This window comes from Excalfactoria chinensis, chromosome 3 (assembly GCF_039878825.1).
Source record: "Excalfactoria chinensis isolate bCotChi1 chromosome 3, bCotChi1.hap2, whole genome shotgun sequence".
Taxonomy (NCBI): domain Eukaryota; kingdom Metazoa; phylum Chordata; class Aves; order Galliformes; family Phasianidae; genus Excalfactoria; species Excalfactoria chinensis.
The window spans coordinates 33,971,463-34,115,641 of record NC_092827.1 but is presented as its reverse complement, the minus strand read 5'-3'; the positions used below and the strand labels follow the sequence as shown (position 1 = coordinate 34,115,641).

General features: G+C 38.3%; 1 protein-coding gene across 4 annotated transcripts; it reads left to right on the top strand.

The window, feature by feature from the left end:
• The first annotated feature begins 69,109 nt into the window (after window positions 1-69,109).
• Window positions 69,110-121,351, top strand: MAP3K7 (mitogen-activated protein kinase kinase kinase 7). Of its 4 annotated transcripts, XM_072331587.1 has the most exons (18): window positions 69,214-69,425; window positions 80,806-80,916; window positions 82,396-82,461; window positions 83,383-83,428; window positions 83,931-84,069; window positions 85,158-85,282; window positions 90,330-90,458; window positions 93,311-93,441; window positions 93,850-93,931; window positions 94,884-95,035; window positions 95,700-95,859; window positions 98,424-98,504; window positions 105,783-105,847; window positions 112,126-112,234; window positions 114,077-114,163; window positions 115,013-115,074; window positions 115,617-115,732; window positions 118,160-121,351. In XM_072331587.1, exons 1-18 carry the CDS (start codon window positions 69,336-69,338, stop codon window positions 118,338-118,340), a joined length of 1,932 nt encoding a protein of 643 aa, XP_072187688.1. In that variant the 5' UTR covers window positions 69,214-69,335; the 3' UTR covers window positions 118,341-121,351. The 4 variants fall into 4 exon arrangements, with proteins under 4 accessions (XP_072187686.1, XP_072187688.1, XP_072187685.1 ...); XM_072331585.1 differs by lacking the exon at window positions 114,077-114,163 and having other exon boundaries at window positions 69,110-69,425; XM_072331584.1 differs by lacking the exons at window positions 98,424-98,504; window positions 114,077-114,163.
• The last annotated feature ends 22,828 nt before the right edge of the window (window positions 121,352-144,179 follow it).

Here is a 144,179-nt window from a genome sequence, read left to right as displayed (position 1 = left end):
CATGAAGCAAAGATTGTGCTGCCTTGCCAAATTTTCTCCTACCAAATTATTGGATTACAAAAGGCAGTCCCTATTTCAGTAGACCTTGGTTGTTTTGTTTGACCTCCAGCAGGTGTCCAATTAAGTTGGAACAATTTATGTGATATTCCTTTTCCACTGATAGTTCTAGAATTAAACTGATGAGATCTCTCGAGAAGAATCATCAGTGTTGCACCTTTCGTCTTTAATTACACTGGTTGAAGATGAATGAACATACCAGGAGGATCCCAGCTGGGAAGAAGCACACTTATTAGATAGCTGATAATTTAATATACACTCTGAATTCTGATTATCTCCTTTAAATACCTTAAGAGCTCTCAACATATCTTATGACAAAAAAAATCTTAGTAATTATTCAGCTGGACACTGACTGTATTATTTTCCTTAAACAAAACATTGCACAGATGCAACCAAAGAGCTTTGACAGGCATTAGAGAACAAAAACTTTTCTACAAGGTGAGTGAAGAGGTTCTGGTTAATGTATTCGATCTGTGCTTTCCAACAAATGCATATAGATAATATAAAAGAACATGTACAGGAAAAGATCTATAGAGGAAACTCACTGAGTCCCACCAGAAAGACCCTAACCACCACCACCACCACTACCACCACCCCCAGCCCCCCACCTCCTGTTACAGCACTATAGCTCTATTTTCTATCTATCTGTTTTACTTCTAAGAATGTTTTGTTGGAAATTGTAAAGGAATTCACATTCAGGGGAGTCACAAAAAATGGTCTTTCTAGATATAGCCTGTAAGGTAGACACTTAATGTTATGTCTCAATAACTAGAGGTCTACATGTGAGTTTCTTGTCTGGATTTTTTACAGACTGAGATTATAGTCGAGATAAATAGTAATGGATATAATTTCTTGCATCTTCAGAAAGAGATCTGAAAGAAGATAGATAATACTTCAGAAGTACAATCTTCAGGAATCAACACAGATACTATTGTATTATTTCAGCATCACACTCAAAATGTGTAAACCTTGTCTAAAACCAGTGGATGTTAAGTAATAGTAGTAGATATTCTTCAGATGTCTTAAGCAAGATAGGATTATGTTGACCTGTTTTATGTAAGTAAACTCACCAATCTATGAAGGGTATTTTTTTTCATTTCTCTAAGGCTTCCTCTGGAAGGGAGAAGCTAAATATCACAGCCTGGGGCCTGTGCTCCTTCCTCTTAGACTGCAGTGCAGCCAAACTGAACTACTGAAGAAATCATGTCCTCTGCATCAGGAACTAAAATTCAGCTTTTCTGTTCATATACTTATTTCATAGGTAGATGCCACTCAGAACAGAGATTCTTTGATACACTTGTAAGGGAAGCCTGACTAATCCTTCAGCTGGCCATGCTTTTGTCCTCTAATTTCATGTTCCTATTGATTTACTTTTTCTCCGTTGTCCAGAAATGAACTTGAGTGACTCACAAAAACAGGGACACTGCTTGATGACTACATACATTGAATTGCCATGTCACAAGTGAAAGACTCAAGTTCAGCCCTTGAAAACTGAAAAGAAGGTTGTAGGTGACAGCACTAAGGTCTCACATGTTTTTTAATTGGTTGCATAATCCTATAAGCACTGAATTCACCCATAATGTTATTTTACTTCTGTTGTACACAGATTATCAACCTTCATACAAACTGAGAACATCAGTGTATTAGTAAAGAAAACAGACCAGTATTTCAGAAAGCAAGAACTTTCTACCTCTGTAAATCAGAGAGTATCATAAAATTTCAGAAAAATTTTGTGTTGCTTGCTTTGGTTAAGTTGTAAAGAACTTACAGACCCTCTGCTTCAAACTTTATATTGTTTATAGTTCAATGTAATTAGTGATAATAATCATTATTACTTTGAGAAGCATAAAATTAAACCCTGTACAAAAGCACAGCAAGTTTTACAGAAGCAGGCACACAAAGCCACACGTACCTTTCTTCCTTTTTTGATTCTTCAATACAAAAATAATCCATCCTGCTATTTTATCTTCACCGTGTTATCAATTAGAAATGTTTTACAGCTCAAGTACAAGATCAGTCAACCGAGGGAGTTGGTAAATATGTTATTTATGCAGTTATTTGTTAAAATGAGCTTCATTGCATTACAGAATGTTAAGACAAATTGTTGTGCCCTTTAGATTCATTATAGATGACAAAATACTAAATAAATCTTAAATAGGTATTCACCTTTCATCACGCAGGAACATAAATGGTTAGATCTTATCAACAGGAGAGTCTTTTTAATCTTCTTTCTTTATTAAGTACAAGAAAAAAAAAAAAAAAAAAAAAAAGATTGTTTATTTTTTATTCCTTTTTCTTTAAAAAGCCTTGTAGTCATGGGGGAGAGTGGGGTTGCTAAAGCAGATCCCATTTCATATAAGGCACAAATCAATCTCTACTGAAGGAAAGCCTAACTAGCTTTACCAACTCTGGCCTGCCAGGTACTATCTCACAGAGAGACATTAGTAAAGTGTCAAAGGCAAACCAGTTTTTTACAACAGTACTTTATTGTTCATGAGCAAGGAGTACATTAGCTTATCATCTGGTCTTGTAACTTCTTGCTTCATTGTGTAGCTACAGACAAAAAAAAAAAAAAAAAAAAAAAAAGATAGGACATAAATGTCATCTTCTGTGTCATTAACACAAAATCTATTAGAATTTTATTAGAAAATAACTACTAAGACAGTACAGCTACATTTCCTCCCTTACACTGTGCTAAATTGCTTGTGAAAATGATATATTATGATTCTTACACAGCAGCCATTTCGAAACATGGAAGACAAGCCCACATACTGTGTACATTAAAATGATAACGTTAAATAGGAAATGAAGCAATGAACATCTCCCTAAATCTCCAAGCAGGTTGTACAGATACCAATAAATAAATTGTTTCCACCTAGAACTAAGAAAATTATTCTAATATGTTCCTTATAGATATAACCACATTGGTTCTTCACTTCACTTTTTTTTTTTTTTTTTTTTTTTTTTTTTTTTTTTTTGACATGTTTTTAGTGAATAATCACCAAAAAAGAATGTGCTGCTGTATTTCTCTGCTTGGGGCAATCAGGTCTTTCATTATTAAAAGTCAGAAAAGCCTTCAGAGATAAAATACATTTCTGAGTCAAGAATTTAGAGGCTATGAAATGTTATTAAGGTTTCTGAAAAAGAGGAAAGGTCTCAGTTCACTTGGGTTTTCAGAATGTTCTTACTGGAAAGGAAAATTCAGGAGGGATTCAATTTATCCCTGTATAACTGGCCAAAGCAAGGTTAAATAAAGAGGTAAGTTATGCATGGACTTCGGGCTATCTCCTTAGGGTCAGCTGTACCCTGAATGTAGCACACACAATCTGCAGAGGAAGGAGCCAAAAAGCCAAAAGATGTGCATTGGCCAGTAGCAGGCTGAAGCCCTTCTAGGGAGCTCTTTGCCCACATGTAAACTTGGTAACACTAAATTTTCTGAATGAAAGAACACCTCTAATCCTTGTAAGATGAAAACAAAAATAAGTTTTGCCTTTCAGGATGATTGTCACAAGCCTGAAGCTTCAACTCTGCAGATATCCACAGAGGACAACATGCAAGAGGACAGGAGCAGTTCCAGGCATGGCTTCTCTCCTGTACCTTGAAATTCCTACATTTTCCCAACAGGACCCAGTTATCTTCCATAAAGAGCCCATTTCTAATTCTCCTGCTCCCATGGCTGCTGATGGTGATGATAGTCCATGAAGCTTTTCAATCTGCGTGAAGGAGTACAGGGAGAAATTAAAGCTCTTCAGGCTGGAACTGCTACTGCAGACTATAATCAAACCATCCAACTCTGGCAGCTTCTTTCCAGCCTTCAGAGACTCAAGCATGTGCATCAGGATGCAGATTTCAGAAATGAAAATGTCTGCAGGTGGGAGCTGAGCCGGCACATTTTCAACCAGACTTGGTTGTGACTGAATTTCTTCTAGTTTCAGTCCCAGTTTGGGCCAGTTTGGGATTAGGTTCAGCACTCCTTTAAGCACTGAATATTGTAAGATACTGCATTTAAAAACAGGAACCGAACACGACAAAGGCAAAAATTCAGAGTCCTTGTCCAGACAGAGGGACAATTTCTGCTCCTCCAGCAGCGCAGATGCCCTTCCCATTGAAGCACAGCACCACAAGAACAGTCCTTGTACTCCTTATATCTGGCCTGAGAGGATGGAAAGAAACTTCAGTAATGTGCAGGTGCTGCTATGCTGCAGAAGCTGAGCAGAAGAGAAAGGAAAAAAAGTAAACCCACTGTATACTCGCATCCTTGATCCAAAGAAGCTCATACACACACAGTGATTCACCTCACAATGGCTAAGGCTGCAAAACATGAAGGAAGAGCTCTGCTTTAAAAACAGTGCATTAATCTCTGTGACAGGAAAAACAAGACTGAAAAAAGTATCACCAAGAGAGCAAAAAAAGCACCAGAATTTACAAGGACACACTTGCATATGATAATTAGCAAAGCCTGGTGTCATGGTGCAGATGAGGTCTTCTCCTGTGTGCACTGAGGAAAGGCCAGGGTTAGAGAGTGTTAAAGCGTTAGGGGCAGAAAAGGCTCTATATTATGTGAATCATAGAATCTTGTGTTCTTATATATATGAGAAAAACCCAACCTAAGAAACAGACAGCCCCCATGCTGAATAGCTCCTCAGTGAAGAAGGCAGTTTACCATCAGCTTAGTATTCTGAAGTGATAAATTTTTGCTGGTTGAATACAAAACTAGGTATACTAGTTATTTCAAAGTGATAGTTCTGCATCAGTCCACATCCCATGAAAAAATAAATAAATAAATAAATAAACAAAAGCTCTGAACCAGTTATTTGCTCAGAATTGGTGCTGGGTCAAGCTATCTGATTTTGAAGACATGAAAGGGCAGAACATGCGACAAATTATTCATACTTATAAATCATACCTGATTTTCTTTGTCCAGAGCCAAATATAAATAAATAAATACATGGAGCTTTAAAAAGTTCTTGTATTCCTGTCACTGTCAGAAATACTGTTTGTGAGCACCCTTCATCAGAGAGTAACTCTTCAAAGGACATTTCATCTCTGCATACACACACTTCATATTCCGCTGCCAAAGCAATGTCAGGTTGGGTCATATGCCTTCAAGGCAACTTTAACTTGGGCACCTTTCTTCAAAAGACGTTAAAAATGATTTACATTTTTCCTCCCTAAATCAGCATTTTTGGTACCATTTGTGTAAGTGCCAAGTTCCCCTCATTTTTCACCTCTATCCTGGCCTGTCTCTCTCTTCCCTTGTGTGCTCCTGAATACTGTATGTGTGCCAAGAATCCTGTATTGATGAATGGAAAGATTGTTCTGTTCAGGAAAGGAAACTACTGTAAAGCCTTCTATGTAACCTACACTAAAATTCTATCTAGAAGTGGATTAAATCTTTCATGCATAGGAGTCATGTTTTCTGTATGAGATACTTTCTTTACCAACAGCACATACCCCAGATATGGACTTCAGCCATCTTTTTCTCATTATATTTCTTAAATCCTCTTATGCAGTTTATGACAGGATGACACAAAATGGCACACTGTGACCTCTATGCTGTCAACAGACAGACAGAACTTCACACTTTTTCAATTTTCTAAGTTTGAACAAACACTCAGGTACTATGGTGATTATTTCACAACTTCTACTTTAATTCTGATGCTGTTTTCCCTGATGGATTAAATTTTCCCACCCTTGTGCATCTTCCATCAAGGTAAATTATTAAACAATTTAGTTAGCTTGATTGAGGGCTCTTGGTTTGTTTTTGAGTTGTTTATCTTTTTTCCCAAAAAATATATTTAATTTACCATGCATTAAAGTGTGCAGTAGAAATATCAGTACAATTTCAGAAGAAATTAGGCAGAGAACAGGCAAGAGCTGCACATTATTCATATCTCATAGAACTTGATAATAAGTTATTTTTCTGTACTCTCAGAGGGACCAACTGGGCCATGAGAAGTGACTTCTGAGATATTCCAATGTTTCTGTGGGTACAATGATGTGAGTGTTTCAAATATGGCTCAGTAAACCATCTTTGCTTATGTCAGTGTCAAGCACACAACATGAGGGCACTGAAGTCCTTTCATATATTAATGACTCACACTCTTTAAATATGTCACATGCCCGGACAAATCTGCCTTTCCATAGAAGGCACCAAATACCATTAGATGAGGCAGATGTTCCTAGCCAGTCCAAGAATGACTGCAAAATGACCCTCATCTATTTTGGAGTTATCAAATCATCTAAGGCCAATGAGAGCTGAGGCAAGAGATTCAAAGAAGTCATTATATAATGATCAGCTTTCTGATCTAAACAAGGCAGAAAATGCAGCAGGATCTAGGCTGACCCAGTGGAAAGATGAACTCCTGAGAGCTGAGGGAATCATGGCAGTTTACTGTCCCATCACCTATGAACAGCGGGGCAAGGTGATCATGATAGCCATTAACCACATATAGACCAGCAGACAAGGTAGACGAATCAGGTCCACCCAGTAAAACCCTTTACAAATAGTAGGAGACAGGAGTGAGGACCAAACTGTGGGGCATGGCTTTGAGGTCTATCCAGAAAGTCAGGAAGCCACGACAGATGGAAACAAAGCTATCACATCATGTCTCAGGCAGAACTGAGGACCTGTGCTGAGATGTGCTCCTCATGCACAGATGCAGGAACAGTGGCAGAAGTCTTTGGGTGCCTTCAGTGCCCTTCCCCTTTCAAAGGACAATCAGCGCCAAGTTTAGTCATTCTGCTTCTAGGATGATGCTTTCTCAGTGTACATAGATCAAAACACAGGTAGTCACAGACACCTAGAGTGACTTCAGTCAAACACATATCAGCTATCACATCAAATCACATATCAAATATCAACCAAAATTTTGAGAATAAAAGTGATTAACATGAAGAATTAATTCACTCAGTGTTTGCAGTTTTGTTGCAACAAAATCCTAGAACCACAAAGCTCAGCAATACAGTATTTTACTAAAGATAGTTCATAGTTCACTAAGAAAAGATGCCAGTGCCTCAATCCCCTAAACACTACTAATGTCACAATGACAGTGTGGAATATAGAGGCTGTTTTATTGTCAGGTATTTTTTCAGTAACATCAGGAGCTTTACAAGCAAATTATGCTTTGAAACAAGATTAGTAATGAGTAAAGCTATCTGGAAAAAAAATATATATATATTTATTTATTAGAAATGTGGACTCTGTCAATCCCCTTACTGTAATTATGGATGAAATAACTTCTATAGCTAGGAGAGCAATTGTATCAGATCACTGCACAGAAAATACTCTCCTTACGGAGTGTTCAAGTGCTAAGAACCACTCAAAGTACAGCCCCTTTTCTGCTTGGGTGACATCTCTGAGTGCTTTATATTGTGCTGTCAGGACTTCCACATTCAAAGCCTAAAAATAAGATGATAGTGGAAGAGAAGTGCCTAAATGTAGCTTTCAATCCCTATGTTTAGGCATATTGATTTTCAGAATGTTTAATTCTATCTTACCAAATACTAAACACAAATAGCTCTATGCCGTCAGTAGAGAGCAATATGTTTTGATACATCATATATCCTGCAGTCTATTAAAGTTTTATTTTGCCATAAAACTCACTAGTTGTGGTGTAAATGATAGCAGCTTCAGACAAAGGCAAATTGAGCAATTGTCTTGTGCAACAGATCTCTGAAGAGTGCAGATTTCCTATGAATTCACAGCCAAGGGCTGATACTGTCACCAGGACAGTGCTGCTCAGGGTAGGCAATCCCACTGCAGTAATCGCTACCTCAGGCCTGAGTCTCCACCTGGTTCCTCATCTTGTGGTCTCCATGCCTTCTGCAGAAGCAGCTATTCCTCTCAGGGTGGGGGACAAATCCTATTTTTGACAGCTCTGCAGTGGGTTCTTGGAGGAACAGACAAGAACCACTTCACTGAACTTGGTGGAAATTTAGTGATACAAAAAAAGGCTTCAGTGAAACCTTGTTGCGTGAAGCTGTAGCCTCAGCAATATCTGACTTAGCAAATATCAGTTCAAGACAAGTTAGCTCAAAAATGGCAAAACTGCTCTTTCTGCACTGTTTACCTGCAAGAGACTGGGGAATAAATGAAGCATACACATGCATGTGCACAACTTTTGTATATTGGGAAAGTTACCTGTCTTTCACTTTCTCATTTATTAAGCTCTTATTTTGACAGGTTCTTGCACACATGCTTGGACAATTTTTAGAAGTATCATCAATCTAAGTGCAGTTGAGCTGCTCTCTCACTCTCCTGTTCAGACTGTGACTGAACCATTCTTTTAATAAATGTGTGATACGGCTGTGTGTTATCAACCTACTGTAACATTTAATAGATATTTATACCTTATATTAATCATGAGCAAGTTTACAGAGGATTTAATCCAGCAAGATGTGGAGAAGACTCAGCTCTTCTCGAAGTCACAGAGTACAGAAAGGTTGAGACTTTTGTCCTCCTGGGTACGGTGTTATGAATCCAGATCTTCCTTTTGGACATTAAAAAATAGAGCAATTTTCTGAAGAAATACTTGTGCTGTTGGTTCATTTTACCAGCTCCCTCTTCCTAGTGGTCAGCAAAATTTGCTTTTCTTTTAAAAGCCAAATTTATCTCAATAACAAAATCTGCCTTTAAACAGAACTTTCTGCATTTTCTCATGCTGCTTTGAATAAAAGCAACACTGCTTGGCATTTAAACACACATATAGAAAATAAAAATGTTAGTATTCCTTCCCAGATGCAAAGTCAGAAGAACTCTGAGCTCAAAATTAACCAAGTACATAAGAACAATAGCACAGCTTCCTAAAATTTACTGGCCTATTAAACTGAAATATGGAGTTACAATTAAGATTAATGGGAGTAAACTAGAATGAATTTCAATCAGTTTTATTTTGAAAGTATGTGGGCTCCTTTTCATCATTTACGTGAAATAATCAAATCTAATCTCATTATTGTTGTTTCTTCCCTATCACATCAAATATAAAGCATGCACGAAGAAAAGAACAATGTGTTCACAAGCACAGTGTACTCTTTTTGACTTCTCACAAAAGTACATGCTAAAGAATACTCCATTCTGCAAATATTTGAATACAAAGTGTCATAGAACATAAAACATAAATTAGTCTCTATTATGTTATTAAGAAATATTAGGCCACTTATTTAATATGGCCTTTTAAGAATAATGCTTAAATTCACAACACATAAGGAAGAAAGGGGGGAAAGGGAAAACAAAAAGGACTGTGAGAAAATATTAGTTTAATTTCTGTTTACAGAATAGGAGGGTGACATAGCTGAAAACACAAATAATTTGTTCATTAAATATAACCAAATATGTAAAGTCTGCTTACACATATGCACCTGAGCTGAAGCAATCCCAAACATGAATAGAGTCTGGGCAAAGAATGGACAGAGAGCAGCCCTGTGGAAAAGAATTTAGGGGTACTGGTGCTGAAAATTTCAACACAAGCTATGCTGCATCAAAAGAGGAGTGGCCAGTTGGACAGGGGAGGTGACTGTCCCGTTCTGCTCTCGTGAGGTCTTACCTGGATATCTGCACAGTGCTCGGCTCCTTGTCCCCCAGCATGTAGACCTGTTGGAGCAGGACAGGGTATGGCTGATAATCAGAGGGCTGAAACATTTCTCCAATTATAAAAAAAAAGATTGAGAATTCAAACCATAGAAGACTTCAAGGAGACCTTAGTATAACAGTACTTAAAGGTGACCTACAGGAAAGATGAAAAAAAAAAAAAAAAAAAAAAAAAAAAAAACACTTTATTATGAAGTGTAAAGATGGAAGTTTTAAAATAAAAGAGTAGATTTACATCAGATATAAGAAAGTATTCACTGTGAGGGTGGTGAGGCACTGGAGAAGGTTATCCAGAAAAGTTGTGGATGTCTCATCTTTGGGAATATTCAAGGCCAGGCTGAATGGGGCCCTGGGCAACCTGAAATAGTGGAATGCATCCCTGTTCACAGTAGGGGTTTGGAACCAAATGATCCAACCCAAAATTTCAATGATTCTACACTTATGCTCTACCTTATGTTCAGTTACTTCTTGACATCGAATAATGCTGTTAGATAATTCATGAAAGATTATAAAAGATGTTACCAAAATTCTATACAAGAAATTAAGTTCTTTTTTCCAGATGTCAGTTTTATAAACAATAATAAAAGTTTCTAAACAATTCAATTGGCTTCTTGATGTTTCCTTCAACAAGAGGCATCCTTCATGTGTCAGGTTTATGGGAGAAGAGATGACAAAGTCCTTACATGGAGAGATAATGTTTGTAATATGATACATCTTCCTAAAAACAACCCTTCCCTAAACCCTGCAGTGGGGGTCCAGCAGCAAGTGGAAGTTCCCCAGTGCTGAGTGAGATGACAAGAAACACGGGCAGTATAGCTGTAGCGAGCAGGAAAAAAACAAAACCAAAAACAGATGGAGCCAGTAGGCTCTAGGTTGTTGATATTAGTTTATAATTACAACTGGCAATCATTTTGAACCTCTGCCACCTTTTGTAATTATTCAGTTTTGATTGTAACTACAAGCCAAAATCAACAGTCCTAATAATGGAGCTCAGAGTCTTCTGATGAAACAGAAAAATTCCCAAGTATTTGGAACCTGACCTTACAACCTGTAACAGGAAAGCTTATTAATAAAAAACCTTTGGGGTCACAGATTGGGTGCTAATGTATTCATAATTTCCAACCATAAGAATAATAAGGTTGCAGTGAGGACAGTTGAGGTTTTGCCAAATACAGTGAGCAAAAGGCAGCAATTACCAAAGTGACAACCAGTTCCAAAAACCATCCTACTATGCAGCCCAGCTTATAGCAACTCTGTGTCACAAAATGAAACAAAGCCGGAGTCTTTCTAGAAGGGTGAACATCTTTCAAAAATGGAAGGCTGAATTCTAGCTCACTGAGAACTTCTCTCACATAAAATATAACTTGATAGTTTTTGTTATGCATTTATATGTAGGATACGTAGGATCAATTTGATATCTACCTCCTATGTTTGTGCACAAATGAGCATAGGGTGTAAGAAAGTATATTTTGAACTTGCAAAATAGAACTGGAAGTGACCTCTATAGTACCTTTAATTTTTCTCCCCATTGAGTTGTTCCCAAGTCACACCTGACTCAGTTCTTGCTCATGTGGAGATCCCACAACATTCCACAGCTTGTGCTATGATTTTCCTGTTTTTGCTCTCATAATATTATTCCTGTCTTTCAATAGTGAGTCTTCTTTGTTCCAATCAAATCCTATTATCTCTTGATCTACCAATAGAACATGAAGAGAACAGTTTCCTCCGACCTCTAAGTTGTACAAGTCTGTTATATTTCAAGCCTGTTGTATTACAAGTCGGTTATATTTCTCTCCAGTATTCTCCTTTCTCTGTTTAACAGTCCCCATTCTTTCAAGTCTTTCTTCTTCAGACATGTTTTCTGTTCCTCTTTGCTCTGTTTTCAGTAATGTCTACAGCTGAGCCACATCTTTCTCAGAAGTTGGTTCCCAAAATTGGATGTAATACTCCTACTGAGCCTTTAACTCATAACTTAAGAAAGAGAAAATAATTTCATACTCTCTACAAGCAATACATTTATTTAACTATCCTATTAACTCATAACAAAATCCCATTTTTTAATCTAGTTTAATTTGTGATTCACTTTGACCCAAAATTCCTGTATAAGCTTCATATCATAAATATCATCTTACTGAACAGCATTGTAAGCACTGATGCCTTACAGTGAATCTTTAACTGTTCAAACTCATTCTAAAGTTTAATTCTGCCTTACAGTGTGCTCTTGAAGTGCTGGCATCATTCAAAAATCCATGAAAATACTGAAAAGTGTAACACCTGGCCAACCAGTAGTGAGGTTTTGGTTATCTATTTGCTAAATACATTCTTCCAAAGAGCTTCACTCTAGTCTTATGCTAGTTAAATCCATAGAATGTGACTTCAGCTAATTTGTAAAATGCAATGAGAGGTAATATCAACAATTATCAAGAGAAAACATTATGTCATTTCCTGTTTCTTTAATGCCCATGAGGGCAGGTATTATTTAGTTACAGAAAGAAACTAGATGATTGACTAAATTTGTCCTTGGCAAATCTATGATTGTTGCTAACTTCTTCCCTTGTTGTATTCCATGTGTTTATCAATGTTTTGGATATTTGTTCCAACTTTAGTTCAGAAATCAAAAGTAAATGAACCACTCTAGGACTTTTAGTTCCTCCTGTCATCCCTTTTCAAAAGCAGACATACATTTTCTCCTTTCCACTCTTCTGGAAGCCTGCCCATGCTACAAGAATTATCACTAATACAGATAAGACTTCTTCTTCCAGGCTCCACATTACAGTGAATTTCCTAAGTCATTAAACCTGTTGTCTCCCTGAAAACATCCTATGTCTAAATACTCTCTAGCTGGCATACGTCTATCCTTATTACTGCTTCTAAGGTTCACTTTGTTAAATTTAAGAGCACAGATGACCACTCTAGTGGAGACTGATACATACCAAAATCAATCAAACAAACAAACAAACAAAATATGCCAAGCTTCTCAACCTCATCTTTTGGTAGCTTATTAATTATTCATTTAATAGTGAATCCAGTTTTATCCTTGGTCTTTCTCTTGCTTCTGGCACAGTTACAAAATGCTTTCTTGCTAGTCTTTATGTCTCCTGTGCTTTAGCATGGTGATTATTGAGAATGTGGTTACTAACAGCATTAGTTCTAATAGCTGGTATAAAACATACAGTGCATGCTTTGGCACTGTCAAGTACAGCTGTGGTCAGCTGGAGCAATTAGATGCACAGCAGTGGCCTTGCAACAACCACCAACATTTATTGGGGCACAATGGATGGCAGTAAGCTGGTTGATGCAAATGTTCACAAGATGAATGAGAACTGGCATCATGTTATATGCCAAGAAGCATTGTCAGACAGATCAGAAGAGCAGTCAACGCTCTGATGTGTGCTGCAACATAGTGTCTCTCTTTCTCCTCCAGCCAGACATTCAGGAGGTCAAATTTAAGGCTGAAAAGCATAAGATTCTGCATTCAGTGGGATTACTGCACCTTGTGAGACATGCCACCCTGTTGTACCTGCCTGCTGCTGCCCTTGTTGTGCCTGGAGCTGAATGAAAGCACTGTTAGCCCACTTCTTCCCTAAGCTCCAGGCAGACAGAGAGATGGACGGACTGGCTCCATTCTCTAAGTTCTCTCGTCAGTTCCTCTGTCTGTAAGTCTGCTTCATGCTTCACCCTTTCTCCAAGCAATGCAATTGGAGCTGACTCAGAGCAACTAACTCTTTGCTCTGATTGCATAATAATGAAAGGATGGGAAACAAAGAATAGAAACTTTTGAGATTAATCCCCCTTCTGTTCTCAGCTGTCAGACTTAGTTATTCGTTCCTTTTTCTCTGCTAAATCAGGTCATTATACTACAAATCTTTACTCTGAATGAAAGATTAAACTCAGGTATTTTATTTTCATCAGGGCATAATATTCAGCACAGAATAATTGGCTATAGTTTCATCTGGATATTTGTATGGGGCCTCCTATCAAATTCCACTAAACCCTTACTGACCCCATCCTTTTTGTTGAATTCCTTAGGTTCTTACTGTAGTAGAGTCCTGGCAAACAGACTTTTGCACTCAATTATGCCTATCTCCACATCTGAGATGTCATGTTTTCACGAAGCCTCTTTAAACAATCAAGAGAATTAAAAGGTCTTCAGGGCTGCTTTGTAATAAAAATAGTAATAGCAAAGAAAAAATCCATAACCCAAGTGTTTGTCCTTGACATAGCCATTACTTTTTTCACAATGAGAAAAGAAAGGGGAAGAAAAAGGGGGAAAAAAAGAAAAAGGAAAAAAAAAAAAAAAAAAAGTAAAAACCAAGAAGCAGGAAATAAGAAAAGGCTTTCAGACTATGTTTAACTGCTTGAAAGCCACCAATAAAAGTTACAGTTAAACCAGAAGACTAAAAAGGCATAAGGTCATCAAAACCTAGGTTCATTGAGCCAGTGTATTTGGATAAATGTCATTTCCACTTTATCAGTACAAAGACTGCTGTATTGTGTATAGAGAGCAGAGCTCACATTGCTATAAAATTAAAAACAAAAAATATTCACAGACTTTTGTGGTTTTGTTATAAGAACCAGACTAATTCCTTAAACATGAGTAGGCTCTCCTGTGTGACCATTGGATCTACCTTGATATTTTGTGCTTTATTTTTGTAGATTGCAACTTAATATTAAAAATAAATAAATAAATAAATTGCACATGGTACATTTTCTCTCAATGAAAAAATAAAAAATATAAATAAATTAATTAATTAAAAAAAAAAAAAAAAATGACTCTATGTTACTCTTGCTTTACCAGAAGTCGACTTGACAGTAGTTCAGGGCTTTAATTTAAAAAGAGGGAAAAAAGCATGACAAAAGGACAGATCTACACAGCCTGATACAAGCCTTTGTTAAAGCACATAAGGTCTTTGCTGTTGCAAAAATTCAGAACATTTCCAGACTTACTGTTGCTGATTTTCCCATGTTTTGTTGTTTTTTTTTTCTCTTCAAATATATTATGAATTTACATTTAAAAGCCTTCTCTAAAAATCTTTTTTTGGAGGTACTGGTAGTCAATGAAACTGGCTGATATTTAGAACCATTGAAAATTTATGCCTAAAAACATTTAGGAAAGTTTGGATTGTTGTTCCCACAAGAACCAGATTTTCGTGACAGAAGGTTCGTGGAAGGAGTTCATATTGGACAACATCCTTTAGAGTCCGTTTTGTTGATCAAGTTATTTATTGCTTACTACTAAGAGTTTACACTGCAGGCTTTTTCTCTTTCCTCCTTTTCAGAGCAGGCAGGAATCTGTTGTAGTATCTAGTCAAAATTCTGCTTCCTAAAGGGAATATTTAGAACATCTTAGGAAACTAGGCATCACAAAAGACTGCCATACACCTCCCTATTTTCCAGAAGGGGTTTCTAAAGGAATGAGAAACTGGACAGAACAGCAATATGAATGAGCCCAAAGAAGTAAGATCAGCTACCATTGATTTCCCTGTCAGAAACTATCTAGATTTCCTTCATGCTATTTGTGAATAAAACAATATTCTCTTCTTATGGATATTTTCCACATGGCTCCTTTAAGGACTTCATAACTTGTATCTTCCATTCTCCTATTTTTCAGCTTTCTTGTAGTCCACTTAAAACTACACTCTATGAATATTTATAATGTCCTGACACCTAGGTTAGTTTTTTTCTCTCTTTCTCTCTTCAGTTCCTCTTTTCACTCTTTTTCTCCTTAGATTAAACCTGGGAATGTTGTAAGATTAAGATCTGAGCTGAATCTTGCTCATCAAGGTGTATGTGATTCCAGCCCTTAGACTTCAAAAAGCTCCTTTTCCTCCCTGCTCCCCCTGAGGGTTTCAGCACCTCTTTCTGGTGCAGGGAATTCAGCAGCTCTGAGTCATCAGCAGCTTGACCCAGTGATTAGACACAACATCTGGATATGCAGTGGTAGCTGACAGTTCTCCCATCACTGTAATGAGGAATGAAAATACAAGTAAAACTGTGGGTGAAATTATACACGATCCTCAATATTTATTCAATAACATATTTCCAAAGAAATGTAAATGAAAATAGAGGTGATTTACAGGGACATGTCAATCTGGTTCGAAAATTGAGATTTTTTCCATTATGTTACAACAAAAGGGGAAAATAATTTCAGAAAGATAGAGTGAAAATAAATGACTTTTTTTTTTTTTTTTTTTTTTTTGCTTATCTGCTCAGGTGTAATGTGCAAATGCATTCACCTGTGAATGTATCATGGAACCAGCATCAAATTTTCCACAGTGCAGGATTTCAGATTGTGATGTGCACCCCAGATCATAGTGTTTAATACTATATAGGAAAATAGCAGTGCAAACATTAATGAAATTAATAGCAAAAATAGCAAGTGTATAAATGTATCCTCTATTCTATCAAAACCATGACCAAATAGATGTAAAGGGTTGGGCAGTGTGGATTGCTGCATGATAAAGGCAGGCCACTGACTTTGGGCAGGACAGCCCTGATGAGAATTGTCAGAAATACTGCTTGGATCAGCAGTTGTACTGACGAGTTTGAAAGCTACAAGGCAAGCAATGTCCTCTGAAAGTGGAAATCTACAAGTTTTTTTTCTTCAGGCATTTTATGCTTTCTCTGATTGATATCACTGAGTGCTTTTCCAGTTTTCTCCTTTGGCTGAGAACTGAGTATCTCTTGCTTGTGCCACAGATGAGAAACAAAATAATACATCATGAGTAACATGAAAAGGAAACAGAAAAGTACCATGCCCAAGTGATAGGAATAGCTGAGCACTACTCAGTGTTCTGTTGGGGAGGGGCTAGAGATACAACCATAGCACCTCAAAGTCACTGTACAGGTAGCACCAAGGGATGCTTTTTGTGTAGACCACCAGTGGGATGATCCTAAGAAGTCAAATCACAGTTTAATTCCAATGTAATAATTGGCTTCATCAGCAGTCCCTGTGTATGCAGTGGGAATCATCTCAGCAATCTGGAGCCAGTACTTTGAGAAATTTCTCAACACATTTTTCTAGAGAAATTACCATTTTCATTACTTTCAAAGCTAGACTGTGTTTACTTGGAAATCTGACAGAAAAAAAAAAAAAAATCATTTCGTGAGGAAATCAAGGCAAGTTAAAAATAACGGAAAATATGACTCAGTAATTACTTGGTTGTCTAGAAACTTTGAATTTCATTCCTTTGCATTCACTCACTAAGAGGGCATAAAAGGAGGAACTCTTAACACCAACCTCTTAACATCTATCTCTACAGACAAAGAATGCTCTTTTTTTTTTTTTTTTTTTTTTTTTCTGGGTGAGGAGTAAATGAAAGAGTGGAGAGTTTTTGCTGACTTGCTGCAGCTCTGCTAGAATACAGAGAGGATTAAGAGAAGGTGGTCACCTGGAAACATCCTCACAGCACTGTGGGTTACACAATACTCCATCCCAACACATAACTTACATATGACCTGACTTCCATTGAAGGAAATGGAAAAGTGTTCAAGAAGCGTCTGGATAGGGAGCTAGGAGATATGGTTTAGGGGTTTTCTGTAGGTATGGTAGAGGGAGAACGGTTGGACTAGATGATCTTATATGTCCTTTCCAACCTTATGATTCTGTGATTCTAAATGTCAAATTTCAATACTTTCAAAAATCCACAAGTCTCAAGCTTTTTTATAAGTACCAATCACCAAAATAACTGGAAGCCAGTTTAGAGTCAGTGATGCTGTTTGTAGAGGTGGATTATAACCCTTCTAGACATGGCTGTTACAGTCATTGCCAGGATTGCTGCTGAAAATGTCCTGTGGCCTGTCAAAACAAATAACCACTTTTAACTAATGTAGATATACAGGTCTGGAAGCTAAGGTAGTTCTGAGTTTCTTAAAATGCAAGTAATATATTGCCTTCACAAGAAAACATGAACTTCCTGAGTGTCTTGAGGTAGCAGCACATTACCCACTGCAGTTGACTCCCACATCACAAGCCTCTTTTCCAAAGTGAAGCAGGCAACTAGAAGGTTCATTAGATGCAAGACAGTAATTCCTTATTCATTCCTGAGAACTGCTTTACCTCCTGTACCATCCTCCCCCTGAAGTCCAAAGGTGCTCACAAAAGGCAATCAGTACTCAGCTCTTTCACCGTGTCAGTGGTTTGCGGACTGGTCCTGCCCAGTTCCATGATGAGTGGGGCGGAGGGATTTCACAAAATCTGTGCCTCCAGAAAAGGGAAATGGGGGACCTCAAAATAATTAAAAACAGTGGCAATGATTTGAGGAGAAACAGACTAATTTTACTAAATATGGTATCAGAATGCAAGATAACACACTATAATACAGTATAATAAAATTTGAAGCTATTAAATCAAATATAATGAGAATGATATTATAATATAATCTGAAAGTTGTAGGCCTTCCAGTAATACTAAAGTGATGCGATCAGTTGGGACAGGAGCAGAGAAAAGAGGCGAAGAAGAAGGGCGAAGAGAACAAAGAGAGTGAAGAAGAGAGCTACCAGGTGACCTTACCAGGGGTTATATATCCACTCTAACCTCAAATACCCTGGGGAATGTAGTTCTCCTTCTCTTCCAGACAGGTACCCAGAACTGGAGCATTAGCACTTTAACTCCCAGTCTACTACATGATGTTATGATGTGGAATACCAGTAACCAAAAGTCATAAAACCACAACACACCGACAAGTGCAAGAACTAATCTGCAATAAATAAATAAATAAATAAATACTCCTTAAATTGAAAGAAATTGTAAATGATATATTTGTTTGTTTGCTTGTTCGTTTATTTTTACTAAATAAGTTTCCCTTCTTTCCACTTGATTTAATCTGAAGTCAAAAAAGGGATAATAAATTTGACATTACAAATCTACTAAGGAGGAAACATTCCTTGATATTTCTCAAAAAAAAAAAAAACCCTTCAAACAAATTTAAGCCCAACTTTCAGCATAAGAGTTTCACTAGTTCTTAGATCCCTGTTCCATGGAAATAAAAATACTAAGAAAATATCTTTAACAAACTTGCTGCTGACCCTCAGTATATCACCCTTAAAATTAGGATAACAACATTTTCTTACTTCATGAGAACCTTGTAATGAATAAAAGCTTAAAATTTGGAGTCATACTTATTATGTGTTGATAAATGCTTACATATTTATCTAGAGACAATAAGTGCCTAAAAAGGTGCAAATTTATTCTGCCTAATAGCCTGAACTGTCTATAAGCCATAAAACCCGAATAGTAACCTTGGACTGACGTGAGAGCAGATTAGCCTGTTCTCATCCTATAGACCTACAGATAGTCTTGACACAAGTTTTAACACAAGTGAAGTTTCAAATGTACCCTGGAGAGCAGTGGATCGAAGCGTGACTTCCAAATAGCCCAGCAAGATCCTGAAGTCCTTCAGGGAGTTGTGAGATTTGTGAACCTAATGGACTTGCTTGCCTTTGAAGATCTTAAGCAAGTAAACACTGACTTGCTATCAAAAATGCTGAATCAAATCAAAACACTACTGAAAACTTCATGAATGTCAGTGGGGAAAACATTCTTCATCTGTTTGTTGTTGATGATTACAAGATAACCTTTATTTATAGTGCCCCAGGGACATATACAATAGGATATAGTGACACTGATGAGGAGGATTATTTATTGTTTATACAGTTGCTTAAAAATGTAAGACACTGCATAATTGCTCTGAAAAACTTCATCCCACAAAAAACAAACAAACAAAAAAAACCTCTCAATTTTGCATCAAAATACTTCATGCATCAAAGTTCTTCTGGGTTTATTCCTCTTGTTATTGTCTTTGCAATGCCTGCATCCTTTATTTCAGAGTAGCAGTGAATGTAAGAACATCACAGCTTCTACATTGTGCTCATATAAGTAACAATAATGCACAATGCATATTGATAATAATCTTCACAGTATCTCAGTATCACAGTATCATGCGAGTTGGAAGGGACCTTAGATAATCTTCGCACTTCTAGAAGATAAAAATACCAAGGAGCATAGGTTTATTTAGTGTAATTTCAAACAAAAAGCATGCTAAAGTGACAAAATTGAGTAGTATATATTGTGTAAGTAACAATAATTTGATGAATAATTTTAAGCACATTAAAGCATATCATACAATTAAAAGATTGTTAATGAGCTCAGGAATTTCTTAAGTATTAAAAAATATATCTGCGTCTATAAATTTCAAGAACATATGTGAAAAAACACTTTTTTGTCAGAGAGCAAAAAACAGTGCAACTTCCAATGATTCTGTTCAGCTCCTTTGCCTCTCCATTATCTTCACTGGCACACCAATATATCAATTAAAAGGCAGTTTCTGCCACTTCCAGCTCTTGTAAAGTAGTCCTTCATTCTACATTAAGATCAGCAACAAAACTGATTTAGTAATGAGATAAAGATAAAAATTAGTCATGTGGTCTATATCGGAGCAATTCACACCAGTAACTCTTCACACCAGAAGGACCTGCGGTCTGCCCAACTTGTCCTTTTTTCTTAGTACTCTGTACATTATGCTTCTAGGAAAATGTTTTTTTGATAATTTATTTCTAATGAATATTAATTTTTATATATTTGAAGCCTGTTGTGTCAAATACAACTGCAGTCATGCTCTGTCATGCTGATTTGTTCTCTACGCATAATTACCACCTCCATATTCTAGGGTGTAACTTTCCCCGGAGGAAATGTGTAGTCTAAGCTGAACCACAATGATTCAATAACCTCTGATCAATAAAGCAGAAGTAACATCTCTAGAGGTTGATTTAAAATGCCAGAGTGAAATAAATCTTTCTCAGGAGGCCTCCGTCCCTCTGTGACAACTGCAGAACTGGCTGCTCAGAGCAGGCACATTACTTCTGGCAACTAACAAAAGGGAAACTGACGACCAGCACCACTGGGCTTGAACTAAGGTACAACAGACCTGTATTATTTTACTATTTCAGAAACAAAGTTTGGGAAGCTGAAATACCATCTTTCTGAATCCAGTTGTTTCAGTTCTTTTAAAAAGAGGAGAGGAGAAGAAGAGAAATAATGTCTCCATTTTGAGGGACACACAGAACCAGGGAAAAAGAAGGCAGCCTTTTGGTTTTTACTGCAGTTGGCAAAAACAATCCTTCATGATTTATCTCCACAAAAATATTTTCTATGCCCAAGAAAAATTTCCATGAAACTCCTCCGGGCAATTTCATCTTTGGTGTATTAGGACAAATCCAGTTACGCTGATCTATTACTTCTGTCTGAGTGCTTAGTATTCTTCTATTTAATAACATAAGGGAGTAGGAAAGTGTTTAAGCAATGAGACATGACATTCTATACCACAGTGTAGTGTTGATTAATGTGTATCCAGGGTGGATGGGGAGTAAGACAAAAGCTTACACCATATGGGGTGAGTGCATTAATCAATATTAACGTGTATTAACAGGTACAGAGAGAAAGTACCGAAATCTTTTCTGATGTCAGTCCTGCTGTGATGGCAATGGGGGCCAGAATCTGGTTGATGTGGGGAGTCAGCCTGACCTCTGAGTCTCTGACTTAGTAAAAACACATGCATCTGACTAACTCTGTGCCATAGGATGCTGCAGAATCTAAAAGACTACATGGACTCAGGGAGGGGATGGGCAACTTCACAAAGCAGAAACACATTCAGAGCATACAAGAAAACATCTCCAGGTAAAGAAGTCTCTGAGCTGCAAATGGTTGGACGCAGGGCCAGTATCCAAGGAAGTGTCACGTATCTTGCACTCTCCTGTATTCTTGACTAGACATCTCCTTTTGACCACCATCAGAGACAGGACAGAGAGCCAGTTCTCCATGTGATATGACTCCTTTCAGACAATTACAGAACTGTAGGGTTTGGAAGGAACCTCCAGAGATCACCAAGTCCAATCTCCCTGCCAAAGCAGGTTCCCTACAACAGGCTGCACAGGTAAGTGTCCAGATGGGTGGTGAATATCTCCAGAGAGGAAGACTCCACAACCTTTCTTGGCAGACTGTTCTATTGCTCTTAGATCCCATTAAACCCAGGTAAGATGTTCATCATTGATTCTACTCTCAGAGTGGAATAGTGTGTGCCAACATATACATACTTCTTTTGATTAGGTGAACAGTATCAAGACTTAATTTTAGGTAATGGTTTCACTGTGAGTGCCAGAGAGAACCCAGCAGCACCATCGCTCCAAATGCAGGAGAGGAGCAGGTTCTTTCCTGGGTATGAGGCAACAGTCAGCTCTCTCTGCTGAGCTCAGAAACACTCTACTCTGCATGTCAGAGACTTCGTGAAGCAACTGCCATGTTAGGGAAAGCAAATAAACAACAATAACATATTGCCTATTGGAGCAAACTAGCGTTCCCCCCAGCAGTCTCATTATGACTGATAAACATTTACTCAGGATACTGAAATAAATGCCTTTTTTGTTCATGGCCTCCAGTCCAGCCTCTCTGCTACTTTCAGTCCTAGCACAGGAGATGAAGTGGTTCAAGAGCCCCACATCCAAACAGTGTTTTCAGCTGCCTACTTTCAAATTAAGTCAAGCTTCTCTAATGCTTCTAATTCAGTGTATTAATACAAACAAAAACAAGGTTTTTGCTTTGGCTTTTCTAATTCATATAGTCTTGTGCTTCAAAATAGTTTTGAAAAATTGAAGTGGCTTTTAAATTATTATTTCAACTGACAGGTAAATATATGGATTTGAATACTGATCATTTCTCAGTATTTTTTTTTCTTTCAAATTTAAAGAAAGGACTATTTTAAAGGTGACTGCCTACAGGGAAGAACTCCAAAAATTGGACATATCAGTAAAGTATCTCAGGTATGCCTAATCTTCATTTTAGGCAATGAGTGAGCATCTGCAACTTACATACACTATTAGGATCCACCCCTGTGAGAATCAATAAAGACCACACGACTTTACTCCACACTCCAGTCCAAAGCCTTAACTACTGACAAGACAGCCTGTAATTTGAGCAAGGAATGAGAGCGCCTGAAGGTGCTGAATTAATGCACCATGAAAGCATAACTCTGCTGTGTTGTGATGGAGCTAAAATCAGGTTTCTTTAGTACTGTTGACAGTGTTCAGCTCCTAGTGTATTTCTGACTTTGGGTACGTAGGCTACCTAGCAATTTTGTCACATCTTGAAAACAGAGCAGCGGAAAAATCCACTTAGATTCTTACAGCCACAGGTCATATTTGCTATTCTCTAACAGACTGTCATGTCATGAGTGCAGCCTGCTTCTTCAGTTCCACAACACTGAACTTTCCACTTGCATCGCTAAAACTCTCAGAAAGGAACTGAAAAACAGAACAAACTCAATGATTTCTAAGAGAAAAAAATCTTAATTTTGTTGTTAATTTAAAACATCAATTAAGTCAAATTGGAAAGAAAATATGTAATTTGAAAGAAAAAGTAATTTTAAAATTAGAGCTAAAACAATGTACTCAGTAAATTCAATACCACAGATCCCATTGACTTTGGTTGAGAAAACTGACATAGACCATGGATAAAAGCCATCACACAGTCAGCTGCTATTCAAGCAGACACCTGCTTAGATATACCTTTGTGAGCAACATCTAGTTGTCATTCCATATGTGTGACATTTCCAAGGCCAGCTTGTGGCTTTATCTCCTCTCATCTCTGTGAAGCTATGAAAATTATGATTTCTGACTAAGGCCATGCTGACACCTGGCTCTACTCCTAACCTGCTCCACTGAGCCTCTCCACTGGGGAGCAAGAGACAAGTGTTCAGTACTGAGGTGGGGGTTTAGAGATCTGCTCTATATTTTGAGTACAGGTGCTCTGTTCCCTAGAGCAAGCTTGTAAGACCTGATCAGAGCTAGTCATCAAGGCAAGGTAATGTAGGCAGCTGCCTTGTGCAGCTGACTGCAGGGGTTGAAATCAGCCATTGCTCCCACTGCAGCTGGAAACGTGGAGGGCAGCAGCTGCTTCCAGTGGGAGAATGAGGGCCTTGTACAAGAAACAACTACTGTTCTTCCTCTTGAAAATGGTAAGTCAAGCTCTCCAACACTCTCCAAAGTTTTTCCTCTAATTTCTCTGTCTTGCTTTTTCTCCTTGCTAAGAAATCTTAGACAAAAATAGGCAGACTATCCCTAGGTAACTGCTAAAGATTGTTTTTTTCCCAGTGAGTGATATAGTTTAAGCCAGCTATAATCACCTGCAAAGCTAGACAAGGCCAATTACTCTAATGAACAAAACTATTCATCATGTCACTTCCCTATTATTCAGACAAGTTTGAATCCTGGTCTTGTACAAACATGAGTGTTGTTGAAAGGGACTTTGAAGGGTTATCTTGTCTAAAACCCTACTTAAAGCAGGGTTATCACTAGAAGTAGATCAGTTTTGCCCAGTCGTGTTTTTTAAATATCCAGTATTAGAGGTTACAAAATAACTCGCTCCAGTTTCACTGCACTTAAAGCAATAACTGCTTCCTAATGGACAGCCTGAACAGCTTGCGGTTGTTGCCCATTTCTATATCAACTGCCATTACTGCAAAAAGCCACAGTTCTGTCATTCCTGTGACTACTCCTGAAGCTGTTCTAGGTGCAGACTCATCCAAACAGACTAGAGAGGAGTAAATTCCCTCAGTTCACAGGCCATGCTCCTCCTTATGTACCCAGCTGGAAAGGGAACTTAAGAGATCATCTAGTCCAAGTGCTTGACCATATCCAGACTAACCAAAAGTTGATGTTACTAAGGGCCTTGAATTCTGACAGGCATGTGGAATCAAAGACCTCTCTAGGAAGCTTATTCCAGTGTTTGATCACCCTCACAGTAAAGGAAATTTTCGTAATGTTCATTCTGAAATTTCAGTGTCACAGCTTTGGGACATTACCACATCTTCAGTCATCAGATATCAGACAGAAGAGACTGCAACCTCAGACATCTCAGATATTCAATATCATTTTTCTTCACCTCCTACCTTCTGTTCAAGAATCATTATTGTTTCCTTCTGCTCCTCATGTCCTTCATTTTGTCCTTTTTATGGCATGTACCAGTGCAAGCCTACATCCTTCCTAAAGTGTTTGAAGGTTGATCAGCTTATTTACATCCAGTAGCACATTAATACTTTCCACTGTGGTGCATTAATACTTTCCACTGTGCAAAATGAGCTCTTAGCTATTCCTTGGACATTAATTTAGTTGATTTTGATAGCCAGAACTCTCTGACACTGTTAAAGTTAATGACCTGATACTTTACAAGACAAGAGACATTTCAAATCAAACTGATTGTATTAATAGTTTTATTGAGCAACGTTAACAGAAGTGTGTTGTTCAAAAATGTCCTCAAGCAAAGCCTTTATTAGCACATTAATTGTGACAGAATGTCCAACTCCATTAAGTGACATTTTTTATTTCTACAATTTACAATTACAGATAGCCTAAAATTCTAGAATAGAAGCTGATAACCATATGGTTCTGCTTGAAAGCTCTATCTCCTGTTGAAATGAATGGATAACCACTGCACACAGATCACCCCACTTTATTGACTGATTCTCTGTGCTTCCAGATGCCTAAGCAAGGGAGAAGGAATACCTGGTGGAAAGTAGATGGATGAATTTACTCCTGAAGTATGGAAATACCTGGAAGTTCATTTGATGTTAAGAAGGTGGGATGGAAATCCATCTTGAAAAAATGAGATTTTTCTAAGCAATAATAACTCAAACATCTTTCAGTCTATGCAATGGACGCTAAAGAGGATTTGGTGATGAAAGTAATGGGTGAGCTGATTAGTGGAACAGCACTCTCTCAGATATACTGTTTATTAAGTTATTTTCATATATCAAGTGTATTTCCAGGGCTGCACTGAAATCAATGTGCCCTGTTTCGTTATGTTGATGTACAACAGAAGTGAATGCTGGTGGCATGGCAGTAGGGCAGAACCTTCCCACAAATATTCCATTACATTTTGTTGCCATGTGGCAGATGGCAGCAGAGGGGCAGTCTGACACAGTGGCATCTGACATGGGAATGCATATGAAGCAAAGGTGTGTCATGAATTTATCCATGCAGAAGAAATGGCATCTATCAGCATTCATTGACACTTACTGAGTGCTTCTGGAAACCAAGCAGTTGATGTGAGCACAGTGAGGCAGTGAGTGGTAAGTTTCAGCAGTAGTGAAAGCCACAGTGGCTCATCACTGCTAGTAAAGATTTTGATGAGTGTGGCATGCGGGTTCTTGTTCATTGCTGGTGAAATTGCATGGTGGGGTGCATAGGGGATGAAATGTTGAAAAATAGTGCTCTATCAAACAGTGCTATTGTGCTCTTTGTATCTGTTGTCATTTCCATGGAAATAAACAGGAGGCATTACTTTGAGAGACTTACATAGACGTGAAGAATAATGTAGCTCAAAAGAGATACACTATACTTCATGAGTCAAAATAGACTAGGCTGAGTTAAAGCTGCTGATAAACACTTTAATTACTTTACTTTATGTCTACTGGATGTAAAGACTTACTGAAATCAATTTTTATTCTGCCAGAGGAATGCCACACTGACCCTCACCTATGCTCTCAGAGGAGTAGCTTCCTAAAGAGATCACAGGCCCAATTCAACAATGCATTCTTAAATGAATGGCCATGACCCTCAGGTCAAACTAAAGCCAAGTATAATTATATTGTTGCAGAACTTTCATGTTTTAGTATTTTCTCCAGGTCAGACTGACAAAGGATCTTTCTATCGAAGACATACATTTGGTCTCTTTAAGACAGCATATCTATATGCATATATACACACATCTATACAAGAAAATATGATTGATGTGACATATCTTGGGGTGATAAGATTGTCTGACACTGTTTAAGGTGCTTTTATGAAGAGAGGGGGAAAAAAAAAAAAAAAAAAAAAAAAAAAAAAAAGTTTCTTCTGCTCCATTACTTTGAGCAGCCTGAGAACTGAAACTAGGAAAAACAACAGTTCAATTAAATCTTCCATCTCCATACTTCCTCACCATCAAATGTATCTACCTAACATCTCACATCCAAAGAAAATTGTTACCTTAAATAACAGGTGTCATATATGACATGATGTTATACTAGCTTGGGCCTGCAAAGCACTGTGTTCAGACCACCATTGAGAGAAATCTGCCTTGACTGCTCTGGCTGCTTCTCTCTATAGGTGGCTCTATGCAGTAGGCAACTTAATTGCACATCACTCCCTCAGCATTAGACACCAGAGTAACTATGAGGCTAACACTAGGAAAATATACTAAGCAGTCAGAGCTGGATTCCAAAGGGATATTTTGGATAAGCTTTGAACCTTGTATCAGTGGTCAAAACTGGCTGGCAATGGTTTGAGGTTGCAGCCTGCCTTCCTTCATAGTGTTTTCAACTAAAAGTGCAAGGTGGCCTGTGAGAGATGATGAATTGTGACCATAATCCACCAAAGCAATAGGCCTGGGAGCAATAGGCCATTGCCTTAGAAGATTAAGATCCTATCATATTGTCTAAGCAGCCCTTAGTCACATGAAATTTTGGCACCCCGCTAGATCAACAAATAGAAAAGGCAATAAATTGCCATCCCAACAGACGTCTATATGGTAAACTCTTCTGCCATTTCTTCTATCCTCTGCTCCTTCTCCCCAGGTACAAATGACTTTCTGTACCTACAATTTTCCAGAGATAGACTTCGAAACTTTATATGAGGCAACAAAGTTTGACAACAATACAACAAGGTCTGCAGCTGAAAAGGAAGCAGTGCAATCAGGGGAGAACTGCAGACAATTGTTCCAAAGCCTCACTTGCTGAATTGTAAGCCTGTGCTTGTGAACTAAAAATCTATCTCAGATAATTGACATTTATTTGATTGAAACAGCAGGGTGCCCTCCATCAGAATGGGAGGAGACCATATGGAATAACAGTATGAGTGGAGATAATGTTTGTCTGCTGAGTGTGTCAATGTGTTTAGAGATTATTCATAGGACTCTAGGGATTCCAGTATGGTAATGTTTCAGCTAAATTAGAATCAGATTAATTGCTCTAATCTAATGGAAAGACAATGTTTATCAAATTATTGCTCCTTCACCACATGATATTGCAGTGTCATTAGTCTTTGAGTTTAAAAAAATCAAAAGACTCTCTTGTATCACATCTGCTCAAGAGCTCTGTAACAGTGCTGATTTCTGCACAGGAGAGTTAATGCAGTTTATAATTCTATGAAATAACTAATGAATTGGAGTGAAGGCTTTGCAGAAGATAAACCCTCCATATTGTGGGTAGTCCTTAAACTGTATTAATTATAATGATTTTACCTTGGTTTAGATTTGCAGGTTTTTGGAAGAAGATCTTTATTTTTTTCTTTAGATTTTGATACTTGGTTTAGATCGTACTGCAATGGAATGACTTATGGCTTTTTTTTTTTTTTTTTTTTTTTTTTTTTTTTTTTTTTCATAGTACTAAACTGCACTAAAACTGAATAATATAGTAACTAATATTTATCTCATTTACTTTCATCTTCTTTAATTTTCTTTCCATCAAAAATTTGAAATGAAATTACCAGAAGTTAAATGCACTGGAAAAATTCCTGAGACCTTTCAGATATGCTTTGTGTTATTTAACTGTTAGAACTATAGACCATTTGTTAAATGCCAGTGCTGAGAAGAAACTGAGCTCTTTGGCTCCTTCAAAAAACAGTGGAAATTGCGGATCCTTTAGCACTCCGCTACAAGCGTTGAGCAACTCAGAGAGTTAGACACTCCTTGAATGCTTCTGTGGCTTAAGCACTACAAAAATGGGTTCCAAGCATCTCTTTTAAAAGCTGACCTATGTTTTTCCCCTTAGTAATATTTTAGAATATTATCATTCCATGTTCTGCATACTAAAGCATAATGTTAAAATATTAGCTCTTTTAAAACAGTACATAGAAAGCAGAGTCCACAGAAGAAGCAGCATGATCTTTTTTTCCAATGTGCTAATAAGGCAACCAGGAATACTCCTCCAAACTGATTTGCCACCATATTCCACTAACATGATGTTACTGAAAAGCCCTGGACTTCACAGGACTTTGTGTATCAAACTCTAACAAGAGAAGACTGTCAGGCTCCTTGTCTCTGTTTAATTTGTAATGGTGACACTGTCTTTGTGAGGCATTCCGGCTGCATGCTTAAGAGAGCACTGCACAAATATTTTCTGGGCTTCTATAGTAACTAATAGTTGCTCCTGCCTTAAAAGGGTCATATATCCTCCCAAGACATATTTCACTGAAATTCTATTTAAGAAAAGTAAATACCTTCATTAGTGGAATGGCCATAATGCATATTAAAACATGTAGTTTACAAAAGTGGGCCAAACATAACCATGAGAGGGATTCAGTGCTATGTAGAAAGTAGTGATTACACTTTTCTGATCCCAGCTAGCTCTCTTTCCCATAAAAGCCAGACACAGAGATGTCATGTTTTTAAGGCAGCAGCATGGAATTTGTTGTTCAAGTATTTTAAGAGTGACTGTTTCTGTGATCCATTCCCCATCCATTTTCCTCAGACAGTTGAGTTTTATGGCACTTACAGAGAGACCCTCACCTAAAGCAATTCTACTTGTGAGGCAATAAAAGTTCATGGTGATGCTTCTACCTAAGGCTTTGAGTTATAAGCTTTATTTTATAAAACATAAGTCGAAGTTAAAATGCCATAAGCAATTCAAATTAGGCTCCATGTTTATGTGGTATGAAGCCATGATGTCAAAGCTATAGCCACTTGATCTTTTCTGAGTTTCATTACAAAGTTGCTGTTTTGGCTATCCAGCTTTTTATTTGTCTGACTGAAACTAACAGGAATATCTGACCTCTTCCCTGGAGTTTTCCCACTGCTTTTGAAGTGAGTAAGATTCTAGCAACGGCCCTGGTAGATAGTGGAGAGACTCTTACTCTGTCAGTCAGTGCTTGGATATAACTTTGTATCTTTTGTTCTGAGAGCTTCAGCAACAGCTTCTCCATTGTTTCCTGTGCTACAGGAGCTGTGAACTGCCAGCCCAGCCACTCCCTGCTAGGCTCCTGAGGTCTGTTTGGCACAAAGATCCACATCCATCATGGTGGGTGTGGGAAGAGACTTCTCACAGGTATATAAATGAAAAATTATGTAACTTTCTGAGACTTGCTGAACAACCCACATCAAGAAAACACCGCTCTGGAAAAGCGTACTGGTTTAGTGCTGATCCATAAGCTCTGAAATAAAGACAGCTTATCTAAATGCTTCATTTAAATAACTAACTCATGGTCTTTAAACTACCCACTGCCATTATTTGGAAACAATTTAAAGTAGCTGTAGTACCATGCAGGAGAGATGGTAACATGCTGTTGGAGAACCTTTGTTGATAAAATTTACAGTTTTATCTGTTTTGAAGTAAAAAAATGTTGCTCACATAGGACACTCCATGTGGCAGTGAATTAGAAGATTTGCAAACTAGCAGCAGGGGACAGCGCTTCTGAAGGCACGTCCTTTACTGGAATCTGCAGGGTACTTCAAAATTGCTATTATTACTATCTATTAAAAATCACTGTGTTAAAAATGCATAGAATGTTCTGCAAAAAGATTAATGTTATGGTTTATTCCTTACTCCAAAGAATTTAAAATACAGTTCTGCCTCAAGAGACCTTGTTGCCATGCTCATGTAAGCCTGAAGGACCCAACAAAGTCTACAAAAGTTGCACAATGTGATTAAGAGCACAACTGGGCACTGATTAGGCAGAGTAAGCAAAGAAAAACAAGAAAAACAAGATATCCCGGTCTGAGAACATTGACCTGATTCCTCGTACAGTCTGGTTTAATTTCACTGCATGAAAGCCTGTTCTCATTCAGAGTTGGTGGAAGTTTTACCATCTGTTTAAATCCAACTTGAACTGACTTCAAGGAAGTGTCTCCAGTCCAGCTGTACATAGAACTAGAACACGGCTGTGCTTCAAGTCATCGTAATCTGGGCTTCTACATAGACAGCACAGCAAAATATATCTCAGCTTTTCTTCAGATCTTTATCAAGGCAGTATAACTCCAAATGCAGTTTACTTTTGTAAATGTGTGCATACAAGTGTAGACATGGATGCACGTGTTTATGTGTGTATTTGAGAGAAAGTACATGAGTAAATTTTGGAGAGTAAAATTGTTTGCTTTTTTAATTCTGGCAGAACAGTTGTCAGGTACCCCAGCACTGTTCAAACTGATATGCTGTAAGAAAGGAAACAAAAACCCTTCTAACCCTTTGGTTTATATACTCAAGTAATGGGATAAGAGGAAAATTCCCAGATAATTAATTTTCATACATATATTAAAAAAATCATAAAGATATGTTGTCTTGTCTATGAGAAGAGCTTATTTTACCTTAAAAAATAAGTACCGTTACTTCAGGCTGTTCAGTGTCTCTGTGTTTTTTTCTGCACTAGTAAAAATATAGTGCCAGGACCATTCTTGGTCAATTGAGTCAGTTGTTTAAAAGCACCATGGAGCAGGAACATACCTCTTAAACTCATGTCATTTGTTTTAAATACTGTGAAAGATGAACAAAAACAAAATAATGATAATTGCCGGTGGCACCCATGGGACTTTACATCCCATGCCATGAATTTGAATTTTGTCCAGCATGAGTCTCCATTATATATTTTTGGGTACTAAGGACACACCACACCAAGGTCCTTTTCTCTAATCACAGTAGACACACCACAATTTGAAGGACCATTCCATATAAGAAAAGAAGTGCCAGCAGCATCTTTAGACCCAGGAGCAGCTAAAGAGGAATAACTAGTGGAATAATGATGAATGGAAGTCACAGCACTCCTCAGCATCCCTCTGCCTTATCTCTTCAGTGCCTTTTTACATAGTTCTACCTTCTGGAATGGAAAAAAGACAAGAAGTGGCTGATAAGTGGCCTTGATGAATAGTGGTAACTCCTCAGAGAAAGTTCTGCAAGGAAAAAGCCCACTCCTAGCACCCTGCCAGAGCTACAGCTGGACCAGAGGATGGTTACATTTCTTATTGATGGTCCTGGATCTTATGTCACATGTCACTCAGTGGGTTTTACTGTAGTATTGTTTTGCATTATTCTTTTATTATGAATTTTTCAAAGCTGCATCAGCAGAGCAGAAGTTTGCATTGGAGTGACTTGGTAAATATGTTACAGATTCAGTACTCAGTAACAACATCTGCAGGGCCAGACCAGACTGTTGCATAAACAGGTACCTATGTATGTATGTGTAGGTATGTATTTTAAATATATTTTCAACTACATAGAACCTTTCTGGTCTCTATTATAAATGCAGAGTATACTGAGGGCACAGGTTATAAATGTGATGTAGTAGGTAGCAGAGTAATGTTGCAACACCATGTCGACTTTGCACTGGCCAATAATTCAATTTTTATCTAATTATTGCAAATTACAACATAATTTCTGAGCCAACAAAATTGTTGTAACTGATTTTCTTCTTGAGCTGTACAAACACGAAAATCCACCTGAAACTGACAAGCCTCCATGAGTAATTGAAAAAAGAAAAAAAGAAAAAAAAAAAAAAGAAGAAAAAAAAAAAAAACAGTTTGTGGTAAAAAAAAAGCTCCCAGATTCTTCACCTGGGGTAAATTATTACAGCTGCTAATATAACCTATTTAAACAGATTTCATAACATGAGAAAAAGCCCAAATAAGCTGAGGTTCTTTGGCTTCATCTCATGGGAGTAGTCCAGTGATTGCAGTAGAAGTAAACTGACTGATGGAGTTATGTATTGTAGGACTGGTACTTGAAATGGTATGAACATACAACTGTTTTTCACAACTGCAGGCTATGAAAGGCATCTGTGTACTTTGCATCTGAATCTCAAAAAAGAAGGGGAGGGGGGAAGGGAAAAAGAGTCCACTTCTTCAATTGATTTGCTCTTTGTCACTGTCATAGATATATTTTACCTATTTTGACAGCTAGTTGTAATTCTATTAGCAGCCCATCGACTATCTTGTGAGATCAATCTGTGTCGGGCTAGCCAGGTCTTCTTAAACTAGCTGATTTAAAGCTTCATTCTGCTAAAAATAAAAATAAAATAAAATAAAATAAAATAAAATAAAATAAAATAAAATAAAATAAAATAAAAAAGAAAAGAAAGAGAAAAAAAAAAGAAAAAAGAAAAGAAAAAGAAGGAAAGGATCTTATTCCTCTACTGTGAAAAAACTACCTAAGAAGTGTCTGAAAATGAATAATTTTTAACCTCTTTCTTGGTCTTCTCAGTGGCAGATGAGACGTAACCTCTCACCAGCAGTTTTGCGGAGGCTCTTGCTGATGCTGACATGTATAAATGATTGTCAGTTTCCCATATTAATCTACCTGGCTGTCTCATGTATAAACCAGAAGATCTCATTCACCCTAAATGTCCTCAGCATCAACCTATCATGTTTACCTAATGTTATTTTGCACTGAGCTGCACAACCGCTTGAAACTGGAGAAAAGTTTGAAGCAGATTCAGCTCCTATTTACTCATGCAGACAGAAAATGGGGGCACACAGGTGAATGTGCAGTTATTGCCTTCCAAGTTTGTGTCAGAGGAACAGGTTATCATCATGCTCTTCTTACTCAATGACATCCAAAGTAGTCTAGTGACTTAGCCAGTTTTAAAATGAGGTCCTGGAATTTTAACTGGTATCTGCCTTGGTCACCTTAATTCTTCCTTCTTTACTTCAGGTCAGAAAAATAAATTACTTTGCTACTGGCCAAAAAGCAGGTTTATGTTGCTGCAGGTGGCTATATGAAGCTTTCTTATTATCTATAAATATGTATTTGTGACTGTGGGTACAAAGAGATAAGGATTATTTTCGTATACTCAGTTATCTTGTTCAAAAGTCACTTCCCACTTGCCTTTTCTAATAGCCTGTAGAGTCAACATAGGCTTTTAAAAAGGAAAAACTGTACTTTAAAAAGTGTAGTATCTATCCTTTTTATATAATTGTGGGGGTCATTTATTTCTTTCTAAGTATATGCAGTTGGTTAGCCAAATTCACTATTCCAGAAAGGCTTGCAAGAGTAAGCACAGAGGGACTGTATTGTAGGTGGTCTTCAAGAAGTAAACTGACCTACCCAAAACTGTTGCAGCACTGAGATATTGTCCTTCCAGTCTCTTTTTCTTCTTACTTAATTCAAACTTCGATCTTAAAGGACACCTTAATGCTAAGTCAAAAGGGAGAAAAGAAAAATAACCCTATAGTTCTGCAACTGTCAAAAAGGACGAATATGCTAGAAGAAAGAATGCAAGCATGTACACAAGTAGAAAAGATGAAAAAAAGTCAATAATAACAGCTTAAAAATTGAGGCTGAAGGTAAATATTAAGATTGATACAGTCTGTTCAGTGGAGGCAAATAATATCAATTCAAAATGAAACTGAGACTAGTATATAAGGAATGAGTTGTCTCCAGAAGAAAACATATCCACAAGATCAAGGCTCTAATTGGTCCTTTCAAACACAAAAAACTAAAGAAAAAAACAGTAGGCCATAGCTGAAGTCAACACCTATTGGGAAGAGATTGGTAGCAATAATTAGAATAAAACTGGAAAAAAAATTCTCAGGTTAAACTGCTGAACAACAGCTTAGAAAATGCTGCTAGAGATGCACGTTCATTAAAGAAGGCAGGACCAACTCCTTACATTTTCAGTGAAAAGGCAGTTTAGAAAATGGCAGTGAGCAAAAATATGGGGTGTTTTTTCAGTGATGTTTTCTGACAGGACCAAACCACCTGCTTCAGCTCTACAAATGGGCTGCCTTTCTTGTTCCCCCCAAGACTTTGAACCTGCCAGTGGAAAAGAAACCATGCACAGAGGAAATGAGATATAGACCAAATAATCTTCACTTTCCTGGTCTATTTCCATCACAAGTTTTTCTCTGTAGGTGTGAAGCAGGCTAAAATTTTATCAAAATACAGACATTTATAGAGTAGAGGCAGCATATGTTCCTGCAAACAAACAAACAAAGAAAAAAACCTCAATTTTCAGCAGAAAATAAGTACTGTTTTCAGGCTCGCTATGCTGAAACAGATGAAGATCCTGGATAATTCAGGATCACAGAACATGAATAACTTCTAGCCCCAGTAAAAAATCTAAATCATGGTACTCAAGGTCTGCAAAATTATTACCATGGGCATCTCCAAACTGAGGCAGAGCTTTAGAAAAAGATCAATGTTTTCCAGAGGGGAAAAAAAAAAAAAGTCTTCAAACCCCTACTATTTTAAAACAAATTGTTCATCTTCTCCCTCCAATTTTTGCTGTTTTTTTTAGATTTTTTAAATTAGTTTTTTGTTGCTGTTGTTGTTGGATGTGAGAGCAGTTTTGCTATGCCACAAAATGGCTGTCAGAGAACAGTCAGTTGAGTGTTCTGGATAAAACCACATTGGGTTATTCATTATTATAGGAGATGTCATTTTGAGAATTTAAGAAATCCAACACTACTTGTGGAAGAAGTCTTTTGTCATTCTGATAAATGACAATCATACACGAGACTCCACAGAAAAGAAAGACTTGCCAACCCTGGCATTTGCCCAGACTTAGCATTTGACACTGACTTCAGCTGAGTATAAATATAGAATAGTGCCTAATGGACGTTGGCTTCTAACAACGCAGGGACCTTGAGTTGAATTCAATTTTAGAAAAAACAGGTTCTAAGAGAGATTGTGTTACTGTTGGAAGGTCTCCACGAGGTACAGGAAAAGCTCTCTGCAAAAGGAAATGACTAAATATGGCAGAATCCTGTCTCTGAGGAAGCACGATGAACAGTGCTTCAGGCATGTCACACTGTAGGGGGGGGCTACTTCTGTACCTTCAAGACCAAGACAACAGCAAAGTATAGAAAATAGTTATGCTGTTGATCAGAAAAACTTGTTCATCTTTCCTCATTTTTTCCCAAGGTGTGGGACCATGAAGAAAACTTTGGTTTATTTTTGTCTTTGAAATGAATCTTACGATGCATAACTGCAGGAATATAGTGAAGAAAACATGAATGTCAAAATAACATCAGATCTTGCCTGTATTAGGAATGGAAGGAAACTAATGTATCAAGTTTACAGAATTAAATAACACAGTGTCTTCAAAAGAAGTAAAAGTGCACGGGACAGTATCAGCAAACACCCTCAAAACCTGAGGTGCACCTCTGTCACATGAGATATTCATGATATATATCTGTAGACTACTTATTGTAGTAGAGGAATGTAAATATCAAGTTTACCTAACTTGGGTATCTGACTTCTACCTATGTTTAAGGCATCAGCAGTGGTCTTCCTCTCACATTTAGACTCTACAGCATTGATATGTACATCTGAGTTTGTCACTGGAGTCCAGTAAGCTATTTGCTTGGTCAGATAGATCAGCTTCTTTTACAGTATGGGCTAGATCTGCACTGGCGACAACAGGAAAGTAGGCACAAACTCACTAGTGCTTATCCCCATCTAAAATCAGGTAAAATGAGTGAAGTAGTCCCCTTCAAAGAAAATACTTGAGCTCCCTGGGTAGAGGAGACAGGTCTCCCTGATGGATTTTAGGCTTTAAAAGTCCTCAAGAAAAAGTCTTTTTAGGATTGCTAAGGAAACAATGCAGAAAGTGATTAACGTGAAACTACAATCACAATGTACTTGATTTGTTTTGCAACACAGAACAAATCTTTAAATTAGAACTGCAGTGAAACTCATCCAGCTTTTAAACAGAATACAGTCTGTTTGTCTTCACTGAACTGAATCTTCAACATGCAGTAGTTAATTAAAGACTCCAAAGTCTGTAAATACTTTGAGGAATGTTGATATATCAGCATGAGCTCCTCACATGGCTAGCTGGATAAGTCTTGTCTCGTTTGCTTCAGTGATGCTGAGAATGACTGTGGTGGTTTCATCATCTTCAGCTCCTAGTATAACAGCGAGTCCAAGAGAAAGATTGTATGAGGAAGATCTTTCTGTTGCATGAAGAAAATACTTCTGATTTAAAAATAATTATAATAAGAATAAATTATTATTATTATTATTATTATTTTTTAAGAGGGGGAAATGAATTTTCTTGTGTATGCCTACAGTACTAAGATATCTGGGAAGAATATTTCCTAAAATGCTTTTCTTTAGAACAAACAATAAAACAGAGGATCAAAAGCAGAGCTGATTTACAGCATGGAAATAACATGAAGAATTCAACTCTGCTAGAGTCAAAATACTTGCATCACATTTATATGGTTAAAAGTAGGCCAGCCTGGCCCCAAATGCTTAAATGATGGACAATTGGATGCTTAGGGTCTGATTCCTTGAACTATCACATTAGATTTACATGATGAGGAATATCTTTCTACCTAGTTTCCTAATAAACAGTGCCACTGACAGCAAAGATCTAGATAGCAATCATTTTTAAAATAACAACAGAAGTCTAACTATGGTATCAGCTTTTATTATTTTAAAATCTTTCTAATGCTAAATGAGCCCAAAGGTCATAAACACAATATAACGTATCAAGCAAAGGTACATAATTAAGATGGATACAAAATACTCTGTGCAGAAAGTAAATATTTTCTTTTTAATTATATTATTACATTGCGTTATGTTACAAAATTGCTACACAATTTCATATATAATTGATTTTCCAAGAAAAACATTACCAAAGTGATTTCTGCAGTTTGAAACAGCATGAACTTAATAACATACAAACAATTTTTATCTCACAACCTATAGTGCTGCATGGGATTTAGTTTGCTAAAAAAAAAAAATATATTCCAGTAATTTTGAATGTAACAAAAACTCAATAACTTTTTTTCTCTGTACTCGTTAAGAAGAATACTAACTGCCCCTCCTGTGAGGATATATTTTGTAGGTGCTTTTGCAGATTATGAAAATAGTTGTGAGGAAATATTTGGATAAAGGAAGGCAAAGCTCCAGGTAGCAATAGGTTTCATACCGAGTTGATAAATGCAATTAGGGATCAGAAGGATGAACAATTACTTCAGGGGAGTTTTGATACCAGAATGCAATATCAGATGATTAGAAAACTGGAAAATATCATCTTCTTCCTATTGCAGAAGAACCGAGCAGCCTCAGCACAAGTGAAAAAAACCACTGTGTTAGGGCAATGGATATTGCATGCCCTCAAGTGTTCACAGGCTCAGTAATCAAATTTGAGAAAGAAATACCTCCATGATCTTGAGAAACTATAAAGCTACATTACACCAGCACAGTGCAAAGAAGCACAGTGAAGAGTTAAAATGAAGAACTCACATGGATTCTTCTTGGCCCAGACAGCTTGAGATGGGTGAAAAATATTTCCCCTAAGAAGAGTGAGCCCATGCAGAGCCTGCACCAGAGTTCTGTTGAGGAGGTGGAAGCATTTCACAGCCACTTTTAATGAAGGGACTATGAGTTCACTAATGTTAGTATCTCAACAAACCAATTATGACACTACCATGGGTTTTGTGCTACTAACTGACAGGATTTCTCATGTAATTGACTCTGAAAGAACAATGTTGCCAAAGTGTTCCATTGGTGCAAGATGCTGAACACCTCAGTGAGTTGCTGACTGTATTGAGCTCCTACTGACTACAGAGGATGTGCAGCCTTGCCCAAACAGAATCATTGTGTGATTCCTCACAGTTCTTCTGAGATGAAGCTCTTGTTGAGGAAAAATTAATCTGAACTTGGTAACTTAACCTCTGATTTTGTCTCTTTGAACTTGGAGGAAAAAGTAATGGGATAATAAAAAGCTCTGATTAGCTGAGCAGTTCTAACTCAGTTATTGTTTCCATTATGTGGCTAATAGCCTCTCCTGAACAGACTTGATTTTTTTATCTGTTTGCATTAGAGTCAATTTGTGGTACGAGATTGGTATTATTTATTTAATGCTACACCCAGCTGCAAAGTTAAAAGTATGACAAGCCTCTTTGAATCTGATTACAATACCATGAGACACAGACTTGGTATAGATGCTATAAATTGAGTTTAGAAAATATCACTGGTGTGGTGAGTGGGCAAATGGAGGTTACCAGTTCCATGAAGTTGCTTCAGTGCTTCAGTGATTTCAAAAGGTTTAGACTGCTGTTTTGACCTGAATTGACCAGATATTTAGGTCTTGCTTATTTTGTATGGGGAAACATTCACAATAAAGTCAACTTAACCTATGTGAGATAGAATAAATTTGATAAAAATAAATAACAGCTTTTTTTTTTTTTCCTTATTTTGTGTGCTCAAGTCACTACAGTTTCTCTCTTTTCTTGTAACTGATAGCTCTGCCCTATGTCCTTTTCTACCTTTTGATTTTTCCCCTAGCTGCTAATAGCACACAGCATTTTATAGAGCTCCAGTCTATTAACCAAGTGCCTGACCTTGCGGGTTGCTGAACACCTGCTGGAATACATTCAGTGCCCATAATTCTCATTGATTTCATTAGAGAGAAAGACCTTGCTCTCTCCCAGGTCATCTGGACTGACCAAAAAAAAAAAAAAAAAAAAAAAAAAAAAAAAAAAAAAAAAAAAAAGCCTCACTAGAGATAGCCCTTGGTGAACATTTTTGATTCCAGGACAGCATCAGAAACAGCCACTTCCAGAGTTCCCAGCCTTGAAGCCTTGAAATGATGTCAGACCACTGCCTGCGTAGTCAACAAATTAAATTAGGATCACAGCTACTCTTCATTTCTTACAGTCAGTGTGGGGATACATTAAATATTCCCCACTGGATACCACCACTGATCAATCTAATGTCATACTTCTGACTTGCACAATAAGAGACAGTAGCAAGGGAGAGCAAGGCTGCTTCCTACCACCTCCTTTTCCACAGTGCAGTGCCCACAGCTGTGGTTTTTGCTATGTTAGAAGGTATAATGTTCCCTCTAAAACTGTGCTGTGGTTCCTCCAGTGTAGGAATTGGTGAATGCAGTTTTACTATTAACTTATTGAGCAACTTGTTGACTTTGAAAACCTCAGTCATATATATATCCCTTCTTAACCTTCTCTTCTCCAGCTAACTGTCCCACATCTGTTAGAATATCCTCATCAGGCAGCTGCCCCATTCTATTAACTACTCTACTCACTCTTCCCTGTGTCTTTTATAGTTCCTCTACATCTTTTTTGAAACACAAGGCCAGAACTGCTCATAGTGGTCAAAGATGAGGCACACCAAAAAACAGTGATAAAATGGGACCTTATTCCTTACTCTGAAAGAGGACTTTGTGTTTGGTTACACCAGTAACCATGGAAGTAGTTGCTCCTGCAGCAGCTGTGTGCATAAAAACTATTCAGCCTAAGCTCCTTTCAGGGAGTAACTTCCTTCATACACGAGTAACCTGGTTTATTTTTCTATGTTTTAAGGCAAAATGAATACTACTTCAACTTCCCATTGACTAAAAAAGCTAAGCACAGATAATGCAACCATAGACATTTAAGCTCCAGCTGTGTAGAGCTGACCAGAAAGTTCCCCATTACATGTCCTTGATTTCCAGACTGGCTTCCTGCCTCCTTTCAGAGGGATATACAGAGATATGATTTAAAGTATGAGAATTCTGGTGCTTTATACGGTGAATTAAGAATTGTTTTTACTCAGGTAGTAGTTCAAGAAGAAAAGGAGGTTTTCTCATTTGGATGGCAGATTTTCCAGGAAGATGTGATTCGGATTGGCCTTGGTCAAAAGGGGGGTTCTTTGGCAAAATCTCTTTTTCAAAAAGGAGCATTTAGAGCTTCAGGTCTGCATAATTATGTGAATGGAAACATAAACTAATGATAAAGGAGTATTAGGATATGCTCTACTGCTGACTGGGACTAAGAAAGAATAATTAAAGTGTGATAGATAAATACCACTTTCCTTTGCTTTGCCCTTTCATGCAAAGCGTGCTTTCCATTTCTGGAATATGAGTTCTTATGTGTGTAAATTTGGCAAAACTCAAGAAAAAAAACATTAAGAAAGCTTAATTCAAGAAGAGAAAACTGAATAAGTACATGAAGAGATAAAATACTACTGCTGTGTTCCAGTTCAGTCTTGCTTTGTGTATCCTCAGAGCTTTCCCAGTGAGTAAATCTCCAAGCAAACATTTCATGTCTGATTTACTAGGCATCTTTCTTTAGCATTAGCAGACTTTCCTGTGAGGGAACACATTATAATCAAATGTGAAACAGCTAATCACAACCTCTAACCATGGAGAGACATCTCTCCATAATATTTACTTACTGGTATATTTATTTGAAATTTTTAGAGTAGTAAACTAATAGTAAGCTCCTCCTAATTCACTGAAAGTGATAATATACTTTCACTGACACCACTAAAACACATAATCATGGACTATAAAAGTTTAAAAGCCTAGAAACTGCAAAGATCAGAGGTGAAAGCTAAGAAGTATATATTAGGAATAACAACAGATGGCCCCAGAATGAAAATAAATGAACTCACTCCTAGAACTTTGCTGCCATTCGTTAAACCATTTGCACTGGGAGTCTGGAGTTTATGACTTAAGTGGGCCTTTTCAGAGAAATAAAATAACATTTTTACTATAGAGCCACCATTTGTACTTATACAGATTGTATCAAACACTAAGTGTAACACATATTTGGAAATGTATATAATTATTGAAATTTAAGATGTATTTAGCGGGAAATATTTACTCTCATATAGTTTGCTAAGTACAAATCTGGAAAACAGCATTCACTAGCAATAATATAGCACATGTATGAACACTGAATCGCAAATGCAGTACTGAGATTTGTAATCATTGCGCAGCGTTCCTGATCATCAGGTTCTGTCCAGCTTGCTGCATCCTTCCCAGGATATACAAAATATGCAATGAATGCAATGAATAATGAAGAACAGTATGCTTTACACCAAATGCTATCCTTTATGTTCTTTTCTCTTTCTGTTTTTAACTGAATAATTAAAACCTAACAGTACAGCTGAAAACACACAGTGTTTACTTTGCTGTTCTTTTGTTTTATTTGCTTCTACCCTAATCCCAAAAAGGGTTAATTTGGAACATTGCATTACTCAAGATTTGAAGTATAAAAACTGTATGAAAATGTGCACTACTACAAAAGCCTCTAGTATACAACCTGTATATTTATTTCTTTTCAATTCTTTATATTCCCTCTCAGACTCTATCCAGAGCTGTGGTCCTCCTGATTTTATACTCATTCTCACCAGAAAAAAGACCCTAGTCAACATGAACAAGCAACACAAATAATCCTCAGTTTAAAACTCAGGCCCCAAATATTTAGACTACTGCACACAAAAGCTTAGCTTTACTTGTCCTGAACATTTGTTAGATAGTATGTTTCCTAATTTCTGATGTTAGTGTATGCAGACTATTTAATCACGAGACTGGCATGACTGTGGTATTTATAAAACCTTCTAAAAAGTAATTCTATGTGGAGCATCACACCCTTTGTGGCTCCTTAGGCCAAGCCCATAGTAAACATTCCTCATCCTACCCTTACCTTCATCCTGTATGCTCATCTCCCAACCATCTTTATTCAAATGCCTTTCTGAAAATTCCTGAATCTCGTCATTGTTTTTCCATGTTATATATATATGTAAGTGTATATAAGTGTATTTTAGCTGGAGAATAAATATTTCAGTGACCCAGCTCTTCAAATTATTTTGGAAGGATAAGCAAAGCTGACATGGACACCATAATTACTTTGTAAAAATGTAAGCAATTGCTGTTCTTCAGTTTATAAACAGAGAAGTGGATGAAGCTGCTAAATCTGGTAATCCTATCCAGGTATTCATATTTTTTCCTTCTCTTCTTTTTTCTTTCTATTTTCTCCTTTCAATTCTAGCCTGGAGTTGATTGGTTTTTTTTGACTGGTAATCAAGAATTTTCCCTGAAATGCTCTGAGCTACTACACAGAAGTTTCTTGTTACAAAGGAAAGAAACGTCAAGCTGAGTAAAGAAGCTTATTTTGTTCAGACAAGAAACAAATTGTACTTCTACCACCTCTAACCAAAGCATTTTTAAGAGCAGGATAGAGGTTGCTTAAATCAATAACCATTAAGAAGCACAAAGCTGCTAAAAAGAATACATCTTCAGAGAAACAAATGGCCAGACTTGATGTAGAAATTCTATTTATGCAGAGGGATACTGATTAGATGATCCTAACTGCCCTTCTTGGCATTGCAGTTGGAGAAACTATGAAACATGAGAACAAATTCAATAAATATTGTTTATCCCTGCAAAAGGTTTTAAAGAATGCTTTTCTAGTGACATAAAACTTCACTCATTCATTTACTGCAGTGAATTTATTTTTATTAGATGAAGGTTTTCATAGTGTCAAAAAGACATTTTTGGTGACTTAAATCCCAAGCCCTTCCCTTCTTTCCAAAAAGTACAGAAGACAACAGACACAGGAGCTGCACAGAACTGTCAAGAGTCTGGGACAAAGGAGATGTAGGGGCAGGAAGGGTGAGCTGTTCTTCTCCTGTAGGGGAGGCTCAGTAGTGGTTAGAATAGCCATGAGAGCCTGTAGACTGTCTCAGAGGCAAATAAATGCCACATTCAACTCAGAAAACCTGAGGAATATGAGGCAATAATTTGATTCTATGGACACAGTGGGAGTTTGGTCATTCACTGAGGTGAGCTTTATACACTCAAATACTGAGTAACTACTTTAATACCCAGAAGAAAAGTGTAAAAATATGAAATTGGATCCTGCCTTAGGTCAAAACTAAAGGATATTTATAAAGATGTGAAAATACATAGTTTAAAACAACTGGAAAACTCACCCTCTATCCTCTAATAACAGAATTCCCAAGATCTTTGGGAAAAATAAATTTATTTCTCCACAAAAGATGAAGGGGTCATCTGCTGCTGTCCCTCCATGATTAGTTAATGCTCCCTTTCCTGCTTTGTGGTGTGCTCTAGAGCTGCCCCAAGAAAAACAACTATGATGTATTACAGCTTGGCCTATAGAAGAAGGCAATATATAAATGACCAGCATGATGGCTGTACCATTCTTTCACTCTCTTTTCCACCCCTTGAAGGTTACTGTGCACCTGAGCCCAGTGCTAGGAAAATACTTGCATGCCTGCACCAGAAAAGCTGTTTTCCTTCCGGCCGTCCTCAGAGGGTTTACTAACACTCTGTGCTGCTACTGTAACATTTCAGTTGATTAATGTTTACCAGGAAACTCCTTCTGTGCTGTGCTTTTGCATAGCTGAACAAATACCAGAAGAATTATATATATGTACACAAAGATAGGTCTGGTTTCTCCAGGTGCCTCTACATCTGAGGGTTATGACCGGTATAGCATATGCCTTGCATTTCATCTTAAATTCCATAAAAGATATCTAAATACAAGTAACCCCACATACAACATTATGACACAGGAGATGCTGTGCTCAGGGACTAACTTACATTGCTTCTTTTCACTGTTAGTATTACAAAGTCTTTTGAATTAGAAATATCCCCACTTTCGCGTTGTTTGTTTGTTTGTCCTTTTTAAGCAATGGGTTACTTGCAAACCAAAAGAAAAAGAAACAAACCATGTATTAGCCATTTGGAAAGGAGGGGTGCAAAGTTCTGTATCATAGCCATAACTTCCAATCCACAGCAAAATTAAGAGATCTCCTCTCAAATAAGAGCACTGTGATGTGAATGCATTCATCATAAATGGGGGCTGCTTCAAGATCTTGCAGAGATAATTCTTAGTGTAAAATTGGCTATTGGAATTTCATTAAGCCTAAAATTAACACAACTTATTTCCAAACAGTATTAATCATAATTACCAGAGTTCAAATTCTGATTACTCTGGGAGTATACATTCATCTCACATTTCCAGCCTAAACAGAAACTTATCATACCCACCACAGCTTGTTGTCAAATAACAAAGATATTACTGAAACAAAATAAAAACTGAATTGTAGGTTGCATTGATAAAAACAATATTATAGTCAATATTTCAATTCAGGCTAAAAAGCCTGACTGACTACATAAGGATATCTTTACAGAGAGGAAAGCAGAGGCATCAGAAGACAAATAGCATCTAATCCCTCTGTGGAGCAACTTCAATAAACTTCACCAGAGTTAGACCCCAGCCAGGATTAGCCCACCAACTTTGAATTAAAATATGAAACTTGCTCTGATGGTATGATTGTAATTTATTCATTATTTTAATCCTTGATGAGAGAAAGAAATTGTGCAGGCTCCAAGAGCAGAATAATAATTGTTACATTTATGTTTCTCCAATTATGGCTTATGGGAACTGTGTCTAAGCCATCTCTTCACTTTCATGAAGCTTTTGTAAAAAGCTTTTGAATGAAATGAATATTTTCAATAGTGCAGGCAATGTAATGACATACTTCTGCAAAGCGTGTACTTTCAGTTCACTTTTATTCTTATCTGAGGTTACAGAACATCATCCTTCTATTTGCTCATATAGTTTAATCCTCCTCACTTATGTTCTTGAAGAAAACACTTTTTAAGATTGGTCTTTTCTATTTCCACTCCTCCCTCATAGTACTGTTTGAAAGGGGACATATTTTAGACACAGTAGAGTGTTAAATATAGAAGAAAAACAATTTCTCATGTATATGCCACACAGGCTGAACTATTCTCATGGGGTGAAGTCTTAGTTAAAATGTCTTCTTTGCATCTGTATGTTGAATGGCACAGTGAACCCTGAATCTTGTTATTGTGTGCCACTTGTTCTGCACAACAGTAAGAGTTTCAAAGTATATTTGTTTTAAATTTTATATTCCCTGCTTTGGAAAAGACAAAATATTAGCAGTTATATTTTATCAATAAATGTTTCTGCCTCTCCTCTGATTTTGTAGACTTACTGTGCATGGAACATTTGTACTCAACCATAGGTCAACTAAAAGCAGAAATCGAAACATACAGATGACCAATATCACATAACTGATTCAAAAACTACAAGGTATGATATGATATATGATGATATGATTATGTGTTATGATATATGATCATTTAGCCTGGTGTTTTTCCCCACAGACATGAAAGAAGTGTATCCTGCATCAAACACATAACATCTCTGTGAACTACAGCTCATCCCTGAGAAAAAAAAAACACCATTGATTTGAAGAGATCAGGTGATTGAATAGCTATCATATTCCAAGGTAAATTATTTTGTGGACAAAACATCCTCAATACTAGAAATACTCATCTTATTTGCCCAGTTTATTTTCTGACTATTAGATACCATTACAGTTTTTCCACTACATGAAAGACCTGCCTCTACAGATATCTTCCTTAGGTAGGTGTAATCAGTTCACTTCTTAATCTCCGCCTGGAAAATCTCCTCATCACTGAACAATGGAGAATACTAGTTTCCTCTTCATACTCGGTATTCATTGCAAACATCTAATGGTGGTGTGTGGGCTCTGTCCATAACACTTCCTAGAGGGTTCTACCTTCAATGGCTAGCATATAATGAGCTCCAATTTTTTCAGTCACTCTGCATTTTAGATACATGACTTTTCATACTATAAACATCCCTGTTTCATTAGCTTTACTCCTAGAAAGCAAAACTACATGAGTTGCTCTGATTAAATGAAAAAATGTATGAAAGAAAGATGCCCAACTCAGAAAATCAGGTCCTAACCAGTGTCAGTGAACACAGTTCCCCTTGTCAACCCATGGCATCACACCACCTAACACCTTTTGACTAATGCATTCAGCATGAGCACTGCAAGGTATTTTACAGACTTTCATACAGCTATTCCTTGCTGAACCTACTACAAACTCTTCTAGCAGGCAGGGCAGAAAGGGGCAAGAGTTAAAAAGTTTCCTCCAAACACATCTGGAAAGTTGGCAGATCAACTTCATGTCACCACCTACAAGGTTTAACCCACCAGCTTAAAAGTTTAGCCAAGTGCTCATTAAGCAAGATAAAGGAGATGCCTTTTAACAGACTAAAACAAGATTACTTCTTCCTAAAGCTTCATCTCACTATAGCTGGGGAAAAAAAATCAGCTTACTTATAACATACCTATCTTTATTTTTATGCAGCCCTGTGCAACACAATAGGCCTTTTTTTTTCTTTATCCCAATGGTTACTTTCTGTTCTGGCAAAATCACATTTTTGTAACATGTACTTTTCTAACCTGATAAGCTTTTCAGCTCGAGAAATCCTTCTGGTTAATAAGGGTCATCAGCAGGGACTAAAGAGGGACAAAGAGGGATTTTAATGTGAAATCAGAGACACCAGCGAGAAGCAAGACACTTGAGAATTTTGCCAGTGTTCAGGCCACAGAAAATAATGGACCTACATTTTAAAATTATAGGCCTGTTAAAGCACAGAGATACTGCACTAGAGGTGTTAAAATAACCAATTAAACATGCAGTTTTGCTCCTGCAAAAACAGAGGGCATTTCTGTGGAAGAAAAAAATACCACTGACAAGAACACAGCACAACTGCTAGAAATCAAAATAAATAAATAGATTTAATTGGAAAAGGAATACCTCAGACCACAGTGCACGGTTCTGTGGGCAAAGTGAATCGGTTAGCCAGTCTTTTAATAAGCTCACTTTGTACTGGATTCAATTTAGCTTTCTGTGAACATGGACACAACTTGTTAATAATTTAACACACCTCTGGCAAAGAAGAAACACTGTAAATAAAAAGTAAACAAATAAAACAAAAAGAGTGCTCTGTATCTGCAATTAAATATCAAACTAACGGAAAAAGATTGTTGTCACATGTAGTCTGAAAGTGCTAAACACACAGAAATCAAGAGACCCAGATTTAAGATTCCAAGAGAGAGGTTAATTTTACTATATCCCATATTGCATAATACATGTGACATGTTTGGGGGGTTGTTGGGCTTTTTTGAACATTGTTGTTTTGTTGTGGTATTTGTTTGTTTTTTTTATGTTAAGTATGTGCTTTCAGTCCTGCTCAGTAGCACTGCTTTGGGAATTTCACTTCATGAAATTCTTTTCTATGTTTCACTGCAGTCCTCCATTTACATTTCATTTTTTCTATAAACAGGCAGAAGCAGTGCTTATGTGACAGATGTTCTGAACGCATCAGTAAAGAACATGAAGGCATTTTCAAATAAGAGCTTCCATAGTATATTCAGGGAAATAGATATAGATATAGATAAAGATATATAGACAGATATATATAATATAGATATATAGATATAACATACTTATTTAAATGAATAACTAGCAATAATTACTTCAGAGGTGGAAAAGCACACTGCAGCAGTTAATCCACTGTAGGGTTTTTCAGGTTTTACTTGCTAAGTATTCTGAGTGTCAAGTTAAGGGAATGTGAGGGAAGCAACAATGAGTCAGTCCACACAGGCACAAACAGCTACCAACTACAGTCACTCACTGTTCTCCTCAATGTTGCACTCTCAGTGGGTTTCTATTGCTATCTCAGACCACAATGCTGGCAATCTCAGAGTGGCCAAAGCAACTAAGAAGTCTGAGCATTGGAAATTAAGGGCTCAAATAACTCCAAATGACTCAGGCAGACAGTTTCTGTCCCATCTGGCTGTGGCTCCTGGGGCTTCTCATGGGTACTCTGATCTGCTCTCTCCTGACACAGTAAGGGAACCCAGACCTGGGTACAAGCCCTGGCTTGGTCCACCTAGCCCAGCTGCTGGATGACACTCAGCCTTGCTGTCTGATGGCTTACTGGGGCTCTTCCTCCACACATTCACTGCGCTGCCAGTGCTAATATGCTCTTCATCAGGAGTTCCCCTAAAATTCCTCTTCCATCCCATTTTTCTCAGGTGAAGAGTGGCTAATAGACCCAGGGAGATGGCAGCCACACTTACATTTGTTCCATTTCTGCAGCTTTGTCCATTTACATGTCCCTGTTGAACAGCTCCAGAGGCTGCTCCAGCCCTGAGGAAGGCAATCTGAGAAATGCAGAGGTCTTCTATGGGGCAATTTACCTATTTGTCAAGCTCTCATTACCTTCCTTCTATAAATCTTTCTAGTTTCCTTCCCACACAGATGCAGCAAATGCCTAAGGTAAGATGTGGGGAGTACTGCCCCCTGGTTCAGCCATTAAGTCTCCAGGGAAGGCAAAACTTCTTGAAGTTTACTTCATATTCTTTCCTGTTACACTTGGAGAAAAGCGAAGATTTGACTACTAAATAGAGCCCCACAGTCTACAACCATGTAATTGCATGTTATGCCAGCAACTGTAACTGAATTCCTTCATGTCTGCTCACACAGCAGATAAAACCTTAGCTGAGGAATCAGTATAGAAACAAAAGGAAGACAGAGAGCTGCGTCTTCCTGACATGTCCAGGTCTAAATCACAACTTAGTGCTGTGAAGACTTCATTTATACCAGGACTGAGACACTGTGGGAAGATGGAGGAGTGGATCTGAAGACTGTGCAAGAAAGGCAGGATTTGCCCACAGTGTTGTGAGCCATGGCATACATTTGGGCTGAGCTTTGTTGCAGGGTTGAAGATTTAGTGTTCCCATAAGCTCCCACAAGCTGCAATGAATGCACTGCAATATGCCTGTTCTTGTTATTTCCTTTATACTATACATCCCTTCTCATTAGACACAAGAGGATCCCACTTTCAGTGTAGAATGCTTGAGTGAGAACAAGGACAGAAAGATAAGAGAATTGTGCAAAACCTCATCCTTCCATTTTTTACTGCCCTTGTCATCTATCAAAAGACTGACTGCTTCTCTTGTTTTAGCCTTTTTTTTTTTTTTCTTTTTTTTCTTCTTCTTCTTCTTTTACTTCCAGCATGTTTGTAAATGTTATTTACTTATTGTCACTAACTCCTTTGGGCTGTCTTCTTTAATTTTGTATCACAAATTGTGACCGGCAGCGTTTTGTTGCTGTTGCTTTCTTCATTAATTTGTATCTTACTGTTTCAGCAACAATAAACAGTCTTCAGCCCTGCCACAATTTGTGTTCCACTTTGGGCTAGAATCTCACAGGAATATTTACAGTACTCTGATGCAAGCAGAGCTGGGAAGGATCAGTGGACATTGCTTTAATGGTCCCTTCTAAATAGAGGAGAAAAATATGACTGAATATCATATCAGCTCTTCCATATTTCTCTTAACATCACTGAGCATCACCACCAACCAGCACATTACTAAATACACTTGCCTTTTACTAGTACTTAGTTTCCTAAAAAATAATGCTTTATCCTTAAAGCACTTCTGAGCCAAAAGTGTTCTGAGTCTTGATATGCTCAGCAACCCTTTCTTGAGCCAATTTTACATACAGAACTTCTTCCATCAAAATTATGATTTTAGTCATGCAAATGCCTCAACACTTTTCTCTACAGTCAACATGTCAGTGTTTTCTATGCCACTGAATTTGCTATTTTCTATCATCTGTGAATACTGTAATGGAATTAGAGGCTTGATTCTTTCCCTGTCTATTTAGTACTCCATTTTTGACAGTCATCATTCTCAATTCTCTTCATTTGGACTATCACACTCTCTCCAACCAGAATGTAAACTTGAATTTGATTGCCTTTTTATTAAAAATTACAGAAACAGTTTTCTCTTTCCAAACTTCATTTTCTCCATCTCACCATAAATAGAATTTGTAAAAACAACTGTTTGTCCAGTCCTCATGCAATAATGCTAATAAAAGCAATACAAAGCATTATTTATTTTTTTCCACATCAAACATGTACTTGTATGTAGAATAGTTACTCAACTACTTTAAAGGACATTTAATCACGACTCTTACTAGGGATGACACAGAAACTGTATTCTATGAAGGGAAGTTCTTCAGACACATTTGGCTAGGGGGAGCCCTGGAAGGCACATGATATCTCAGCACTTCTGAGTTTCCATTCTTTTTCACTAGCATGAATTGAAACTATTGTCTCTACAGTACAATAAATTACATGAAAATGCGAAACAGATATAACTGAGGGGAACAGGAGTAAGGAAGAAAGGCCAGAAACCTGTGTTATTAACCAGGATGAATTTACCTGATTCCAAATGTGATTAATTCCTGTATGTATATGTTGCTGTGTTTTAAAGCATCTTCCATATTTGTAAAGATATTAGTTGGGGTGCAGGAGCTAAGAGACACAAATAAGACTGAATAAAAATGTGCAATGCTCTGAAAGTAATGTCTCCTATTTTATTATGTTGACATATAACATCAGAGGTGGTTGGTGGTATGGTTGTAGAGGTAGAAACTTCCCACCAATATTCCATTACAGATTGTTGCTATGTGACAGATGGCAGCAGAGGGGCAGTCTGACACAAAGGCATCTAACATGGAAATGCATATGAAGCAAAGGTTTGTCATGAATTCCTCCATTCAAAAAAATGGAGTCCTTTGACATTCATAAGTGCTTGCTGAACATCATAGAGAGACACCATGGAGACCAACCTGTGGATGTGAGCACAGTGAGGCAGTGGGTGGTGTGTTTTAGCAGTGGTGAAAGCAACAGTGGCTCATCTCTGCTGATGAAGATTTTGATGAGTGTGGCATGCAGGCTCTTGTTCATTGCTGGTGAAACTGCATGGTGGGATATGCAGGTGGTGAAATGTTGAAAAATAGTGCTCTGTAGCTAAGAATTTGTTCTACCAAACAGTGTTATTGTACTCTTTGTATCTGTTGTTATTTCCATGGGAATAATCAGGAGGCATTACTTTCAGAGAGACCAAAGTATGTCTGAGACTCATATAAATATCCCTTAAGTAAGAGTCTGCCTGTCAGTGTGTCAGCTTTGCATGTCATCACTGCTAGCCCCTGAGTGCAAGGATTCATGGCATTATCACAGCTTCCTTCTCTAGTCCTAAATGCTAGCTTCAACACCATTTGTTTTTTTATTATTATATAGTAGGAAAATTGAATGACTCACACTGCCCACACACACTGGCTTATGCATTTGCACACAGCGGTCAGAGCCAAGGGTTGTCTAAATGATACATACAGTGGTGCTTCGAAAATCCATGTTCCAATGAGATCCCCCTCTCATTTCTAAATTACTGCTCTTGCTATATTTGTAGCTATTGCTACAAATGCACATGAGGCATTCACACTAGAAAATAAGCTCTCTTGTTATACCCAGGCTGATTGTTCAAGGGAGAATTTTTTTCCCCATCACATCTTCATTTTTAAGAGAAATATGTCCCTCTTGGTAGGATTTGTTGCCCTAGATGTATACAGTGAAAACATCATAAAAAGGCTATTAATGACTATTGCTTAATTCTTAGGGGTTTTAGAGTAATTTCTGTAAAATGCTATTACATTTTTAATGAACTTGTTCAGGTTTTTAATAGATTCTGAGGCTGGAAGGGACTACTGAATCATCTGATCTGACCTTCTGTATTGCTCATAAAATAACATCCAGTTAGCCCCGCATTAAACCCACTGCATTTGTTTGAGTAGCTTATTTCTGTTTCAGTCCATTCATTCTAAGGGATTCCTGGGTAGAATTGCCATTTAAAAGATATGGATAGAAATCACAATCAAATTGGAAAGAAGGGAATCCTGTCTCTCCTTACCCAAAAAGGAAAAAGAAAGGGGGGGAGGGGGAAAAGTCAAATGATAAAAAATAAAATTCCCGTAAAGTACTTCTGAACAAGGGAATGTGAAAATATTGATTACTGATATTCATCTTTATACTAATGAATAAATCCATAAATCTGTTATCCCCTAAGCCTGGATAACCTGTTCCCTGGCATGAACAGGTTGCTAATTTTAAGACTTTCAGGTCTCAGTACCTTTTGTATGCCTGAGGTATCTGCTTTGATATAAGACAAATCACACTCTTAGTTTTATTCCCTAATTTATCAGGGAAGGTGATTAGATCAGCTCCAAACCTGTTTGAGCAGATGAGTCTCAGTCACACTGACTTGATATACAGCTTTCAAAAGAAATAAAAAGATCACTATATAATATTTGTTTGCTTCACAGAAAGCTTATAGAATCTTCAATATAGTGGGCATATGATCTTCGTTATACTCAGAGATAACCTGTATATGTTACCTGTGAGTGGTGCTGACAAATATTGCCGTCCTGCCTGGAAGAGAAAGTCATTATGAAGAACAAGCTAAAATAGTTGCCTCTTTCATGGTTAGAAGCACCTAACAAGTAGTAACAAGAAATCACTTGTCTATCAACTGACTTCTTACAAACATAGTCCTGCAAGAAACGTTTTTCACTTATAGCCTTGTCAGCATCTGCATGCAGCCATGAAATGGGGAGCTCAGATGATAGGGACAGATGACAGCAATCCAGAGATGACATGCATAACCTTCAATATCCACCAGCTCAGCTGCACTTGAGCAGTGACTAAGACCACAGAATGAATCCCCAAACTGGTGGTGTATAATATGTATAATTATAATTATAATAATAATGTATAATAATAATAATAATAATTCATAGTGTAAAGTATAAAAGATCCTATAGGTGGCCACTTCTTTGCTACTGTTAAGGGAGAAGCTAGAGAGAAGGAGGGAGTAAACACACTAAATTAGCCAAAAGTGGATTATATTTGAAAAACCACTAGACAATCAAGAACTTGAGAAATACAGAGGTTATGCTGGGGGCTGTGGAGCACGCTTTAGAAAGTTTATAGTCACTGTGTAATAACCCTTCTTTGACACTGCCAGCCTACAGTATTTAATTTAGGTTTGGATTTCTCATTCTCACTGAGGTCCCAAGGAGCCATAACCATCAATAATGCTTTCTTTTATCTCTGATTGGTTAAAAGGCACTATTCTAAACAAGTCCATCTTAGTTATATATGCTTTCATTAACTCCCATCTGGATTGTAACAGTGCATTTTATTTGAACATGGAGCAATCAGACCTTCAGAGACACCTACTAGCTGATTACAGAAAACAAATCATATTACTTGCCCTACTGATTCCGCAAAGTATTGAGTCAGCTCAAGATTGCAGTGTTTATATCCAAAGAACCCCAGAAAGCTCTCTTGCAATGAAGCCTCACACAGTAAAAAGAAAATAACTGCCTTGGGATCCAGTCTGTGGAATCCAATCCTACAGGTCATCCCATCTTCCCCTCAAAGGTGAAAGTATTCTTTATGTAAAAATGAAAACATTCCACAAACACCAAAGCACACAGCGACTCACCTCTCTTCCCCAGGGGTGACATGGGAGATTAAACCCCTAGGGACAAATGCTACTCATAGCAGTAAATATATCAGACCTAAATATTCTGGTTTGATGGGAGTATAAGGAATAAAACCACTCATACTGTGGACACATTATAGATGTTGCCATCTCTGATCACAAATTTTATGCTCAGATGGATAATAGAAATTACAATAATTCTTCTGCATTTGCTACTTAATATTCATCTACTCTTCATTACATTTATTGCAGTTCCAGCTACTGTATGGCCTAGAGAAAGTGTATGCAAAATAATCACTTCTTCCCATAATGAAATATAAAGGCAATATGTAGTGTGACTAACTTTCTTCTATCAGAAGTCACAATTCTTTAGGCAGACAGATAAAGAACAGCTTTTGTCCAGTTTACCTCTGTTCATGAAGGATTCGGTTCTCTACTTTCTATGCCAGACCACTCCTGAGTTTTTATTACTAACTGAAAGATTATATCTGTAATAATATTATTTTTCTACAAGGTATTGCCCACCAGGAATAACAGATTAAATAGTGTTCTAGCTTAGACAATTGTTAGTGCACACCACATGAATTCTCTCCTGCCAGCTTCAATGAGTCTGTCTGAGTGTTTACATGTTACACAAAAGAGCTTGCTCTCTTTTCAAGCCTTTTAAATATAGGGAAGTGAAGCAAAAAGGAAAATAAAATAAAATAAAATAAAATAAAATAAAATAAAATAAAATAAAATAAAATAAAATAAAATAAAATAAAGATATTATTATTATTATTAAAAATAAACAATTTGTTCAATATCACACTGATGTGAATATGCAAAAATTTAACTGCTTGTAAGAAACTGGCACTAGTTGTGAACAGGGATTTGGGGAAGATGTCAGAGATTTGCAAGATCCTGTCCCCCAAGCCTGATTCCATGCTCTCCTCCTGTTTCTTTACCACCTTTAGGAGAGTACTAGCCCAGAAGGTTGGATTTCAAACTGTCTGGTGGCAAGCATCAAGGCAGAGATGGTGGAGCAGCCCTCTGATCGGGAGAACTGTGAAAGGGAGACCTTACACTGCTCTGAGTGCAGCAGCCATTAACTCTGGGAGCTGTGGCAGGAGAACAGCAAATGCTGCTGCTGAGATGGCATACATCAATGTCAGCATTGCCCTTGCTAGCTCAGATGCATTGCTTTCAGCTGGAGTATTTATTATTAATTATTATTAAATTTATTTATTTAAGTGTGCTTTGCATAGATAGACACATCGTCAGCCACCAAGGACTTAATATCTAAATTAGCTAGGACAAACAAACACAAGATGAAACAACACTGTAGCAAGGAGACTGTGAGGGGATTATTAATGCAGAGAGAAATAGAGAAGTAATTGTTTCAAATGTGGGGTTACTTAAGTGAGCCTATAAAGATGAATGCAAGGATTTTAAAAGTAGTCAGTATGATCAATACAGTAGCCTAGATCACACATTTCAGATGGTACAAATTTCAAATGTACAAGATGCAAACGAACAAGCAAACAAACAAACAGGTTATAACATGTAAATTGGCATTCCCTGACATATCTCATTGTAGGTCTTGGATCTTCCCACAGATGGGATTCAGTTCTAAGTGTAAGGTCCTATTTCCGTGATTTTTTGCAAAATATTCATTAAATGAGGACAAGCAGGTTTTCCTGAAACAAGAAAAGAAGGGATGCAGATGGTGAGGCAAAGCAAGGAAAAGGAAGAAGCCAAGGGAGCAAACAAAGCCAGAAAGGAATGGCTCAAATGGGCCATTCAGACTGTGTACACTCAGATAAGAAACATGTAGGTTGTTCCTGGGGCACATAGCCTCACAGGATTTCAGTGAGTTTACCACTGAAATGGCTGGAGGTGGAAAGACAAATGCAGAATTAATAATATATGTTTAGAGTAGCTGAGAAGGATAATAACTGTATCAGCAAAGCACTACTAGATAAAGAAAGGAGGAATGAGTAGGGCATGAAGGCCAAATGAGATCTAAAATGTCTTTGGCTCTTTAATAAAGAAAGGCTTTTATCTGAGGTCTTTTTCATTTCTTTTGTCCAGATAGAACAGACCAGCAATTTATATCATTTATTAGATAAACCAGCATCCATTCTTCAGTTGGTGACTAGAATATATGTTTGAATTCTCCTAAAAATAATAATAATAATAATAATAACAACAACAACAACATAACAATAGAAGTGGAAAGTACATGGGCTCCTAAGCTTCAAGGGTCAGCTGTTTCTCTCAAAAGCATCATGTCATCATGCCTGGCAAAAGCAACTGAAACTGAAAAGAAATTAAAAGAGAATAAGAGATTTTTGAAAGTTTGTTTTCTCATCTCTATTACCTCTTAAGTGCACTCCTAAAAGATTTCTTACAGTTATGATCCAGCAGCCTCCTTTGGTGGCCATCTCAAATCGGTGACTCTTATATTTCTTTCAATGATACCAAAGCTGTGCTTTAGTAGAGGTTACCTAATGCACAAAACGGCTCATAAAACATGAGGGTTTCCAGTTGCTTTACGTCAGAATCTGCAGATGTTTCACAGTGCATGCGTGCTGAATCTGTCCTGTGATGGAGTGAATCCAGCTTAATAGTTTTCTTAGGCTTCAGAGAAGGGTTAGTTAAGAAAGAAACAGAAGCTGGAAGCCACAGGGCAAATATTTTCAGTATCTGTTGTGCTTCTTTGGGTGATATTCCCCTGCTTTCAGCAGTATGATCCATAAAGTTGTCTTGTATTGCTTCAGTTTATTATCTGAAGTGCATTTTTAAAACAAAGCAATATAGTTACCAGGATCTAATGTCCTGGGAAACAAGATTCCCAGTTTACAGGCTATACAGGCACTCCTATTTCCTTCTTGTAGCAATGTAGCTTGCTTTTCCTCCAGCAAAGATAAGTTGTGGTACCCACAACAAATCCTGACACGAAAAAAAAAGACGATGTTAGAGAAACATTTAATCTCTCCTCACCTTCTTTTTACAAGCTCTAAGTTCTGGAAACAAGAATCCATGTTACTAAACATCCCTACCAGCAATGCTATCTATGTACTACTGGCAAACCACTTCAGTGTGATTCCTTCCAGCATATTTCTCCCATCCTGCAGTTTTTAAAGCCTTATTCTTCCTATTAGATGGACCTTTTTCAAACACACATGAGACATTGCTTCTAGGTCCAGAACATCTTTCCAGGGCATTGCAAATATTTTTCTCCCACATGGAATTAATATTCAGAATTGTCTTCATCGTGAAAAAAAAAAAAAAAGAAAATGAAAATCTAAAAGAACCCACAGAGTATAATTTTAAGCATGTATACATTTGAAGGAAAGCCCCATGATTCAGGGGACTTTTTTGTAATAGAGCAAAGTAGTAGGGAGAAAGAACAGTAGTAGATGGAGATCAGCCAAAAGCTGAGACGAATTCTGAAGTTGCACGGTTCTGTTAGGTCATTTTCCAGACAGAGTGTACAGGCATTTAATGGACCACAACTTTATGCTTTGAGAAGATCTAGCCATGCAGAAATTCTCTGCTCATGATATGATGTGCAAAGAAAGTATTCTTATCTGCAGTGCATACAGAACATTACCTTGTGTAGCACTTCCTATCTTGCTCCCATGTTACCTCTAGCACAGTAATATGACCATAACATGGACAACAGAGACCCAACTAACATCACATATTTGTATCCTACAGCTGTATATCTGCTTTGCAAACATGAACTTGCCCGGGGAATTTAGGTCTGTCTTTAGATCTTTTTTTAGCCCCCATTTGCTAGTCCTATCACTCCTACTTCCTTGCATGAATGTTGCAAAGTCATATGTTCTGAAAACAAGCTGTACCTTGTTTCTCTTTTTCACAGCAGCAGGACCAGTTCTATCCTCTGGCTTAGAAGCCATGAAAGGAGGTTGTGAACCTCAGAAAACAAGGCCTCCAAAACTGCTTCTGGACTCGTGGCACTCTCTGCCTTGATGAAGGATTATGTGATGCCATATGGATACACGCCCTTAACTTGTGACTGCCTTGGGGTCTCTACCACTTGCCTGAAGCATGTTGTAGTCCCTTGATGGCCATGAAGCACAAGAATCTGGAGCAAGATACTATTTGAAAGGACAGCCTGAAAGGTAATAGCCACATTCAGCTCACAAATATTTTGTGGAGGAGGAGTATGCAGAAACTGTATAGAAAACCAAACGACTTTTCAACTCTTCTCCTGGTAAAGCACGGGCCAACACCAAACCCAGGCAATCTCTGAGTACTTTGTTTCTTGGGCCTTGACCTTGGCCAATGGCCATACTGAGCATTTAATGGCGTGCACATCCCCACAATAATGCTCAGGCATCTACCCTAGCCTTATACAATTTTCTAATATAAACTATAAACTACAGTAGTATACCTGTATGGATACAACCACTGAAATTACACAGCTTCTCAAATGTGATGGTGGGTGCACAAATGTTTGTGACAGAAATGACAGAAATTACAGGCTCCACAAGCAACTGGAAGAGCTCCACATACTGCTGCAAAGTTCAATCTAAGCAATTAATTGTGTTTCATTTCTGTATTTGATAGTGGTTAGGTCTGCTTCCAGGGGAAATATATATATATATATGTATATGTATTTTTTCATTTTGTAACTGATTGTATGATCAGAAATATTGATTTCTGAATAACCATGCAGAAGCTGTTCATTTGTGGTTTGAAAAATAAAGGAGGCTGAAACGGCTTGATGAGATTTTTAAAAATAAATAAATTAACAGTGAAAAAATCCAAACAGCAAAAAAATGGAGCTTTTCTGGCAATTTGAACTTGCAAGAAATTCTAACAAGACAGAAAAGTTAGAAGAAGAAAGCACACCAAAAAGAAAAGGAAAGAGAAAGAGAGAGAGACAGGGAGAGCTTTAGGAGCATTCCACTAAGAAATTTGATTGTAACACCAGAACTGTCTCCTTCACAGACAAAAAATCTGTCTTCAAAACATTTGCAGAAGTGTTGCAGAAATAAATCAACTCTCACTGAAACAAGACTTCCGTAGTCAGTACCACAGTACCACCTTGTGGGGAAATAAAAACAGCTTCAGTATTGATTTCTTCACCAAGCAGTTAGTTTCAGGAAATAACCATAATATAAGCATAAAATTCTAACTATGATGAATGAAACAGACCCAGGCACCAGCAACATATGTTGATGCATGACTTCTCCCAAAGTTAAATTACTTGTTTTGAAGAAGCCATGTTCCAGACAAAATCTTTCAGAAGTCTAATGTGAAAACTTCCTGGATGAAAAATGATTCCTTTTATATTTGCCTGGATTCCTTTCTTGACTTCCATTTGCTGCAAATTTATTTCTCTAGTTACACTGAATCAAGAGAACAATTGTCTCAGGCATGTCGAATTCTGCCCCCACAAAACGCTTCATAAACTTAAAGTCTATGACATAAACAAACTAACACCAGACTCCTGGAGACAACTTCTCTTATTGCTTTTCTGTAACTGATGTAGCGATTAGGGACAGTAATATTCCAGAATACAATTGAAGAAATAAGGTTATCAAATTCTCTTGCCCCGAGGGAACTATCACCTGCTTTTCTCCATTTCTTTTACGCAGTGAAAAAAAATTTGTATGATTAAGTAATTGCTGGCAGTCAGGAGAAACAGTCACACAGTTGTCATATTTTATGACCCCTATTAAATGAAACTTTCACACTTTTAAAAATAACTTTTTATACACATCTCTGCAGCACTCTTTAACTCTTGCTCCTAATGACATTTTGGGACATTCTGCTCTGTATACTTCCAGTCAGGCTAAATTGGAACAAATGGTGCCAAAGTATGTATAGTAACTTTCAATTTCATGTTGTCCCGAGAATGAGGGGAATATTTGTTTTTGTTTTTGCTCTAGATAAACAAAGTTTCAACCTTGTTGCATCCATGCTGTGGAAACGCTCTTACTAACAGAAAGAAGTTCCCCAGGATATGCTTCCTAGTTCTTCAGTTGGTACTCTGTGCCACATTTGCCAGCCCCATGCTGAGGCCTCAGAAATATCTGAGGGCCTCCAAAATCACTAATATAGCAATGGGGTGGAAAGTAGAATCAAGTCCCATGTGTCTAAGTTTGTCATACAAGCTCCATGTACAGTCAGTAGAGAAAGGCATATCTCCAAAAAGTAGGTTGTCACATTATAACATAAATGTTATATTATATTATAACATAGATGTTATTTTATATATATATAATAAGTACCATCTTTACTGATGGTACTTGGAAACCAGATGTCTAACTTTAGGTCTGGGAGGACAAGTGACTTTCTCGGAGGAAAGACATGCAAGTCTCAAAGTTAACATTTTAAGTTGTCTATGAATATAGGTATCGGTTATATTTGCTTTTTTACCCCTAATCGTGAGATCTACATACTAAAATTGTTTATATTCATATTCTTTCCTCTTCACTAATGGGGGCCACGTCATACAGATTTAGATTCTCTAGAGCACGTTAGCTTCTAAGTCTCATCAAGATAAGTGAATAGATAATTAAATGGCTTTGATAATTGAATCTATCTATCTGACCTCAGAATAAAGCAATTTATGTAGAGGTATTATTTTGCATTTTAGTGAATCTAGTTCCAAGATACCAGTGGAGAACAGCTGCAATGTTCCAGGTAGCTACCAGAGGGGTTTTACAGCTGCAACCCCACTCCATCATGACACGATGCAGTACAAGCTTATCAGCTTGACAAATATCAGCCACTGAACAGAAACATCTCTATGCTTTTATTTTCGGGTTTTTAATTGCTTATCTTGTATGTTCTGGTTTAAGGCTTTTGCAAGAAAGAAATAAGAAATTGTGTGACACTGACCAATGAGAGAGAAATTAACACTGTGTGAGCCACTCTTGTTGAATCACTTAATCCCTGTGCAACAGATTATTCCAGTATATCACGGCACTCCATGAACTCACTTGTCTTGCCCAAAACACAGAGGGCTGACACCTCTCTTTCATACACTCAGCCAAAAAAAAAATAAAATAAAATAAAAAAAGAAAGAAAGAAAAAGAAAAACAACCAAAGAAAAAGACCATGATTAGAATTCATTACATTATTTACACTTTTAATAGCATTCATTTGGCCGACGTAAGATTGAAAAAGACCTCCCCAGGCAATGAATACTGCTTGCTGCTCTCACAGGTAGTTATGTCAAGTAAATGATTTCAATGAGCAGGCACCAGACAGATAAGCAACTTTGGCCCTGATGGCTAGAAAGCTGTTTCGGCTTTCTAATTTACATGCATTAACAGCATTCTTGTGCCAAAGAAAGTTTCCTGTTGCCTGAACATTACTTTTCCATCAATACTATTTACCTTCCCAATATTTTTATCTTTCCAATCTCTTTCAAAAGAGACAACATATATCCTCTCTGTTTTGCAGGGATAAGCATGCCAAGTTGTTTTATTTTCCCTTCCGTGGTAAGCCCTCTCTTATCTTGGCCATCTTAGTAGCTTTTATCTTCAACTGCTTTGGCCATAACACATTTTTTTCTTGGAATGCAGACAACCAGTACTGCAGAGGCTTTCAAATGAGGTCTCATATAACCTTGTATAGCTTTATCAAGTATATCATACAGATATATACATGTTGGTTTTTTTTTCTACACACATTACTTACAGTACTCATAGTCCTCCTAAAATGAGTTAAAATGGGTGAGTTGTCCTCTTTATCTTTTCTCAGTATGTTTTCTATAGGGTAACTAGATTCTATGAGTCCTCAAGTCAACTTATGAAGTCACACTCTAATATTTTAAATATTAGTCACTTCTATTTTTCTTTTCCTGAGAGTCATTCAATTTTTCCTGTTTGATATTCTTATCCTCCTCTTCATTAACTCTGCTGTCTAAACTTGTGTCACCAGAAAGTATGTCACTCTCCTAATTCTTTTGTCAACATCATTAATGAAATTATTAAGATTAACAAGGTTGATCTCAAAATTCAATCTTAAAAAAATCTATTAGTAACTTCTCTCCATTCCAGTACTTCCCTTTTTAAGTCCCCACTGTCCTCTGACTGTTCCTATAGTCTCTTTACCTACTTTCAGTTCATTTAATGATTCTTATCATTCTCAGCTTAATTAATAATTTCCCACAAGGCAATAAATCAAATATAACCAAGACAGAATAGTTCTGTTCCATTCCTCATGCCTAAAAATATCACAGAATTTATCAAAAATGGTATTCTGTTAATCTGAGATAAAATGCCCTTGATTAAAAAAGATGTGACATTTTATTCTACATACCTCCATGCTCTTTATTATGCCTTCCTGCAAGCTTTGTTTTAAAGCCTTGCTTTAAAGCTCTCTGAGAGCAGTCCATGTATTTTAGTACCTGGATTACTTTGCACATTTCAAAAATACCTTTTTTATTTTATAGTTACCCGATAAGATTTCTGCCTTTCTCTAAAATATCTCCTATGGAAAACTTCAAGTACCATGTCTTTCAGACCTCTTAAATGAAGATCAGCCAGTCTATTGGCATGAGACTTTTATCCCCTGCATGCCAATTTTTAGCATCCTTTTTTCCACAAGCCACTTAGCCATTCAGCCATCCCAGCTTCTGGGATAGTGCTAATTTAGTTTTGAGACTCCATCTAGATCATTTCTCACCTTTGTATCACCCTTAGCGTACAGCAGCTATACTGCAGCTCTTTCCTTGCTCTCTGGGTGGTTTAAGCTGCTGAAAAGATTTGAGATCTAACATGCTGCAGATTAAGAGGCTGCATACACTTCAAGAACAAATGAAACTACCCAAGTTCCTGTAATGTTCATATAAGAGAACTTTATTTTTCCTTTTACCAAAGTGAACACAGTTTCTTGCATATACTTGTGCTTATGCATTTATTATTCAAAGCTTTTTTAATTATTTTTATTATTATTATTATTTTTTTAATGCATACTTTTCTTTACAAATGAAAGGCACACCTCAATTGAGGGAATTTGAATAAATTCATAGCCTTTCAGAATTTTTTATGTAGAGTGGGAAAGTCTTTGCAGAAAGGAAAAGGAGAAAACATAAAGCACACTGGGGGTGCTACCACAAAGTATTCAGCAGAAGACATCTCTGTGCTGCATTGCAAAAGTTGTCAAAATACAAAAAAAATAGTCTATTCTTAGTGGAGCGCAGTGACAGGATGAGAGGAAATGGGAATAGACTTAAACACAGGAGGAGTGAGTTTCAGGTTCATCAGGAAACACTTTTTAATGGTGGAACTAACCAAGAAATATAACAGGTTGCCCAGAAAAGTTGCATAGTACTCTCAGAGGAGCAAGAAGGTTGGATGATCGCAGCCAGAGGGTTGTGTTCAACAGTCGTAGGTGAAAATGCTGGTCAACATGCCCAGGTAAAGACCACTGATGAGATGTGTCCCCCAGGGGTCCATACTGGTATCAGCACTCTTTACTGTATTTATCAGTGACCTAGACAGTGAGATCAAGTGTAACCTCAGGAAGTTTGCTGGCACTAAGCTGAGGGGTACAGCTGATATATTAGAAGAAAGAGATTCCATCCAAAGAGATGGCAAGGGAAAAAGGTTGAGAGGTTGGCTCACATGAACCTAATGCAGATCAACAAGCCCAAGAGTAAGGTATTGCACTTATGTTGGGGTAGTCCCAGATATACATTGAGTACAGCCCTGTGGAAAAGGACTTGAAGGTCCCAGTGGACAAAGAGCTGGACACGAGCAAGCTGCGTGTCCTTGTAGCCCAGAAGGCCAAAATCATCCTGGGCTGAATGAAAAAGGGTTGTCAGCAGAGAAAGTGAAGTGATTATATCCCTCTACCCTGCACTTGTGAGGCCTCATCCAGGCCTGGGACCCCAGAACAGGAAAGATATGGAGCTGCTGAAGTGGGTACAGAGTAGGGCCATGAAGATTATCAAAGGGTTGGAGAACCTCTCCTGCAAATACAGACTGACAGAATCAAGGTTGTTCAGCTCAAAGAAAAGGCCCTGGGGAGATATTATTACAGCCTTTCAGTCATTAAAGGGAGATAATTAACAAGAGTGAGACTGACTATTTACACAGTCTGGTAATAGGACAGGGGGAAAATAGCCTTAAACTAAAAGAGGGGAGATTTAGATAAAATATTAGGTGGAAATTATTTACTCAGAGGGTGGTGAGGCACTGAAATAGGTTGCCCAGAGAAGCAGTCCCCATCCCTGGAGACACTGGCCAAATTGGATGGGGCCCTTGGAAGCCCAGTCTGGAGGGGGGAATGTCTGCCCATAGCAGGGAGGAGGAACTTGAAGATCTTTCAAGGTTCCTTGCAATCCAAATCATGTTATGATTCTATGTGTTTCTTTGTGTGTTCCATACTACTGACTGCCAGGGACCTGCTCTGGCATATAATCTGCATGGCAAAGGACAAGATAGCTCACCTACAAGCTCTTGTTGTTCAGTAACCCAGGCTAATTCCTCTCCTTTTAATTCCTACAGGTATCCTAAATACAGTACGCACCCACTATCCAACACACAGATGACACAAGGCAAATGATTCATGGTCAGATCTAGACCTGGTGTGATGATCTTTAATCGCACATGATTCCAATGAATTGAAATGACAGAAACTCACATTTACAAGACAATATTTCACACACACACACCAAATCATTCAGCCTTGTAAAAATATAAATTATTCCTGCATTTACAGCTAGAAGAGACCCTTTCTTCTTGTAGATATGCCAATTGTTGAGACTATCCAAAACCTTTTCATCATTTCTTTCTATCATAATTCTTCCACTGCTTAAACTTAGATATTTTAACAAACAAACAAACAAACAACAACGAAACAGCAACGACAAAAAAGATACGTGTATTGAAACTGTGACACAATGTGAATTTTCCTCTTTCTAAATAAATAAATGACATGGCTTTTTTTCTTAATTAGGTCAGAGAAAAATATTGATAGTTTGCTCTTCTTAAAAAAGAATTACAGAATCACAGAATTGTAGGGGTCGGAAGGGACCTCCAGAGATCATTGAGTCCAACTGCCAGCCAAAGCAGGTTCCCTACACCAGGTAACACAGGGAGGTGTCCAGGCAGGTCTTGAGTATCTCCAGAGAATGAGACTCCGCAACCCCACTGGGCAGCCTGTTCTAGTGCTCCATCACCCTTACCGTAAAGAAGTTCTTGCACACATTCGTGCAGAACTTCCTATGTTCCAGTTTCTGGCTGTTTCCCCTTGTTCTGTCTCCACACATTGCTGAAAAGAGTCTGGCCTCGCCACTGTGCCCCCCACAGCTCAGATATTTATAGACCAGGGTCAGATCCCCTCTCAGTCTTCTTTTCTCAAAGCTAAACAGTCCCAGTTCACTTAGCCTTCATAGGGGAGATGCTCCAGGCCCCTCACCATCTTTGTGGCCCTCCACTGGACTCTTTCCAAGAAAACCCTGTCTTTTTTGTACCGGGGAGCCCAGAACTGGACACAGTACTCCAGATGAGGCCTTACCAGGGCAGAGTAGAAGGGGAGGATCACCTCCCTTGACCTGCTGGCCATACTCCTTTTAATGCACCGTAGAATGCCATTGGTCTTTTTGGCCACGAGGGCACATTACTGGCTCATGGCCAACCTGTCAACCAGGAAACTCCTACAGTTGTCAAATTGAATAATTCTGAAAGAGCTGGAACCCAAAATTTGGCAGAGGGTTATGATAGTGTATGTGCACTTCTGTCTGTCCTCAAGAAACATGCTTGAATTCTAAGCCATATGAGTCTCCATGTGTTTGTTAAGGTTTAGGTAAAATACCTGGATATTGGGAATAAATGTCTCATGTCCGTTAATCTGGTCACATAGATTTACTTTCTACTTTGCGTATTTACCTACTGCCTGTCTTAAACATAGTTCTTAATTCTGTTCCACAGCAAGAGGAAAAAGCAGATCTACTGCGGTTAACCCAGGTTTCAGCATTTTTCCTCACTTCCACCCATGGTATCCTGAGATTTCAAACAATCTGTAAGCAATGACCTTCTATGAAATGTAACTTCTTTCAGACATTAGACATGGATTATTGAGACAGAACACAGTCTGCCCCAGTTCTAGATTTTCTCTTCTAACCAAAGATTTTCTCACAGATGATCAAGGCCTGTGATGAACACAACTCAAGTGTATTTTTCCTTCAACCTTCAGATGTGTTTGTTGAGTAAATATTTAAAAACTGTTCCGTTTGGGAGTGTACAGGTTATAATCAGTCCTCAAACCCAACACATGGCTAATTAAGACTGTGTCAGTCAGAAAAGAAAAAGAAGTAGCAGCAAAATTTCCGCTTTCTTAAAATCCTATCTGATCTTCAGAACACTGACATTTTGATAATGATGACTCCACTTTCACAAGAGGGAGAACTCATTATTTTCAAGATACATATTTCTACATCAATTTCAGAAAGGAAATGAACCTTGCAAACAACTATAATTGGAATGCTTTCCTCTGTGCTTTTAATTTTCATCCAAGAAAAATTAAAAAAAAAAAAAAAAAAAAAAAAAAAAAAAAAAAAAAGGCTATAGAGGAATCAAACTACTAAACTATAAAAGACAACAACTATTGTTTGCCTGCTGTATATCCTCAAGAGGGGGCTATGAAACTAACAGAAAGCCAAATAATTGTTATTATTACCAGAGACCCCAACCACCATCTAAAGCACCACCACACACTTAGCAGTCCATCCAAAAAGCACTGATGTAGTTTACCTTCCCCAGTGCATAACATGTGAGCCTAAATCCAACAACAACAACAAAGTAATTTCAGAATTGTATCTAATGCCACGCTGAAGACTGCAACTAGGTATCAAGAACAGCAGTGATAGATGTACACACATCATTTTCTTCATTCAGGCCCATTTTTGTCTCTGGTTGACTCTATGTGTTGTCCTGAATCTCAGTCTTAAAGGCAAAAAAAGTACTGAGGTGACACATTCAGCACTACAAATTTATATGAGAGACGTCTAAATGTTACGAGTCTGTTTCCAACCTGACCTAATCTCTCAAAACTTCAGAAACTCATTCTTAATTTTCCAACAGCCAGTCGATTGCAAATTGAGCACCTAAGGTAATAAAAGTAGCTGCCTGTACAACACTAGTGATGTACTTCCTGTTAACTTGGGATGAGGTACAAATGTGTTCATGAGAGGGCCAGGCTGGGTATTAGGAAAAGGGTCTTAACTAGGGGGTGGTGGGCATGGAACAGGCCCCTTTAGGGTCATAGTTCCAAGCTGATGGAGTTCATTAAACATTTGAACACTCAATGACATAGGGTTGGATTTTGGTGTGGTTCTATGTGGAACCAGGAGTTGGACACAGTGATCGTTGTGTATCCCTTCCAATGGGGATATTCTATGATTTGCAACACTGTGGAATCACAGAATCATAGACTGGCATCGGGTTGGAACGGACTTTAAATATCATCTAGTTCTAACCCGACTGCAGAGAACTCTATGTCACACTGCAATAAAGATTGGCACTAATGGTGCCTTTCATGCAGGCAAAACTAAAAAATACATTTGAGTATAAGCAGGTGCTAGTTCTTAATTATCCAGAAACTACAAACCCGGAGAACACCTGGGCCATTATGAACAGGTAAATCTGACTCAAATCTCTGAGAAACTAGGAGCTCTGAATGATCCCATTTCTGGATGAAGAAGGTATTAACCAGATGTTGTGATAAACCTTTCCATTTGTAACCCAGGCATCTTCAGATCTTTCTAGAGCAAAATACATTGAAAAATCAAGAAGCAACAAGAATTCAATGTAATCAGGACATGAGTCCATTCCCCAAAGTGACAAATGTCACTTGCACAATGCAATCACACCAATCCAACGTGTCTGAGAGGCAAGTTTGATCAAGTCAGTCAATCGACGCATGCACCACAACAGTTTGTCTGGGGATTTCTGGGCTGCTATACACTTGGACATCCTGAACACATCACTAAAGCTGATTAAAAATAAATAAATAAATAAAATTCACAAGGGGAGCAAACAACACAAAATGACCATCTATCACACACATAAAAGAACTGTGACAAGAGTGCTTTTATTTCACTTTTTCTAATACCATCTGAGCCATCACAATGGTAGGTTACTGCACATGTTCCTCCTTGATTTTCTCTTTCCTAGTTAACCGCTTAAGCAGCGCTTCCAGACTTATTCTGTAAATCAGCTTTTGATCTCATTTACTTGACATCACTGTGAGGTACAAACATTTCAGCAAGAAAGCCATGAAAGCTCACCGAATCTACTAAAATTACATGCTATTAACAGTATTTTACAGTGGCATAACTTTTATACATAGCATGGAGACTGAACACACTCCACTGGGGCTATGCACAGTGAGACACTTGAGTCATACTCACTTCACCCCACTGTTGGTTTCCCACTGTAGGTAGCTCTAAATGCTGCAATTGGGAGATTTATCACCAAGATACAGATGTGTTGCTCAAGCCAGCAGTGCAAGCAGGCACTCGCTGCTGGGAGGGCAGGCTTGGATTTCCTGTGGACAGGAAAGGGAGTGGTGGAGGTGTGTGTTCATTCCCCAGTCCTATCCCTTTTCTGCTATGTGTTTACACCAGTAAATTACCTTCTGCTCCCCTGCCTCCCTCCCACACACATACTTTCGTGAGAAAGTGCTGCTGTACAGCACGGTGCTGCACTGTGCTTCTGCCTTCAGAAAAAAACAAGTCCCAAGATGCACGCCCATCATGTGTATTCCTCCTTCCTAAATAAACGCACATACATCCACGTCATGAACAGGTATACTCAACATTTCAGAACTTTGTAGAGGTGAAATGACGAGGATGGGTGGCCCGGCGGCCACCTCCGTGCAGCCCCGGGGCACTGCTGCCCGCCAAGGGTCGCATCTTGATGCCCCACCGCTAAGACGGCGGCGCCTTCCTCGGCCCTCGACCCCCGCCCGCCAAGTCCCGCAGACACCCCGAACTTCTTCCTGCCGGCACCGGGACAGGAACCGGGGCAGGGACACGCCACCCGTGCCCGCCCCTCGCGGCGCCAGCGCTGTAGGAAGAGGAAGCAGGCCCGGAGGAGCTCCCCCTAGCGGAGCCGGGCGGCGGGGCGGGGGGCGGAGCGGCGATGCCGCCGCCAGGCCATGGCCCCTCCGCGGCCGCCTGAGTAGCAGCGGCTGCCGGCGCGTTTCCACTTCCCGCCCCCTCCCCCTGCGCTCCCTCCCCCGCGTCCCCAGGCCGGGGCGGCAGGAAGCGGCTCTGATGTCAGCAGCGGCGGCCGCGGCGCGGCTCTAAGCGGCTCCCCCACCCCCGCCGCGGCCCCTCGCCCGCTGCTGCCGCCGGGGCGGGCGGAGGCGGCCGGCTTCAGCCCCTGGGGCGCCCCTTTCCCTCCGCCGGGGACGCGCGGCCGAGGCGGCTCCCAGGCGCCGGAGAGGCCGCGGCCTAGGGCGGCCGGTGTAGCGCGGCGCGGTGCGGGAGGTCGCGGGATGCAGAGCGGCGGCGCCGCCGGCGGGGTCCCCGCCCGCTGCCACTGAGGCCCGCGGCCGCCGCGGATGCGGCCTCGCCCTGCGCGGCGGCGCCTCGGCCAGGCCCTCGCCGACCTGCGCGGAGGGCAGGAGCCGCCGCCGCGCCCCGACTAGCGCCGGCCGGGCCCACCGAGCGCGGCTCCCGGCCTGCCCTGGCCTCTCCTCCCCGAGGTGAAAGAGGAGGGATGTCCGCTGCCGCCTCCGCTGAAATGATTGAAACTTCCCCCGTCCTCAACTTCGAAGAAATTGACTACAAAGAGATCGAAGTGGAAGAGGTGAGTGGCAGTCCGGCCTCTCCCGGCGCGGCCTCGCGGAGCGGCGCCTGCCTCAGGGCCGCCCGCTCCAGGGCCGCCTGTCCGCGCCGCGTTCCGTGCTCAGAAGGGGTCGCGGTGCTGCGGAGCTCCTGGTGCGTACCTGTATGCCCCTCTGGGAGCCAGAGCCTTTGGCACTGGGCAGGAAAAGGCGTGCAGGTGCCAGGTTCCTCGCTTATTAAGGACGCAAGAACGAGGGGCTGCAATGTGGGCTTTTATTTTAGCAGGATGTGTTCATTCTGGGCTTCAAAATTGCCACAACGCCACCCGTTTTAGTATGGAGAGTTGTCAAGCACTGTCACGAGGGGAAACTGTTATTTTCATTGTTCCTTTCAGATCTCTGAGTGTTTCTGCGTTCTCCTTTTGCCACCTAACTGCATCGTTGCATGTATGTTCTTCACATCAGTGCCAACGATTTCCTGAAGTTACAACTTCAACAGTTGACGCACATCTTCTAATTTTTAACATGGGCTGACTATGTTGCACTTGTAGATCTGTAACACTTCATCTGGGACTTGTCACTGTTACCCAGGAAGTAGCACTGGGTTACCTTGTAACATAGTATATCTCCCTCTTCTGTACAAAGTTTCACAGTGAAGTGACTCTCTGAAGTTCTTTGAAGTTGTAACTGTGGTACAGTGCAGAATTTCATACCTGCTATTTTGCCTCCTGGATTTCTCATAGGTGGTAAAGCTAGAGTCCTTTACTAAAGCATATACATCTACTGTAGGGGTGTTCAAATCTCAGAAACACACAAAATATACTTGTTGGGTTTTTCTCCTCTGCTTTACTCAGATACATGCTGAATTTATTCAGACTAGTTTGTGGTTAGGGCCAAAGAGATACCCAAGACTGCTGAAATAGTGCTTTTATTTGTTGATTACTGTCTCTCAGTAATTATTTTATACACACACACATATATATATATGTTGTATATAATTTTTCTTTTCCTTAAGATACTCTTGTGGAAGTAAATTTAGCTATTTGTAGTAGCTTTCATGGGTATAACAAGCACTTTGTCACATTGAGTGACGTGCTAGACATTGGTTTAGTCATAATCACTATACTGGGCTCACATGGCCTGGGAAAGCTCAGGAAACAAAGTCTTTGGTATTTCAGTAGAACACCAGAGCAGTTTGTGGTGTATTTGGATAGCATCAGAGTACCTTCAGCTTTCACCACTGAAGACACTGGAAGCTCTCTTAATGCCTTCCAGAAGATAGCCTTTCTCTTCTTTGTATATTGCAGTCATTATGGGTTTTGGGGTTTTTTTTTCCACTGTTTAGTATTTCCTCTTCACTTTATAAGTTTAACTGTTGTGAAATGAGAGTATTTTATGGTGTTTGGGAACCAAAAGTAATTTTTTCGTTTGATAATGTGTTGATGTTTGTGCATCACTTACTGATGGGCAGGAATCAAACCACATTTTTTCAGGAGAAATTGCTTTCCTCACCCAAAGAAGAAAATAAGGTTGGTAGGAATTTAGCCAGCCTGAAAAGGTGTCCAGTGATGGCTCCTGAAAGTGAGTAGTACGTATAATGCCTTACACATAACACTCTGAATGAGTAAAACACTGCGCAAACTCTTAATCCTCACAGCATCCTTGGAAAGACTATTAGCAAGGGCATATTTCCATTTACTTGTAGGAAATGTGAAGTTGCACAGCGTGTAATTGGTGTAACTGGAACTTATCATTCTGAGTTTTAGCATTCAGGGCATGGATATGCCCTACATACTTGCCGTACTAGCACTTGCGGAGACGGGAACATATGTACATATTTGTAGATATGATGCCTAAGCAGTAATTTGTGCTTTATTTAATGTGATTGTTGCATTACCCTCAATGTAGTATTTCTGTTGGAGGTGACAAATCTCATGTAATATAAGCAAGGGAGCCCTGATGAAGTGTTCTTGTCATGAGGAAGGCTGCTGACAGCTGTTGTAACATTTTGAGTTATGCTTTTTATACCTGTCCTACAAGAAACTCTTATTAGGCAATGGGGCTACCATAGTACTGAATACAGTCTAAATGTCATTGCACAGTGGGAGAGTTAAGATCTACCTTACAATAAAACAGGTGGATTAAGGAAAGCAAGGTCTAAGCATGGTTTTTACGTGTGGGTGTTCATAGATGCAGTTAATGGTGCAGTTTCCAACAACTTTACAGTCACAACAAACCATACACTGTTGATGAAAAATTTCAGTACTTTCACTGCAGATTCAGAAGCTTTCAAAGGTTTTTATCTGACTGTAAGTACTTGAAATGGTCTATTTTTTATGTACCTGATGAGCTTCAGATGTTTCGAAATGGAGTGTCAACAGATCTACAGTGGAAACTCAAATGAATGCTTGTATAATCATAGCTTTGCTGTTGTATTATCAAGGCTGTCTTGTCAGCAGATAGCAGTTCTACTCTGCCACGGGTTTATTAATAGATATGGAAGTTCTGAAATACTTGCAGGCACTGAGTCCTTGCTAATAAACGTGAGATCTGTAAGTGCACTTCCATCTAGGTTTAGCTGATCATATCAAGAATGTACCATATTTTGTTTTATCTGCCACGCGTGTGACTATATAACACAACTATCCTACAGTGTTACTGCCCATGAGTTAAACGTGTCTCCAACCAAGCAATCTTTTTGTTCTTAGAAGAGCGTAGATCAAAGCAAAAATACGGAGATGATAATTAAGAATGAGTTGGAGTTAAAATCAAAGTTGATGCGTCACAGTGGAAGCATGTTCAAAACCAGAAAGGGAAAAAGCAATTTAAAAATTGGGCTCAACTTTACCATGCAGCATTTTTTTTTCTTTTTTTTTTTTTCTTTTGACTATGTGAACATCCTTTCAAGTTTTCATCTATTAGATAGACAAATCACTACAAGCTGAAGAAGTTAAACTGCACAAGTTATCTGAAAACTTAATATAAATGAAATCAAGTTAACAAGGAAAAGCCAAGTAGGTCTGTTGTAAAAATATCTGATTTGTATATAGCTGAAGTAATGCTTCCTGCTCTTCTTAGAGGAGTTCACATCTAACAGTACCCAGACTTTGGTTCTGAATCATTCTGACAACCTGCTCCCTGCCACTCTTTCCTGAAAATCCACAGCCCTTCCTCCATCATGTAACCTGACGTCAGTCTCATATATGGCCAAAATACAAACCTCTTCATTACACGATGTGTATGATTTAGATTGCACAACCAGGATGTGCACATCTCATCAAGTAATTGGTCCTGCCCAGGTACTGCATGACGTAGATGCGTTGAAAATCATCACCATGTTTGCTCAGTTGCAAGTTAATTTACATCTCCATTAGTTCAAAACTATTTTAAAGTGTTTTTAACACTCTCCAGATAAAGAAGTATTGAAGTTTGCATTCAGTGATCTAATTGAACAGCAGTTAATTCAGAGGGAGTGAAGGGAAGGTTTTATTTAAGATGAATAGTTAATAGTGATTTTAACAAACCTAATTAAGGAGCTAGCAGCTAAGGAGTCAGTTTACCTTCATTAGATACTTTTGAAATAGGTAATAATTTCATCAGCTGTGTGAGAAGTGTGTTGAAAATCGTGTCATGACCCTTGAAATCTGGGAGCAGAGCACTTTAGAGATGTATGTATGAGGAAGTCATCAAGACGAGTCATTTTTACTCTCCTTTATAGTAGTTAACTTTACAAAGCTAATGAGATGCAGTGACCAGTTCTATTCCTTGAGCTGCAAGGCAACGCTGGATTGTGTAAACTACTGTTGAACATGAAACTGTTACTACATCCGTGTAATACTTGTTGTTTTTATTAAAAATGGACCCTGGAAGATTGTGTTCAGTTATAGAATACCTGTTCCAGAAATCTTCACAACTAAAAGGAGCATAGACAAGAACTGCAGGTGTGAGCTGAGATCTGAACAATACTCTTGGATATCTGATTTGAGTAAAAAAGGTTTGGTTCTAGAGAGCTCAGGGTAGTCATTAGGAATCCATTTGAAGTTAGACACATCTGCAGTGCCTCACGTTTTCCAGAAAATAAGCCTTTAAGGTGCAAAGTTGGCATACCTTAGCAAAGCTGAAAAATGAGTAGATGGCAAAAGCATAAGCCAGAATTTCTATGATTTAGTCTAAGTGTAATTCTGATTTAATCATAGGACTATTTAATTTTTATTTTATTATTATTATTATTATTATTAGTTAAATCAGCAAGGATTCTCATTATTAACCTACATGAGAAAACAACTGAAGTGTAAACTGGAGTGTGAATTGATAAGTGAAGTTACACAACATCAGTTTCATATGGATGAAATCTAGCTTGCAATAAAGTGTTAGAAAATCACTAACAGTCTGTTGAGCTATTAACGTAAGACTTCACATTTTTTTCTATGCGTGTATCTTTGTTCAACAGATCAATTTGTATCCTTTAAAATATACTGCTATTTCACTCTCATAAGGAATGCTTGGAAAAAGTAATTTTACAGGCTCTTGTATGCCAGTGGTGAAAGCAAACTTTGAGATAAACATCCATGCTTAACACAGCCGGTAATGTAACAACTGAATGACAATGTAACTGCTTTCAGAAATATGGGGGGAGAGTCTTTCCCTATGAAAAACAGAACAATAAAACACTCTTCATATATCCCTTACTTGTTCTTACTTGCATTCTAGAACTACTTTGCTGACTGCCTGATGATTATTTGTTTTCTAAGACCATTGCTGTACCAGACCAGCAAGCCAGGCTTATATTGGAGTCCTTTACCTCAAGCGCTGCTTTATGCAGCATTTTGTCTAAAACTCGCATCTTCTGTCTATGCTGCTGTAACAGAACAAAAAGATTAATACTAGGACATGGGACAAATATTTTGTTAATATTCTTAAATTACTGCTAATTGTAATTATTTCAGTTCTTGAAGCTGTCAGTATGGAGAAAGTTGGAATGAAGGTATAACCTGATAAACTGTTATCTTTGCATGAGTTGCACACATTTCTTAGAATGGGTGAGCTATCTACATGTGGGGTGTTGCATATTTAAGAAAAAAAATACCAAACGATTTCTGGAAACACTCGCATTAGAAATAAACATAATGGTATTTTGATGTTCTGTAAGCTGAAAAGAGGGTGATTTCTTACAACAGAACTGAACTCAGTTTAGCCAAGTCACTAAATAATGGCTGCACAAGGTTGTCCAACTCCAATAGACAATGTCTTAAGTACTAAAGACTGACAGCATCTGTTTGGGGCAAACAGATATGAAGTATATTTGTTAAGAATACAAATCATTTTTTTATCACTGCTTTTTCCTTAAGAAATCTTTTTTTCTTATAATGTTTTGCGTAACTTAAAATAGACACAATATCTACATGTCAGTAGGACTGATTATGGTTTTGTTTATTTTATTTTGGAGTTGTATGACTTTGTTGTTGTTTGCTGTATCAATTCCAAAAAGGACAAGAAATGTTTAGAGTTGGGCTGAGCACTGGTACAAATGGAACTCAGAATGTCAAAGAACTCATCTGTAAGAACTGGCAGATCTGAGTTCCTTCATAATAGAGCTGGCAGAGTATTGGCCACAGTCATTCGTGGCATGGGGCCAGTTTCCTTCAACCTGCTTAATAAAGCATAACAGGCACAGGGGAACAGTAGCTGGAATTTGATGCTGCCTAAATGAATGATAGAAAACTTAGGTATATATTTCAGGGCTTCTATGGTGGGTTTTTTGTCACTTTTTTGGAGCTGTCTAACTTTTTTCTCCATCTTTTATTGTGCATGATGCTTGAGGGTTCCAAATGTTTCACTAAATCTTTCATTTCCAAATATGCCAGCAATAAAAAAAGATGGACAGACACTAAGGATACTTTAGAGACTGCTGTTTGTCTGGCAGCATGGGTTTTGTTCCATTTTGTTAATTTGTAAATGCCTGTCTCACTTCCCATAATCATAAACAAAAGTGTATTGTAGATGCTGCAAATGATGAAGACGGTTCTCCAGGGAATACTCTGTATGCTAACCAGGGAGTTATTATATTTTATTACCGTCTTGCATATTCAGCCGTGTCTTTTTAGAAAGAAAAGCACCGAGTATCCAACATACAGAGCTAAATGATGTGGAAATTTCATGGATAGGAATAAAAACTATTTCTGTTTCTTTGTACTTTTGTATGAATAGAAAACAGCTGATGTAAAATTGAAGTTAATCTTTCTAAGGTTTTGACATTTGATAGGAGAGTAGTGCTTCTGAATACACATAGTTTCATTTATGCGTTTTTCTTATTCGTTTAGGGAACACACTTTTCATGTCCCTTGGTACAAAATACATCCTTAATATATCTGCAGTTTGTTTTTCTTACATGATTTCTAGTCTACATTCTTAGCAGTGGGTATGGTCTACATACTTACCAGTCAGTATCATGTATCTTTGTTTACGTACAGCATTTGATACTATTTGTACACAGAGGCAGAGGTAATGTTTGTTCCATGGATCTTGTATGGTTCATATTCTTTAAATAAGTCTCTAAATACACTATCTGGAAAACATGCAAATGGCACTCAGTTTTTTCTATGTTCTTTTGTCACACACTAAAACATAACTTTTTACTGGTATGAGTTTTATAGAGACAATATATTCAGGTACAGTCCTTTTGGTCTGTAAAGCTCTTTAAGCATTTCTTCTAGTTTTAAATGTCTGCGTCAAGTACTAGCTCAGTGATTCTTGACGAACTAATATATGGATTAGTAGAAGCAGCAGTGTTCTACTTCTAAACCAGTAATCTGCCCTGTATTTTCCTTTTCTATCTTATAAGATATTTAAAGGGCCAAAGTCTTTTACCAAAAGAATGTGTTTATTTTTAGATCATTTTCCAAACGTACACAGTGCCATGGATCAACTGCTGTTTATTGATTTGTTGTGTCAATAATTCCATTAACTGTACTTCATATAATTCAGAATATGCGCTACTGCCCAAACATATGGTGTGGCACCAACAGCAGGGGGCAAGAAGGAATGAGCATGAAGAAATTAAAGTTCAGACAGCACTTCCCTCCTGTGCTATTAAGTTACTTAGTTCCAGCACACGGTGTTGAAGGAAACTTTACTTAGTGCTTTTGTTGAACTGTTCTGACAAATTCCAACGCTTGGTCCTTTAAAGAATTAGTTTGGCAAAAACCTAAACAGAAGAAAATAAAATGAAAGTGGATTCCACCACTGGATTCATTCTGTTGTTTATAAAGAATGTCTTTTACAATTAATATTTTTTCCCCATTATGTAAGAAAGGCATACTGTGGGATACCATATATAGTAAACTTTTGTATCCAATCCATCATTGCTCTTGATGCTTGCTCTTTCTTCTCTGTTTTCCCTGTATCCCAGATAAATATTTATTGCATTCTTGTCCTTCCATGAAGTTTAAGCCTCTGCACAAGGAGGCACAAAGTCACTGACAAACTGTTATGAAACCTTGACTGCACTGTATGGTAAACTCTTCCTGTTTGCACTTGACACCAATTTTTAATATATATATATATATATATTTATTTTTTTTTAGCAGGCATTGGTAGGACATCCTCAAGTGCATCTGATTTGTAGTATTTATTTACAGATTGTTGATGTTAAATCTGCAGATAGTCATAAATTTATCTTCAGGGCAAAGTATGCTCTTGTATTGGCTTAAGGGCTGGATTTGACAGTAAAATCAAATGCAAGAAATATTTGTTACTAATATGTATATATATATTTGTAAATCTCTTAGAGTCACTGAATTACTGAGGTTGGAAAAGACCTTTAAGATCACCTAGGCCAACAGTCAACCCATCACCACCATACCCACTAACCATGTCCCACAGTGCCACATCTACATATTTCTTGAATACCTCCAGGGACAGTTACTTCATTGCCTCCCTGGGCAGCCTATTCCAATACCTCACTACTCTTTCTGAGAAGAAATTTTTTTCTGATATCCAACCTGAACCTCTGCTGATGCAAATTAAGGCCATTACCTCTTGTCCTGTCAGTGTTGCCTGGGAGAAGAGGCCGACCCCCACCTTGCTACGGCCTACTTTCAGGTAGTTGTAGAGAGTGAAACATATTAACACACAAATCTTTTTAGCAAGGAAAGATACAACTAGCCTCTCCAAAAGTAAACTTCATTTGTCAGGTGTTGTTGTAAATGATATAGGCTAAGTTTAAATAAATAAATAAATAAATAAAAAGGTCAAATTTTTTCATTGGATTTTATCTGATGTCTTTGGATTGCATGTGATATCTTCAAAATCTTTTGAAGGGCTTGAAGTATCTTTGAGTAGCTACTGCATGTCACTGCATTGAATAGAACAGAGCTATAAGCTACAGTCAAAAAACATTGAGGGTGCAAGGGTCTAAAGGTAAGGGTATATTTAGAAATGGAGTCTCACTCATCCTTATTGTCAATTGTCTTCAGCTAGGACAATTCATGTGCACAGCTCTCTTTCCATAAGCAGAGGACAAAGTTCTCAGTTACTGCCTCAGTTTGGGTTTCTTTTTGTTATAGTATAGCAGCAGACTTGAAACTGAATTGCTGGTGCCAGAGCAGTTCATGCACAAATTGCTCTGTGACATCCTGCTCTGTTTAACAGCATTTCCTTAGAACTGCTGTGCTGTGAACAGACTGCAATCTAAGTGTCCCTTGCTCAGTAGATGATCTTGGTCTCAACATGTTGAGGAAATCTGCATTTTTATGAAGTGCAGGCCTACAGTGCACCAACAGATTGAGAGTTTTCATAAACCGTCCATCTGGATGTGAGGGGTGTGGAGGGATGTTGTGAAGGACAGCTCACTTGTGCTACTGGAAGAAAGTGGGGAGCTAGAAAAGTCAGTAACGGGTTTTCTTTTAATTTGAAATATGGTCTAAGTGAGAAGAGGAGCTATCAAAATAGACTTTGGGGTCTTAAGGTCTTCAGATGACTCACTGTTTCTTTTCTGTAGTAAATGACCATTTGTTTGGCTCCAGGTTTCCAAATTCTCTTGTAGGCTGCAAGAAAATAATTGGTGTCTGTTGTTTCATGAGAAGCCTTGGTCCTGCACTGTAGTTGAAGAAAGTCACTACAGTCAGCATGTCTCTTTTTGGGGGGGACTGAATACAGCATGCAGTGGAAATGCTGTAGTTCTCTTCCGGTAGATTCACTCTGTGGTGGGTGAAGGTGAGAAGGCTAGGTGTCTGTGCTATGATGTAGAAGAGAAAATATTTTTGAGTGTATTAAGAAAACCAGAAAAGAAAAATGCCGTTGATCACCATTCCTGGGCAGCTGTCTTTCATATCCATAAATGACTTTTCAAAAAGATCTCACATACTCTTTTTCTTAATATAAAAAACATGGTTGTTTTCTTTTTCTCTTCAGATGGGCCTTAGATTGTAGATTCTGTGATGTTTAGCATGAAATTGCAGCAGGTCTTGAACTATGTACCTGCAGCTATGGCTATATCTGCCTCTGTTCCCCTGTTCTCAGAGGAAATCAGCTTCACTGTGTATTTGTTTTGAAATCTAGTAGGCTGAACCTCACCATAGCATACTTTTCATGCCTGATAGACACAGGGCCTTGGCAGGTTCAGTCTGGCACTTGCACATTCCTGGCCACTATGCTGCCTTCACATCTACTTTACATTCCAAGCTACAAGTGGGGCATCTCAATATTTTGAGGTAAAACCATTAAATATTACTGCCTCAAAGGATGAGCATTCAGGCAGCAGGCACTTTGCATTGTTTAAGCATTGGGAGCGTGCAGTTACTCACCGAACTCCTCCAAGCTACGTTTTACTTGTAAGAAGTCATTCTTTTAAGTGACTGTTGAGTGACTTCACTAACAATCCTGAAAGAATCACTGCAATGTTTATAACATGGATGCAGTATCAGATTTTGAGCTTTAAACATTTTGTCTGTTTTTTAATTGTTATCTCTTTTTTTGTATTTTATTTTATTTTATTTTATTTTGTTTTGTTATTTGGAATATTCTCTTTATTCTCTACTTTTTTTTTTTTTTTTTTTTTTTTTTTTTTTTTCCCCAAAGCATCTTTTCACTCCTTTTTTTCTTTTTCTTTTTTTTTATAAAGTTATAAATAAATATGACTTTAGTGAAGACTGAATGTAATTTTAGGAAGTCTGTTTTTCAAACTAAAATAATATTCATGTGGGTGTGTGTTACCCATTTCAGTAAAATTAAACTCCGCCATAATACACTGTTATTATAATTACATCGCTAAATGCTTCCACTCCACCCTTGCTATTTTCTCTGCCCACTCTTCTCCTTTACCCACCCCTCCCCCCAAAAAAAAGAAAGCATTCATTGAATTATAAGTGTCTGTTTTATTGCATAACAAAGATACGTATGTAATTACTTAAAATCAAGGGCTAATAGCACAAGCGTAGAATGCCATTAAAACCAGCAACACAGGAATGCTGCTATGGCCAACTTGACCAGTGCACCCAGCCCCTTGTACCTTTCCTCTTTCCCCATCCTTCAAACCTTCACCTCACACTCTTTTTGAGGAGCTCCGATCCCTTAGCTTCTTCTATGTCTTTCTGTACCTTCCATTTTCTCCTCTTCCTCTCCACCTCTCTCAGGCACACATATATGTATATAACTACTTGTCTTTGCTTTGTGATAGAAGCTAGAGTCACTGCTGGTGATGGTCTTGATTCAATTTTAAATTGCACATGCATGTTTTGTTATTGTTCCTGTGTGTTGCTGGTTTTCCCCTGAAAAAGTGCAGTAAAAGAAGTGAAACTGAAGTTTACAATTTTTTATAACTCACCCATAAATGGAAGGAAACCTCACAGAAGAAGGACATTTTTCTCTATCTTGCTTTCACCCTCATGCTGAATTTGTAAGAACTACTCTAAACAATGAGCTTCTTCATACATGTTTTCTATTTTTATTTTTAAAGGCTTCTTGGATAGCGTAGTATACTGAAGTGGCTACTGTAGCTTCTGTGAAATTGCATTGGAGAGTATAGCTCCTGTCTGGCTTTGTATTACCTTTAGGCAATGTGCTTCCAACAGACATGAACAACAATGGAGAAAGCGTAATTATGCGAACGCCATGCTTACCCGCAAGACTTACAGGAAAATTTTACATTTTTTACCTTATTGAGGGACCTGCGAGAAAGTGGAAGGATAATTGTGATCATACTGAACATCCAGATTTCAGGATAATTCTGTACATTTTTTTACATATGCATTTTAATTTCAAAGGTTTGAATTTCTCTATTTGTAGCAAGCATAGTATAATAGAGAAGATAGATAAGTTAAATTTCTATTATCTTTGTGAAATTCTGAGCAAAAAATTAAACCATATCAAGTTTTAACTGAAATGTTTTATATCCTCTTGCTCTAGGTTGTTGGAAGAGGAGCCTTTGGTGTGGTCTGCAAGGCAAAATGGCGAGCTAAGGATGTAGCCATTAAACAAATAGAAAGTGAATCTGAAAGAAAAGCCTTCATTGTAGAGGTACAGTAAGTTTCTCAGCAATCATGGATTTTGGCAGGCCTTGTTTTCCTTGCATGTTAAATCTGAGTATTAAAAACTATGTTTTACAAAGTCTATGCAGCCTATAGTACCCAGTATAGTGCTAGTTAGGACAATTAGAGTGCAGTGCATCTCCTTTAGCTCACTCCCACAAAAAATGGAAGGAAAGAGGAAAAGAGTGGCAGGGGAAACACCACTTTTTGGATTCTGTCCCACTGTGAAGTCAAGTCACAGATGAAATAACCACTAGTATCCAGGAGCTGATTAATACTTCCAGGTGCTTGAGCTAGAATCTTCATTCAACAGCTTGAATCATGCTGTCATTTTTTGTGTGTAGATTTGATAATACGTGTGAACCATTCAAGGACAAATCACTTTCCATTAAATGTCTGTTTCCTTAGAATGATTTTGAGTAGTTCAGATATACAGATAAACTTCCCAAGATATATAATATTTTCTAGAACTAATTGCTAGGTATTTTAAATGAAGTGTACTGTGTCATGCTGCTTAATAAGAATCTGCTGTGGTAAAGAAAAACAAATTTTTTTTTAAAAATCTCTCAGACACTGCACTACAAATGTAACATATTTAAGGAGTAAAGGAAGCATATTTGTTACCGGTCTCTCTATGTAAAAATGCTGATCATTACCATTGTGTTTCTAATCTGAGTCTACTTTAGTACTGAGTAGATCAAATGAGTCCCTCTTAACATTTTTGTGTTAGAAGGAGATCTGAGAACCCAGAAATTTTTAATGAACTGCTGGGATTCAAGAAGGCCAACACAGTGCAAGCATCAGATCTAATATTCCAGTTTTATTAGAACTTCCAAAGTACACAGAAAAAATACCATTAGATCCCTAGACTGAATGGCAAAAAGCACAAGCTGTCTCAGAAGTCTATGGAAAGGAGAAAAGATTTCCTTTTGCCTTTCCTTCTGTCTAAAGGTGAAGAAAAATTCAGTGCAAAATAATCTCTGTAGTAGACATGTTTCTTAGCACTATCAGAACAAGCAGCAGTAGACTCTTGGAACTGTGTTACATTAATATCAAACTCAGAAGTATATTTTTACAGGCTTGTGGCATTCTTTTTTCCCAGAGGAGTAGATTTCTTTATTGTTTATAAGGCCGTTTTGATTCAGATTACTTATGAGGTTAGGCAGTCTGACTTGAAGGAAGGACACAAGAACACAAAACCTTTAAAAAGCCAGAGTAGCACAGTGCTTATGATTTTAATGTTTAATGTTTAAATTCAGTTTAAATTAGACACAGTTATAATTACATAAATTAACATGTAAAGAAAGAATGGCACTGGTCTTGTAATTTCTCAAATCACCATCAAGGTTGTTGCAGACATGTAAAGCTGTAGGTGCTGTTGCTGTGTATGAATTATATATACATGTGAAAATAAAGTGTTAGCATTTTTTTTCCCTTGGTTTGAAATTAAGTGTAATTTGTTTTTCAGCTTCGACAACTGTCACGAGTAAACCATCCCAATATTGTCAAGTTATATGGAGCCTGTCTAAACCCAGTAAGTTGTAGCTTTGTCAGTGCAACAAGAAGTAACTTGCTTACCATATGTAAGCATCAACATGCAAATGTGTAACGTATATACAAAAAGAAAGCGTGCTTTACATAAATTTGGCATGCTTAAGCTACAAAAAGGCTTATTGGTGCAGATATAGATAGAGGTGCGTAGGTTGGTTGATATTTTCAGCTGTGCTTTTGTTGTTTTCTCTCCTCTGTTAGGAGATATACATTTTTACACAAAAAGCCCATAAAAACATTTTTAAACACTGTTTATATTTCAATTTGTCAAAATGGCATCCAGCATTATTACATTTGCAGTGTCATTCAGCCACATAGTCCTATTAACTGCAAATCAACAGTGCAGAAATTATATATATTAGCAACACATTAATCATAGCTTGGAAATCAGATCCTGTTCTCTTATATGCAGTTTCCAGGATTTGCTGTCTTCAAGCCACAGCTGCAAACAGTCTCACAAATTCTGAAAGCAGAAGGGCAAGTACAGTCACAGGAAAAACACATCCCTAACTAATTCTAATGTGGAATTTACAATTGATTAAAATAATGCTGAATTGCTTTTTACTTAGAACTAATCACATCCTTTTGACATAGTATTTAAAACTGTTGAAAGCCACTCTGAGAAAGTAGCAAAGGCAAATGAATTGCAGTGTGAAGACAGTGTTTGATTTTCAAGATGATTGAGGGAAGGGAAAAAGTGCATTCCCTTATTCCCTAACTTACAGTGGGAACTAAGTATTAAGCTAAACTGTATTTACATTCAGCCTGACTACCTCATAGGTAAAGGTTCTTTTAGCTTAGGAGTGGAGCATTGCAGATCCTCTCAAAGAACTTCTGGTTGACAAAATCTGTTTTCTGTCCCTCCATTTAAAACATTCATTTTTTTTGTCCCCTCTCCTTAAAGGTGTGTCTTGTTATGGAGTATGCTGAAGGAGGTTCTCTATACAATGGTGAGTATCATTTTAATATGTCTTCCTGGAGCTGAAGTGCCGGTGCTGGGGAAAATATCTAAAATCTAATGTCACTTCATACATATGTCTTAAAGATGTGTGCTTCTAATAATTACTTATAAGCCCATTAACTTGTTTATTGATATTTGTAAAAGTCATTTAAGATTTTCCTATGGAAAACTTCATCTGAAAATGCTCTCACTTACATGTAAATTCCCATTATAGTTGTGTAACACAGACTTTACATCTTCCTGAGAAAAGTAACTTCTTTTATATTGTTAATCATTGCTTGGCAGAATTCTAATAAAAGTATTAGGAAAAACATACTAAAACTTAGATATCAGTTTGACATTTCCATTAATTTTAACAATTTGCAAAAGAATATTTTAGGTTGTAGTGATAAGTATGTAGGTTCTGTACAGCTTTCTGACTGTTGTTAACTCCACTGTATCTGTTGTAATATGCAATAAAGTTCTTTTTAGTTTGTGCCTTTGTTTTGCAGTGCTGCATGGTGCTGAACCTCTGCCTCATTATACTGCTGCACACGCAATGAGTTGGTGTTTACAGTGTTCCCAAGGGGTGGCATATCTTCACAGTATGAAACCAAAGGCCCTAATTCACAGAGACCTGAAACCACCAAAGTAGGTTTATTGTACATATTTCATTTTTTCTTAGAGTTTGAATTGAAGATCATTTTAAATAATTTCATTGTATTTGACACAAATACCTTTAGTTGATACAACATCTATTGGATGTACTGTATTTTAAATGCAAACTGTGCATTTGAAGCTTCCGTTACAGAGTAATGGTGCACAGTACAGGAAATAATCCGTAGTCACTGTATTACTCTTAAACCAGAAAAACATCCTGCTCCCGTCCTTTCTCATAGGAGAGCATTTTCATAGGGATAAGGCTCCTAATCAGAGGCATGTAGAGCATCAGTTTTACAACAGACAGTGGCAATCAGTAAGAGTATTGGGTTGGTTGGTTTCAATGTCATATTTAATCTGATATGATCATCATTCTATCTCCCCTTACCCATACCACTATCCTTGGCTAAAATCTCTCATCACTTACCACTGAAATAAAAATGAATATATAATCTGTCCAGGCAGTTTGTTGATCTTACTCCTAGAACTGTACAGCCTTCAGATCTGGTTCCACAGGTTTGATGGAAACAGAGATTTGTGGGATCACCCACTTTTGGTGGGAGCCAGTACTTCTACCAGATAAAATTACAGCCTGAAGTCACACTTTGAATCTTGAATTCTTTCTTGTATCCCCTGTTTTGATTAAGATTTAAATAACTACACTGACTGACGTTAATGGGAGTCTTAATCATCGTTCTTCAGGCAAAAATTTTTACAGCACTTGTTTTTCATTCTCTCCCATCCAAAAGACTAAATTTTATCAGAATATGCTTGGTGGATTGCTATGCTTGAGAATACTTAAAATATTACATGGAAGAAGTATATATGCTGTAGTAATATCAATAAATGATGAAATATATTTGATTTAAAAACTGTTTTATATGCTCAGATTAGACACAAGTGACAACTAATAAGTGACAACTTACTTCTCACATTACAAAACTAAAGCATCAAGAAGCAAAGCCTTATATATTCATTTATATTAGAATCATTGTTGGGATAAAAAATTCCGTGTTTTATCACCAGGCTATTTCATCCTACAGCTTTGAATTTTTTTAATTATCTTTTTTCCTTGACAGTTTGCTCTTGGTAGCTGGGGGGACAGTCCTAAAAATCTGTGATTTTGGTACAGCCTGTGATATTCAAACACACATGACCAACAATAAGGGAAGTGCTGCTTGGATGGCACCTGAAGTTTTTGAAGGTAACAATAATTTATGGTGTCATTATTATACATTCTTTTTTGGGATGGAACTTTGAATGTATTTGTATAGGAAATAAAAACACCAGAAAGCACCATTTAATTGTACTTCTATTTCAATCATCATATCAAATTTTGAGATAGCATTTGAAACTGTTTTGGTGGAACTCTAACTTTTATTTTAAAATCCGTTTGTTTGTATATTGCCAAATAATCAAGCAACATTTCAAAGAACAGCACCAAGCAGACCTTATCATGTTAGCATTATACCATCAATTACTTGAAGATGTGGGACCTTTGTGTCATTTCCGTGGTTTACATACGGGATACCTTTAGGCAGCTGCTGTTTCTTATTTTATAACTAAGTAAAACTAAGTAATAGAGGACTATTTCACAAGTATTGAGCTATTTCTGAGATTCTTAAGTAATTTCAAATTCTCCTGACATTTAAATATACTGTTATTACTTTCACTCCCAATTCCGATCAGCTTTTATCTTTAGAATTTTCCTGTTAGTGTCACTAAATTGAACATAATTGCCTTCATTTTCAAACCTCCACTCTCTTGTAACTCCACTTTTGTCTGGTTTTCTTTGTATCTCTTTCTTAGTTTTCTTTATCTCTAGAGGTTTGATGTACTTCCTCTTCCCTGCATACTGAGAAACTTGTTATTAACAGTTAATTTAGTTAGCTAAGAAAACAAGCTATTTCTTTGAGCATAGCTGGGAAAGGCTGATGACAGTTGATAATTAGATAGGTATAATTGCTTTATTATTGCTAGAGAAATAATTCAATTGTCATTAGATTGCAAATTAAACACATTTTAGCATTGACTGTGATTAGCAGAGAGGTCTGAAGATGTCATTTTCTTGCTTCAGAAAGCAGGTGTTCTGTTTTGCAGTGTCCACAATTAATATTTTTCAGAGGTTTTTTTCTCCTGGGCACCAACTTCAGAGATTTTATTTTGAAGGTACCTCATTCTTCTACTTGTCACCTTGGGGGATCACCGAGGGATGTTTCTGTTTTACCCTGGTGCCTAAAAATTTTCCATTATGTCACTTTATATTGGAGCTCCTACTTTGTTTCTTTAACTTTAGCTAGGAGTGCTTCCTTTCTTAACATTTAGTATTGAATGAAATTGAGTGAATTAGAGATATCTTTTTCCTTTAGAAATTGCACTATCAGTGTTAAAACAAAGTTTTTCCTTTTGAGTGAAAAAAATAAAAGCTTATTTTTAAATAAGAGCAGCGCCATAGTGGGGATTTACAGTGACTAGTTTAATTTCTCTGCTCCATAAATTCAGTAGGGCAGAACAAAGAAGTATTGTATTGCAAATTTATTGTTAGGTGGCAGCAAAAGCTTTCAGTTTGCAGTTGGCTTCATGTACCTTTTTCTGAAAGCTTTTAGTGATGATGCCACAAGTCTTTTATGCGAGAATCAGTGTGAAGGAAAGATCAAGGGATCCAGTAAATTCTGTGGTGCAGCATATCACGGGAAGGGGGAACCAAAAGAGCCTTGCGTGATCCGTGATGAGATGGTCCTGGATCTACTTAGAAAGCTGAATGTTTATAAGTCCATGGGGCCGGATGGGTTGCACCCTAGAGTTCTGAGGGAGTTGGCGGATGTGGTCGCCAAACCACTGTCCATAATTTTTCAGCAGTCTTGGCTGACTGGGGATGTCCCGGTGGATTGGAGACTGGCAAATGTGACGCCTATCTTCAAAAAGGGCCGGAAAGATGATCCTGGCAGCTACAGGCCCATCAGTCTCACCTCGGTGCCTGGGAAGGTTATGGAAAGGATAATCTCAGGTATCATCATGGACGAACTAAAGGTCAGCCATGGGATCGGGCCTAGTCAGCATGGGTTTATGAATGGTAGATCCTGCCTGACTAACCTGATTTCATTCTATGACAAGGTGACCCGCTTAGTAGATGAGGGAAAGGCTGTCGACGTGGTCTACCTGGACTTCAGTAAGGCCTTTGACACTGTCCCCCATAACATTCTGGTAGAGAAGCTGGCTGCCCGTGGTTTGGATGGGTGCACGCTCCGCTGGGTGAAGAACTGGTTGGATGGCCGGGCCCAGAGAGTTGTGGTCAATGGAGTGGAATCCAGTTGGCGGCCGGTCACAAGTGGCGTCCCCCAGGGCTCGGTGCTTGGGCCGCTTCTGTTTAACATCTTCATTGATGATTTGGATGAGGGGATTGAGTGCACCCTCAGTAAGTTCGCAGACGACACTAAGCTGGGAGGGAGTGTTGATCTGCCTGAGGGGAGAAGGGCACTACAGAGAGACCTGGATAGACTTGATCGATGGGCCAAGGTTAATGGAATGAGTTTCAACAGGGCCAAGTGTCGGGTCCTGCATTTTGGTCATAACAACCCCAGGCAATCCTACAGGCTTGGGGAGGTGTGGCTGGAAAGCTCCCAGACGGAAAGGGACCTTGGTGTGCTGATGGACAGTCGGCTGAATATGAGCCAGCAGTGTGCCCAGGTGGCCAAGAAGGCCAATGGCATCCTGGCTTGTATCAGGAATGGTGTGGTGAGCAGGACTAAGGAAGTCATCCTGCCCCTGTACTCAGCATTGGTGAGGCCTCACCTCGAGTACTGTGTCCAGTTTTGGGCACCTCAGCACAAGAAGGACATGGAGGTACTGGAGCAGGTCCAGAGAAGGGCAACGAGGCTCGTGAAGGGCTTGGAGAATCAGCCCTATGAGGAGAGACTAAGGAAGCTGGGGCTGTTTAGTCTGAGGAAGAGGAGGCTGAGGGGAGACCTTATTGCTGTCTTCCAGTACCTGAAAGGTTCTTACAGTGAGAGTGGGGCAGGTCTATTCTCACTACTGACTTGTGACAGGACGAGGGGAAATGGCCTCAAGTTGCGCCAGGGCAAGTTTAGGTTGGATATTAGAAAGAACTTCTTTACAGAAAGGGTGGTTAGGTACTGGAATGGGCTCCCCAAGGAGGTGGTTGAATCGCCATCCCTGGATGTGTTTAAGAGCCGCTTGGATGTGGTACTCATGGATATGATTTAGCAGAGGTTTGTTGTTGTGGTATTGTTTTGTGGTTGTTTTTTAAGAGATAGGCTACTGGTTAGGCTGCGGTTGGACTTGATGATCTTCAAGGTCTTTTCCAACCTGAGTAATTCTATGATTCTATGATATCAAATTACTCTTGGGACAGTCAATTAAGTATTAATGTACTAAAGGAGTATTAAAATTATGTCAAAAATGTTAAACTTTTTTTGCATGTACTACCGCATCAGAAATTAACAGTGGGATAAGCAGTAATATTATTTTGATACTGTTTTAGTACTAAATTTTAGTCAAGAACTAAAAAGCCTTAAGAACTCTCTCTTGTAGGTGACATACTTAAAAAGTGATCACGGATGTAATTTTCCTAATATTATGACTTTCTCCAAGTTTTAAGTATTAAGGCATTTAGATTCTTGTAATAGATTGTACAGTCTAAATGAAAATAATATAATTTAGATAGAATAAAGTGAAAGAGAAAAAACTATAAGAACTATAATCTCTGAGCTCTCTTTGTCAAAATTCTTTTTAAAATGCTTTGAGATAATTGGATATTGAAAAGTGATGCATCTGCTACCCCTCCTAGACCTGTTACACAGGGAAACAATAGGACATCTCGCTTATGCTAGGTACTGGTTTTGAACTATTGCTTTTCAGAGTTAGTTTTCAGCTTCAAAATAGAATTTCCTTGCTCAAACAGGAGTACAGCATTACTTTCCCATCATGGGCTGTCTGTCTGCCACTGTGTACCACAGATTCTTAACTCCTCCATTGGTACCAGGTATAATTTTTAGACAGCTTTGTCCACTGAAGTGACTTCTTCAGATCTGTCAGAGACAAAAGGCATAAAGGTTGTCGCTTTCTTCTTGCCATGCAGGAGTTTTGACAAAAGGGAGAGGGATGTAATTATTCAGTGCTTTGCTCCACACAGCAGCATTAAAGCTCTTGCTGGGCTCCTATCTTGCCATTGTTGGGAAGAATCAGTTTAAAAGTGGAGTGCCTAAGATGGGGTGAATGTGTAGCTAGAAGTGCTGTTGCTGCATAGACTCAAAGATTGTTTTACTTCCCTTATAATGTGTCATCATTAACAGCTACCTTTTGAAAAGAAAGCTGACTTTGTTATTCCCCTTCAGAATTTTTTTGAATCATTAGCCACGTTCAGCTACTTTGATACAAGTATAAAGGGTTTCAGAGGTACCAAGTTCTTATGAGTTTTGTAAATTCAGTAGATGAGAGAAGTTCAAATGAGAGAGGATTCCAGTACATGGCTGCATCCTGTTTATTCAGTTTGACTTTCACAGTCCAATCTGCAAGAACTGGTCTTAGGGAATCACAGATCACAGAGTCACATTGGCCCAGGTTGGACGGGACCTCAAGGATCATGAAGCTCCAACCCTCCTGCCTGGCAGGGCCACCAAACTTCCACATTTACTAGATCAGGTTGCCCAGGGCCCCATCCAACCTGGCCTTGAACACCTCCAGGGATGGGGCATCCACAAGATCCCTGGGCAGCCTGTTCCAGGACCTCACCACTCTCCTAGTGAAGAACTTCCCCCTAACATCCAACCTAAATCTTCCCTCTTTCAACTTAAAACCATTTCCCCTTGTCCTGCTACTATCGGCCCTTTCAAATAGTTTACTCCCCTCCTGATTATAGGTACCCTTCAGGTACTGAAAAGCTGCAATGAGGTAATCCCGCAGCCTTCTTTTCTCCAGGCTAAACAAGCCCAGCTCCCTCAGCCTGTCTTCAAAGGGGAGGTGCTGTGACTTCATTTGTCACTTCAGGATTATTACAAATGAAATGGACTGATTTCCAGCGAGAGGCATTCCTAATGAACATACTGTCACATGATTTCAGACTTAGGTTAGCTTAAATCAAACAGCTTTAAAAAACCTTATTTTCTTAGGAAAGCAAATATGAAGTAAAAGGAAGTATGTACAGCTATTTTTCACATGGAACTGTACCTATTAAAAATGAGTTATAGAAAAGTTACGTGGAAAAGAAACAGTATATTTCTGATTTCTTTCAGGTAGCAATTACAGTGAAAAATGTGACGTTTTCAGTTGGGGTATTATTCTCTGGGAGGTAATCACCCGCAGGAAACCTTTTGATGAGATTGGTGGTCCAGCTTTCCGCATAATGTGGGCAGTTCACAATGGTGAGTTGAAAATGTTTGACTACATTTCAAGTTGTATATTTCACCTATAAATTTGCTAAAAATTTTGAAGCATGCATTTTTAAATTATTAGTTTTTCGATTCTATATTTAATAAGGACTTCTGTCATAAAGATTAAGTATTAAGACACTAACACTTCTATGTTAGTGTGGTTTTTGTGTTATTTGGCTGCTACATTGTTTGCATTTCCTGCCGCATATAACCACTGTACAAATAAACAGCGTAGAAAAGCAGTACATTTATTACAGTTCCCCATTTTAAAAGATTAGACAGTGGTCTGAGTCATGTACTTTAAAAAAAAAAAATAGCTCCTTTATCTTTTAAAAATGGCCATTTACGCTATGAAGTAATTAACCTATATTTTAAAATGTAAAAGCTGTCAAACTCTGCAGGACCGTGGGGAACTAAAAATGTCACTTTGTTTTTCATCTGTTGTTGTGTTTTTTATTCTGCTGTTTGAATTGTTTTATATAGGGTCCTGCAGTCATGGAGCAGGAGCACTTAACTGTGCTAGGTACTTTACAGAACCATGTCCCAAGCACTTTAGGATAATGAACAGGAGGAATTATTGAATTAAGATGGACGAAGCAGTAGTACAATGTCAGTCAAAATAATTGGTTGTAAAATCCTTATTCTGGTAGTATAGCTTTCTTAACAGAGTACTTTCAGTTACCATGGCAAATCAGAGTTGTAAGAAGGCAGTAATGGTAGGCATATAGTTCACTGAATGTCTGCAAAGAGTTTCTGCCATTTGTGAAAAACACCATCAAAGAAAGAATGAACTTGTTTGGATGATCTAATTAACAAGCAAGCAGTGATGGCTGGCACAGTGCCTGAGAATCATAGTTTCAGTACGAAGTGATAAAAGCTCAAGATGAGAATAGGCATCTTGTTTGGCTAAGTATGCAAAGGTGGCAGGCACTGGTAGAATGGATGAATGTTACTGTCAGTGATACACAAGGAAAAATGTTTGCAAACAGCATTTTTGAAGAGAGAAGTTCTCCATTTCAGTTTTTCAAGGATGCAAATCACTGAGATAGGACTGATGGGAGACTTAATAAAAGCAACACCTATAAATGTGAATGTAGTAAATCAGAAAGCCTTGCTAAGTTTCAGAAAAAGCTCATAGGGGAAAAAAAAAGTCCATTTTGTTTTTAAAAATGTTTTGTTGTTGTTGTTGTTTTACTAGTCTAAACTGTCTTAATTTATGTATTATTTGTTACAGCTAATACATTTTTAAGTAGTCACTACTTTCTTTGCAAAACATCTCTACTTCTCATATGTCAAGCACAACTGGATGTCTATTAATTGTATTTTCTATTAGGATAATAAAATGAGTAGAAAGTAGAACAAAAGCAAATTAATAGGTTATACTACAGTTGAAGTAAAATACATAATTAAAAATATCTACAGTCCATAAAAAAGTCCAGAATGGATGCTCCTAGTACTTAGTGGTTTTTCAGGAAGAGCAAAAGAAACCTCAAAAATACTTTTTTTGTGTGTGAGTTCAGCAGTAGACATCCAAGACTTCTGGCACTTCCCAGCACTGGGCTTTGTTCTTTAGAAAGCTATGACATATTCATTAGCCATTTTAAGTACCATTGTGATACATTGTATTTGGTCAGTCAGTGAATTTATGCAAATGACTACTGAAGGAAATTTTTATTATTATTATTATTTATTTACCTGTGTCACGGTGTTATCTAGATCAGGCTATGTCCGTGACAGTGGGGCAGTAGGCCCATGGGCCCCCTGGCACCTGACAAATGGGAAGGGAAAAAGGGAAAGGGGTAGGGAGATGGGAGCTGGGCTCAGGGAAACAAACAGAAAAGCTGCAACGATCTAAGGAGGAAAACTTATTTCACTAATTACAATCTAGAATCATAGAATCATAGAATTACCCTGGTTGGAAAAGACCTTGAAGATCATCAAGTCCAACCGCAGCCTAACCAGTACCCTAACTCTAAAAACCCTCCACTAAATCATATCCCTCAGCCTCGTTGCCCTTCTCTGGACCTGCTCCAGTACCTCCATGTCTCTCTTGTGCTGAGGTGCCCAAAACTGAACACAGTACTCGAGGTGAGGCCTCACCAATGCCGAGTACAGGGGCAGGATGACTTCCTTAGTCCTGCTCACCACACTGTTCTTGATACAAGCCAGGATGCCATTGGCCCTCTTGGCCACCTGGGCACACTGCCGGCTCATATTCAGCTGACCATCCATCAGCACACCAAGGTCCCTTTCCATCTGTGAGCTTTCCAGCCACACTTCCCCAAGCCTGTAGGGTTGCCTGGGGTTGTTGTGACCAAAATGCAGGACCCAACACATGGCCCTATTAAAACTCATTCCATTCACCTTGGCCCATCAATCAAGCCTATAATCAAAATTGAGGCTAATAAATCAAGTAAAGTAAGAGAGAGAGAGAGGTTTCCGAAGACTGAGAAGCCTACTTTGAAATTGAAGGCGCCAGGGCTTGTAAGCACACCCACACCTGCTGCCAGGCAGTGAGAGAGCGAGCCAGTGTCACTCCCATGACGTCTTTCCCTCTCCAACCATGAGGTCCTCTGGGACATGTAGTTCTTCTCTGTGCTCCACATGATGTAATGATGTGGAATATCAATAGAAAAAGTACAATACCATGACAACCTGTAACTTGTTTGTAGTGTAAACAAAGGAACATTGTCAGTTGTTTGCTTAAAAGATACAATGAAGTATGGGCCAGCTCCTTCAGACTACATGATTTCATGTACTTGTTAGCAAAATATCAGAAAGAGATCGGTCACTGTCAGTCTTCTTAAGGTTTGCTTAACTTTTTCTTCTAATTTCAATTTTAGGTACTCGACCACCACTGATCAAAAATTTACCTAAACCAATTGAGAGTTTAATGACCCGTTGTTGGTCCAAGGATCCCTCACAACGACCTTCCATGGAGGAAATTGTTAAAATAATGACACACTTGATGCGGGTATTATATTTATTTTAGTATCTTAATCATTTCTTAACTTATTCAGTTGAGAAATTGAATTACAGTAGGTACGCCTCTTATCACACTTCAAAGACAGTCTTGTGTTTTCTTCTTTCCTCTTCTTTATTTGAAATATATATGTGTGTATATATCAAGTTATTGCAGTAAAAAAGGGGAGTAATTTATATCTTTGTGGGAGGTGTAGAGTATTTCATTTATAACAAAATTGGATTAATAAAAGGTGTCATTTTAATGTATTATTTAAAATAATCCGACTTCTTTTTCTAAGTAAAATCTTATGAATAATACAGAATTTATTATATTTATGAAATATTCCATAAAGTACTATTCATACTACTTTAAAGCAATTACTTTTTACTACTAATAAACCACTGTTTTTTATCATAGTACTTTCCAGGAGCTGATGAACCTCTGCAGTATCCTTGCCAGTATTCAGATGAAGGGCAAAGCAACTCTGCTACTAGTACAGGTATTCTTGTATAAATAAGAGAAAACAATGGAAACATAAGTGATACAGAAGGGTTATAAAATACAGTTTCATGTTGGTTTTATACTCAAATTCAAAAAGGTAATCTTTCCAGAATCTTAATTATTGCCAGGAATCTATTTTCTGACCTCATACCACAATGTATTCATTGTTTTTAGACAAATAGTTTTTCCATATTATGTCTTTAATGGAAAAGTGGCACATATATCTCCACCATTTAAACTTGCAGTAGCTCTGTGTTATGCTGCAGTAAGTACAATAATTTAAATGGAGCGCAAGAAATACTCTAGAAAGGGGAGTAGAACAAAATGTAGGCTGTAGTGTTTCCCCTACAGAAACAATTTTACTAATAGAAAATAAAGATTGTGCTCTCTGATTTTATAGACAAGTTTTCCCATTTCAGTAAAAACTGTCTTCACCTTCTGCTATCTGATTTGTTTTTCTACCTCCAAATTTATTTCATTTTGAATTGTTTCTTTCGCTACTTTGCTGCTTAATGACCTGAAAATTATATTTTTACTGACTTTGGTAGGTGTTCTCCACTTCTCAGCACATGATTATAAGATACAATTTATGATTTTATACTATGAATACATACTGATTTCTATTTTTTCAGGTATTTGTGCTCCTCTGTAATAAAGGACAGACCTTATCATTAATCATGAATTATGTTGCTGATTGTACTGTTAATTTATCAGCTACTCCAACAGTTTCAGAGCAAACTAAAGAATGACTTCAAATGTCACTGTAGCAGTTATTCATATATTCTGTCTTCCACCCACTCCTCTTCACATTTTATAATTAGGGATCTGTTGTAGTTTGGCAGCTTTCCTTTCATTAAAAGTTACCTTAAAGCAAAGTTAAGCTTCTGAGAAGGAGATGAAATACACCTTAGGATTTTTAATGGAAATTTCTTCTTCCTTTTTATTTCCAGGTTCATTTATGGACATCACTTCTACAAATACAAGTAACAAAAGTGATGCAAACATGGAACCGAATGACTTCCAAGGAGCTTCTACCAATGACACTATTAAGCGTTTAGAATCAAAATTGGCACAGCAAATGAAAAATACAGCCAAGCAGCCGGTAAGTGAACGTCTGTAATTTTGAATCATAGTAATGAAATGGATAATATGGACAAAAGTTTATCTGCAACTACTAGAAATATTAGTGTCTTTTCTATAACAAATAGAACAAAATTGGATTCAGTTAATTATAAGAAAGGAGCATGAAAGTGAATGGAAAAACACTGAATGATCCCAAAAACATAACTGGCAGGCTATCAAGAGGTACCCTCAATGAAATAAAATAAAAGAGTTCATTTGATTTAGGGGGATTCAGTAAGCTTAAAAAAAAAAAAAAAAAAAAAAAAAAAAAGAGAGAGAGAATTTGAATATCACTACCTTAATTTAGAGCTACAAGATTAGAATAACACAAAAGGATTATACATTTGTGTGACTTTTGAAAACACTGTTTTATTTCAAGTGGGATGAAAAAATACAAATATTCTCTTCTGACAATATTGACCTAATTTTACTCAATTTGAGTTAAGGTAAATTTAATTCTTTGAAGGCTACAAGATATATGGCTTTTTTTATAATAGTTTAAATTTTTATCATTAAAAAAAAAAAAAAAAGCCTAATTTTAAATCTGTTGTAGAAATATATTTTACTCCACATACTGAGTATACTATAGGAAAGTTTCTGCATATCTGATTCCCTTCTTTTTAAAATACTAACCATTGAAACAGGGTGATCCTGGCCGTTTGAGTTTACCACCATCTCGTGGGAGCAGTGTGGAGAGCTTGTCAGATGTTCGTGGGCGACCTCAGTCAGCCCTTGTTTCAGGAGAAGCCAAAAGGATGAGTGCTGACATGTCTGAAATGGAAGCAAGAATACCTTCTACCGCAGGTAAAATTATGTCTGGGGGGTAGAGTAAGGAACTGGTAGGAAAGAAGATTATTTTTTTAAAAAATGAACAAATAAGAAAAGAGAGAGAAAAAAATAAAGTCTTATGAAAGGTTAATAAAATTAGCTGAAATCTGAAAATATTTTAACTTTTCATGTGGCATTTCTCATCCTTTATTAGCTGGGGCAGATACATTAATTAGGTACTTTTAAGGTCACAGAAGAGATTATTTCTGTTCAATTAGACTTTCACCTTTCTAAAATCATGCTGAAAGTTCTAAATATCAGTCCTATTCCAAGGACCAAGGTGCACCTATCTTAATTATCTCTAAAATAAAATAACATTTTATTTGCAGTTATTCCTCTAATATATAAAGATGAATAATTGGTTTTAACAGTCAGCATGTTCCCAAATAAGTTTTAAAATCCATTTGGACATATTTCAGAAAGATAAGCATATTTTATTCATCAGATGAACGCAACATAATATCTTTTGTTTAAAAAATAAAGTAGCTTCAGGTGCTTTGTTTCAGGTAGCTATAAACTGTTGTTTCTAAATACTGAGTATGTGACTGAACTGGAAGTTATGCGTAAGCATAAATACAGAATTTTATGGTGAAAACAATCTTCCCAGAAGATCAATTTAATAAAAATGTTCATATTTGACAAACACTTCCTTGTCTCTTTTCTTCATCAAAGATATTTTTTGTTGATCTATGCAAACTTCAATTATTAAGTTTGACATCTGAAACTTTTTTTAATGGTATATAATCGTGGATTTAATTAGCAGACAAAGTTACTTTGGTTTGTTCAGGGTTATTTAGTCGATATAGTATTCTCTGCAAATCTGATAATTAGGGTAATCTAAGAAAGAAATAAGGAAATAAACATCATATTCTGACTCTTTTCAACCATGACTACTTTATTTTTGTTCTTCATTGTATAATGATTTTTCTAGGATCCTGTTTTGCTAAATGCTGAAGATATTCATGGGATAATATTATCTTGTCCTAAACCCTTTTACCTTTATGTACTTATCTTAAAGCTTTACTCCAAAATTTTGTCTTTTGTATTGTCAGTCTTTGACTGATTGATTGTGTAGCACTTCACCCTGAATATATCTAAAGGTTTCCTAACATGGAAGGCAATTATGTACTTACCTGATAATAATAACCTGTTCTTATTTTAAAACGTCAGGACTCACTGACCCTCTAAAGTCAATGTAAGGTTTTGACATTAGTGGAGATAACTGTGGCCTTCCTTTGTGTGACTTTTTAATGTTCCTGGTTTGTCTTCCATAAGTACACTGTTTGGATTAGTAATTGTTATTTCAGAATATTGTAAGGATTTATTATTATTATTATTATATATATTTTTTTCTTATGACTGTAGGGTTTCCTTTTCTTGACACAAAAAGAATATGTTGAATATTCTGGAGTTCTGTGTTTTGGTTTGGTTTGGTTTTTTTTGTGTGCGGGTTGTTGGGTTTATGTTTGTTTGTTTGTTCAGGTTTTTTTTAGTTATTTCAGGCAGTAACTGACCACTAGAAATCAGGTCCAACCTATCTGGCCATACCTTTCTCAAAAGGAGCTGAAACAACACGTGTTGTTTTTGCTTTCTTTTTTAATGCTGTTAACTTTGCAACAGAAATAATGTTCTGTAAACTGAAATAGACTTGTTGCTGGATGAGAATCAGCGTAAATAAAGTCAAGAATGTTTAATCTTCTTGTTCCGCCTATTGCTAGATTTAAGTGTAAGGGATAAATTGTGTAATACACACCACCATTCCACATCAAGTTTGACATAAATTTGCTGCAACATTCAGTCTCTGGGAGCTGTACTTGGGCTTTTCTCTAAGTGGGAACTATTTATCTGTAGCTACACAAATGGCAAAATATATATATTTATTTTAAATGTTTTTTTTTTTGCAAAGTATACAATGTTTCTTGAATATCCTTCAGGAATTAAGACATTAGTGGTGATAGCCACTTTTTAAAACAAAACAAAATCTTCACTAATAAGGCAAAATAATGGAAGGCAGGAACAATTGTCCAGTGTAGTAACAGTAAGCATTTTTCTGGGACAGATTACCTTTGCTTTAACAGAAGATGATTCAAAGGAAAAAATATCCAACTTTTAATAATTCAAACTTTTAAATAGTTTGTGCCCAGCACTAAAGAGGAAGCTTTATATAAGTTCAGGCAATCAAGGATTTACTCTGAATATACAGGTGATCTGAAACAATTTAATTTATCCTCTGTTTGGATAATTACATTTGGTTTTCCCTTCTTTGTTGCCGTGCTGCTTTCTGTGTTTGACTTTTGTGTTGCTAACTATAACTAATTACAGTGTTGTATTGACAGCTATTTCTGCATTTTTGCTTTTTAACAGTTGCTTTACTATGTGTAAGCATGTGTGAAAGGCAATGCAGTTTATTCTGCATGAAATATTTTTGCATGAACTACAGTTTAACAAAATTTATGAAAAATGCAATATGACAAATTTAATAATTTTGCTATTGCCTTTTTAGTGTTTTGCATGTGTATTGTATGTGTGTATTTTTTCAGCCTATTCCAAGCCTAAACGAGGCCATCGTAAAACTGCTTCATTTGGCAACATTCTGGATGTCCCTGAGATCATCATACCAGGTATCGCAGACCAGGTGAACGGGTCAATTGGTTATGATGCTGGAATAATGATCAGACTGCTAAAAAATACTTCTTGCTCCAGCTGCACTAGAAAAGTCCTAGAAATATCCCAATACATTTTTTTAAGTATCTCAGTAAAGAGAAGCATGATCTTTCAGTACCAACTTTCTTTTATCAGTAAAGGATATGATCTACTTGCTCTATCTTACTTTTAGTAATAAAGGGCTTTTTCCTTTTATGATCATGACATTAAATTCTCTTTAAAGGGCAGGTGTTATTTTATTACAGTACTTTGACAAAAATGAAACTCAGTTGAAAAATTCCCATCTAGATAATTACAGTGCCCTGATCTGTGCAATGTTTAAGCACCCATTTCTAATGTAATCAAATATTAGTAGAAAAAAAGACTCAAATACAACTATGTACAGAACTTCAAATTTGTGTAATGCTCGTGATTAAACAAGATTAAAGCTTAATCTGTAGTTTTTATATTTGACTACAGTTTTCTAGAGCTAGAATGTATTTGCATTAGTATTTCTGTTGTGTTAAGGAAAACTACAAGTATTAGGACGAGCTTCTGACAGTAAAAGAATCAGCATATTCAGCACCATAGCAGGTATTTTCTGTTGGAACTCATCTATTTTGTATTTATATTCAATAGGAAATAATATATTTTCCTTTCCCATCTCCCTCCCTATTTTCTTTCATACTTCTCAAAGACTAAAAATTAGTTTAATCGATCCCAAACTGTGTTGGGTATACCATGATTAGAATAGCAGTCACCTCAAAATTATTTGTTAAGAGGTGCACGTAATAATATATGTTGCTAATCAAAAGATCATTAAAAAGTCTAGACCTCAACTCTAAATTTGTGTAATCTGAGGAAGCTTCCATGTAAATCTTGAGGATTCTTGTATTTTAAAATTGAATACAAAAGATATAGTTTTGTGCAAAAATTTTAAATATCTTTATTGAAGTGTACGTAGAAAAATACAGTGTGTCAAAATGTAGCTTCCAGGGGGAAATTGCGCAATTGATGAAAATAAAACCTTTTTGGCACTGAGACTGGCAGATCAGACGGAGTGTTTACTAGTATTCCACTGTAGTTTTCAAACACTCCTGGCCTTCTGTGAAGGAAAGGAAATCTTGAGAGAGCAAGGAAAGTGAAACTGAAGCTACATTCTGAAGAGATCTGTCAAGTTTTACAATGTCAACAAGTGATGCAAGCCCAACAAGTTTGCTCTAAAATTTAACTAGGCACCTGTTGTCTGCACGTACTGTCTGTCTGCTTCAAAAAAAAACTTTGAATCTTTTAGAGAAGAATAGTTAAAAGGTCAGTGAAACAATATATCATGTGGCTTTCCCAAAGTAGATTGTGCCAAACATATCAGATACCTTTTTGAGGTTTTGTTTATTTAGGCAAAGGAAGTCATTTAGATACCCTTCACCTGAACTATTTTAATATAATTCCAGTCTTGTCAAGTTCAACGTTAAATTTGGAACAAATAAAAGAGAAATAGCAACCTATAGAAGTGAAATATAGAACTTCATTTCGAATGATATATAGGTTTGGAGAAACGAAATGAATGAATTTTCTCAGAGTTTACTCTTAAGGCATTTGTTAAGCCCCAAGAGAGTGATGAAGTGTTATCAGGAGTGACAATAAAAAGGAGGACTCAAGTATCACATAGGATGAATTATGGAGGGTGATGGGTGGACAGAAATAGAGTAAAATTTAGGGTCATACACTGAGGGATCAGTAGTAAAATTTCTTTTAATTATGAAGAGAACTCATTAGTGGACTGAAAAACACCATAGCAGATGCATAAAGATTACTCCTAGGCAGTCTAAGCAACTAATCTGAGGTAGCTGTTAATAGATACATATATAACTTTCTATTTATAAGTGATAGATGGATACCAGTCTTTAGGGTTCACTTTGAAAAGAATATTTCCAGGATAGATTAGAAAGAACTAATGCTAATTTGTGGGCCATTGTTGAGGGCTAATCTGGAAGCCAACATAGTACTCTGGGCAGCCAGAGAAGTATATTGAGGTAATCATATGTACACTCTGACATAGTAACAAAAAAAGTAACAAAAAAAGCACCTAGAATGGTATAAAGACTGTGCAGAAGAAAGTGAAAGAGCCTGGCTTTTTTAGTTCTCACAGTAAAAGCTGAGAAATTAGTAATTATTTTCTGTAGATGAATTGGCAGCTGAAGACTAGGAAGAGAGAACTGCTCAAGCTGAGAGCTGTAGTACCAGCACCAAGACGAAGGCTGTAACTGTGCAGATGTTTGGGCTGCATAATAAAAGGCTTCAAATAGTCAGAACAGCTACCTGGTAAGAATCACAGTGCTAGGAAAAAATAACATGTCCCCAGCTCTATTAAAATAGAGCTTAATCATTACATGACCGACATGGAACCGGCTGCCCAGTAAACTAAGTATATTTATCTGTATACTTAAAGCAGTTTCTCAAAAGCATCTTGCTCTGCTTTTAGGACAGCATAATGTGGCCTGACGTTATGTGTTTCTCACCAAATTCCCTTTCTTACTCCTTCAGCGCGTGGTTTTCAATCCTATCCTCTTAATACTTTTCCCCTTCCAGTTACACGTCCAAGCTCTCCAGAGTGGCACCACTGTCTAAATCCCACCCTATTATGTTCCTCAACACTTCTGCACATACCCAGCTCCTCCAGCCTTCCCCGGGCACATCCATCCGTGGGAAGAGAGCACTGACACTGTCCACACTGCTGCTAGCCTGCTGCTGAGTACATGGCAAAGCAGCTGCTTCCCACAGAGGGGAGGGCACTGGGAGGCATGTTACCGTGAGTCAGCTGCTTTGGGGCAGAACTATTTTAGAAGCATGAGTAGCTGTTTGGTTTTTTTTATAATGGGTTTTGCCTTGGTCACTTTTCATCCATGAACGGACTGTGATAGTGAGGTCATAAAATATATTTTTTTTATCAGTTGGTGATTACATGTTTGTAGGAGTGGAATTTGCTCTTCTTCCTAAATATTTTCCAATAGGTGTAAATAAACTTACTTTCATTTAAGATGCTATTTTATTACTAGCTTACAAAAATAAAAACTGAAAATAATAGATCAGCAAGTTCCATCGGCAAATGGATTTTCAGTGGTGATAGACCACAACCAGATAACCAGCTGGAGTATCCTTTTCTTCCACTCAATACACAATATAGTACAGATAATAGGTATCAACATCTCCATGTAGGTGTTTTTTTTTTCCTTATTTATGTATGAGAAATAAAAATCCTTACAAGCACAAAAGGCTTAAATAGCCATATGTTTAAAGGAAAAACTAAAATCCAGTTATAGTTTGTCATATAGTTAAGGAGTGTAACCCAAACACCTTCTGTATACTAACCTTTTAAGAAGCATCTGACAAAATATGTTTTGAAGTACAGCCTTTTCTTCACTGACAATGTTGAACAGCTTACGCATATAGCATGCATGCATTTGGCTTTCTAATTTTGTCATGTCAAACTCTGTGCCACAACATTAAAGTAATTTTATAACATTGGCATTGCATAAATAATTACTCAGGATAGAGACATTTTGTTAAGTATCTTTAGAAAATGTATGAGACTCATAGGTGTTTCAGCTTGTAATTTTTCCACCTAACATTTAAAACCAGTATGAGCCAGAATTCCTACTTTTGTCTCTCCAGTTCACTTCGTTATTCTTGATTCCAGGTGAATGGCTTAAATTCCTTAAAATGTCTTCTAACACTAGTAAATTTACTAATTGCCTTCTACTGCAAGGGACATTTGATTCTTTGTGTATAAGGAAAGCACCTGAAAATACTGTACATGTATAAGGATGGGAGAACATGATAATGGAGGAACCAAGAAGTAAACTCCCTACCATAAAATCAGAGAGTAATCAAGTGAGTTTGAAAGCAGGAATGGGAGACCTGGAAGAAGAGCAAGTTTGCACTTGGCTAATGAGAGGAAAACAAGCAGCATGTATGCTTGTGTAAGTGTAAAAGGAGACAGCGAGCATCTGCTATAGGGGAGGGAGAGGACTGCATGGCTGCTCTGGATTTTTGAGGGTTGTTCAAAAGCCTTAACAGGAAGCTGTGTCATTTGCTTCACTGCAGTATGTGGAGTGGCACATACCGGAAGTTTTCTGTACCTTTTGAATTTCATGTTAGGAAATAACAGCGTGTAAATTTATTTATTTATTTATTAGGACAAGAAGTATATTTGGGATATTTGTGGGGAGAGATTAATAAGAAATACTGGAAGGGGTTGGAGGGAGTGGACTGAGGAAGGAGAATACAAGGAGTGAAAGTGAGAATGAGACAAAAATGAGAATAAAATAGAAGGAGGAAAAGAGGAAAGCTGGAGGAAGAAATAGGAAACAAATGGAACAAAGGAAATGAGTGGAAGAGACTTGTATACCTTGCCATTGCAAAAACTTCATTAACAAATTCTAACTTTTTATTTATATGAAATGCTTTGCAGCATCAAACTCATTTGAGACCATAATGATTGCTTCAGTTTTTCTCTCCGGTATTTCAGCAAATAATGTTACTTTCCTCTGGGCATCTTTTTGCTCTTTCCTGTTCTCTTTTCTTACACCCTCAGGTTTTTTTTTTTGCTTTCATTTTGCCCTTTTAGTTCATATACTTATATGTTATTAAACAGCACAGGTAACTTGAATATTTCAGTAATTGTAGCTCTCTCATATGCAAGCTATCTGTATTAAGAAAGCTTGAAAGCACGAGTCCCCAGATACTGTATGGAATTTCTACAACTATATTACAGTAATTGCTTGAAGTAGCATATGATTTTGTGGGTCTATTTCCCTTTTAGTATAACAAATTAAATAAAAGTCTTTCATCATTCCAGGTGGCGATCAGGCACTCAGAGCTTTTTTCACTAAAACTCTCCAAATAGATGTGTAATTGGATGCTCATTAATTTCTGATTGGAAGGTCCAGTAAATTGTTAAAATCCTGACATAGAACATCAAGCTACTGTAGACTAACTCCTGCATGTTCACAACATGGCTAGTTTTATGGTGAGGGAAAATAAGGAGTTTTAAATGGATGTAGAGGTGAAACATGTTAAGAACTGGAAAGGGAAAGGAGACATAAAGATGTAGCTATAATGATTTCAAATGAAAATGTTTTGTTGTATTTTTTCAATTGAAATTTGTCTTGAATCTGGAGCAATAAGTATTTGTTGATTTGTAGTCTATTTCTGCTTTGTCTAAGCTATTTGCCAGATGTCTGCAGCAGTTACACTAATTAAAATGGCATTGCCTAGTAGAGCTTGCTCTTCTCTCACGCTACTAACTCAAAGATATTTCATTTGAAGGTGTTCATTTATTACAACATGGTAGTTTTGGCCCCTCCTTCCACCCCCCTTCAAAGCATTTTCTTTTCTTGCACCCCACCCTGATTATTTTAACTTTTTGGCAGCCATGTTCTAATGTTTCAGCAACACATGTGCCGGGTTCTTTAAATTCACAAATGTTGCTAATCTGAAATGAGAATTTCAGATATTTTTGCAAGCTTATTTCAGCTGAGCTAATTTTAGAACAGTGTTGTTGAATGAAACGTGTGCATAATTTTGTGTCAGTCATGGGTGGATCATCTGTATCTTGAATATTGTGATCAGCTGTGACACCCAGATGAAGTATATAGCATACATAATTCTATTATATGTATAATTGTGTCTGCAAACGGCCATTTAGTGAAAAAACTCACTGCAAATGAATAAGATAAAAAAAAAAAATTGATGTAGATACAACACTCACTTGATCTCTAGTATCTTAGTAGAAATATATTAAAGATAATATAGTCACAGTGCTTAGGTAAGTATATACTTCCTCTGAATTTCGGAAGCAAAAGATCAAGACCTCAAAAAAGCTGTGACAAATTCTTCTGTAGTCAGAGCAAAGACTACATGACTTTTCCTAGGCTTCTCATTCTGAAACCCTTGATTTTCTGATAAGCTGCTTTCTCATAGAACTTCTTAGAAATTTGAGAACATAAAATGTCATGTCAGATTGGTAAAGTGACACTAAGAGTTCTCTATCACTGCTCTGTGCTAACGTATTCCTACATGCAGTAGTAACTATTTAAGAATTTAAATCATGGTTCCATTAAATGTATTGATTAATATTGCATAGATACTTGTGTTTTTGTAGTAACAGTTATGAATCAAAATTTGTTCATCAAGATAGGCAGGGGAGTAATACTGAAATGGTGCTCAGTAAATATCTGAAAGGTTAAAAAAAGATTAGGTGCCTGTTAGAGGAGTTAGGCTGGCTGCTGAGTTCATGGCTGATGGGTTAGGGGCTGCTGCTGTTGTAGTACATGTTTGAGATGCTACCCTTGAGTAGAAAAGTTACGTAATGCAGATCAAGAATTTTGAGCATTGTCAGCTGTTACTCAGAACGTTTTGGTGTTTCCTTTTGGACAGCTGACCTGCTCTCAAGAGGCAATATAAACAATCACAGCAATAAAAATCAAAGTAGTCAGGGAAATTCCATTGCATAATCTCTATTACTTTTGAGGAGACTTTGTTTCCCAGTTATGCCTTTGAGTGTCACCATTAGAATTTAAACTGTTTTGTGTAGCTGTCACAAGTGGATAATTGCTAACAGGTGGGAGGAGAAAAGGAAAAGATTACCACACTACACTCAGTAGGCTAATAGCAAGATGTGGTTTAACTGAGCAGTCCCCTTTTCGCAGATCTTATGGCATGAGAATGGGTCATAGTTTCCTTCATCTGAAGGTAAAAAAAGTGCTTTCACTTTGACCAGAAGGAAGTTCTCTCACTTACTGGTTTTAGTGAGGGAAACAAAACACAAGCAGAAGTCCTTGCTATGTTACTTGAGCATACCAAAGAGCAACAGGTTAAAGCTGGCAGCATGTTATCTTTGCAGTCTAGCTTTTAGAAATCCCCATAACGTAACGCACTTGAAATAGATGTCGTCATCAGCTCCTGCCCCAAGTCCTAAGCCTGTTTAAATACATGTGTCAGAAGATGGTGGAGTGGAGTGCAGCAGCTATTCATGTGGTAGGAGTGGTTGTTGTATTAGGGGATACTTTTTGTTGACAGGCCAGCATGTTTTGAGTTAAAATTCTGCAGCTGTCTCTCTCTCCCCCTCTCTCCCTTTCTCTCTGTGGATTTGTACAAATTCCAAGCTCCTCTGCAACAGTCTCACCCTTCTTATTTTGTTCGGAATAGATTTCACTGTTTTGTTTTTGTTTTGTTTTGTTTTGTTTTCCCAACAGGAAACGGACAGCAGAGGCGCAGATCCATTCAAGATCTTACTGTTGCTGGAACAGAGTCCAGTCAGGTAAGCTCTTTTTCATCCCTTCATTATGTTCCAGTGAAGTCTGTGCTGTATGTGTATAGGGAAACATTTTCAAATCTTCACTTTTTATACTTATGTAAAAATGATACGGAGGCTTGACAGAATGCGATGCCATTTGCACTGTGTTTAAGTTAGATACCATGAGGATAATCTGTGAATGAGCTCTAGATGACAAGTCATTTCTCTGTAGCTCATCCAATATTTATCATTTTTATGTACAAACAGTTTGTGTGTAGCACTTAATTTGGCTCAGATGTTATGTCAGAAAGGCTTTTCCCCTCATTCTGTATAGAAAGCAATTGAAATAACTGAAGCAGTTAGACATACATTGGATTCATATATTGCATAAAAATAAAAGTACATCAATGTTATGTGTATTTATTTATTAATGAATATACCCTAAACATACCTCACAGAACTATCTCTCATTTCTTGTGAGAGTTGTACAAGAAGGAGATATCACAAAGATATTTTATTAAAAAAAAAAAAAATGACCATCTCAGTAAGATGATTTATAATTTAATAGCTTTGTAGATGGGATTATAAATGCCATGGCAACAGACAGCATTATGCTATATAAAGCTAAAATTTAACTAAGAATATCTTAAATGAGAAATGTACAGCTAATGTTTCTTTCAAATGTGTTTATTTTGTGTTTTGATTGTTATCAGGCCCATTGAAGTGATTCAGAGAGGGCATTTTATCACTAGTGTGAATTAGGAATTTTTAGGTACCTATTATTATTTGTACGTTTGGAAAATGAGAGCTTAGCATGTTCATCAGGTTAATCAGGTTTCCATATTAGACAACCTACTGCAGTAATCTAAAATAGGTGGTAATTTTAAGGGTGTGTGGGTATCAGGGAGATCAACATTTTATCCTTCTTTAATTCTGTAGAATGTAGTAGTCACAGAAATCTCATCAATCCCCTGGGTATTATTAGTAGAATTTGCTACGTACATCTATCAGAAAATAATGAAATAACTATTAAATACATGTTAGTATCTTCAAAGAAGGCAGAAAGAAATGAATCTGCAAAATATAGTAAGCAAGTAAATTAGCCTATTTGGTTGACAGTAGAACAGAAATTATGCTAGACTTGACAAAAAAAAATAAAAATGAAGTTACCATGAAACATTTATATTTTAATTTTTTTTCATTTTTTTCATTTTACTGAATGGCTGATATCTGAACATAAAGTTTTCAATTTACTTAAAGTATTAATAACTTTTATAAAATCTTTATTTGAAAAACTATTCGACTGCTTGTGTAAATGTTGTAGGTAAATTGTGCTTGTGACCAGAAGGATACAGAAAATTTTTGTTTACCTCACTCTAGTTTCTGGTATGGGTCTGTAGAAGTGCCAGAATCACATTTTACCCTTTTTCCTTCTTATAGAATACATACTGGAAATGTAAATGGCAGTGTTAAAATTACCTGCATTTTTTATCTTGCAGTTTGGGGAAATGTAACGCTAAGACTTTAGCAGGCATGAGAAATCTGTGGAAGAATTTTATGCACTGTCCATATAAATCAATCATGAATTTTCACCTTTTTTTCATGTGTGTGTGAGGAAAAAACAGAAAAGATAACTAAAACTAATGCTAAATTTTGACATATGTGTATATGTGTATTTTAAAAAAAACAGTAAATTATTAAGAAAGCGAGCACAACGTAATACTTAAGGTTGTCCTGTATAGATTTCTATAAGCTCTGGATTTTGCTATCTAAATGTTTATTTAAAATCTTGAACTGCTATCTATATAAGGAATCTACTAGCCAAAGCAGAAAAAACATCTGTAAATAGTGTAGCTCTGGTCAGTTTATGCCATCTCCCTACATGCACCATACCCTATATAGGTTATCTTCACTAATTCGAAAATCCCCTTCCCCCTCCCTCTCTTCATTGCAGACATCCTTCTTTCCTGCATACCATTCTCCCTTAAACCCACCCTTTGGCATTGGCTTCTTCATTCAACTACCATAGCACTTTGTGCTTCCACTCCCATACCCAGTGCTTTTAAGCCCCTATCCCACTCAAAATTATGTTGTACTTTTTCTTTTGTTTGTTTTTTCTTACTTTAAACCGCTTGACTGATTAGTGAAGCTGATCAGAAATCATTATAAACACGTTTTTTTTCTGGAAATAGCCAACGTGAATATAAATTTATTCTACAGTGTTTTGGAGTTGTTTTTTTTTTAATCAAGATTTTTCCTGCTCAGAATGGATTTTTCTGTTGAGGTGGAGGAAAACATGGTACAAGTATACAGTGGTTTGCAGTACTTACCTGACAAGGGTAGACCAAGGCTTATGACTCCCTGCTTAGCTTTGGTTGTTTTAACCTGAAATTGTGTTATGTTTTGTGATTTCTCTCTCTGGGTACTGCATAGAAATCTTTGAGTGGTTTTGACTATTATTATTTTTAATAATTGTATTCAGTCTTAAGACATTTTCCAGTAATGCCTGAGTACTGGTTCTATCAAAACATCAGACAGTAATAGCACTTTACTGCTCAGCTGACCCTTTTACACTGAGAGCTTAGGTAGGAAAATGTACTACAACAAAGGTTCTCAGTGGCCGAACCAACCGTTGGAGTGGCTTGCTGATGAGAACCTATGTATTAAGTCACAGGACTTGGTGAAAAGTCATATGCTCTAGTGCTTGGTGACCTTAGACTGGACTTAAAGTTTCAAGAGCAGTACTGACGTAATGTTTTTCCTGCAGTTATATTCTGCAGCCTCATCTGTTTCCATCCATATACTGTGATGGCCTACTCATTTTTCCACTATTTTTTTTTTTTTTTTTTTTTACTGATCAGATCATTTTAAGACCTCATTGAACTATGATGTCTGTGGCTGTCCATTAACCACTGTTCTTTCCTAAACACCTTTGTATTGCAAAAATAGATGTGTACTGAACTGCAACCACAAAAAGCTTAGGAAGGCTTCATGGAGCACAAAAATCCTGCCGCTTCTGATATCACAATATCAAATACCTCTTAAACTCTTTTTTTTTTTTTTTTTTTTTTTTTTTTTTTTTTTTTTTTTTTGTGACAGCTCTTGCTGAGCCTTAATAATTCTTAGTGTACTTTGAAGTGGGGAAAATAACATCATTGTCCAAACATTCCTTAAGCTCTGGCAGCTTGGGGTCCTGCTGAGCACTGCCTTAGGCAGCCTTTTCCAGGGCCCAACTGCCATCTGATGAAGAACTTTTTCCTGTTATCAACCTGACACACTGACACAGCTCCATTCTGTTTCCTTGGGCCCTGTTGCTGTCATCAGAGAGCAGAGCACAGTGCTGCCCCTCCACTCCCTGTGAGGAGCTGCAGGCCAACCCCAGCCTGCTCTGCTCTGGGCTGAACAAACCAGGGAACCTCACCTGCTCCTCATATATCTTCTCCTGCAGGTCCTTCACTACATTTGTAGCACTCCTTAGGACACTTTCTAATAATTTTGTGTCCTTTTTGTACTGTGGCACCCAAAGCTGCACACAGTGCTCCAGGTGAGGCTTCGCCAGCGCAATGTAGAGCAGGACAATCATAGAATCAAATAATGTTTTGATTTGGCATCTAGTTCCAGCCCCCATGCTATAGGCAGAGACATGTCCCTCCAGACAAGGTTGCTCAAAGCAGCCTGGCCTTGAATGCCTTCATGGTGGGGTCATTCACAGCCTCTCTGGACAATCTGTTCCAGTGTCTCTCACAGTAAATAATTTCTCCCTAATATCTAGTCTAAATCTACCCTCTTTTTCAGTTTAAAGCCATTTCCCCTCATCCTGTTGCTACATGCCCTTATGAAAAGTCCCTCCCCAGCTTTCCTTCAGGATGCCCTTTCTTCAGTCATCTAGCGATGCTTTGCTTGATGCATCTCAAGATAGGTTGGCCTAGTATAGGGTTAAAACTACAAAAAGTCTGCTTGGCATACTGTGATGTCTGGAAGGGTGAAAGGTGATCCATGAATGAATAACAGGAACCGACTGCTAAAGAGCAGTCACTGGCTAACCTTCAGAGAGGCTGGTGTCAGGGAAGGTGGCTGCAGTTCAGTGTTATACCAGGGAAGCTGAAGCATCTTACTCAGCGCACTCAAACACTGTAATCTAACATGTGTTCGCATTTGAGAACTTTTCTTGGATTTTTGTGATGCTTTTTAAATATGCTTCTGATAAAAATCCTTCACTCCTATCTCTAGTATCTCATAGGTCTAAACAATCTGGTACAGCATGCAATGCAGTATAGCATAGCTTGCAATTTAGCTTGCTAGTGTACTTCTCAGGTCCCACTTGCTACAACCTAAATACTCAACAAATTTCTTTTTGTTTTAAAGTCTTACACTTTGCTATAAAAGATTGCTCTGTCTTCTTGTCCGTGTTTATCACTCATGTCTGAGCACATTACCAGTAAACAACAGGCTTCCTAATGTCAACAAAGACTTCAACACAAATGCTTTTTCAAAATTTCTAATGCAGTCATCCTGATAGTATCATCCCATTGGATTCTTTCTACAACAGTCTCTGGCTACTAACACAAAACATTAAAAGGTTAATAACAATGAAACTACTCCTCTTCATGTTGCTTATCATGCCTCTGTCAAAGAAGGAATGCACAGCTAATGGATAAATTTCCATCCCGGTTTGGCAATTCCTTTGTTCTTAATAGAGTTTCACATCACTCTCTGAATTTATTTCCCTTGATATGGCAGAAAACACTCAGAATGAATTTCCTCAGCATCTGAAGATTGAAATCATTTGAAGAAAATCAGATAGCTTAAGCAAATACATACGGGCATTTCAAATAATTACAGGGTTTTTTTTAACAACTATTTCTACAGTAGCTGCATACTTTGCAAACATTTTTCCATTGCATAAGCAAGCAAAAACAAAGTGTTCAGGGTTGGCACAGGGACAGTGATAACTGCTGCAAAATAAGGTTTGCATTTGAAACAATTTTTAAAGCTCTGAGAAGGTAATAATTGAGCCGTGTTTCTGACTTCCCTCTTTTACCCAGTGGACTTGAATTATTGTTCTTTTAAAGATGTTTCATTTTAGAAAGCATGGGCATTTACTGTTATAGGTCTCATGTGTGCTGTTTAATAGCGTGTTTTGCTAGCCTCTTAAACTGAAGCAATTACTGGAGAAACATGTTGTAAGGCAGTTGAAATAATGGGTATTTCAGTGTAGAATCTTGCTACTCTTCGGATTGTAGCTGGACTGACTGAAATCCTGGCTTTAAAAATTAATTTAAGGTATGATACTTGGAAATCGAAGTCATAAAGAACTGCAGCTTCCAGGTAATGTGCATTTGAGTGCTCCTTTTAAAAAACTGGGACAGCCAGTTAATCATTCAATTAACAGTGCACTGTTTAGAAAATAATTGTCATTTAATGGCATTTTTTCATTTGACACAAGCGTTTTCCTGCAAAACATGGCGGGGTCTGTACTTTTAAGGGCTTTACTGTGTTTGCTTTCTGCCAGTGAGAAGATAAATGAAATACAGTAGTACATATTGTAAACTGGAATTCTGAAAGAGAAGCTAAGTATGGTAATGATAGTAGTATGAGCTTCTGTGCTTTGGTAAAAAAAAGGGATTTAAATAGTTGGGCTTTTTATTAATACAGAATTTTGCTTTGGTTTTTAATTTGCTTTGAAGAAGAGAATTTCCACAATTTCTAATTTAGTTTAATAAATTGTTTAAATGGATTGCTTTGATTAAACACTTTTTCATGTTTTCTGAGGATTAATCATTTAAGTTCTGAGTTAACATAGGAATCACAACTAAAACTGTAGATTAGTACTTTACAGTGAAATGCAATTACTAAAGTTCAATCCTTTATTTGAATGTAGTTGATGTTTAATCAATGAATGCAGAAATAAAACTTTATTCCTTCTTTATTTTACGGAGCTGATGGAATTCCCCAAACAGTGTTGTGAGAACTACTATGTGTAGTGTAGTGCTTTTATATAAAGATTTTTAATGCGTTGTTCAACAGTCCTTTTCACTATTCTGAATAGAAAAACTGCAGCCTTTTCTTCTTATATGGTAAAGATGAAGAAGAGGTGATGATGAAATCCATGCAATACATGTAAAGTTCATGAAGCTGTCTGGAAAGCTTTCAGGGTAAAAGGTTTGCAAGAGGTCTGGAGAAATATATGTTAAGGTTCTTCACATTGATTTTTTTTATTTTAATACCGTTTTGTAAAATAAATGTTTTGAAAAAGCTTCTCTTAACTTTCCTTGTCACTTTGTTTTGTTTTATCATTTCAGGAGAGTAGAAACAGCAGTAGATCATCTAGTCCTAGTGTGAGAATGATCACTACCTCGGGACCAACCTCTGAAAAGCCAACTCGTAATCCATGGACACCTGATGATGCAGGTAGTTCATTAGTTAAACATTTTAGAAGAGAAACAATTGATTACGTTATAGGGCATGTGCCTATGTATAGAATTAGGGTGTGAAAGTGATAGTCTGTTTTAATGCCCCATAGGTTAAATCATTTTACTGTTGCTTTGTTTTGGACATCTGCCATGAAAACTTTCCCTAAAGATGGTGTTGAATTAGATAAGCTTGTGGGAATTATGCTTGTTACAAAATACTGTACGTATGCAGTGATGCGACTATTTAACAAAGATCTCTGAGAACCAGTTTTGGTTATAATGTATTATTGTGGAGTGAGGGGAGTGGACATATTGCAGCGTTTTAGTCTCGTGCATTTGTATTATGAATGCATGGATAAAGCTTTCATTGCTCTGACTTCTGGAATGAAATGCTACTTAGGTGAGTACCAGCTGGAATACATTTATTTATTTTTTGATCTGTGTTGAAATTTTGCTCCTATACAGTGTATGCACAAAATTTACTGTTCTTAAGTGAACTAATCTAAGTAATCTACTATAGCATCACTGTTCTTTTGTTATGAAATATGATTAAGACTATTCAAAATAGCTGAATTTGATCTTGAAGAAAATAATGCATGCCATTGTGAAAAGAACCAATGCTAGACTGCATGGAAATGATGGATCCCCGCTAATTCCTTTTTAGAATACAAATAAGTTTTACATTTTCATTACTGGAATGTACCTGTTGAATCTTAGGCTTAAAGTCAAGACTTAAACAATTCTATAATTCTCGATTCTATGATTTCGTAGTCCTTTAAATTCTGAAACCTTTCACTTGTGATCTGTTTCATCTTTGGCTGATCAGATTCTGTCATTCTTTTCCTGTAACCAACTGCAAAATGGAAATTCACATATGGACTGATTTGGTGCCAGCATATATGTGTGTACTCGTATTTTACCAAATATAAGGTGACTCTGAGTGTAAGATGTGTACTTCTTTCCCCTGTTTTAGTGAGAGGAGAGCAGCATACTCTTGTACTTTGCCTCTTTGCTTTCTTCTTTCTGTCCATCATTACTTTGCCTAATCGCACACTATGCCTAGTAACATACAATTCCCAAAGCCCTTGCTTTCCACCATAGCTCACTCCGTGCCTTCCTTTGTGCTTCCAAGTTGCTTTGGACAGTGAGCATTTACGGGATTTGCTGCTTGACATGGAAGCAATCTCTTACCATTAGTTGAATACACAGTTTGCTGGGAACCAGAAGTTGCTTATCTTATGCCAGTGCAGAGGCAGTTTGTCTTAAATGTTTGGCCTTAAATGCAGCACGCTGCTGGAGCTAATGTTAAGTCTATTAGTTGGTGACTTTCTTGCTCACAGAAATTGCTCACCTTATACTCAGGTAAATACAGAATGTACCATGTGTATTCTTTCATATTAGGTTTATGCAGTTCTTAAACAAAGGTTTCTATTTTTAAACAGATAAATCAGTTTTCTATTAAAGAGAGTGTGTTATTAAGAAATTGAGGCAAAGCGATAAAATGAGGACACAGCCAAATCTGATCAATCACAGGAAAAGTTACAGCTCTGTTATACATGACCAGAAGCTCAGGAATGTAATCTGAAGTTTCTTGCATGCATTGATGTGTTTGAAGCATTGCAATAACTCCCTTGCTGTAGCAGTATTCCATGTATGGCAGTAGTCAAATGCAGGGAAGGCCTTTAATATTGTTCTTACCTATGACACTGTGGTGATTAAGTCTCTCTGACTTTTGTTTTATTATTTTTATTTATTTTTACCACCTTCTAGTTTCCTTACAAGCATAGACTTAACCACTTTTTCTCCATTCCCACCCTCTTATTTCTGTTTCCTTTTGAAGCTGCTCTTGGAGATAGCATAGTCTTTGAGGGCAACACCTTAGTTTCTCTACCACGACTACTCTGTGGCAGGTGCTTTTGGGGTATGGGTAAGCAGCCCCTTTTTTTTCCCACCTACCCTTCTCCATATAATTCTCTAGTAGCAATAATGCAGCTGTAAAATCAGTAGTGTCTTAATGTGTCTTTACTCCTATGTCTCTTCAAGCTTAACAGTAACTTTGTGATCCCCAAATTCTGGGCTTCCAAAAGATGCAACCTATAAGAATTGAGAACCATTTTAAGTATAGAATGAAAGAAGTAGAGAAAGCCAAAGCAAATGCAGTGCAAGAAAAGAGCAGCCAGACCCAGGAGATAGGCTGGTTATTGTATTTCTTGCTGTCCACAAAGTGTCTCTACAGAGCAAAGGAGATGGTTGCCCTAGAGCATGTTGTGAGGAAGATACTTGAACTCCTCACCAAGAGTTGGTTTCAGTACTGAGCAGGAGGTTGTGCTTTTTCTATTTTGGCAGAGTTGGTTTGCACAGCTTCTAATTTTAAAATCATTAGATGCATGGCTGGCTGGCTGATCTTTCATAAACAAGAATGAAATGGCAATTTCTTTTTTTTTTTTTTGTAAGCAGAGGACATGAAGGCAAACTGTGCAAAAATAGTATTTTTCAAGTCTGTGTGCTGATAAATGACTTCTAGAAATGTAGGATATTCACCTTAATCTTTATTTCTTCTTGATACGATAGACCATATTTTTGAAGTTCTTTATCAGAAAAAAAAAAAAAAATCACCTGCCTTGGGATTGGAACACTGCTATTTTCTGCTATTTCCATTTGCCTTTTCATCTTCAGATTGTGTATTGTGAAATGACGTAGTATTATGGGTTTTGTCCTATAAAAATAGAGCTCCATTTAAAAATGCACTAAAATCTTATTGTTATTATTGTTACAGAGACCAATGGGTCAGATAACTCCATCCCAATGGCATATCTTACATTAGATCATCAGTTACAGGTAACAAACATGCTTTGTTTCACCTCTCGTTCTAATGTGTGAATTTGGGACTGCAAAATATAGTGCCACATATTTACCTGTGTTTATATTCTGTCTAACTTTTGACCAAGGCTAAAAAAAATATATTATGTAATCTGAGATTAGTTGACTCAGATTTGATCAAGCTATTAAAAACAGGCTCTGGGAAACATGATCCATAAAAACAAATGTAATCTGAGTGACCGTCAAAATAAGACATCCTTTGCTTGAGTTTTACTGAATCAAATTGTTGCATTCACTGTAATTGTTATGCATGTAATTAAAAACTACTTTGATTTTTGCTCCTTTTGATAAAGAGGCTGTCAGATGAATAACTGCAGATTGGAGATTTGAGTTGACTTTGACACTAGTGCAGTAAAATTTTTCAGAGCATGGTTTAACACTTATTTTTAAAAGCTTACTGTTTTTCCGAAGATGTTATAAATACTTCGTGGAGACGTTCTAACATGTTGTACACTGAGATATCAGTTCATTAGTTTTTAACATGTCTGATTTATTTTCAGCCTCTAGCACCATGCCCGAACTCCAAAGAATCTATGGCTGTGTTTGAACAGCACTGCAAAATGGCACAAGAATATATGAAAGTTCAGACAGAAATTGCATTGCTGTTGCAGAGGAAGTAAGTGATCTGTGACTGCTATTTTAGGCTTTACAAAGTAACAGTTCATAGACCATGATCATTTTTCAGGCCTAATCTCTTAGAAATACTGAACTACTCTCCACAGGTGAGATATTCAGAGAGGGAACTAAACTTTTAATCAATATCAAGGCTTTTCTGGAAAAGTCTACCTTAAAGTTTATGGGACATTTGTCTATGTACCATAGTAGTTCTGTGGTTTACATCATTGCAAATAGAAGATCTGGATTGATGAGGAACCTTGGAATTTAATTTCACTCGCTGTATAGTAAGACTTTCAATTGCATTATAGAATTTTAGGTAATAGCTCAATATTACTTATTTAGCAGTTAGTTTTCATGTTATATCCAACTTTTGTCAATCAAGCTGATCAGTATTTTGTCAATCAGTGTTATCAAAACACATACCATGTTTTTCTAGTAGGAGTTTAGGACCTAATACATGAAAGCTGCTATGTACTTTCTTATGGTGTACATGTATACATGAAGAAACTGCTTGGATGTACTGTTGGATTGGAGCCAAAGTTATTGCTGATTCAGAATGTCCATTTGCAGTGCATTCTGTTGTGTTTTGCTTCACACCATTTCTGTTTCCTGGTGCTGAGGTGCAGTTCTTAGAGGTCATAAATACTTAATGAACCAAGTAACCAGCTTGCTACCCACCAGCTTCTAAGCCATTGCAGGCAAGCTGTTGTATACAAGGAGCTTGCCTTGGTGTTTATGGAATAGCTGAAGAACAAAAAAAAAATGTGTATAAATATATGTATTCACTTCTGACTTAGCATCTTGAGAACATTTTTTATTTCCAATTACAGTTAGCATTTGCATAGCTCATGAAGAAATGCTGAAACAGGAGTGAAGATCTTAATTTTATTTCCGTTGTCCCTCAGGACTGATTGGCAATATAAAAACAGGCTTCTGTTTCAAAACTAATTCTTACCTTTTGATTTCTGCTTTTTCTTGTTTTCCCCATACTGTCTGTATATAGATTTATCCCCATTGTTTTTGCTTAGTCAGAACATAATTGCTCTTAGTTGTGAAACAAAAAATAGTGCTGTGATTGATGTATTTAATGTTGTTTGAGGTAATAATTATTCTATAAGGGTTGAACTATTAAGTTTCTTTAACTGTAATTACAAACCATATGGCAACAATTAATTAACAACATGAACTTTCTCTACTATTTTGTTGCTAGATTACTGTTGGCAGTTTGCCTTCTTGACACCTCATAAACAAATAGTAAAACAAACTGCAATCTATTTAGCTACGTCCATTTTGTAGGATAATTTCAACAAGTTTCTTAGTGCATTTGCTCCTCTAAAATTGTTGCTTAAAAATGTATTGAATCCTTAATGCATTAATAGAGTGAAATCACAGCTACAAAAATAATCTGCCTAATTTTGCTTCCCACTGCTTTAAAATATACAGCTCAAAGTGCAAAACAGCAGTTCAGTGGGAAGTTACCAGTTACTGTGGTGTTTTTCCAAAGATCAACAAAAACAACACAAAACCTTAGCATGAGTGATGTTATAAGGGCACGTAAAGCACAGAATACTGTTCTTTCAGCTTTGAACTTTCGTGATGAAATCTTAACTGAATCATTCAGGTAATTCCAAATGTGGTTTTGTTTTAATGCTGCCTGTAAATAATTAGGATGCTGGGGGGAGAGAAAGAAAAACCTCCACAACCTTATGTTTCATGGAAAATTGTGATACAGAAACTAACAGATACAATTGTAGAGTATTTGTTCCTCCAACAGTAGTCGCTAAAAAACATTTTAGATGATTATTGCATAAATTAGCTCAAGTAATTATTGGAAAAATGTTCTGCCTAATTCTGCTTTCCACAGCTTTAGGAAGGTTGGTTCCAAATAGAAAACAGCAAAACAGCATTTCACTAAAATCTTACCTAAATTATTGCAGGCTTTTCCTCTTGAGTTGCTTACTGCATTGTTGAATATACATCTACTAAAGGGTTAAATTTGGTTAAATGTATAAATTTCTCTGTGGATCCTTTGATGTTCTACACCTGAAAGCTATTATTATTAAACGGACAATAGTAGTGATTGAGGCTGTTTTCCAGCTGTTTAAATGTTTAAATGTGGATTTGATTTGGAAGAGAATTTCTCCCCGGACTATAGTAAAGAATAAGATTTCTGTCAACTTGATTTTTTGCACGAAATGTCAACAGCCATGAATTCAGGCTGATAATCAAACAAGTATTTGAAACATATGAGGTCATCTTGAGGGACATGGTTTACTGGGCATGGTGGGGATGGATTAATGGCTGGACTTGATAATCTTAGAGGTCTTCTCCAAACTTAATGATTCCTTGATTCTATGATGCGTTCCTGCTCAAAAGGATGTAAATTATAATTGATGGGTTTTTCGTTTGTTTGTTTTTACTGTAGGCAAGAATTAATAGCAGAACTGGACCAGGATGAAAAAGACCAGCAAAATACATCCCGTCTGGTACAAGAACATAAAAAGCTGTTAGATGAAAATAAAAGTCTCTCAACTTATTATCAGCAATGCAAAAAACAATTAGAGGTCATCAGAAATCAGCAACAGAAACGGCCAGGCACATCATGATTTCCTGGGACCTTTCAAATGAAAAAAATATGCACAGAAAAGACTGATTTTTTTTTTTTTAATTGTTATTACTATCCCTTATTATGACAACTCATGAGTGTTAGCTTCTCGGTGTGATCTGTATTTGTCTGCTACACTTAACATCATTTAATATTTCCTTTTCCTACGGTGGACATCTGATTCAACAGGTTAATGAGATAAGGTGAGAAAACAGTGACTTGAATTAACCAACAGCCCTCAATCTAAAGCAAGAACAGTGGCTGTATGCATGCTCCTTGTGTGAAGGCTAGCCTAACAAGTGTTAAAGCGGCTGCTAAATTGTAAGATCTTGGTTTTAGTTTTTGGTGTTACCTCGTTAAGAGCAAAACAAAAACTTTCCTGTTTAAGAATGGCTTTGTTCCAGTGTCTCATCTCAAACAAATTTATCATTATTATTTTCAGGACGTAAACATGCACCAAGCTGCAGAGGTGATGTTGGCTGACCAGAGTAATTCATGATGCATTAGTGATGCCTTTTATCTGTAGTTGTAGTGTATTTTTTCCACCTGCAAAATGGTAGTCAAGCTGATGCCAACATCTTGGTTCAGTGCTTGATAGCCCTGCATTTTGACTAATATATTTGTTGTAATCTTGCATTCATAAAATATTTGAAGTAAAACACTGTATTTTCTTTACTTTCTTGGGGGGAATGACATGCAGTTTCATGCAGTTACTGTGCAGAAGTTATGAAAGCGATTCACTGGCTAAAATTGATCCCTTGTTTAGAAGAAACAAAAATGTGCAAAAATGTGTTTTAAGCCCTTAAAGCTTTTGGTCTCTGAAGCATTCTCAACATGAAATTCAGAAAACAAATTAACACAGATTTAAATACTCCCTTCATACCACTTCATATGAATTTCTTTTTTCTTTACAACTTATTTGTTGAACAGCACTTGCCGTAAATGCAAATAAGTTTGTTCTGGATAGGAAGAGAAAGGCTCAGGGGAATGAATTTATTTTAAGTAGCAAATTATGAAATGCTATTAAGTATGAAAACTGCAGAAGCTGTTTTGAAAATGAGGGAAAAGTCTTAAATCTCCATCAGGAATGTCGGTTATTCCACTCATTTGAGCATAGTTCAAAGTTCATCTCAGAATGTCCGCTGCTGCTTTTGTGAGCGAAGAATTGCATTTAGTGAACTCAAGAGGAATATGTAATGATCAGTGTGATTATTTGTCATTACTACATGGGAGAAAACATCTACAACTGCTTGTTTACATTGCACGTTGATTATTTGGTCTATGAGTTAACTTTTAACTGGTACAGAAATTAGTTATTTCTAAATAGAATAGAAAATTAGTCCTTACGTGAGCTCTTGGCACACTCAGGTGTCAGCAGGGCTTTAACAACTTTATTTTGCAGAGGGAAAATAAACGTTTAGCTGCTGAGCCCTTAAAATATGAGAGGTAATATGAACTTTGGCTTATGCTTATTTCAGAGTAATTATTTATGGCAACCCACGAGTACAACTTAGAAAACATTAATGGTAGAAATATCACGGTATTTTCTTTTTCCCTTCCTGCTTACCTGATAATAAACATCGATACTCTTCTGCTTATCTGTGAACAAGAAAAATGCCCAACAGTTTAATGAATGGTGTCACTCTGTCTTGAAAATAGGTCTGCTGTTGGCAAACTTTTAGGACTAAGAAACACGTCCCGCTTTTACTTAAATAAAGGAAGGGCTATCATTCCCAAAACCTTAGCAGATAATTTGATTAGTTAGATGAAACTGATATTGGGATCAACTTAAGGGCACACATATTTATAGTAAAATGTAATTGGTGGAGAAAATAACTGTAGTATTAGGAATAGCACAAGTTATCCAAAGCATTGCTGTTCACATACGTCTGTCCATCTACCAAAATGGACTCACTCCGTGCTCAACAGCTTGCTTATCATGTGCTTAAGCATCTCAAGTGGAGCACGTAAATGCTAATGCTTGACTTGAGATGCGTAGTAGAGAATTACACACACAAAATCATTTCCCAGAACAGTTTTTACCTGGTTGCCTCATCGTAAAATGGATTTGCTTCAAATAAGTCGATACTGTATACAGAGAGTCAATTTATGTCAAAATATGAATAACGAAAGTGAAAACAATGCTTCGTGGTACGTAAGACAAAAGCCAGTTCTAACAGAAGCTTTTGACTTTTCAGAATTCACGTTAAAAAGAACCTCAGATCATAAACCAAGTTCTGTGCTACCGGTGCACTGTTGATCCTGGCTCCATTTGGCAGCTGGGTAATAGTGCTGTTCTTGTGACTTACAAGGGGAGCTTGGAGTTTTGCCTTTGGCTTTCAAATTGTCCCTTTTCTTAAATGCACCATATATTTTTTAATTATTTGCCTATATTTTTTTCAGTGAAGTGTTCTGTGTGGCAAAATCTGTAGCAATTATTACGTAGCAATTTGGGCTATGAAGAGTTTAATAGCTTAACTTTCTAGTGACCGTTACTATTTTCATAAGGCTCTCGTTTTTAAAGTTGTTTACAAATGTACTTTTTTCCTCTTCTGTTAAACTATCTGGAGTGTTCAGGAGGTTTTTCATGTACTCTTTTGTCCGGTTAAAGCCATTCTTCTGGTAATGGAGGTTGAACACCTAGTTTTGTCCGGGCAGTGCCTTCTAGGAAAGGTAACAGGCTCTGCTTTTTGTTCAAGTATGTGTTCTGTAAGATACCATGTAACTGAAAGTATGCTTCTGTACACTGTGCAGTTCTTCCAAAAAATGCTTCTTTTTTTTTTAGGCTTGTTTGGGGTTTTTTTGTTGTTGGTGGGTTTTTTTTTTGTTTGTTTGTTTTTGGTTTTGTTTTTTTTCTGATGAGAAGCTGAAGATTGTAATTCAAAACTTGTATATAAAATGGTGAATGATTTCATATGATTCAGGAATGAGCAGTGTGGCTTTCTGCTACAGGGTTTTAATACTTTATTAGGAATCTCGTTAATAAAAGCTGTGCGACTTCCACAAACAGGTAATAAGGCTTTTGCCAGGGCATCCTTGATCTCTGCTGGAATCCCACGCTGGGTGGGGGACGATCATCACACAGTTGTTCCCGCCACTGACAGAAAATTCTTCTGTTATTAGCTCTTCCCTTCCTGTATGCAGAAGTGGGGCGTGGGATGAATATTCCTGGTCATAGCTGACTACTGAGGTATTTTAAGAATGCCACATCTTTCATACTGGTTCTGTGAGAAGATGAGCCCTCTTCTCCTGTTGTTCTTACAGATTCCTTTTCCCAGATTTTTTCTGTCCTATCTGTAATGGGTTTTATTCCCTGAGAGCTTCCTTTGTCATATCACAGATGGATGAAACCTTTAACTGTCTCCTTGCCTTTGAAGAACAAAAAACCTTGCCTCAGATCAGTTCTGAGCTGTTTCTGAACAACCTGGCCACTACAGGGGGTTGCATTTGACCCCTCAGAACGCTGCTTGAGGAGAATAATCTTGGAAAATAAATAACAATCCATGTACACATTCATGCACACATGTACAGCATTTTATCTGCTTAACATGTATAGGTATGGAGAGCTGTATCCAATCAGAATTTTTACATGTATTTTTATTTCCAAAACCCACTGAGCTGAGGGAGGTAAGCTTTCTGTAGAAAGCTTTTATTTCCTTTAAAATACTGTTAGATGCTATAAGCACGTGAGGTAAAGTTCCATAAGGACACGTGCATATAGATGTCTGTGCGAAAGAATGCACTGCAGAGCTGTGCCTCCATGGCCTTTTCCTGCTTGTGGGAACAGTTCTAATGTTGAGGGTTCTGCTATGAGTGGTTCAGCTTCACACCTGCACTCTGATTCTAGACATGGGGTGTACTTCATGAAAAAGTACTCAGTGTAAATACAAATCCCTGGACATTGGCATCCAAACCAGGAAAATGCAGGGAATATCTTCCCTTTTCTCTCCCACTGATGTCAAGGGCAAAAGGCAGCAGAGCAGCTGCATGTAGGCTGCCCTCCTCTGGTATTTAGGCAGAGGACCAAAGATTGACTCCCGTTCATATAGTAGCATATGTGCTCAGCACATGGGCTAGGTCACAAGCATAGCTCATAATGGAAAACCAGAAAAAAAGAATCCCTGGTTCTAGGAGACTTGAAAGTAATGATCTGGTAGGATAGGTGGGCCTAGAGCAGTTGGGCCAACTCTGAGCAATCTGTGGAGCCCCTGTGATGGCCCTGGCAGCTCCCGCTGGGTGAGAAGAAGAGCAAACAAAAGGCAGCATGAGAAAGGAGGAGAGCTACTTGCACTGAGCCCTTTAGACTGCATAGCTAGTGCCACCACTATACACATTTAAGACTGCTCAGATTTCCTTCTGAAGACAGGCAGCTACAAATTTCTTTCTAAAAGAGGGAATAAGTCATCCCGTGACGTGAGGATGCCTGTGTTTGCCCAAACACCACAACAGGAGTGATGCTGAGGGTTCTCAAGAGGCCCCAGGGGGCTTTGCTTTTGCTAGGCCCCAAAGGATTCTTCAAACAGCTGCCTCCCAAAAGTTAAACCTGGTACGTGCAAATCAGACTCTTATTAAAGTTTCTTACATCATCAGTGGCAGCCGGGCTAGAGCGGAGCCGCGAATGGTTGGGGAGGTAGGAGAGGCAGCTAATTTAGCTTGTCCTCTGAGCTCAGCCTGGGGCTGCATGCTCCAGGCACAAAGTATTTCTGTCACTCCAGGGCACAGATGAGGCCTAAGAGATAACACAAGGAGCCATGTTGCTGGGCACAGCTGTGCTTAAAATAAGAGTGAAGTTCAGCAGCCAAAAGCGGCAGCCTTGGAGCAGTTCTGTTGTCATAGGGGGTTTAACAACCATTCCAGGTGTCCGTGAATGCGGGGAAACACTGCAGTTGTAGTGAAATCTGAGGATTAGGTGAATCTGCTTATAGTCATCTAAAACACCACGTACAAGGAGATGCCTGAAGAACAAAGTGGGATTTTTGTTTAGATGGAGGAGGGGAAAAGAGAGATAAATACACTATGTCCTGCCTTTTGGGCAGGGAAACACACCTGCAGCTCTAGCATAAGTTCTGGTCTGTTTGCACTGCTGCAGGGGTGGCTCGGGGAAACAAGAAGGGACACGATGGAGGCTCTATTTTGTGGTTGCTTTCAGGAGTGCTCAAACCTCACAGGCCTCAAGGAAGAAAAGTAAGAAGCCTCACAACCACAGCTAGAGGGGGCTGTGTTGGCCCTCCTCAAGAAAAGCTCCATAGGTCAAACTGAGTCTTCACTCACAGCTGTTTCAGTTCTGATGTTTTAAGAGCGTGTAACCACCTGCCCAAGTCCTCGGCCTTCACCTGCTCTGTGTGGATGCAGCTGCAGAGGTGCCAGATGGAGCAGCGTTGTGTGCTTACATGAGGGCTTATTTCATAACTGCTTATTGGTTTTCCTCTTAATTTTTTTTTGAAACAAAAGAAGGAATTTGTAAATATTTCAGAAATCTGAAATTTAGATCACTCATTAAACAAGACAGCAGAGCTCTCCCTACAAGCAGCGTACTACACAATTACTAGCCATCACTCCCTGTCAGTCTGTGCTGCCAGCTCCTGAGAGTGTTTCAGCTACAGCAGGATGAGAGAATGAGCTGAGTGTTTTAAAAGAAGCTTAAAAGTGCCGAGTGATTATGCTGTGGTCCCTCCTGCTGCGTAATGGAAAAGTATGTGCTGGTTCTTAAATCTACCTGAAGTATGGAGGTACTCAGGAGAGACACTTATAGCTCTGTGCTCAAGCCACCCCAGTGGCACTCCACATAGTGAAGGTTTTTGCAAGCTCTTCCAAACCTTGCTGTCAACTCTGAGGTGTGACTTGCTGCCCAGCCGAGAGTACTCAGAGGAGCATCTGCACCCCAGGCAGGTCAGAAGCTGAATGCAGCATCAGTGTTGCTGGGGTGAGTTGCATAAAATATTGCTGTACGGTATGGCAATGGATTGCGAGCTATGCTGTTCACTTCTTAACTTGGCATGGTTACAAATCCCTTAAGAATCAGATGATGAATGCTAAGCACTTTGAGCTCTCCTCAACCTTTATGATCCAATGTCTGGTGTTGGACTAATGTTCCCCATGGTATCGGCTCAGACCTAATTACTGCAGTGTGAGTGATGGTAGTGCATTAATGCTGGCTCTGCTTGCTTTCAGCTACAGCAAAGTACAAAAATTTTCAGCATGATTAAAAGCAAGCAATGGCTCTAGGGATCATTTTTGTTTTGTTCCAGAGAGATGGAAGGTTTTTCTTTGTTTTCAAGAGTTGTGTGTGCTTGTCAGGGTTGGAGAACCTATCCCAGTGTATTTAGGACAGCAGCCACTGGGAGAAGCCCCTGTTGCTGTGGGCTTGAAGTTGTTCACTCAGCCTTGGAGCAGGCATCTGGAGGGACAGTGAGAGTATTCGCCACAGCATTTGGCTTCCACTAGCTTTATGGGAAAGAGCTGCTCTTCCACAGCAGCTCAAATACAAGCCTGATTTAAGCTCCTGAAGTGGATGATGCAGAGCAGTTGGCATCCTGCCTCCTGCATCAGCCTCCCCAAAGACTGTACAAATGGGCATGGGAGGGATTGTTCTCGGCTGTCTGAAGTTAGCACTTGTGAAGACCCTCAATAGCTCCCCATTTGTCAGCATCTACCAATGAACAAAACCAGAAGTGATACATACACCCATCTTGACCCCACTGCTGTGTTTGCGATGCTGAATATGTTCTGGGCCTGAAAACTGCCAAACGTGTAATTGACCTGCAGTTCTCATGTTAAAGTACACAGCATAACTTGCCCTATTATTCTGACCACGATTAATGTTTTGAGATACAAGAGCCAAAGTTTTCAAATCATGGTTGCAAATAGCAGTACGACAAGCAGCAGAGCCACATGTGCCCTTGTTCTGTCTCCAGCAGAACTGCAGCACAAGAAATCATGCAGTCACCACAACTTCACCTCAGAGCAGCAGGGAATGCTTAGCTGTGGCTGTGGTTTTGCAAGGGAAATATCTCTGATGTAGGCTAACATCACCAATTTGCTCGGTGTTTGCCACCCAGCAGTCAAATGAGTGACATGAGTCATTACCAGCACCTCCTACATAAACCAGTGACCTAGAGGTGAAAGGCTCCGTATCTAAATTCTTTTCATTAATTGCACTATGGGGCAAAGATAGATTTAATTTCAAGGACATGAATATTAACCTCAATTTCTTTCCCTAATGGAGTGTGGAGAAACAAGAGGCACAAGGGAAGCAGGGAACAAGGACGTGGGTCATTAGCAGTCATCTGGTCTCACAGGCAGCAGTGTCTTGTAAAAATGTCATTGCAGCAACCAGAAGACAAGAGCTTATTTGGCAGCACATAAAGCATCAGTAATAAGAAAACTGACAGGAGTGACTGGCTTTTCACTGCTTATTTAGATGCACAAGTCTTAGCTCAGATTCATAATGGCAAATATCTCACAATAATTCGTAAGGTTATAACAGCAGCACAAGGTTTATGTGTGATGCTGGTCCCATGGAAACTCTTTAGGGGAAAAAGATGTCTATGTAGCCACCAGGTGGGCTTTTATTGACGGGGTGTCCTGCTGGCAGAGTAGTTCTCACCTGAGACACTTCCCAAAAACCCAGTAAGCATGGTTACAAGGACCCAGAGGCATGCAGGAGGGTGACTGACCTTCCACAAGATCCATACCTGGCTTGGGAGTCAGGTTTGGCTTTCCTGTCTGTTCATCTGGGATTTTGTCCGAAGGGTTCCAGCTATCCTGTTCCTGGTGAAGATGCAGGTAAACAGCACAATATGGGGGAATTTCCTACATCTGGAGAGTGTTTATTTAACCTTTAGTCCAGAAAAGACTGAGGCACTTTTTGCTGCTCTTTACTAAGTTGATTGGACTGATATGACTGGAAGTTTAACACTCACTTGCAATACAGTCCGACTGTTGTGAAAGAGGGATAACGAAGCATGAAGGATACATCATTTGGAGACACATTTGGAGCAGGCTGATGAAATTACGTGTTCATGTGAGACATGTCTTCTGCATAAAAAGGTCTTAATGACAGACCATGGCTTTGGGACCTGCTGCATACCAGCTGACTCGGCTGAAATCTGCTCAGAATCATAACTATCAATGAAATAAAACAGTCTAAGAGACACCCTTCTGGTAATGCCCCAAAGGGTTTTACAATTCAAGGAGAGAGGAAAATATTCTAAACCAAATGAATTGTTACTTGCTAAAAATTCTGTAAAATGGTTGAAAATTCTGACTTTTTGTTGCTGAAGTAGGAGTTTGTCCGAGATCTGTTTATGTTACACACTTCAGGGCTCTCCTTACAACAAACTGCATTTCATTACTTCAAGATTCAGTGGAGTTATTGAAGCAGTTGCCTAAAGCTGTATCTCCACATGTAATGCACATTTGAAGAAATAATTTCTCAAGTTTTTTCTCTGCTATTTAGGACACAGGAAATGCAAGCTCATCTTCCTTTTATGAAATCCAGCACTGGATACAAAGCCATAAATAAAATACATTACTTTCTTGTGGCATCGCTGAAAGAGCAAAAGAGAAAACAAATGTATGTTTCAGTTGATGTCTAGAGAAAATCTCTATGAAATAGTGAATTTTGCTGGCCTCCTGCCTTGGCTCAGTTATTCTCAGCTCCCTGGAGTCCCACCATTTTGAGAAAGCTGGAACCCACTCTTCTTTTTAGCCTGCAGTGATCCAGGAAATACAACCACAATCAGAAAGGCAATACCAAAAGCCAGCGCAGAACAGAAAGGCATCATCATATTTTGTGTTTGCTCTCCGCACACCACTGCTGTTTTACTGAAGATCTGATTTTGTTATCTCTTTAGGGAGGGCTGCCCCACTTCCTCTTGCAGAAACTTGGGCTGCTGAGCTTGCAGTGCCCATCCCTCATGGGAGCTCCCACCCAGCCCCAGACAGGGAGACACCAAAGCCAATGCCCCAGTGGAGTTCCTATCCTATCTCCTATCCTATCTCCTATTCCTATCTCCTGGGTCACCAGTACCCTAAATTAGGCACCATTAAGACTGGCTGCATCCATGGATGTGTTTTAAACTAATAATTGATCTTTTCTGATTTTATTGAATATATGATTTTTAGAGATACACATATATTGATATAGAAATAAACACATGACATTTACAGATTACCCTCTAAATTCAAGCAAGAGGAAAAAGGAATATATGTCTTTCTTCTCTTTACTGTGTATACTTGTGGAGTAAAGCACTATGTTTTCACCACAAGAGTGGTAATAAAATACATATAATTTTTCTGCATTTTTTTGGTGTCAGCTTTGCAACATCCAAGGTATAGTGTTTGTGCTGGTAGGAATAGGGCTGTATTTGCAAGAAACCACAATAAATTTGAAAAGTTAATTAAGCAATATGGAGAATGTGAGCACTGGCTGAATCACGTTGTAATTACCCTCCGTGCCAGCTATGAATGGATTACACGTGTCACTGGAGAGGTAAAATGCTGCAGTTCTGATGGTATGAATAACAACAACAAAAGTCTTCATTTTAAAACTCTTTTTTTTTTTTTTTTTACACTTTCCATTTTGCACTCCCCAATACTAAAAGTTAATTCTTATGTAGAAGCTTATGCTAGGATTCTCCTCTTACTCAGGAGAGGGAAAGCATGAGCTAGTGAGGCTGGGGACTTAGAGTTTTAAGCAAATAAAAGACTTCTGCAGCACATGGAGAAGAATATCTACTGCAGAAGTTGGCAGAAGAGAAGGCCTATCAAGTGCCCAAGTGGCCTGGCACATGTGGAGCTGACATTTTTATATCAAGACTATAGTTTTGATCCAATCGAGATGCTTCAGTAGTCATCTGGCAGATGAGGTTTTTTTTCCCTTCAGTGCTTTCCCACGTCCATTACTTCTCTCTCATTCATTTTATCTCTGATGTGAACTTAAAGCAGGAAAGTAAGAACAAAAGAAGTCAAAAATGTTGAGCTTATCTTCACTATGAGGTTTGACTAATTCATTTTTCATCACTGGCGGTTCATTTTCTTTGGTTTCCTCTGCCTTCTCTCTGCACTCAGGCTCTTGCACTCATTTCCATGAGTCCATCTACTTGTATATCATAAAATCATATAGTTGTTTGAGTTGAAGGGGACCTTTAAAGGTCATCTAGTCCAACTCACCTGCAGTAGATGGGGACATCTGCAGCTAGATCAGGTTGCTCAGAGCCCCATCCAGCCTGACTTGGAATGTCTCCAGGGATGGGGCATCCACCACTTCTCTGGACAACTACCAAGTTGGATAGGAAGAGTGCAGCAGTTTGCAGCTCAGAGGTGGAGAGGTAAATCTTGGATTCCCAGTAGGTGAGAGGCCTCTGCTGCAGGAGGGCTGAGAAGCAGGAGGAGGCAGGGCTTTGAGCTGAGTTGTTCACAGAGAACTTCAAACCGTGGTAAATGTGACAAGAACTTGAATAAAGACCCAGCAAGAGAAAAATGGAGCCAGCAGCCTTCGTGATCCCTTTTGTGCGAAGCAATTTTTCTCTTATATTAACATGTCAGTGCACTGAGGGCTTCATGCTTGCTAAGACTTTTTGTTTCGTGATTTCCCACAGAGCCACGAATTTTGTTCTACTGAAAGCTGTGATTATGCAAAAATATGATTTTATTTTTTTTCCCTAGCCTCCAGAAAAATATCACAGCTTTTGAAGAAGCATCCCTGCTCTGCAGAGAAATCTCCCTAGGCCTGGCAACCTAAAAATTTTGCTTGTCATTGAGCGAGCCTGAAGTTGTGCACATGCTTCATTTCAGCAGTGGCCTGGGAATGCTCCCAAGCCAATTAAATTGTGCTAAGTCATCAGCTGCTGGTGCTGAAGACTCAGAAATTGAGAATTGCAGTGGGTTCCTCATTTACATACAGACTTGTTGGGAGGGAGCATCATGTAGATGTCTGTTCAATGCACAGAACTGTCCTAATGGGTTAGTGTCTGAAATTTGGTGGGTGCTGTTAATAATTTAGGAGCACATCAAATGTTCACCTGGGGGGAGGCTGATGCTTCTAGCTGCAAAGAGCCACCATAAAACCCAGGCTGACCCAAATGGCAGCTGGACAGGCTCAGCTGTAGAGAAGCCGGAATTTGTCAGTTAGCAACAAGTCACCTTAGGGCTGTCAGAAATCAGCCTTGATTTACTTGCACAGGACACAGATTATTTGTACAGAACACCCTCACACAAAGGGTGGTGACGCACTGGAACAGGTTTCCCAAGGAGGTTGTGGATGCCCCATCCCTGGAGGCATTCAAGGCCAGGCTGGATGTGGCTCTGGGCAGCCTGGTCTGGTGGTTGGCGACCCTGCACATAGCAGGGGGTTGAAACTCAGTGATCATTGTGATCCTTTTCAACCCAGGCCATTCTATGATTCTATGATATGAATATAAAGGAAAGCAATGGCTAAAGCTCACAGATGAATTACCAAACCAGGTAGACCTCCTGCCTGGCACAAAAGGTGCTGGCAAACCACCCTGGGATGAGTCAGCTCTGTGTGCAGCCACATGCTCTATCTGCTTTTCTGCAGTAGTGCAGCTGTTCGGAACCTGCTGGTGATTTACCTGCATGTGACAAAAAGGAAGGTAAGGTGTGTTTTTGCATTTCCTTCTGCCCCATCAGCATGCCATCTTACAAGAGACACCCACAGAAACCAGAGGGGCGGAAAAGCCAATTTGCTTTTTCTCACCATGGTTTAAAGAAAGCGCACGGAAACTATTCTGGTGGATCTGCAGTCTGTATCTTATTTGAAATGAGAACTGTCCATTGAGCAGATTTCCACTTACTCTAGCAGAGCTCTGGTGATTTACATCAGTCAAGAATCAGCTCATCATTTCCTTTAAAGCTACTTCTATCATTCTGTGGTTATGAGCTCTCTAAGTAGCATTTCAACTGAATTTTTAAAGAGAAGAAACCCTCAATGAACTTTCTGATGCAAATACAAGTTTGAAGTGATATTTCACAGCAATAACGTAGTTAATTTTCTTCTTCCAGAGTTTTCAGTGAGCTTCAGTGCTATTTTAGATGTAATAATCTGCTTAATAAAAAAAGGAATGTTTCATCTTCTTGGTCCCCATATCAATATTTGTACTTTGTATTACATTTTACAAAAACCATTTTCACAAGCCATTTTATTTGAACTCAGCATGTTAAACATGGCTTTCACGAACCTCCAATGTACTATCAATAATTTAACAAGCACAAGGCTTACAACTTAGCTAAAGGTTATCATCTATAATATATACATCTGCTTGTATTTTCCCAAAAGCAGTGCAATTTGACCTTTTTCTGTACAAAGGAGTAAGCTGTTTCTGCATGATGAGACTGTGGTTTTCCTCTTCAGTTGGCACTGCATGCATTGCATAATCTCAAATTTAAAAAGAATAAAGAAAAGAATAAAGAAAAAAAAAGGGGAAAAAAGAGCATCAAGTTGCAGGGGTGTGTATGTTGGGAAGCAAATACAAACACTACTGGACTCTCTTGAACACTACAGTGTAAAACTTTGGATTAAAGATGTTTTGGAGCCCTGTCACACCATAACACTGACTGCAATCCTGAGGACAGATATACCTTTGGGAGCAATTCACTTTCTCCTCAAAATGAGGCCATTTCCAAAGAGATGGGATGTTTTCAATAGAGCCAAAATGACTTCAGGGATTTTAGTTACATGTTTAGGGCTGATCACTGAAATGAATGGGACTTTGTTTCCTAAAAGTCCAAGATGCTTTTGTGAATAGGAGTTGCATAGCCAAATCATTTTGATCTGGCATCACAGCTCTGTTAAAAAAGACTCTGCTGGTTTGTTGTGTGTGAGCAAGGCTAAGACCATTCTTCTCTCTTTTCTTCTCCTTTCAACTTCTGCAGTCACCAGAACTCCAAAAACAGAAGCTCCCAGACTTAGAGTGACACAGACCACAGAAACCTGACACTCGGCCTTCCTATATAATCACGTGGATACAAAAGTGGGCCTTTATTGAAGGTCAGGTGCTGGGGTGCGGGCCCATCAGTGGCTGAAGGGACTGATCTTCCACGTGCATTCAGGTTTGACTCATGTTTGAGACGTAGGTTCCAAAATCATTGGGTGCAAGTAAAATCTGCTGCACGATCCTACCAGAATTACGGTTTCAAAAACATACGAAGGAGTTTCATGTTTGTAATAAAACCCGAGATTGGCTGGACTATAGGATTTGGCAGCATTCTTGCCCTCCCCATATTATTCACCAGATAAGAATCCTTTCATTGAGTTGGCACTTTTCTGGACTGCTTCTCAGTGCTGTGGTACCCCAGTACTGGATTTTGGATGAGGTCTTTTGAGATGCTATTTCTCCAACTTACTGTCTCAGGAAAGCATCACTGACTTCATGAAAGAACTCTCTTTGTTCCCTCCGTGGATCAGCACTGAAGCAGGTAGGAAATAGTAGGCAATCCATTATTGCAAAAGAAAGATTGTTTAAACCAGAATGCCTGGAAGCACCTTAACTCTAGACAACTGGAAGTCATTTTCTAAAACCTCTTACTCAGTAAGAATCATTTAATTCTTTGAAATGTGGGCCGTTTTCAAGTCATTTTCTACAACAAATCAGACCAGTTCAATCTGTTCGTCACATTTTAGTAATATAAAAGGACATAACTGAATTTTATTTTAATGGTAATTGCAAGCTCATGCAGAAAATGTAAATGCACACTTCCCGATTAGCTTGCAGCATAAACCACGGCTCCTATTAATGTATTCCAATTTGTAATTCTTTGCACAGTATGAGATTTGAAAGCTGTGATTAAAATTAATTAGGTTAAGTAAAGTTTATCCCCCCTGAGCACTGCTATTTGAAGAAAGAAATAGTAAAACACTAGCTACATCTGGCACCACAGGAGGCTAAAGCATCACAAGGAATAGCAGCGTTGCTTTTGTCAAAGGAGTCGCATGCTGATCTTTTGGCATAACTTAAGCACCATGTATTCTTTCCGAGAAGCTAATTGGGAGCTGTTAGGTTACACTTTGCCTCTTGTAAATGCTCTGAAGCTACAGCATCTGCATGAGCATCTGAAGAGTCAATCTTTGTAACACAGCAGATGAACAGGGAACATCACTGCTACCTAACCCCTCCACAGTGGGATCTGAATCTCCCAAGTTCAAGAGGCAACAGAAATGTTGTCCTGAGGGAGCTCCAGCCCTTTGATCCTGCTGCTCCTGTTAGTTTAGAAACCCAGGATGCTGGCTGGTTACACTGCATTTTAGATTCTGGTCTGTGGCTCCAGAGGAAGCAGCCAATGCCCCATATCTCATCTTCTGCCATCTTCTGCCTGTTTCTTCAGAACAGTGAATGGACTAATTGAACTGTTCTTTAGAAGGTGAATTTTACAGTCATCATGTCCCACAGCTGAACTCTGTTACTAGTTATTGGGTATTAAGCATATTTGGCTCAATAATCATCAGTCTAGATGCAGGAAGGTGGATTTGGAGGCTGATACAGTTTGGTGACTAGGGACAAAACCTCCATGCCTGCCTGATGAAGATGGGCTCTGCCTATTGAGGGACGGTAAGGCCAGTGTGTCAGATAGCTCTTGCAAATGTTTTGCTCTGCTAGTGAGTGCTCCATTCGCCTTCTCTTCCAGCCAGCGTTCCCCATGAGCTACACCTAGCGTAGCACTCCTAAGAGGGATATTTTCACACCCAGAGACTCTCTGTGCTTTTGTTGTCACCAGAATGCACCTTAGAAATCCAGTCAGATGGGAGAAGTAATAGAGGATGTGGCGTGGCAGGGAAAACAAAGCATCGTTGCAAAGCCTGAAGCACTTAGCCCACAGCGCTCAATGAGCATTCCAGCAGATGGCGGAGGAGCTCATTAATACAGGAATGTCCCCCAGGTGAAGCCAATTCAAAACTGGGACAAACCTTATAGAGGAGAATTTCAGAATCTAAAACTAGAACCTGCAGCCCAATCCAGGTCAGCAGTGAAATCTGATAGTCTGACTTATTTTGTTTTCAAAAAAGGGGTAGGTTAATGGGCATGGTGGTGATAGGCTGGTGATTGGGCTAAATGATCTTAGTAGTCTTCTCCAAATTTAATGCTTCTGTGATAACTGTATTCCTAATTGTGCCATGGCATCTGAAGAGGAAAGAAACATACATGAATTCTGATGTTACTCTCATTCTAGGCCAATGTTAACAGGCACGGGCACAGGAAAACATCAGGTTTGGTGCTTTTTCTCACCCAACCAACCAGCTTAACTTCTCTCACCTTTTGTTTCATTGCCTGAAGCCAGGAGCTATACACAAAGCACAGTCCCATTCGAAGCTCAAGGCTGAGCTGCCACAAGCGGCAGAGGAAACAGGCATAGGCTATCACTCAAGGCAAAGTTGTTTCTGTTTCTGCAGCATATGAATTGAAAAAGAAACATGAAATCCCATTGAAAATAAAAATGTTTTCTACTTTTTGCTTGATAGGAACTTTTGGACAAGTTTTTTTTACTGCCTGTAGTATTTCTGGATTAGAAGGAAAGGCCAGAAAATACATAGCCATAAAATCCTTTGGCTACACAACTGTCCAAGCCATTAAAAGCATCACCATTGGGGTAGTAAACAAAAGGGACCAAAAATAAAACAAAAATGAAAGAAGCCTTTGTAGCATTTTGCAGAGCCACAGCTCTGCAAGGCAATTCATCATTTCTCAGGCTCAGGAGGAATCTCTGCAGTCCCTGTGTCTATCATCCTTTCAATGGAGGCCAGGTGGTAACACACAGTCGTTTCTTTTACAAGCCTGTAATTTACCTGAGCTACAGCAGCGTGCTTTAGCAAAACAGCAAGAAGAATGGAGAGAGTTTCATTAGATCTGAAACAGCAGTAAATCCTCACTGACAGAACGGTATTAGACTATGGAGCCTAGTGGATGCAGTGCCTCCAAGACATGTGCGATGGGAGGGCTCTACTGGCTGGGGTCTGCTGTGACCAGCTTAAAGGACTTCCATCCCACCTGAACCAAAGATGTCATGGCACCCTACCATCCACAGGGCTACCAGAAGACTAGAGCAGGTCCAAGTCTTGCATTCAGTCAAATGTAAGGAAGAGGCTGTGTAAAGCAAACCACAAAAGACATTTACCTTACTAGTACCAAGGTTCTGTATTTTTAACTATCACAGCTAATCCCACTCCTTCCAGCTGTCTCCTTTTTTCATTCTTATCTTTCCCCACACCACCACCGCTTTCCTCTTCCTGCCCTTCTGTACTCCTCACCCCATTGCAGTGTGTACAAGCTTGGCAGAATAGGTGTGATTGTTCGCTGAAGAAATCTGAGAGCAGCAGGGGGAAAAGACATGATAATTACAGGAAAAACAGACAGATAGGACATGATGGCTGTTGATAGTGGCAGCACATAGGTAGCAGAGATTGGAAGCACTGCTGTGATGGCAGAAAACCTTGGGAAAAGGAAAGGCTTTGGCAGCTGTGAAACATTCATAGGGGCACAAAAAGAAGTGAAGGCCAGAATGGGATTTTGGTAAAGGAGGTGGCCTCCATTCATCTCTTCATGCTCTGTTTAAGGAAGTATGAAAATGGCCGGTATGAGCTTTTGCAAAGGTCATTCAACTCTTCCACCTGGTCTTTGACAGATGCTTAGAGACACAGGGAATAGATAGATACAGAGATGTTTCTGCTGGCAAAGTCTCCTGGGCTTAGATAAGCAGCAATTTTGGTTTTCCTAGATGTAGAAGTTGCAACATAAGTTATCGTGCTTCATGAACATGTGTTCCCTTGCTGCTGAAGTACAAAATGAAACCAGCTGCACAGCACCTTAAAAATAGTTATCTTCCCACATAATGCATACCATAGAGGGTTCCCTTTTGCCATGTACTTTAGGAAGGTGATCTGTCATGAAGAATATACATGGAGAAAGGACTTTGAGATTAATTATACTATTCCTCCATGGTTTATTATTGTTTCTGCAGGTGTATTTTTTCAAAGGTTTGGCAAGCCTACTTTGAATAAACTTCCACTCCTTCCCTATAGAGCTGATAACCATCTAGTAGACCACTCTGCAGTCAATACTTATTAAGTGAAGAGTTAGCAGGAGAAATTTGGTCACATTTTCTCTGAGTTTGGGAGAACCAGACCATTCACAATGCAGCTCATGAAAACCAGTATGAGCTGTGCAGTGGAAGGTGTGCAGTGGTAGAATAGGCATGGAAGTACTTGTGAAAGTCAAAAGCTACAAAAAAGAAGAAAAAGGAGGAGCTCTACCTCACAGTTTCTGGCAGAAGATTGTTGTTGTAAGAGACAGATTTCCAACTAGAGGAGACTATCCATGCACTCCTGGTGCAGAGCTAGCCTTACAGAACTAGTTCAACAGTCATGGAGGTAACTCCTAAGCTGATTGCCTTGTCCATTGCTCTTACATTGGCTTTTGCTGCAAGAGCCTTAAAATGAATTTTCTTTTTGTTTTGCTTTATGCCCGAGAACCGTATTTTGGGAAAGAGACAATCCTCCACCTAATAGGTCTGAAGAAAGGGTGCAATCAACATCCATTTGGTGGCAGGGTAAACTTTTACTCCCCTGAATGGTGGCACTGTCCCAAGGTATTGAATTAGTGAGGTTATTCTGCAGGTGGGACTTTGCATAAGGAAACTCCAATATATTTCTTCTGGGCTGGCAGAAGTTCGTAACAAATCTGCAGTGCTCCTTCAAAGATCACCATAAACAATTCAGTGCTCTCATTAGTGTCTACACCCTGCAAATGTTTAAACCACAAGAAACCACAAACCACAAGAAACCTGCGAACTGAATAAACAGCTGCTGCTCTCAACTCAAAATCAATTAGACAAGATTCTGCTAAAAGACAGGCATTTGCATTGCAAAAGCAGATTTCATATTATCAATATCTACGTCACAGTTGTTAGACTATAGCTAAGCTTTTAGGAGTTTAAATGAATTCACAATAATATAGTTAAGGAAATTATCACTTCAAAAAAGAAGTTCTAAAATGTCAAAAGAGAGAAGTGATACAGGATGTAGATGTATTAACATCTCAGGTAAGTGGGACTCATTAGCTACAATATTTCATACGTTACAATCTAAGGTATGCATATAAGAAAAGATTCCCTTGGGTTTTTGTGAAGCACGAGCTCTCTACGTCTTCCCCCATATTGTTGCCTGAACTGTCTTAACAAAACAGTATGTAAATCTGGCTGCCCTCACACTATGGAAAACACTACCCTTAGATCCTAGGCTTGAATTCACTTTTGTTGTTGTGTCCAGGGCATGCAGAGAGGCTCACACAGAGGGCAGATCTAGCCCATCCCTGAGAGAGGCAATGGGGGAGTGCTGAGGTGTCTCTGAATGGTCTGAAAGTCCTTGGTCGGTCTTTTTTGCCAGGAGTTTATCTCAGTGCTTCCTAAATCCACCACAGATTTCCCACAGTAAGGAAGAGCAGGCCTCACAGGAGGAATGCAGTGGTGCTGGTGCAACTGCTGGGCTTCAGTCCTTGTTTGCTGAGGGGAAGGTCCAGGGTGCTACTCAAGCAGACTCGTGTTGCCTTCTGGCCAATGAGTCATTCTTCATGACAGCTTAGATCATGCCAATCACACCTACCTTTGTAAATAACATGGGCCTCAGATTTTCAGGTCTGACACAAACCTGCAAGATGTTGCTCACGCCATATAGGTAACTACTGCCTTTCTGCAGCCTGTAAGGAAGCAGTCCCAGACAGTGTCTCAGCATTTATGGGAGAGTACCAGTGTGCCTGAATTAACTACATGGACAATCCCACGCCACTGCTCAGTGCCCCTCAATTGGCATGCTGGTTCTTGAAGCAGAACATAGCTTTGTGTTTGAATTTCACAGAAGGAGAGGCCAGCATCTTCAGAATAATACTGTTAGTCAAAGCTGTGTGTGTGACTAAAGGAAAGAGTGGGTCAAACGGAAGAGAGAGGTCGCAGAGGAGCTCACTGTTTTTCTTAGCAAAACCCACGTGGTTCTGCAGAAAAGGGGTAGCAGGGAATGTGGTGGAGAGAGAACAGAAAACGAAATTCCTTGTATAGGAATCAACAAATGTGGAGAGACCAGCTAACACAAAGGCAGATGAGACAGAGGGGGATCCTGCAGAATGGAAAAACTCTGCATCATGCTGAGATTTTCATCAGTAATGTCCACAGCATGGGAATGAGGGACCCAAGGCCAGGGAGCAGGCTTAGTAGGAAGCTGGGTCACTGAAGAACTGGGTTGGAAGTTCTCATGGAGAGCTGGCAGCATGGTGGCAGGTCTTGGTGGACTGCAAGGCTGTGGAAGGCTGGGTAGTGGGAACCAGGAGAACTGGGGTCACTGGTAAAGCTGTGAGAAGAGGAAAGGGGCCAAGGCCACGAGAGAACTAAGAGGAGTTTAGAGCTCCCCTCAATGGGAGGGAACAGTGGGTGGAATGAGCAGAAGGCCAGTTGTTGCACTGCCCTTTATCTAGAATGACCTCACATCTGCCATTGGCAGTGAATTCCCTCTTCTTCCTTAGAAACATTGAGTCCTGGCCCTCCTGTAGGAAAGTCCCCTCCTGTCAGTTCAGTCTCTTGAGAAGAAGAGCACTTACTGGGTCACCTTATCCGCAACCTGTATCTCCTTGTCCACTTCCAAGATATTCACTAACAGATGGTCCATTTTCAGCAATTGTTCTGAGTTTGTCCCACCATGTAAGCACGCTGAACCAGCCAGAGACATGGTAAGAGCCCTGATCTCTTGCCCTTTTGTTAAATGTGGATGTGTGCATTCTCTTATTGTGAAGCCTGAAAAACAAAATCTTCACATGAACGATACTTGGGTCTGAGCTACCTCTAGCCCTTGTCAGTCTGAACCATCCTAAATTTTAGCCTTTTCAAATCCTGTTTCTACAGTTTTGGAATAAAATGAAGCCTCATACTCAGAACTTTACCTATTCATAGGGAAAACCACACTCATCTGAATGTCTGGAACTCCTCTGACTTCAATATTCACTTTTGCACTAATCCATGAGAAATTTCTCTAAGAAAAAAAAAAAAAAACATACACAAGAAAAAATATTTCTGGAAAGTCAGCCTTACACAAAAAGGGAAACAACTGATTATAGCTCCCTGCGCTCTTCACTCACAGCAGTTGTGGGGAGGAAACCTCCATGAACACAACAGCCACTAGATGCCACCATAAGCACGGCCTTATATTTGAAATACGATCTAAAAATAAATAAATAAATAAATAAAGTGAACAGTCCATTTTTCTGTTGGTTTTAAAACAGTCCTTTTAGAGGCCCATCTTTGTACAGGCCAGCATTGCCTTAGAATCACATTTTTACTGGGTGAATTTTCATGTTTCCATGTATGACCAGTATCTTTACAGAGGACATTTAAGAATGCGAGTGCTTGCACCTTTTGCATCCCTTTGTATTTTGCCTTTCCTAGGCTGTTGTCCTCGGGAACAAACGAGAAATTATCACTGGAGTTTTCTGACATGCCTTTCAAAATCACTTCCCTCACCTCCATCATGGAGATGTTTGTGTGTCACCTCTGGCAGAGAAGCATTTTGCAATGTCAGCAATGTACTCTGCTGTGTAACATCATCAGCCACGTGCTCCTGAGCACACTGGCTCCATTGCCAGTGCTGCAGGGACAGGATTTGGTTTAAGCTGCTTTCACCCTACAAACCAAAGCATCTCTGCCCATTAGAAAATCGGGAATGGAGCACAGGCCAGGCAGCAAGCCCTCAGCATATCCCTACTGTAGAAGCTATGTTCCCACTCTCAACCCCAATACGCTGAGCAGCAGCATTTGATGCTGCCACCAGCAGGACATGCATGCTGTTTTGTTAACCCTTTTCCTCCCCCATCTTGCCCAGGTTGTCAGTGAAAATAATGTTAGTCGGAAAGGAGAGAGCCTTCCCCCCACCTACATGTGACTCAACTCCAAGCCACAAAGTCTGCAGAAGCAGACAGTGTGCTAATCTTTAGCACTGATCAACTGACCTTCTGTATGTATGGGTCATGGCTGTAGCAGGCCAAGTTACCACTAAAACTGACCATGCAAAAAAGCAAGCTTTTCTTGCTAGCTGCCAGTGTTGTAAAATGGGGCATGAAAATTAGGTGATGATTTCTCAGTCTCTGTCTTCCCCCCATTCATAGATGTGCTCAAGCAAAAATAAAATAAAATAAAATAAAATAAAATAAAATAAAATAAAATAAAATAAAATAAAATAAAATAAAATAAAATAAAATAAAAAAGGCAGAGTTGTTAACAGAAGGAAGAGATCTCCATCTGTACTACTGTAATGCAGCTGTATTGGCTTCTGTGTCCATTAGCTATTGTTAGGTTGGTGAAGAAAGCAGCCATGTGAGGTAGGATTCCTATCACCTCTGCAGTGAGGAGTGCAGAACTGAAGACCCCAGACAGAACATTTCTCAAATATATATTGCTTTCCCTTCTTTTAAAAAGACATCTATTTTAAGACAAGATGAATCTCATCACAGAGTGATGCCTCACACAGTGGAGTGGAGACCTCCACTGTAACTGTCTGCAAATGGATAAATGAATGAGGATATTGGGCAAAAGGCTTCTGTTTTAAAATCCAGCATCATTTCAGATGTTGATTATCTAGAACTGAAAAGATAAATTAAATCTGGTGGTACTAACAAACAACACACTGGAAATTTTGAAGTTGTTTTGGAAAATGAAGAGACTGCCTGCATCATTTAGTCAAGGCTGTAAATGCTAAAGATTTTTTGTGGTTTTCACATTTAGTAACAATTTCATTCCAATGCTGTGAAGATCTGTGGCATCTGAGAGGCAATTTGAATTAGACTAATGAAATGCACCACAAGTTTACCTCCAGTTTGTTACGAGAGTTAACATTAAAAGTATGTTTTTCTGCCTACTAACTTGAACTTCTTTTTAAACCGGAAAGCAAATTTCTGAGGATGAGACACTTTCAAAATGTTTCTTTGCAATTTAGACCTGCACAGTTGAATGCTTTCAATCCAGAGCTCTTTCTCAAATGACATTAATAAAAACTGATATGTTCACAAATGGATGGGAAGAACACTGGAACTAAGCACTTTTGAGGCTCCCTGCCATCTAGAAAAAAAAATTAACATGAAAGGATCAATTCTCACATGATTCCTCTCCCTTTGGGTGGTGCAGGCACAGGCAATCCTTGCCTCATTTGTAATAGCTTCACTTTTCAGTGATGTGCCAGTAAGAAGACCCAAAATCTTTCCAAGCTATTTGTGAAATTCTTCTGAGTGGAACAGCTATCTTTATTAAAATAATGGAAACTAAGCCTCTTTCCCATGCACTCCTGGGATAGTCTCTATTTTGGCCCCCATTCAGGAAGGCAATTAAATATGTGCTAACTCTATGCTCATGAATAGTCATGTTGAAATTTAAGGAATTACACATGCCTAAGTGCTTTCTTGAATGAAGCCCAAAGTTTGTATCCCAAAGAGAGCTAGAAATACTGCTGCTGAAAGACACACACTTCTCTGAGGAACAAGTCAAGGGAGCTACAAAGCAGCAGAAGTTCCCATGAGGGAGGGAAGTCCAGATTTATGCATGTTTCAAAAGGAAACCCACCATTTTCCATTTGTAGGCACTGCCCTATTTCTCTGGGGAAAAAGATACATAGTGTTTTGTTTCATTCTGTTTCCCCTCCCCAAAGCTGGTAGCATTTAAATAACACCTGCAGCTGACATTTTTCCGAAGTTCACATATAGGATTGACCCAATAGCCAACCTTGATTCTGTGGAGTCTGTGTGAGGAAGATGGGGGGCGAGAGGGGGGAAGGGATCTCTGCTAACAAGGCACAAGAATTTGGTTGGAGTGCTACATTCATGGCCTAAGTAAAGCCAGGTAACACTACACCTCATTCTCCCCATCTAATGATAATAAATGCCTAGGAGTAGCTAGGCTTATGAGTATTTTATGTATGGTGAAATTCATTTAGGGCTATTTACTTGTTGTAGTCTTTGCTTGTGTTAACTTTCATAGTGCTCCCTTTGGACAGTAAAGTGGCAGTCAAAATAAAGAATCCTTCCTAACCAGGTAATACAAGATACAATAATTTACAGTGTCTTCTGCCAAATGATTGCTAACATAAACACTAAGTTGTCAACCATGTTAAGCATAGGTACTGCAATATCTCATGCAGTCAGGCAGCTTACATGTGCCCGGTTTGGGCTGAATTAGTCTGAGAGGAATGCATATGACTAGGCCTTAAATGTAGCTCAGTGGTATCACTAGGTGACTTCCAGTTGCTTCAGTTTTTGCTTTATGTGCTGGTACCTCCTACATTGTGTAAAATAGAGCAGAACATCATTTAGCATAAAGGACTATGTTTTACTTACTGACACACTCAGTTGGGTGAGATCAGAGAGAGGACCAGAGACTGAACTCAGATGGGACTATTTCCCTTTGCTGGTGGTGCCCAGCAGAGCTCAAGCTAACACTGCTGGTCACTGGGATCTCTCACTCCTCCATTCCACATCCCAATATGTGGAAAAGTGTCCATGCTAGCAGGGAGGGGATTTGTGTCACCTCACTGAGAAGGTGACTAAGTCCAAGCTGGTAACCCCAAGCCTCTATTTACTCAGAGAACAGCAGATACCTCCATAGGGCAGTTCATGCCATCTGACTGTCTTATCTCAGGAGCTGATGAATGATAATGTCATTATGAAAAAAAACATTGAGTGACAACTGATTATGCACATATTTTTCCCTTGGCAGCTGTTCAGAGAATAGACACTGAACCCCTCACACACCCTTCTTGGTGCCTGCAACTGGCTCACCTGCCTGCCACACATTTCTTGTGTGATTCTGGACAAAGTATCTCATCTCCCAGCATGTCAAGAACCCTGTCTTCACTTTACTCCCTCTGCTTTTCACCCTTTCCACCTGTGCTATTACTTTCTACATTACTATTACTTTCTACATGTATGGAGAAGACCTAGTGCCATCAGGCCCCAATCTCGGGGCAAGAGAAGTCGCCCTATCCAGAAGAAGATGTTGCATTGCAGACCTCAGACTTTCAGGCTTTTCTCTTCTCTTCTCTTCTCTTCTCTTCTCTTCTCTTCTCTTCTCTTCTCTTCTCTTCTCTTCTCTTCTCTTCTCTTCTCTTCTCTTCTCTTCTCTTCTCTTCTCTTCAGCTCTAGCAATTGCTGCCCTTGATCAGTTTGATAACAGCCACAGGGAAGCTGAAAAGTCACAGGAAAAAGAGGAAACAGTCTTAACACTTTAGGCTGGTTTAAAACAAAACATCATGTTATCAATATTATTTTCTGTTGGGAATTGCCATCTTTAAATGCAAAAAGTTTTGGTTTCTGTTATGCAGAAAAGTGCTTCAAGTAGCGACTTTTGGTTTCAGTTTATCTAACAGGTGTGATGAGAGCACTTCCTTCATTTGGACCAAGTCATTCACAGTTATAAAATCAGTCAGGAGTGGAAGAAGCAGCAGAGCTCATTTCCTCTTCCACCCTGTAAATAGAAACAGGTGGGCAAGGTCAAGACACTCATTTTAGAAACGTGAATGATGTGGGGTGAGATTTTCCACACCACTCAAGAAGGTACCGTTCCCATTTCACATGACTGTCACTAATTTCCACAGGAGATAGCAGTGAGACTGTTTGGAACACACCATAGAGCACTTACATCTGTCTTTAAGAGCATTTATATCATTGAATATCCATTTCACAGTGACCAGGAGCAGCCTATCCTCTCATTAGCTACATTTGCTACTTCCCTTATTTATTATGTTTTAAAAGCTTGTTTTGACACATCTTCTATCCAACCTTCCCCACAAAACAGGTTATTATTATTATTATTATCAAACGATGATATAAGATCAGGTTCGTGTACTTTTAATTGACTTCCTACTTCACTCAATAGCTGCTTGACAAAATTCATAGGAAAAGTGAATAAGAAAGGTTGTAATTTACCACTGGCTGATACGGAATAAGTGTGTGTTTATGTGTACGGTCTTGTTTGTGATAGAAAAGTCAAATGTTTTCCCTGTTTGATCAACTGATCTTTTCCTCAGCATCAGGAAGCTGATGGTCACCAGTTAGCCACTGCAGCAAGCAGTCCTTCCTTCCTCTCCTTCCCCCACCTGCCTCTCCAGCACGAGGCCCTCAGCTTCCAAAGACATTTTGCCTGGGCACCAGCAAGAATAAAACCAATTTCCCAGGCTCCTCTGCAAACATGGACCCCAAAGGAGGTTTCATTGCCAAATAAAAAGCATTAATGCAAGTGCTCTCTGAAGGCTTTGCTACTGTTTGTCCTTTGCTGAAGTTCCCAAGTTATTACCTGACCTGTAACCCAAAACCAGTTTCCGTGAGAAATATTTTCAGTTTGTTTGCTCATCATGGTCAGAAGACCGTGGTCTGGAACAAACGTCCTGTACATTTCACCAACCTCAATTTTTATATATAGCAAGCAGTCCTGAGAAATTGATTGATTACAGTTGGCTGATAAGCGTTATTTCTACCAGACGGTGAGATCACCTTGCTAGTGTGGAGTCTGTTTCGGAGCAAGTTGCAGTTTTAAGCTTTCTTGAGGTGTACCCACACGTTTATTTATTTTCATGTATCTTATGTGGTCAGGGTGGTGCAGCAGTTTTTCATTGCTGAGCAATTTCTTCTAGTTTATTAAATGAGTTTAGTTTCAAATGGAGTACTGGGTTTTCATTTGTGGTGCTGCTTTTCCTGTTACTGTTGTTGTGGTTTACCGTCCACACTGGGGTGTTCAAAACTTCTCTTCAGAATTCACTGAGCTTGTTTGTGATTTGTGTTTTTACAGTTCTGTGCATTTAACCTCAGAGCAT

Bases quoted from the DNA above. Each gene is read 5' to 3' on its own strand.
- MAP3K7 (XM_072331587.1), top strand. From the start codon at position 69,336: ATGTCCGCTGCCGCCTCCGCTGAAATGATTGAAACTTCCCCCGTCCTC. The intron at 80,917-82,395 runs GTACAGTAAGTT...TTTGTTTTTCAG, and splicing joins GAAAAGCCTTCATTGTAGAG to CTTCGACAACTGTCACGAGT. The intron at 115,075-115,616 runs GTAACAAACATG...ATTTATTTTCAG, and splicing joins CATTAGATCATCAGTTACAG to CCTCTAGCACCATGCCCGAA.